We start from the raw sequence: 118,787 nt of genomic DNA on the forward strand, positions 1-118,787 counted from the left end.
AGTCCACATCTAGACCAGCCCCTAAAAGTAGAGCTCTTCTCTAAATTTTAGGCTACAAATAAACTCTTCGTAAGGCACACCTAGCCATCTTTGCTGTTTGGCTGTGCATGGTTATATTGTCCTTCTAGGCCCAAAACCGTTTTTCAAGAGCTTCATGAAAATACGAATATTTTCATGACGAGGGATATGCGGGTTTTACTATGATTTATAACTGAGTTTTACAATTCACTTGGGGCACACAAGACATGCGACACTCACTTTGCCAGTGACACGCCGAAGAATGTAACCAAGCAGGACATTTTTTTTTTTTTAGAGACGGCCAAAAGAATACTGTCTGGGCTCTACATCTGCAACGGTCATGAGGTGGTGGCAAAAAGTAAATAGCCATAAAACTTTGATTTTTTATTGTGTGTTATGCCTATCAACCCATAAAAGGCCAGGATACGTCACAGTTTTTGTAGTTTCTAAGCCATTTTTTGGGGAAACACACAGGGCGTTAGTGTTAGCTTATTCAATCGGTAAAAAACCAGGCCGGTTGAAGGCACTTGTACTTTCTAAGCCACGCCTGCCAAATGCAAAGGGCAAATGCGTCCCATAACTTTAGGGAAGGGTAAGTCACGTGCTACCTCTTGCTGAGTGGTTGGTTGATGTCACATGACAGACGTTTTTACGACACCTGGCTAGTACCAGGAACGAGTATGTTCCCTACAATTCAAAGTAACAAGTGCAACTTGTAAAAGTCAAGTATTTTTATTTAATACATTCTAATCAAATAGTAACAGCAGTAAATAAACACTTTGAAAAACAGGCAAGTATCCCCCTATCTCTGGAAGAAAATTAAGTCGAAGTATTCTACATGGTAGAAGGGAGAGACCAAGTGCTGATGTCCGTGGTCAGACAATTCAAGGACAGCTTGGAAATTTCTAAAGCCGTTTCCCAAAAGTCAATGGCAACAGGTTGGGATACGGCTACTTCAAAGGATAAAATGTCTGTATCTACATGGTTTTATTAACAGGGATTGAGTTGCACCTGTATAGCACATTCTTGTCTTTAACCTTAAAGGAAAAGACAAAGTCTTTTCCGTTTGCACCAGTTGGAAATATTTCTGAAATAAGGCTCCCTTAAAATGGATTACTACAGTACTCATTCACATGAGAGAGTTCATACATGTAGTAAAAAGTCAAATACAGGATTTCATGGTCACTTTTTTGGTTGATTTGGTTAATTGCATAAAAAGGAGGATAAATACTCACAAGCAGGATCTGTTTAACAAAACTCCTAGGTACATCAAGAACGCAAAAACAGAAAACGTCCTAAAGTAGACTCTGATCACCAGGCACGTAAAATTAAAGCTAAGCCTGCGTCAGTTTTTTCCTTCGACTTCTTCAGTGCTCCTGCGCAGAGTTCTCGCTCTACCGCCAGGGTCTGGGCCTTCTACCTAGCAAACAGGAACCCTGGGAAGGCAAGGCATTCTGATAAAATGTTCCTTCAGCCTCTACTCAGGACATTTTATTTTTACCTTAAAAGGATCAGCTGGTCTTGGTCAGCCTTAGGGAAAGGAAGCATTACTCAGGTGAAGACATTTGGGGAAACTTTAAATACCTAGCTACCTCCTCACACGTTTAAGTTAGATGGACTTCAGCTGTTTTTAGAATTCCGAGTAGTTATCCAGAGTAGTGACTCAAGTTTTGGTTTTTTTTTTTTTTTAATACATAGCTGCATTCGGAGATACTCTATAGGAGGCATGTTTAGAAAAAGAGAAACACTTATACCTGGAATTTATATTCTTCCAAGTAATCTTTTAGTCTTGTTGGTAAAGGCAGTCCCCAGATGGTGCCGGTGCATTTGTTAATGGTGAGTCTACAGAGATGCTGCAGAGGCGGGGCTGATGTGTAGAGCGGTTTGGTCAGATAAAGGTGAACGGTGCCGTTCCGGGGCGCTTCTGGGCCTGTCCGCTTATCCTTGCACATCTGAACGTAGTAGTCGATCAGATGAACCACACTGTCAAATTGTTTAAGCTTGGATTTGACACATATGATAGAGTCCAACCTGAATTTCCCATCTTGGTATTCGATTCGCAGATTAGTTGGTCCAGCTGATGTTTTAACAGATATTGTTAGTAGGTAGTCTGAGTGCGAGCTATCTCTAATCAAGAAAGTTCCTTCTGGTGCCTCTTTTAATTTCTCTTTGGCTTCATTAACAGTCATACTTCCCCAGTACCAACCTGGGGTTTCCGTTCAAGAAGAAAAAGAAGAGAGGGTAAAATAGTTATTATACAGAATTTCTTAAATAGGGCAAATACTTGGCAACAATTTTTCTAGCTCTAAAGAGAAGTGCGTGACAGTTTACCAGAGACTACCATAAATATTTTAGGTAGACATCTAATGAAAATGTGGGTCCGTTTTATGAACACAAACTGCGCGCCAGTTTTCTTCTTTAAAAAGTAACATTCGGTAGCCCTTTAAACTCTCTTGAGATTTTCTCCGAAGGACACAGAATTTTGCCATAGGACACACTGGCTGAGAAAGCATGATGCTTCTAGCACCGTTCAAGTGAAATCAAAGTAAATTAGAAATAACTCGGAAGTTAGAAATAAAAGGCGTGCCCTTACAAAGGTGGAAACCCCAACTCCTGGAATCCCAGCAGTTTTGTAATCCCAAAACTTCTTGGAAGACTCGCGACCACCCTCTCCCTCCCTCCCCAAATCCATTCATGGCAGAAACTCTGTTCAGAGACCTTGGAAAGTACTGCTATTTCCTTGTTTTTGAAGCGCGGTTCTACTACAACAGCTTCTGTTTGTTGCTTTGGTTACAACTACCATATCAGCCACTGAGAAATGAGGGAAACCCCAACTGATAAGAAGTAATTCAAGTTTACAATCCGCACCTCCTTTGGACTTTGCCCTAATCCAAATCCCATCACAACCTTCCGTCTCCCCAGCGTTCTCCATTTCATCTGCCTGCACCATCCCGGGGCCCATCTCGTTTTCAAAAACCACTTCGAGCCATTCTGCATAAGAAGTCGGAACAATGCGCTCTTCCACCCCACCCCCCAAATTGCTCGGGTACCTGCAATCTGCCGGTCCGCCCCGCTGAGGGAAAGTCGGTGGTCCACACTCAAAGACCGAACCGCAAGTGACTTTTCCCTCTCTCTAGTGCTACCAAAACTTCAATTTTGCCCCAAACGTAAGCTTTTGGGATTCAGATTTTGAAAGCTTGCGTGGTTTGCCAGATTTTTTTTTTTTTTCAATCTTCTCTTCTTTCAGACGCCGAGAGACGACGGCGGGCCACGCAAAGCGCAGGACTGCGCTTGAACCAAGCAATAACCCTGGGCGCGCAGCCCCTCAAGGCCGCGCTCTGCAAGGGGCTTCGCTGGCCGCCTTCCTCCCGGCCCTGCTGCAACCGCCCGCGCGGCAATCAGTCCTTGGAACTTGGCCGCCAAGGTCCCGGGCTGCAGCGGCGGCTCGGCTCGGAAGCCGGATGCGGCTGAAACTGCGGGCAGCGCAGCGCCCACTGGCCGCCCTCGTTCCCCGCGGAAAGGGAGGCGCCTGGCTCTTTCTCCCGCTAGGGTTCAAGCCCGTGTACCGACCCCTGAGCAGCTGCGGCAAACAGCTGAAGGCTCCAGCTCCCTGAGAGGCTATTTCCAAGCAGCCCTTCTCGCGTTCTGCCCACCCCTAGGCCTCTGGGTCCCCCGAGAACCACTTTTCTTTCGCATTCCCAAGGATCCAGGGCCGTGCGGACATCCTCTCCGCGGGCCCCCGCCCTGAGGCGGGGACGGGAGGCGAGGGGCTGCAGTTCAATCCCATTCTGCGCTCTGCACCGCGGCCCCGCTTCCTAGCCGCGCTCCGCGTCAGCAAAGCCCCCAACCGCGTCTTTGGGGAAGCGACCCTTCTCGCGCGCGTCGCGGCTGGTCGGCTCCCTACCTGTTTGACTGAGCTCCCGTAGGGCCTTCGCCAGACGCGCCGCCTCCGGGGACGGCTCTTCCGCGGACCCCGCGGTCCCCCACTGGCTCTGCGTCCCTTCCGCGCCATTCCCGGAGGACTCGAGACACCGCAGGGTCATGGGAGAGGGGTCACCGCGGCAAAGACAGGTGGCCGCCCGCGCTGGGATCAGAGAGGGGCACGCGTCCTTCTTGGAAATCAGTGAGAACCCCAAAGCAAGTCTCTGCGGGGTATCCGAATTGGTGGAGGGGGAGGGGATGGGAGGCTTCTGGCGTTTCCTCCCCAGGTCCCAGTGGACGGACGGCAAAGTCCCCCGCAGGCGCGGTCACCCACAGTTTGCCTGCAAAAAAGAAAGTATGGGGTTGGGTCGGTCCAAATTGGACCCCTGCGTCTGGGACTGTGGGTGGGAAGACAGACGTGGAAAATCCCGGGGACTCCTCCGCGTCTATCCTCCCGCACCATTTAAGCCCAAGCATGCAGTGACTGCCCCGGCCCAGCTGTAGAGAAAGGAGGATAAAAGAGAGAGCAGCGATCCAAGACGCCGGAGTTGCAGAGGGGGAGGGGGGAGGGACAGGATAAGGGTGGGGAACAGGGTGTCTTCCCGCCCAGGGCTACTAGCTGAAATCGCAGACTAGCAAAGACGAGTCACCTGCGGGTATGGTGGTAAATAGGCCCTAGTCAAGGACAGACAGAAAAATCGCAAAGGAAAGAACAGGAGATATCCCCAAATTAGCACCCCTCTATCTCACACTCCGCACAGCCCGGGGGCCCCGGGACGAAGCACCCTGAGCCGCCAGCCCGGGGCGCCAAGGTGCGCGAGCTGCCGCACCCCCGCCCGGAGGCTGCCTGGCTCCTCTCTGCCCGCTCCCCAGCGCCCGCTTGGGGTAGAGTTGGGGGGCTCCCCGGGCTCCGTGGCTGCCCCTCTAGTGGCCGGGCGGCGGCGGCTGCTGCAGCCGCCGCGGGCGCTGTCGAGGAATCGGCCCAAGCGCGCAGCCCTCGCGGGGGCTCGGAGCCCGGAGCCGAGACCCGGGCCGGGGCAGAACGGGCGGCTGCGAGCGCCGCTGGACGTGCAAGACAACGAACGCCGAGCCCTTACCTCGGCCTCGGCCGCAGCGTCCACACCAGGCAGCCTCCCCAGCGGACATGGGGCGGGGGAGTCGGGAGGGGCCAGGGAGAGGAGGGGTTTCTGCCCGAGTTTCCCCAGTTGACTTTTAATTTGGGAACGAGATGCCTGGGGATGCGCTCCGCACTAGCCAGAGTTCTCTGCGCAGAGGGCAAACAAAAGCCCGGGGGATCTTCGCTTGGAACCCCCGAGCTCTGAAATCCCCCACCCTGGGCAGCTGCTGGCTTTCCCTCCGGCTGCGACCAAGGAGGTGGGAAGAAGAGAGGGAGGAGGAAGGAACTAGGGCGGGAGGCAGGCGGGTGGGGAGGAGCGGCGGATCAGGTTATTAGGATTATTAATTTGGATGGCTGTTTGGGGCGGGGGAGTAAACTCCGGAGACTTCCCGACGCCTAGAAGGAGCCGAAGAAAGCAGGCAGTAGCGCCCGGCCGCGGGGCAGAGCCGAAGCTCGGACTCTCTCCCTGGTCGCTCTGAACTGCGGAAGCCAAGGCCGCCCGGCGCTCGCAGCCGCGCCCCATGCCCTCCCCGGCGACCCTCCATGGGGAGGAGCCTTCGGGCTCCCGGGACCAGTACCTGCCGCCAACCCCCGACCGGGCTCCTCCGGCGCCCGGGTTGCGGGCGCAGGGGATCCTGAGGCTGTGCGCACCGGGCCCGGGGGCGCACTGTCCGCGGCCCGCGCAGCGCCGGTTGCGGCGGGCGAGGAGGTTCATGCTTCAAGGGAAGCCCAAGGCCCGTGAGCCGCGGTGGCGGCGGCCAGACATGGCAAGAGTTAAACGTCTGTCCCCGGAGCCGGGTGTGCGCGCGACTTCCCAGCCCCGCGCGCCTCCCTAGCTCCCCGCCTCCCTCCCCTGTCCGCGCTCTCAGGGCGCCCCTCCCGGCTGCTGCGGAGGCCGCTTTCCAGGAACTTTCCAGGAATCCGTCTCACGTGACCGCGGCCCCCGCTCCTGCTTTAAAGAGGCTCCGGCGCTAATGCGCAGGCTTCAGGGAAGGCGGGCTCATAGCGCTCGTTGCGGTGCTGGGCGGCGCGGCTGGCCAGGAGTCCGCCCGCCTCTGACCGCACAGCTCCGAGTGCTCCGAGGCGCGCACAAGCCCCACCACCACCGCCGTCCCCGCTTCGGCGGCCGGAGCCTGACCCCCACCGTGTCAGCTGTGCGCGGGGGTCTGAGGACCAAGCGATATCCTCGCCCAGCCGCGGGTCTCTGTCTTTCCCACCCGCTCCGCGCCTTCTCGACGTGACCCTCCCAACTGCACATTTTGTGAAAGGGATGCGGGAGAGGCTGGGGGTCCCCGAAAACGGCCCCTCTCGCTCTACGGCACATTAGTGGGGGTGGGAGAGGCCCCGATCCAGGCCCCCGCGCTCCCCACCGAGAGCCGGAGGGAGCGGACCGAAGGCTGTGCCCTCGCCCAGGTCCTAGAAGGCAGCCAGCGAGCTGAGAGCGGTGCCTCCTTAAGCGGCGCTAGCGGCTCTCAGTCTCCTCCCCCAGGCGCTCCAGCTCTCAAGTCTCCGGCAGCAGACCAGTCGGGCTCCTCCTCCCCTCCTCCCCCTTCCCCTCCTCCCTCTGTTCGTAGTCTACACGGCCCCACTGTCTCCTTCCGCTGGCAGACCCCGCTCACCTGCTCTGACTGCTGAAGGGGCGCCCTTACCTACGCTCCCGGGTCGTGCTGGACCGCCGGCCTAGGTGCCTTGCAGTCCCGAGAGCTCTCGTCTTGGCGATTTCTCCCGCAGGGCTAGCGCCCAGGGACTGGAAATTCGGAAAGATCTTGTCACTCCCCTGCCCGGAGACCCTCACCTCCTCCCACCCGATTGAAGGCCACCTGGACTCCGTTGGAACTCAGCTCCTCGCCTGCATGCCCGCCTCCAAAGTGTGACCTACTTTTAAAAAACCATTAGCACTCACGGGAAAACCGGATCCCAAATTTCGATAACCATTTTTCTTTGAAATACTATTCTATTGCATCACTGCTCAAAAGCTTGAAAGGTCAATGGCCACTTTCAGTTGAAGCAGGGGCTAAGGGGAAGTTGGGCGAGGAAGGGGGAGGAGGCGTGGGGGAGGCCGGCTCACAAACCTTGCCTGGTGTCCCCCCTGCTGGCCCTAGGAGGAAGCGTAAACCAGCTTCCTGCCTTCCCGGACAGGCAGGAGTCAGGCAGGAATGATTCTTTCAATAATTTTCCTGCTTTTGAGTAAGTAACTATGCAAATGATAGGCAGGTGAGCCAGGAAGTAGGGGCGGGGGGGGGGGGGGGGGGTGGCGGGGGGAGGGAGGCATTTCCAAGCTAACAAATGACTTTGTCAACAATAGAGTGGTGTGGATGGAATCGTGTTTTGTTTTTTAGAGTCTAACAAGTAGAGGGCAGAGCTAATTCAACCCTAGTTAAAACTGTATAAAGTGGCTGAATAATTTGGCCAAATCATTTACCATCTTTGGGCCCTCGGCCTTTTCTATAAAATAAAGGAACTGGACTCCAGTCCTGGCTCAGGGACTGGGATGAATGAACAAATCAGATTCATGTAGAGTTTGTGTGTAGTCTGAGGCCCAGAGAACCTTTAAGAACCACTATATCTACTAGGGTTCACTATGTTCTAGGTTATTCCATTTGGCTTCTTATTCCTCTGCGGAGAATCCCAGACCAAGGATGTACCCACTGTTCTGCAGTTTAAACTAAAAGATTTTAAGGTTTTTACAAAGATAAATTTCTATTTAATTGCCAGTTGAAATGAATCTGCCAGCAACCTTCCTGCATGGACTTTCCTGTTGCCTCCTAGCACATGCTGTTCCCTCTTCCTGGGATGCCCTTCGCCAGAATGGGTGTGTGGCCAGCTCTCATCATTCAGCTCCCAGCTCAAAGTCACCTCCACAGACAGTCATTGTTCACGAAAATTACAGTAAGCACAATGCCAACTGCAGGGGCACCAAATTTTGTAGCAAAGAAAGATTTTCGGCTTTTGTTTCTGAACTGTTTCCCAGAGATCCCAGCATTTTGTTGGCTTTTTTTAATCCCCAAGAAACACATATGGGAGGGCCTCTTAGGAAAATATTTATGGGATCGTTTTAAGTGAGAAAAAAGTAGAATGTGAAATTGTATCTATGCTATGGTTACAACATTATAACATTATGTATATGCCTGTGGGCAAAAACAGAAGGAAATGTAGAGAAATGAAAGCAGCTTTTTTTCGGGTGGCAGGATATGGGTAAATTTTTAAACTTGACTTTCTTTAATACTGTTCCAGTATTTTGGATACAGTCATTGTTTTCCAAAGTTGCATGTGAGTGTCTTCAGTGACTCTAAGAGGGTAGAGTGTAATTGGTAGAACTTATGACTCTAGTCCTGATGGACCTCCTTCCTGAACTCCCAGGCGGGTCACTCAGCACTGCCTTTCAGATGTCTCATGGGTACCCCCAGTTTAGCACGTCCCAAACCAAGACCCGATAATTTCTTTTTTTTTTTTTAATTTTTTTTAATGTTTATTTATTTTTGAGACAGAGAGAGACAGAGCATGAACGGGGGAGGGGCAGAGAGAGAGGGAGACACAGAATCGGAAGCAGGCTCCAGGCTCTGAGCCATCAGCCCAGAGCCCGACGCGGGGCTCGAGCTCGCGGACTGCGAGATCGTGACCTGAGCTGAAGTCGGACGCTCAACCGACTGAGCCACCCAGGCGCCCCCCCATAATTTCTTAAAACAACCCTGTTTGAGACAAAAACAAAAGCATTTCCTCCTTCATTTCTCCCCATCTCTGAGAAATGTCATTTCTAATCTTCCATTGCTCTGGCTAAAAGCCTTAAAATCATCCTTGACTGCTCTCTGTCAAACGCCCCACATCCCACTGTTGGCCAATCCTTTGACTCTGATTTCACAACAAACCCAGAAGTAAAGCCCTTGCCACATTTTCACCACACACCAGTCCAAGCCAGGCTTCCCAGTCTCTGCCTGGCCTACTGCTGCAGCCTCTACCTGGTACCTTTGTCCCTCCGACAGACTCTTCCTGCCAGAGCAACAACAGTGACCCTGTTTAAGGATCTGCTCCAGTCCAAATGGCTGCATCACACAAGAGTGAAAGACAAAATCCCAGTAGCTTCTCGGTTCTATTTATCTCCCTGATCTCATCCCCTCCTGCTCTGTCCCTTGATCATTCCGCTCAAGGCACATTGGACTCCTTGCTGTTTCCAACACCTACTGCCCTTACTCCTTCCTCAGCACCTTCTCCTCGACCCACCAGGCTCCTCCTTCAGATATCTGCGTGGTTTGTTCCCTTACTTCCACGGGCCTTTATTCAGTGCCACCGGCTCAGTGAGACCTTGCCTGACCACCGTATTCAGATTCAACCCACCTCCACACGCAGTTCTCTCTCTTTCCTGCTCTGGTTTTCTCCTTAACACTGATCACTATCTAACCTAGTTATATTTTATTTATTGGTCTGGTTTCCCGTATTTCTCCTTCACTAGAATGTAAGTTCCATGAGGCCATGTACTCGTATTTGCATTCTTCACAGCTACATCTCAGCACCTCCGATAGTCCCCCGCATGTAGCCGGCATTCCCCGTACGTGTTGAATGAGTCAGTGGATGGATGGGTGGTCCGTTAGCAGTGTGGCTTTAAGGTTAAACTTCCCAGGCATGAATCTTCACTCTGCCACCACTTGCTACATGAGTGATCTCTGGCAAATTATTTATCCTCTTACGGAGATAATACTGGAACTTACCATAGAGAGCGGTGGGGAGAACTAAATGAGATCATCATATCTCATATCTATATCCCTGTATCTCTCTAACGCTGTATCTCATATCTGTTCTGTTCAGCGGGGCAGGTGCACAGCTGCGACGCTGAACTGTCATTCTACTTGACGGGGGAAGGGAGAAGTTTCTTCTGTGGCCTGCATTGAGGAATTGCCAAGGCCTGAAAATCTCTCTGTGCCAAAGTCAAACTGGATGCTCTTGATTTGCGATGCAGATGTTCTAATACTGGAGTTGACAAGTGCTCCACACCAAGTTGTTGTTGCTGTTGTTGTTGTTGTTGTTGTTGTTTTGCCTATTTGCAGACAGAGTGTCTTAATTTTTGTTTTAGGGGTAGGGGAGCGATAGGATGATCCATCATTGGCTTTTGTGTCTGGCGTGCCTAGGAGCAGAAGGTACTTTTAATTGGCCACCATCCCTTCCTTTCAGACTTTGCCATCTCACTGCCACCACTGTCACCATTACCGCCACCACCACCATCACATACACTCCACCTTCACAAACCCCTGTGATTCTGGAACCCACCTCTCTGGACAGCACGTGACCCAGGTTAGTTAACAGAAATGTCTCAGTTCCCCGGACACAGAGGTTTCTCCAGTGTCACAGTCCAAGCAGATTGTTTTTTTAGGATTTGATGTATGTGCTGCAAGAGGAGCGATCCCCCCTCCGGCCCCCGCCTCTGAGATGATGAGCAGTGATGACCATGTGAGCCAAATTTTCTACCACCTAGAAGGAGCCCTTCAAAGAAGGGAAGCAACAGAGAATGCAGAGCTCAGGCTAGAGCGGGAGGAAGAGGTCTCTGAGCGCTTGAATCCAGTTCGCCTGAGGCCACACCACCCTTGGGCTCAGATACAGGAGCCAACACGTTAATTTTTCCTCCTTAGTTTAACTTGGGTCCTGTAACTTGTCATCAAAGACACTCTCATGGGGTGTAGGGAGTTGGGTAGGAAAGACTCCATGGGAGGGAGTGGAATAGAGAATTGAAAAGATACAGGACAGAACTATCTTCTGTATGATGAGCATCTCTTACTTCTCCCCTGGTGCTACTCAATACCAATTCCCTTTTACAAGGTCCTGCTTGCTCCACCCCATGATGGAGCCTACTCCTTGGTGTCCTGGCCGGCTTCAGCGCTCTGGGTCAGGGATTCCAGGGGGGAGAAGCTGGGCAGATGGCTTTCCCCTAGACTTCTGGGCCCCAGGAGCATGCGAGATGGACATGCCCTTGGTCTTTCTAGTCACAGAAGCTGAGGGGAGTCATATTCTAGGATAGTAGTTGTTAATTTAAAATCACAGAGCTCTCAGAAATTCTGGTAAGATCTATAGACTGGAGTTCACAAACCACCTGCCTGTGGGCCATATTTGATCCCTCGGAGTGTCACGGTTGGTGTGCCAAGATTCTCTCTAAAACCATGTGAATCAAATTAAAATTCTAGAGATTTCACCCCAAAGCGATCCAGAATTCTGCTTTCTCTTAACCAACCTGAAACTCTGTCAACACTGGATCTCATTCCCTCAAGGCAGAGATCAGCTGAAGCAGAGTGGTGGCTGCCTCTGTGGAAGGCACATTCACCACCAGTCCTCACCATCCCCCGGCCTCCCCAACTCTGAACATGACTTGCCATTTGTCATCACACCTGCAGTGTTTTTCTTACGGTGGTGAGATATTTCTCTGGACCCCAGTCTCTACCAGAAGCAGGGAAATAAAAGATCGAAAAGACCAGATATTTCCAGACCACTGGGAGAGAACTTCTTTCTCTATAAAAGTGAAACATATTCCTCTGTGAATAATAAGCAAACAGTGTGGCTAGATTCTCATACCTGACCTGTTTCATTCTTCTATGTTCCTACATGGCCCAGGCATGTGTGGACAGCCTCCATCTAAGATAGTCTCTGCAGAAATATCTTCTGGAAGCACAGATTTGGGGGATCAGTTGACACCCTGAAGCCCAACTATGAATCCTGAGGGGTCTCTTGACCAGAGGCAAGAACCCTGTCCTGAGGTGGAGAACCTCCAAGGAAGTGCTTCTCTAGAGATAAGAGTACTAGAGATAAAAGCCATCTCCCCAGCTTCTCCCTCCTGGAATCCCTGACCCAGAGCACTGAAGCCGGCCAGGACACCAAGGAGTAGGCTCCATCATGGGGTGGAGCAAGCAGGACCTTGTAAAAGGGAATTGGTATTGCACAGCACCAGGGGAGAAGTAAGAGATGCTCATCATACAGAAGATAGTTCTGTATGGGTCTTTCTGTATTGAATTGGTTGTATAGTCAGAGGATCACCAATCATAAGACTTTGGTGCTAGAAAGGACATCGTTTCACTGGTGCAGAATAATTTTCCTTGTTCTCTTTCTTCTCCCTCACGATGTTCTAATCCTCTTGCCTCATTTCTCAAACACACAAGCCTGGCTCAAGGCCTTTGCACTTGCTCTTTGCCCCATATTCTCATGGCATCACTCCCTCACTTTGTTCGGGTCTTTGCTCAGAGAGGCCTCCCGTTTCTTATCAATGACCATTTCTTTCTCCTGCTTTATTTTTCATCTCAGCAGCTACTACTACCTGACATTATAATGGCTTTTATTTGTCATTTGTTTGATGTCTCTCTCTCATTGAAACATAAGCAGAGATTTTGTATGTTATAATCACTACTCTATCCCCAATGCCTAAAGAAGCTCCTGGCCCATAGTAGATACCCAGTATAAAGTTAATGAATGAATGAATGAATGAATGAATGAATTGAACGCATCCACAAGTAAGGAAACATGCGTTTACCACTTTTTTGCCCTGGATCCCTTGACTTTTCATCTTCCCCAGATGCTCACCTTAATCTATGGCTTAGCCTTCCGACTCTGGTCTGTTACCAAGAAGAAATTGGCTGTTTTAGAATTTCTTCTTAATCTCTGGAGCCTGACCTCACAACTATGGTACCTAATAGACAGCATGTGAGAGACTCACCCACCCAATAAATGTTCATGAGTATTTAAATGCTCTAGGCCTTGTAGACAAATATAATCCAGCCTACTCTTAAGAGGGTCTCAGTTAAGTGAGAGGACATCACTGATGATACTAACAAAGGGTTAAAAGTAATAGAGAAATGCAGACTGTTTTGCAAACAGCTGGGGAGCACCCCTACAACCACCTTGGGAAGTCCAGAAAGGCTTCACGGGAGAGGGGACCTTGATCAAGCCCCTTAACTTCTCGGGATTCGTGTTTTCTCAAAACAAAAAAAACTTTGGATTTGATGAGCAGTTGTGTTTCCTTCTCATTCAAATCACCTTCCGAGCCCCACTCCACAACCTCCCAAAGAGCAACTGATGATGTTTTTATACATAAGCCTGGGCAGCTTCTAGGTATGTTTGATTTTCCAGAGAAGTTCACAAAGGTCAAGGCCTGTTGTGATGATGTGGTAAGCAGAGCAGTCAGAAGAAATACCTATTAGTAAATAACAAACAGCACTCCTGGCTTACTCATGGAATTCTGAGAAGCAGCAGTACCCAGTGAACCAGGCTAGAGATTGGCAGTCATGGGTGAGACTAACTTTAACCTAAGGCATGTGGCAAGGCTACAAAAGGCAAGCTCTGAATAACACAATTGCCACCTCCTTGAGCCATGGGACAACCTCCATACGCATTCCACATTGGAAGGCACGCTGGTCACATATACAGGCCTTTTCTGCTAATGTAGCATGTTAAAATTATAATGGTCGTGCCCTGACCTAATGGAAAGCAATATAATATCACCAGTTTGCCTGTATATAATGGCTTAAATCTCTCTTCACCAATGCATTATAACATATACCTGATCTTATTCATATAACACGTTGACAATAGTAGGAAAAAATGCCTAGTTTATGTGTAAATAAATTAAGCCGAAGTCGATTAAGTAGGTTATTCTGTACTTGTAAACAAATTGTCCTTGGGAAAACAGTATAGAGTTTAATATGAACAACGAAAACATTTTTTAAGTGGAAAAGTAGCTTGGAGGGTAAGTTGCTCTTTTTTTTCTTTTTTAATTTTAGAGAGAGAAACAGAACACGATCAGGGGAGAAGGGCAGAGAGAGAAAGAGAAAGAGAGAATATCAAGCAGGCTCTACACCCAGCACAGAACCTGAAGCGGGGCTCAATCCCACAACCCTGGGATCATGACCTGAGCTGAAATCAAGAGTTGGCTGCTCAACTAACTGAGTCACCCAGGGGCCTCGGGTAAGTTGCTTTTTAAATAGGTCATTCAAGTCACTAAAAGTACCTATCCCAACAAATGTGGCTGTAATATTTTCAAATGTTATTTACAACATTTGAACAAAAGCAAAGGATAGAAGTTGAAGGGAAAGTTTAGGTTCCTTTGTTTTGTTTTAAAATATTCCCAATCAAGAAATTGTTACATTTCAGTATGTGCCAACACTTCTAAAATAAACATAAAAGGAAAGTCTTATTTCTTATAAAATACATTGAAAAAAATCTATTTAGAAATAACTCTGTGGACATCATGCTGGTAAGTCCTGCCATTTTTCCCTTTGGCTTTTCCAGTGTTGCAGAGATTTTATTTCAAGTTCTCCCCTTTTTCCCCCCCTCCCTCTTTTATTCCTTCCCTCTTTTATTTTTTTAAATGTTTATTTATTTCAAGGGAGAAAGAGAGGGCATGCACAGGAGGAGCAGAGAGAGGAGAGAGAGAGAGTCCCAAGCAGACTCCATGCTCTCAGTGCAGAGCCCGATGCGGGGCTTGAATTCATGACCTGAACTGAAATCAAGAGTTGGGCGCTTAACCCACTGAGCCACCTAGGCGCCCCACCCTTCCCATTTTTAACACCAATACTTAAAAGAGACAAATTTGCCTGGCAAAGTCATCAGGCAAATCCTTATCTTTCACCACGTAGAATTTTTAGTCCAAAGTCTATCATGCCTTCTGTTTGCCGCTATCACCTAGTTTCCCCCCCAACCCCACCACATGCTCATTGTCTACCAGATTAATTATATTGTAATCTGTTGATTCCAGCCATTAAATGGACAAAAATAAAAATGGCATAATAAAGATAGCATAGTAAATAATGATGGTATGAATAAACAAATATCACTAATAGCAACTGGGAAATCAGAAAACAGTTATAATATGACAACGTCTCACATAAAGATGACCACTACCAAAGAATAAAACACCAAACACCAAACCCTACCCAAAAGAAATGGGTAATCTGTATAGCCCTATTGTTATAAAGAAATACATTCCAGATTCAGAAAGCTTCACTGGTTAATTTTACCAAACACTTAAGAAATAACACCTATACTTTATTAAATTTTCCCCCCAAAATAAAAGCGGGAATATTTCACAACTCATTCTAGGAGGCCAGAATGTTCTAGATATAAAAACAAAACAAAACAAAACAAAACAAAAAAACAGATAATACAGAAAAGAAAACTATAGACCAATATTTCTCAAAAGCACAATCACAAAGTAATGGCAAATTGAATCCAGAAATACATAAAGAGGATGATATATGAATGACCCACTTGGATATATTCCAGGAAGGTGAGGTTGGTTCAACATTCACAGTCAGTCGGTAACTCACAATCTCAACAGAAAATCATGTCTTAATACATGTAAAAAAATCATTTATAAAATTCAACATTCATCCATCATAAAAAAAATTTCAGCAAACTAGGAATAGAAGGGAACTTCCTCCATCTGACAAACCTTACCTACAAAACAACAACAACAACAACAACAACAACAACAACAACAACCACAGCCAACATCATTGTAATGGTGAAAGATTGAAGGCTCCCCCCCTAAGATTGGGAAGAAAGCAAGAATGTCCATTTTTACAACTTCTTTTCACCATTGTATTGGAGGTACTGGCCTGTGCTTTAAGACAAAAAAAATAAATAAAAGTATATAGATCGTAAAGGAAGAAATAAAAATGTCTTTAGTTACAAACAGCATAATCTCTACATAGAAAATTGTAAGGAATCAAAAACAAAAACAGTTACTACAACAAATATGTGAGTTTAGCTAGGTTTCGGGATACAAGATCAATACAAAAAATAAGTTTTACTAATTACCAGTAACAAACTATTGGAAATTGAAAATGTTAGTAATACCACCTACAATAGATTTAAAAACATGAAATATTAATAAAGTTAATCAAATATGTGCAAGAGCTGTACATGTAAGAGAAAATTTTTGAGTGCTGAGAAAAGTTAAGGAAAATTAAATGAAGAGACAGACCATGCTCATGGATGGGAAGGTCAATATTGTTAAACAAAATCTCAACAGCCTTTCTCCTTGTGTTGTAAAAATCAACAAACTGATTCTAAAATGTATTTGGAACACATGCGCAACCGTTTCCCCCAAACATGGAGCCTTGTAGTCCCGGTCTCACCTGATGAGGATGAGGGAGTGGTGGGTTCAGTTTGGGCTATTGGCTGTGCCCTTGCTCGCAGCCTGTCTGCATATCCCACCCCTCCCCCATCCCCGACCCCCACCCCCAGCTTTCTCCTGCTCTTTACTCCTGGAAGTTGTCAGGCAAATTTTTCACCTACAAGGGATTGCACATCTTCTACCAAGACTCTTCTGGTGTGGTTGGAAGTCCTGAGATAGTTGTGCTTTTACATGGCCTTCTAACATTCCAGCTATGATTAGTAGAGGATTTGGGAAACCCTAAGGTTTCATCAAGTGATTGCCCTTGATTTCGTGGGCTTTGGCTTCAGTAACAAATTGAGACCACATTACTATTCCATGTTTGAGCAGGCCAGCATTGTGGAGGCACTTTTGTGGTACCTGGGGTTCTAGAACCACAGGATCAACCTTTTGTCTCATGATTATGGAGATATCGTTGCTCAGGAGCTGCTTTGTAGGTTCAGGCAGAATCGATCTGGTAGGCTTACCATAAGGAGTCTCTATCTGTCAAATGGAAGGTATATTCCCTGAGACTTACTGTCCTCTCCTTCTCCAAAAGTTTCTCAAAGATGGAGGCATGCTGTCACCCATCCTCACACGATTGATGAACTTCTTTGTATTCTCTTGAGGTCTCATCCCAGTCTTTAGGCTGTACACCCGCCTCTCTAAGAGTGAGCCATGGGACATGTGGGCAGGGATCTGCAACAATGATGGAAGCTTAGTTATCGACAGTCTTTTACAGTACATCAACCTGAGGAAGACGTTTAGAAGATGCTGGATGGGAGCTCTGGCTTCTCTAACTGTCCCCATTCATTTTATCTATGGACCGTTGGATCCCTATCCAGAGTTTTTGGAGCTGTACAGGAAAACACCACAGTGTCGATTCTGGATGACCACATTAGCCACTATCCACAGCTAGAGGATCCCCTGGGCTTCCTGACTGCCTGTATGGGCTTCCTCAACTCCTTCTGAGCTGCAAAGAGTAGATTCCCTGTATTATCTCCCCTACTCCCTTACCTGCTGTGTATTCCACTTAGAAAGAAATGCCCAAAAGAAGTCTTGGCCACCAAACACTATTCTCTCACAAAAGTCCACCTGACTCACTGGTGATCAGCATATAGTAAAAAACCCACAGAAGCTCCAGCTAAGGATGGCCCTAACAGTCCACCTCCCATTCTTCTAACATCTGAGCAAATGTATGCACTTGCCTTTGCCTTTGCACTGTTAGGAAGTTCTGATGAGCACTACTGCGCACAGAGACAGAAAGATAGGGAGACATTCTTAAAAGTCTTAACACTGCTGTGGACTTTTCTGAAATATTTAAAAATGTTAATTTCTGGCCCATTCTCGGTTGGAATCCTATGGTAAAGAATGAGGAGAGGGTGTCTCCTTACACGTCCTCGAATGGCTTTAAGGGCACATCCTTTTGTAACTTCTCTAAGCAACACAGCTTAGTGAGAGTAAGTCTCCCTTGTCATAACTTTGTATTTCGTTCCACCAGGTGCTTTTAATTATAGGCATTTTGTTGACATAGATTTTGGTTTGAATATGTATACTTTATTCTTTTAATGTTTATTTTTTTTGAGAGAGAGAGAGAGAAATCACAAGCAGGGGAGACACAGAGAGAGAGAGAGAGAGAGAGAGAGAGAGAGACAGAATCTGAAACAGGCTCCAGGCTCTGAGCTGTCAGTGCAGAGCCTGACCCAGGGCTTGAACTCACAAGCTGTGAGATCATGACCTGAGCTGAAATCAGACGCTTAACCACTTAACCAACTGAGCCACCAGGCACTCCTAAATATGCTTTAAGACTATGATTTACCTGCACATATTATATATATTTTATAAGGATACTAAACCAGCGATGCTTTGGCAGAGTAGTGAACCTTATTCAACAGGTTTATTTTCTGAATAAACTGAATCGAATCCAAACTATTTACAGAATTTCCTAAAATCACAGGATGTTAAGGACCAGTAGCATCCGTGCCAGAGATTTACTGTTATTAACTAATTCTGACAGCAAATAACAGTCTGCCTCTTCATACTTCAGTGCTTAGAAGCACATCCCTCCTGAGCTAGAGGGAAGGGGATCGTTGTACTGTCCAAGTTTACTGTGCTAAATGTACACGGATTCCTTTTATGATGATTGCTTAACTTCTCTTTGGTTGTCCCAGAGAGGCTGCCTCTTGTAGCTCAGTAATTCCTGTTCTTTACAGACAGGAAAGTTCCAGAAACTTTAAGAATAAATTCTGAAAGGCCTATGAGCAAATGGTGCTGAATACTTTTTTCCTAGGCCACAGCTTCATTGTCTTAGTCAAAACAGGATGATGGAGTGATTATTTTAAATTCTTTTTTTTTTTATTAGCACTTCAAGTATAATAACTGACACTGGAATAAATGTTTATTTTTTATTAATAAAAATGAATTTTGACAAAAAATAAAGAAATAAAATGTATTTGGAAATGCAAAGGACCTAGAAATTATTCTAGATTATTCTAGAAAAAGAATAACAAAGCTGGAGGAGTCACGTTATCTGATTTGAATTTTTATTCTAAAGCTATAGTAATCAAGACAGAGTAATACTGGTCTAAAGACAAAAATACAGATCAAGGGAACAGACTAGAGAGTCCAGAAATAGATCCACCAAAATGTAGTCAGCTGATTTTAGACAAAACTGCCCAGGTAATTCAATGAAGAAAGGATAGTTTTTCAACAAATGGTGCTGAAACAATTGGACGTCCATACACCAAAAAACCGAATCTTGACCCTTACTTCATACCACACACAAACATTAACTTTAAATCAAATATAAGAGACAAAACTATAAAACTTCTGAGAAAACAAAGGAGAAAATCTTGTTACCTTGGGTCAGGCAAAGGTTTCCTTTTTTTTTTTTTTTAGAATAATTTATTTATTTTTTAATTTACATCCAAGTTAGTTGGCATATAGTGCAACAATGATTTCAGGAGTAGATTCCTTAATGTCCCTTACCCATTTAACCCATCCCCCTTCCCACAACCCCTCCAGCAACCCTCTGTTCTCCATATTTAAGAGTCTCTTATGTTTTGTCCCCCTCCCTGTTTTTATATTATTTTTGCTTCCCTTCCCTTATGTTCATCTGTTCTGTGTCTTAAAGTTCTCATATGAGTGAAGTCATATGATTTTTGTCTTTCTCTGACTAATTTTGCTTAGCATAATACCCTCTAGTTCCATCCACATAGTTAGTTGCAAATGGCAAGATTTCATTCATTTTGATTGCCAAATAATACTCCAGTGTGTGTGTATATATACCACATTTTCTTTATCCATTCATCCATTGATGGACATTTGGGCTCTCTCCATCCTTTGGCTATTGTTGATAGTGCTGCTGGGTCAGGCGAAGGTTTCTTACACAGGACACACACATCACAAACCATAAGAAAATATTGATACATTGGACTTGACATCAAAATGAAAACTTTCTGCTCTTCGAAAGATAATGTTATGTGAATATATCTCAATAAAGCTGTTACAAAAAAAAAAGATAATGTTGACAAAAATCTTAAAAGCCACAGACTTGGAAAATTATTAGAAAATTCTATATCTGATAAGGAACTTGTATCTAGAATACTTATAAAAAACCTTCACAGCTTGGTTAGAATATAAAAGTCCAACTAAAAAGTCGTCAAAATATTTAAACAGACACTTTTCATCACAGAGTGTATATAAATGACCAATCAATTCATTAAAAGATGCTAATTTGAATTTAGAGAAATCTAAGTGAAAACATGATAAAATACCACTGCACACCCACTAGCAGGCCGAAAATTTTAAAGATTGGCATTATCAAACTCGGGCAGGCATATGAAGCAACTGCAACTCTCACATTGCTGGTGAGAACGGAACATGGGAAAACCACTTGAAAACAGTTTAGTGGTGGGGTGCCTGGGTGGCTCTGTCAGTTAAGCATCTGCCTCTTGATTTCAGCTCAGGTCATGATCTCATGGTTCATGAGATCGAGCCCCGAGTGGGGCTCTGCGCTGGCAGCATGGAGCCTGCTTGGGATTCTCTCTCTTCTCTCTCTCTCTCTCTCTCTCTCTCTCTGCCTTTCTCCCACTTGTTCTCTCTGTGTGTCTCTGTCTCTGTCTCTCTCTCTCTCAAAATAAATAAACTTTAAAAATAAAAATAAAATAGCTTAGTGGTTTCTTATAAAATCAAACATGCACTTCCTGTGGTTGGTACTACCACCCCCAGGTATTTATGCAAGAGAAATGATTTCGTATGTCCACACAAAGGCCTGTACATGAATGTAACAACGTCTTCATACTAGGTAAAGACTGGAAACAGCCCAAATGTTCACCAGCCGGTAAATAGATTAAAAAATCATACTATATCCAGACCATAGAACAATAATAGTCAACAAATTAAAAAAAAAAAAAAAAAAAAAAGCAAACTACAGACACATACAATTCGCCCGGAAGCAGTATGTGAAGTATGAGAAGCTAGACACAAAAGGCTACATATTATAGAAGTCCATTGACGTGCCTTTCTGGAAAACAGATTAGATGTTGCCAGGAAATGGGGGTGGGTGAGGAGACTGACTGTGGAGGAGCACGAGGAGGCTTTTGGAGTTGGTAGAAAGGTTTTACGTTTTGATTCAGGCAGCAATTACACGACTGTATACAATGGACAGAACTCAATGAACGATACGCTCTTAAAGGGGTAAATTTTATTTTCCGTAAATTATTCCCCAGTAAATCTGACTCTTAGAAAGGCAAAACTAAAAAATAACTAACTTGGAGAAGAACAAAGAAAGGGGAAAAGCTGAAATCTTGTATCGTGCAGTCTAAGAAGTCAGTGTACATGGAAGATTCCATCACTGAATAACCTTCCTTCCCTCTAGCCCACATTTTGGCATTTGTACAGTCCTCACCCTAGAAAGACACATAAGAGAGGTAAGGGTGATTTTTTTTTTTAATTCCCACAACGTAAAGGTCTAGGCACATGCTCACCCTCCACCTTAATTCAGATTATTCAAGAAGGAAAATAGTTCAGGGTCAGTGAAATTACAGGTAAGAAAAGATACTGACTTACCTTCAGTACAAAAAACAGGTTTAAAAATAGCACTCTTGGGGCACCTAGGGTGGCTCAGTCACTTAAGCTTGCAGCTTTTGATTTTGGCTCGGGTCATGATCTCCTGGTTCACGAGATGGGAGTCCCGGGTCAGGCTCTGCACTGATGGTGTAAAGCCTGCTTGGGATTCTCTCTCCCCCTCTCTCTGCCCCTCCCCTGCTTGTGCTCTCTCTTTCTCAAAATAAATAAACAAACAGTTTTAAAAATTAGCACTCTCACTAGATCTTAAATGTTATAATCATAAGAAAGAAATAATATTATGGGATGGGGTGATAATCATGTTGTCATCTATAAACGTATCAAATCAACATGTTATATATCCTAAACTTACACAATGTTATATGTTAATTATGTCTCGATTTTAAATAATTTTTTGACGTTTATTTATTTTGGGGAGATAGAGAGAGAGAGTGGGGGGCAGGCAGAGAGAGAGAGGGAGACACAGAATCGGAAGCAGGCTCTAGGCTCTGAGCTGTCAGCACAGAGCCCAACACGGGACTCGAACCCACAAAGCGTGGGATCGTGACCTGGGCCGAAGTCAGACACTCGGCCGACTGAGCCACCCAGGTGCCCCAATTATATCTCGATTTTAAGAGATAAAAATACATCAAAAATACATCAAAAAATTTACGGAAAATAAATTCCCCAAGAGACAAAAATAGCACTCTTACATTCTCCCAGATAGGCTGAAGTGGTTTACACTTACATTCGTTCTTAGCTCCTGATAGTTCTGCGAGTGGAATGCAGATAGAGCAAGATGCTGCGGAGACTGAATGGTTTCCACCCAGGGGGACATGCACCTGGATTTACATGTTGCGGGGGTCACTCCGATGGTCATGGTGGGAAAGCTGAATTTGACTAGGGCAAAGCGAGATGGACGGACGTGGTTGTTGAAATTATCCCTTGACAGATGATCAAACCCCTCACTTGGGATACTTGGAGATAACGGAATTAGGGGCAGCACCCCAATGAGCCTTGGACATTGGTTGAATGTGAGGGGTGCCAGAGAAAGTGACTTTGGGGGGGGCACACTAAAGTTCCTGACTTGGTGGGGGATGTTACACCAAAAGGACCGGGAAAGCAGGGCCAGAGGTCATGCTTGGGACGAGCAAGTGTTCCCCTGTGACGCTTGTCCGTGTTGATCTGGGCATTTCACCTTGGCATTTCCCATAAGTCCTAACAAGGTGCCCACCAGAGAAAAGATGTTCCATAAATGTTTGCAGAATTGATTGAGGTGAGGAGGTTGTGCTTGAGCTGGCAGCTCATATCTGGCAGAGAAGAGAGGGCGGACCAGGTAAACTCTCATAAACATTGTGTACCTACACCGGGCTTAGGGGCAGGGACACAGCGGTAAAAACACGCTCCAGCAAGGCTGCTTTAAGGCCATGAAGAAGGGGTTCCTGCTTCTCAGAACAGCTCCAGAAAGATTCTTATTTATGATTCACTTTATTTCCAGGAGCCAATGTCTAGACACAACCCTAGAATTCCCCTTACTGATGTATCTCACCGTGTGCCGACCTGTGACCTGTGACCTTCCACTTCCCCATAAAATGACTCCACACCCCATCTCACCCCTCCTTCTAGTGGCCCTCTCTTGTGTGCATCTTATGTGACTTTCCCGGACAGCTCCTGAGGCGAGGACACACCACTGTGAATAATGGAGGTGCCCCTGGTGAGGTTGTTCACTTCGCATGGAAGCGTCTTTTCTGGGCGCCCCCATGCTGCAGTCTTATGCTTCTTGAAGTCAGAACCTGATCTAGTTAAAAGGAAAGTGGCAGGTCTCCACTAAGTCCTGAAGGAACAGGAGACGGTGGCATGGAGAACCGGAACTCCATTCCCAGGGCTGTATCTGTCCTTCTCTGAATAACTCCCAGAGCCCAAGCCCCACTCAAGGACCAAGGACCATAAGCAAGTTATTTAACTTCTCTGCATCTCAGTTTCCTCATTTCTAAAATGGAGATCTTCTCCCTCATAAGACTGTTGTGGGAGGTAAACAAGACTGTATATGTGAAAGTGCTTTCTTTATAAATTGTAAAGCTGGAGCCAAATGGTCACAGAATCTGACAAATAGTATGTGCTCAATAAATAGTTATGTGTTTGTTTTTGTCTTAGCTTTCTAAAAAGCAGCAGGATGGTAGTCTCACCCCCTAAACCAGGACTTCATTTTAAACTTCATTTTTGGCTCTATTTTTAGTTCTAGGAGCCCTCCAAGTGTTCTTCCTCAGACACTCCTAGGTGTTATATTTAAACGCCCAGCATGTCAATTCTGCCCTAAACACTTTTCCATTGCGTCACTATGACGGCTGATCTCACATGTTGACGTGACTGGGCAGAGAAACGCCCAGATACCTGCTAAAACATTTCCTGGTATGTCTGTGAGAGTGTTTCTGGAAAGGATTAGTATGGGTAGAGTGAGTGAAGAAGATTGCCCTCCCCCATGTGGGTGGGCATTGTCCAATCTGTCAAGGGCCTGAATAAGAACAGAAAAGCAGAGGAAGGAAGAATTTGTTCTCTGCCTGAGCTGGGACATCCATCTTCTCCTGCCCTCAGACGTCATGCTCCTGGTTCTCAGCTCAGGCTGGGACTTAGACCATCACATACCCCAACCCCCTTCCTCAGGCCGTTGGCCTTGAACTGAAATATACCACTGGCTTTCCTAGTTCTCCAGCTTATAGGCAAGAGATAGTGGAACTTCTCAGCCTCCATAATTATATCAATATATATGTGTGCGTGTGTGTGTGTGTGTGTGTGTGCATATTAGCATCTCCTATTGGTATTATTTGTCTGGTGAACCCTGGGTAATATAATCACCTTATATCTTATTGGAATCTTCAGGCAGGAGCTTCCTGATGATTTTTCCAAGCAATCTCTTTTACTTTTGTGGGGGAAGAGCTACCATTTGAACGACAGCCTCCTGCTGATTTCAGTGGATCAACTCACATCTCCTGGCAACTTCCACCAACACTTTCCTATCTTCCTCCAAATGCAACTTTGTAATCAGCGCAGTTGTGTGCTGTCCAGATTCCCTTCACCGGCAGGTGTACCGGCCCATGGCTACTGCAAATAACGGCTGCCACAGGCTTACAGCTGCACCCTTCCCTTGCAGAGTCGCCCTTGACCCATGGGAGCCAACTTGCCCAGCAACATTCGGGAAAGTATTCTACCCTCGGGGCAGCCCATAGCCAATGGCTAGCTGACGCAGGGCATGGAAGTTCGACCGCCTTACCCCAAGCTGCAACAACTTTGTGGTACTGTGTGGTGTTTTCTGACACCAAACAATTCTCCAACACCTATTGGGTGTCTAGCAATTTAGTTCAGTTCTAACGCTATCTATCTGGAGTTAGTTAGCATGCGATCCTACAAGTTAAAGGGCTCAGTCCCACAAGACAGACCCCACTTCAGATGCCAACCACAAATGGGGTCCCCAAGTGGCCAGCACTTCTGTCTAACGGACTACAGATTCAGGGGTTCCCACGATGCCCCCCACCCAGTTTCGATAATTTGCTAGAACAATTCATAGAAATTCAGAAAGCGCCCTACTTACTATTACAGTTTATTATAAAGAATAAAACTGAACAGCCAGGTGAAGACGTACATAGGGGGAGATCTGAAAGGCTTCCAAGAGCGGGAGCTTCTTAGGTTAAGGGTGTGCCACCCTTCCAGCACGTAGACGTGTTCACCACCCCCAAAAGCTCCCCAAACCTCACGGCGTAGGGGTTTTGTGGAGGTTTTATTCTGTGGGCACAACTGATTCAATCACTGGCCATTGGTGATTGTCCTCAATCTCCCGCCCCTATGCCCTCCCCCGAGGTGGGGACGCAGGGCTGAAAGCTCTAACCTTCTAATCATGTGGCTATTTTTTTCTGTGGAGCAGCTCCCATCCTGAAGCTATCTAGGCCCCCCCAGAACTCACCTCATTAGCAAACAAAAGAGAATCACTTCTAAGGGTTTTAGGAGTTCTGTGTCAGATATATATTTTTTATTATGTCACGGGCACCTTGTGGGATCCAGCCGAGGCGGTACCTACCTCTGCCTAGCTTCTCCCCTGCCTTGTCCTGCTTCACTCGCATCCTCAAAGGTTTCACCCTAGAGCCCTTTGTCAATAAAGCACGCACACACACAGCCCTGCACCTGTGGGTTTCTACTCCTCACAGATAAATGTGTGTCGTTTATGTGACTTTTTTGACTGGGCATCCCTTGAGATCTAACCCATATCTAGTTTACCTTTGCCTTCCTGTAACATCTTCACAATGCCTTACACATATCCAATTGTCAGAGAATTTTGTGGAATGACTTCCTTTCATATTTTGAAGTCATTTTAATTCCCATTCTGCACCCCACCCCCAAAACTTAGCATATGAACAACAGTTCAGTTCTCCCCTGTGAAGATGAGGGCAAAGGATTTCAAGAAACTGCTCAAGAACAGACCCCCATGGCGATACCTCCAGGCCATTTCTGCCTGGTGCGGGAGATAGCCCACCAAGGCTGTTCAGTGCCTCGAGTATTTTTGTTCCTTCCAACTTCTCTGCCCGATCAAGTTAAATAGTCCCTAAGAGTAAATACATGTGGCAAAGATAAAACAAATATTTTTTTCCAGTTGGATTGGTTCATTCCTTGCGTGGGTTCAGACGAGGGAGAACCAGAATGTTTTGATCAAATCAGCTGTTGCCATGAAATGATTTGCTTGTTTACTAACGGGCTGTCTTACTTCTTGCCATTATCTACCAAAGTGGGAATGCTTGGTATTATTGAGTGAACTGCTTTGAATAGGAAAATGACAAGGTTCCTTAACCTAATGTTCTTACTATGTGACAAAGTGTAAAAACACCGAATCAAAAGCAACAGACAAGTACAACCCTGTATAATTGCACAGGAGAGAAGAAAGGAAAGCAGGTGGGCTCCCTTCGTATCCTGTTTACAAGTCTTTTTGTGCGGTGTGTTTCTGAAAACTAACTTTTCCACTTTCCTTTCTTTTTATATATTATATGTGCATCTCACCCAGGCGCTGCCATGACGTTTTGACCTCCTAAAAAGAGAGGTGTCGTTGCTCCAATGACTCCCACAGTGTGGTGACCCTGTACTACTGGTAACAGTAATTAGGATAGATAACACTGATTGGATCTGTCAGGCATTGCTCTAGGACTTCACATGTATTCATTGATTAATGCCCCAACACAGCTCTATGAGCAAGGCAATTTTATTTTCATTTTTTAATGCTTATTTATTTTGAGAGAGAGAGAGAGAGAGAGAGAGAGAGAGACAAAGAGGTGGCAGAGAGAGATGGGGAGACAGAGAATCCCAAGCAGACTCGCTGCTGTCAGAGCAAAGCCTGACACGGGGCTCCATCCCACAACTGTGAGATCATGACCTGAGCCGAAATCAAGAGTCGGACACGTAACCAACTGAGTCACCCAGGTGCCCCTGTTTTCTTGTTTAAAAAAAAAAAAAAATCCAGGGATGCCTGGGAGGCTCAGTTAAGCATCTGACTGCAGCTCAGGTCATGATCTCGTGATTTGTGAGTTCGAGCCCTGTGCTAGGTTCTGTGCCGACAGCTCAGAGCCTGGAGCTGCTTCAGATTCTGTCTCCCTCTCTCTCTGCCCCTCCCCTGCTCACACTCTATCTTTCTCTCTCTCTCAAAAATCAATATTAAACAAAATTTTAATTCCATCTGATATATTTTTATACACCTAAGAGCTTTTTAAAAAACATAACCATCTTACCATTATCTCACTATTAATATCATCAAATATCCAGTGAGAAGTGTTTATATTACCCCAGTCACTTTATAATATTTTTAAAAAGATTTTTTATTTTATTTTGATTTTTTTTTTTTTTAGTTTTTAATATTTATTTATTTTTGAGAGAGAGAGAGAGAGAGACAGAGCATGAGCATGAGCATGAGCAGGGGAGGGGCAGAGAGAGAGGGAGACACAGAATCCAAAGCAGGCTCCAGGCTCTGAGCCGTCAGCACAGAGCCCGACTCGGGGCTCGAACTCACCAACTGTCAGATCATGATCTGAGCTGAAGTCGGACGCCTAACCGACTGAGCCACCCAGGCATCCCTAAAGATTTTATTTTTAAGTAATCTCTACACCCAACGTGGGGCTCAAACTCACAACCCCAGATCAAGGGTCACATGTGCTACCGACTGAGCAAGCCGGTAGGTAACTTTAATATCATCATTTTGCACATGAGAAAACTGGGCCTGATAGATGTTAAAGGACTTGCCCAAGCATAGAAATTCTAAGTGACAGAGCCAACTTTGACCCTACAAACTCTGGCTCCAGACCCAAGGATTTACAAATCATTACACATACTGCCTCGTAGCGTTAGTTGTAACAGCAGCCAACAACGTTCGAGTCTCAGTTGTATGCCAACGATGACGCTTAGTTATATGTATTGACATCAATCCTCATAAAAACTCGATCAGATTGATATTTATCATCCTCTTTTTATGAGGCACAGAGAGGTTAAGCAGCTTGCCTCGGGTTACCCAGCTGGTAAGTGAAGGAACTAGGTTTCAAGTCTTTGTAGAGTGCCTTTGTAGGCAATACTCTTAGGCTGTGCTCTTAGGGTGTGCTCTTGCTCACAGGTGCTGTGAGCTTCGGCTTTGTGGAACAGGTGCACGCCACTACAGATACCACTTTGTAAAGTGGAGGTCAGTTGTCCAAAACAGGTCTCGCTGAGCTAAAAGGCAAGGTATCATCAGGGCTGAATTTCTCTAGGAGGCCCTCAGGGACAATCTGTTCCTTTGTCTTTTCCAGTTTCTAGAGACGCTCACATTCCTAGGCTCATGGCTGTGTTCCTCCACCTTCAAAGCCAGCAACCTGTCAGGCCAAGTCCTCTTCTCGCACTGGTTCGTCGACTTAACGATCCTGTTGACTGTATCGGGTTTACCCGGACAATCTCCCTGGGTGAAGGAGCTGACCAGCCACCTTAATTCCTCTGTGCCTGTTCACGGCTCCTCAGCGTTAGGAGATATGTGTCTCTGGGAGCCTCATTCGACCTGCCCCATGAGACCTCCCTCTTTCACTCTCGGATCATATATTCTGCATTAACCCTGCCTCAATAACCCTGCCTCACAGGATGGGTCTGGGACCTTACTGGAATTCTTGGAAAAGGGAGGCCCTCCTCATCCCCCAAAGAGCTGATCACAGCTCAAGAGTGGGCCCTCTCCCTGAGTGGTCGGAGCCTTTTGCACTGGCTGTTAAATACGGTGACAGTCCTCCCTGCTGCTGGGGGTGATGAGCCGGTAGCTGCTGCGCCCAACTTTATGGAAACATGGGACGAGGGTCCCTAAAAATGAGGCCCCTTCCTCCTGCTGCTCCTTCGGGGAGCTACTCTGTGGCACTTAACAATCTCTAAAAAACAAAGACAACTCAAATAAGATCTCTTTAATGCGACCCAGCTTAGCACTGTTCAGTACCTTGTTTGGTACTCGCCAGCTTGCTTTGAGTGTCAGGATGCACACCAGTGTTCAGCATGTTGACTACTTCTCCAGCCTCTCCTTTGCCATTCTTGGCATCCCCGAAGCTTAAAAAACTGCAATAAAATATCTTTTTGCTAGGATCCACCCGAAGCACACGTTATTAGTGGGGCTTCTGCACTGTGAATGCTGTGTAAGAAATGACACAAGTCTCTGTGGCACACCAGAAGCATTTCTTTTTCTTCCTCGCAGGTCTGTGGGGCTGCTGGGGCAGCTCTGCCTCGGGCCGCAGATGGAGATTGGGTCCACTCCCATTTCTCTCACTGTCCTTGGACCAGAAGGTACCCAAGGGCAGTTTCTTTCCTTCTTTCTTCTTTCTTTCTTTCTTTCTTTCTTTCTTTCTTTCTTTCTTTCTTTCTTTCTTTCTTCTTTTTTAACGTTTTTATTTATTATTTTTGAGAGACAGAGAGAGAGACAGAGCACAAGCCTGGGAGGGGCAGAGAGAGAGGGAGACACAGAATCGGAAGTAGGCTCCAGGCTCTGAGTTGTCAGCACAGAGCCCGACGCAGGGCTTGAATTCATGAATCGTGAGATCATGTCCTAAGCCGAAGTCAGACGCTTAACTGACTGAGCTACCCAGGCACCCCAGGGACAGTTCTCATGGTAGAGGACAGAAGGACAAGAGGTCAAGCCAAACTACAGGAGCATGTTTAAAGTCTCTGCTCATATCATGTCCGCTAATATATTCCATTGGCCAAAACAAGCCATATGCCAAGTCCAACATCAGTGGATGGGAAAATATACTCTGGTCTCTCCAGTAGGGGGGTGAGGGGTGGAGGGGCAAGGTAGAGAGAGTGTCATGGCAAAGACTGGACACATTCCAAGGGGGAAGAGAAGAATTAGAATAATCCAGTCCTATCACAGACACCCTCCATTAAAAAAAATTTTTTTTTTAATGTTCATTTACTGAGGGGGGGGGAGGGGCAGAGAGAGAGGGAGACAGAATCTGAAGCAGGCTCCAGGCTCTGAGCTGTCAGCACAGAGCCCAATGTGGGGCTCGAACCCACAAACCACGAGATCATGACCTGAGCTGAAGTCAGACAATTAACCGACTGAGCCACCCAGGCACCCCCAGACACCCTCCATCTTTATATTGCCCTCTTCTTTCATGAAAAAAAGAGAAAACCACATAAAAAGGTCATTTCAAGGATTTCTGCAAAAATTTTCTGAAAGCTATTTCCAGAAGTTGCCAGGATTAGTAAAATTTCATTCCATCTCCTACCTTTAGGTCTGACTTCATGGAACTCAGGCAGGAGCATGGGGGCCCACATTCAGAAGGACCCCATATTTGCTTTAATGTTCTGCTGTCCCTGTCTTGAGGTTCTTAATAATTTTTGAATAAGGGGCTCTAAATTTTCATTTTGCACTGGTCCCCACAAATTATGTAGCCAGTCCTGTCTATACATGTTATATTTATGGTCCCAGATAGTGAGGACTAATGCTCAGAATGGCAACACTAAGACCTATAGATTCCAAAATGATCCCCAATCCAATTACAATAACCATGTTCTTTCATGCATTCAACATGCTTATTGGGTACTGTTATAATTCCAGGATTTAGAGGTCAAACCATGAACTAACCAGCCCTGCCCTCGTGGCATTCACACTGTGCCATACTTCCTGTTATCTGCCCACTGGACAGATGACTTTCATGCACAGCTGTTCAGGGGACATCAGAGGCAGACACATATAGCAGAGTGTGTCATAGGCACTGTCGGGTGCGGGGCACATGCAAATCCCAGCAGTCACCAGGAACTCCATCCACCCCAATCTCTCAGAAACAAATCAGAAATGCAAGAGGGTGAGAGTGATAATATCAGAGCGCTCATCTTAAACCCACTCTGCATTGTAAAAGATAATAAATCTTTCACAACTCTGCTACTTTAGATGTTATTCTAGTCTCTAAAGTGGCAAAAAGACAGATCCATTTTAGAAAGGTTTTCAACCATAAAGACTGAAGTCAAAGAGCCAACCGAGTTTCTGGTTAACATTTCCCAGGGGCTCTTCAAATATTGTGAGAAATGCCACTCTGTGACAGCTTCAGCCGAACACTAGCCCCATCCTTCAAGAAAGCTGCTGGCTCTGGAGTGGGAGGATGTCAAGCTGCTGATCTGCTTGAAAGATCAGAACAGGTGTATTTCACACTCCAGCTGCAGGGACCTTGCCCTGGGGAGGAACCAGTCCTTTTCCTCACTGCCTTGCTTTCCAAAAATTCATGCCCTTAGACCCCGCACCCCCATGTACCCCCACCCCAAACCAGACTCCCTGCTTCCAAGCAAGCCCAGCTGGAGTAAACATGTTCCTACCACCCACGTGCGCCTCCTTGAACACACGGCACCAGTAGTTCTGTCAAAGTTGGTTCCTCCAGGCTCCAGAGGCCGGAGTGCCCACATCAGGGTCACCTGCGGGCTTGTTAAACACAGATTTTAGGGCTCCACCCTAGAGGTTTTGATTCAGTAGGTCTTGGATGGGTCCTCGAAATTTGCTTTTCTAGTAAATTCCCAGCTGCCTGATGCTGCTGATCTGGGTAACAGCCTTTGAGAACTACTGCTTTAGGGCACTGCCTCCTGAAAGGCTGCCTCAGCAACACTGTCGTCATGGTGAGACCCTAGTTCTCTGGCTTCTGACCAGCCCCGCTTCGACTTTGCTCAGTTCCCATCCATTCGTCAACTCCCTTCAGCAGTCCCCTTGCTCCACGCTCCACTGAAAGTATTCTTGCTAAAATTAAAAATGATACACCTACTGCCACATTTAACGGACAGGGGACATCACTCTCAGGTGTCTCACCTGCTGTGTCACAACTCGGCACGTCCAGATGGAACTCCCCACCTTCCTCTGCACCATGAGCCTGCTCAGCTGCGTGGGTCCGCCTCCTTCTGATGACAGTATCGCTCTTCTTGGCAGCAGCTGCCCCGCCCAGTTTGCATAGTTCAGGTGTGATTTCCTGACACCTTGATTTGGGACCTGTGGCCTCCAGAACTGTGAGAAAATAAATTCTGTTGTTTTAAACCTCTTCCCCCCACCCGAGCTTGTGATAATTTGTTATAGCAGCCATAGGAAACTAATACATCCTGCTTCCATTCTTTTTAAGTTTACTTATTGTGAGAGACAGACAGTGGGGGAGGGGCAGAGAGAGGGAGAGGGAGAATCCCAAGCAGGCTCCACACCATCAGTGTGAAGCCTGATGCGGGGCTCGAACCCACAAACCGTGAGATCATGACCTGAGCTGGAGTCAAGAGTTGGACGCTCAACCGACTGAGCCACCCAGGAGCCCCGATACTGCTTCCATTCTAATGGGGGTGGTGGAGGGGGGAACACTGCTTAGGAGATTTGACCTAAGACATCGAAAACAGGAAATTTCAAAGCTTCCTCAGGGCAGGTCTGGTGCTTGAAAAATAGTCCGGGCACCAGCCTATCCAATATGAAGGTAGTTACCATTTTGGCACAGATTAGTAACCTACCAAAGTAGGACCATCTGTTTCTTACGCCAGTCCTATATATTTGGTCCCTTGAGGTTGTAGGAAATTCTTTCTCTGGTAGATGGGAGATAGGCTTTCTTTATATAATAAATCCAGAAAAGTTTCCAGTTTCACTGAACAGCTCCTTTCCCAGAAAGTTTAAAATTAATTTTCTTTGTAATTTCTGATAATAAGTACCGATAGCAAATTTCCTTACCAGCTTTTGTAATCCTGATGCCGTCACAGATCCACTATTGCTGTAGGAAATCATTCTTCTTTGTGGCTGTGATGACATCAACCTCTATGAGGGGGAAAGAAGAAAAACAACAGGAAATTCTGTGTTCAGCTGTTAACTGATAGGCGAAGGAGGAACTGGTTTTTAAGTAAGTTCCCTTAATGAAGCGGCATCCTCCATTACTTGGCTTTATTTATTCAATCTATTTATTTACATTAAATCATTTGTAGTAGAAGTCCTTCGTCAAAAAAATCAGGGAGAATACTGCAGAAGCCATCACTTTGGTAGGGTCCTAGGTCATATTGCCCCATGTCAGGCATGAGCAGAGGGGCTGAAAAAGACCCCAACACAGGGTGAGGAGATAATTTTAAGAAAGAGAGAGAGAAAGAAAGAAAGAAAGAAAGAAAGAAAGAAAGAAAGAAAGAAAGAAAGAAAAAAGAGTAAGAGAGAAAGAGAGGGAGGGAAGGAAGGAGGGAGGAAGAAAGAGAAAGAAAAAAGAGAAAGAAAGAAAAGAAGGAAGAGAAAGAAAGAAGGAAAGAAAAGAAAAAGGAAGAGAAAGAAAGAAGGAAAAGAAAGAAAGAGAGGGAAGGAAGGAAGGAGGAAGGAAGAGAAAGAAAGAAAGAAAGAAAGAAAGAAAGAAAGAAAGAAAGAAAGAAAGAAAGAGAAAGAAAGGAAGAAGGAAGGAAAGAAAGAAAAAGAGAGAGGGAGGGAAGGAAGGAGGAAGAAAGAGAAAGAAAAGAAGGAAGAGAAAGAAAGAAGGAAAAGAGAAAGAAAGAAAGAAAGAAAGAAAGAAAGAAAGGGAAGGAAGGAGAAAGGAAGAGAAAAAGAAAGAAGGAAAAGAAGGAAAGAAGAAAAGAGAAAAGAAATACAGATGGCTAATAAACAGTTGACGTGGGCAACTTCACTGATTGTATTAGTTAGGGTTCTCCAGAAAAACAAAACCAACAAGATATGTGTATATTTAGAAATTGAACTTTATTTTAAGGAAGTTGCTCATGCCATTGTGGGGACAGGCAAGTCCAAAACATGAAGGGCAGGACAGCAGGCTGGAGACCCAGGGAAAAACTGACCCAAGTTTTTCCTCTGAAGGCCTTCAACTGATTGGATGAGGCCCACCACATTACAGAGGGTAGTCTGCTTTACTCAAGAGCTATTGATTTCAATGTTAATCTCCTCTAAAATACGCTTTCACAGCAGCATCTAGGCTAGGGTTTGACAAAAAAACTGGGCACCAAAGCCTAGCCACACTGACACATAAAATTAACCATCACATTCATAACAAAAAAGCAAATATAATTGACAATAAGGTATTTTTCACTCAGCAGGTATCCAGAGATTGAAAAGAATTGCACCCTTTGTTGAGAGATAACAGAATACTCACACACCACTGCTCGGGGCACAGACACCAACAAATTTTTCTATACTGCAGTTTGGCAGTATTAAAATGTCAAATGTGCATATTCTTTGACCCCACTATTCCACTTCTAGGAGCTTACTCTAAGAGAATATTCAAACAAGTACAAAGAGGCGGGTATATATGTACATGGTCCAGCAATGTTACATATCGTGATAAAAAATTGGAAGCATCTTCAATGTCACAGATTATGAACAGGTTACGTAAATTATAGAACATCTGTACAATGGAATACATACTAGACTTTAGAAAGCATAAGGATAGTCTATATTCCTAGACATGAAATTATCTTTGATCTCATTTATGTACAAGTAAGTTAATTGATACATTTCCTAGAAAAGACATTTACCAAAATCTTAATCGTGGTTCTCTCTGGGTGGTGGAATTTCAGGTTATTTTTGTAGTAGTTATTGAGGGCTTATTATGTGTCAGGTATTCTTTTTAAGTACTTTCTGTGGATTCAGCTCATTTAATAATCTGTATTATTTGCATCTTTTTAAGGAACAAAAGCATTACCATTGTTTTCCCAAAAACTACAAAGTAGTTTTTAAAAATATCCCTTCTAGGGAACCTGGGTGGCTCAGTTGGTTAAGCGTCCAACTCTTGATTTCCATTCAGGTCATGATCTCATGGTCCTCAGATCAAGCCTTGTATCAGGCTCCACACTGGGCATGAAGCCTGCTTAAGATTCTCTCTCTCCCTCTCCCTCTGCCCCTCCCCTGCTCGTGCACTCTCTCTCTCTCTCTCTCTCAGATAAATAAAAGAAAATAAAAAATAAAAATAAAATAAAAATATCCCTTCAATTCTCCTGCATGAGAGGGAGCCCCTGTTTCCTAAAGCCCCACAATCTTGGAACCACCAAGAGTCGGAAACTACTCCACGCACACCCTACCAAGCATTATTATTGGGAATCTCCTCATTTTGAAAAAAAACAAAAACAAAAAAAAAACAACCCTGACATTCTCTCATTGCTGTTGGAGTGTTTCATTTGGTTGGTTGTTTTCATGGTCCTCTCTTGTTTATTGTGGACTGAGTGAGTGACTGAGTGAGCAATGCATTCTCTTTTAACCCTGATTCTTACTCCTAACCCTTTCCCATAGGCAGCCCCTCTGATGTATCTAATTTGCCTCCTTCCATTTCTGAGTGTTCTCACATGCATTGTACTTTTAATTTACCTAAAGCGTCTGATTTTATCTTTCATTCAAGGGTCTTCCCTGCCTCCCTCCCCACCCACCCAACACCAGATACTCAACGCTCTCCCTGTTTCTGCTGTGGCTGCCACGGGATTCCTGGAGTTGCAGGTGCGTCCTTCATCAACCCTCCATCCACGACACACCCCCAACGCCTGGCTCGGCCCAGTATTTAAGGTTCACCCAAAAGTCAACCTTGGTTTTTGTTTTGTTTTGTTTTTTTCCTACGTGTAGCCCTCTCCAGAGAAACTTGGTGCAAGTTTTCCATTGGCCAGCCTGGAGGGAATTGCAAAGCCAGCACTGAGTGCCCAGTGAGAGTATTCCTTGTAGATCCCAAACTAAGGCATCTGGGCAAGACACTGTCTCCTTGCTCTCTTACCTCCAAATAACCCCCCTGCCCTCCTAGGTCACTTTCTCTTCTCCACTGGGTTGAAACAGCCTTACTTTCCAGTCTGTGCTAATGCTTACCTCTGGAGGCCTGTCAGCCCAAAGACTCCTTTATGTATCTTCCCGAAGACCTAACGTGTCCTTCATCATCTCCCAGCCTGAGGGCTCGATATTTGCAAGAGGAATATGAGTCCCCACTGTGATCTTTCTATAATTTCTGCCTTCTACTCATCCCACTGGCTGCCTTTAAGTTTAGTCGGATTTAATCTACAGAAAAATGCTAGGAGGGGTGGGGCTGGTCAGAGGAGGATTTCTCTCAAAGTTAATGAAGCTTGAGTTTCAAGGCCCCTAACTTGGCAAGGCCTGAGAAGGAGCCCTAACAATGTGTTCACAAAGGCACATGTTTTTGTTACATTTGCAAATTTATGGTATTTTAACCACGATCAGTTAAGACCTCTGTCTTTGCTCTCCGACTTCCCTTCCATCACAATCTCCCTCCTGTCAGAGAGCTTTGAAGTGGCCTTAGACATTATGGGATCTAGCTGAAGGAAAGTTGGCTTGGGGATACATGTTGTAGGGTTTAGTGGATATATTTAAATGTTTCTTAAGCACTGTTGTGTCTCCTTGTTGCAGTATTCTATCCTAAAATTGTATTATTTTCTCAAAGAATGTTTCTAAAATTATAACGCTTTCTTTCACTTCACAAAGCCGAGTCTTCCCACGCCATGAAGCACAGTGCTTTTCACTTCAGGGGCACCTGGGTGGCTCAGTCGGTTAAGCATTCTACTTCAGCCCAGCTCCAGATCTCACAGTTTGTGAGTTCAAGCCCTGCGTGGGGCTCTGTGCTGACAATGCAGAGCCTGCTTGGGATTCTCTTTCTCTCTCTCTCTCTCTCTCTCTCTATCTCAAAATAAATCAACTTAAAAAAAAAAAAAAAAAGAACTTACATATCCCTCAGGATGTCCTTGGGTATTGATGATGCTTCTGTCCTGATCTTAGTTTTGAAACATTCAGGTTGTAGGTGGACCCCCAATTTCCACTCAACAAGTGCAGCCCTTGGCTCAGAGTATGGCTTCCAACTCATATCTTTGTTAGTTTTCTTTCTGGGGCCTCTCCCCACTGTCACCTTACACACGCACTCTTTCTCTCTCTCCCTCTCTCCCTTTTTTTTTTTTTTTTAATTTTTTTTTTTTAACGTTTATTTATTTTTGAGACAGAGAGAGACAGAGCATGAACGGGGGAGGGTCACAGAGAGAGGGAGACACAGAATCTGAAACAGGCTCCAGGCTCTGAGCTGTCAGCACAGAGCCCGACGCGGGGCTCGAACCCACCGACCGCAAGATCGTGACCTGAGCCGAAGTCGGACGCCTAACCGACCAAGCCACCCAGGTGCCCCCCCCCCCCTTTTATATCTGGCTCAGTTCAATCTCCTATTTAAGTATCACAAGTGGGAGTGCAGAATGGCAATGAGCCAGTTTTTCAATATGAGCTAAAATCTACAAGGCACACACTTTCAAGAACGCCCACAGCTGCCAGTCTTAACCTTAGAGGACAAGAGTAGGAAACAGGCTTATGTGGCAGGTGCTCTGTCTGGGTGTTTGGAATTGAAGCTGTTTAATGAGATAAAAATATTTCCAACTCTTCACCTAACAAAACGGTAAAAGTATTAAATTCTTTTAAATTAGAAAAGTCCCTCAAACTAACATCTCAGAAAAATTTTTAGTGCACACACACACACACACACACACACACACACGAATAGTTGCTCAAGAACTAGTAGGTCAACAGAATTTCATTTTAGTGAAACACACTACAATGTCTCAGAAGAGAGGTTTTTCCATTGACTTAGATTCAAGATCAAGTTTTTTGTTGGTGGTCTTTCTTTGTGGGGGCGGGGGGATCTAATTTTTATCTTCTTTTCCCCCTCTAAAATGCCTTTCCAGGAGTATTAACCCTACCTATAGTTTTTAAAAGTGTTAACCTTCAGGGGCACCTGGGTGGCTCAGTCGGTTAAGTGTCTGGCTTCAGCTCAGGTCATGATCTCATGGTTTGTGGGTTCAAGCCCCACATCAGGTTCTGTGCTGACAGCTCAGAGCCTGGAGCCTGCTTCAGATTCTGTCTTTCTCTGCCCCTCCCCTGCTTGCTCTCTGTCTGTCTCTCTCTCCCTCCCCCGCCTCCTCTCTCTCTCTCTTTCCCAAAAATAAATAAACATTAAAAAAAAATTTTTAAATGTTAACCTTCATTTCTCTGGCAGTAATCCAGTCATGTATTGATGAAACAAATATTTACTGAGTGCCTACAATATTTCAGGCCTTGTTCTAGGTACTTCTTTCACTAGGAGAATTTTCCTATGTTATTTTTTTAAATTTTATTTTTTATTTTTAAAAATTTGCATCCAAATTAGTTAGCATATAGTGCAACAATGATTTCAGGAGTAGATTCCTTGATGCCCCTTACCCATTTAGCCCATCCCCCCTCCCACAACCCCTCCAGTAACTCTCAGTTTGTTCTCCATATTTATGAGTCTCTTCTGTTTTGTCCCCCTCCCTGTTTTTATATTATTTTTGTTTCCCTTCCCCTATGTTCATCTGTTTTGTCTCTTAAGGTCCTCATATGAGTGAAGTCATACGATTTTTGTCTTTCTCTGACTGACTAATTTCACTTAGCATAATACCCTCCAGTTCCATCCACATAGTTGCAAATGGCAAGATTGCATTCTTACTGGATTGCCGAGTAATACTCCATTGTGTGTGTGTGTGTGTGTTTGTGTGTGTGTGTGTGTGTGTGTGTATATATATATATATATATATATATATATATATATATATACACATACCACATCTTCTTTATCCATTCATCCATCAATGGACATTTGGGCTCTTCCCATACTTTGGCTATTATTGATAGTGCTGCTATAAACATGGGGGTGCATGTGTCCCTTCAAAACAGCACACCTGTATCCTGTGGATAAATGCCAAGTAGTGCAATTGCTGGGTCGTAGGGTAGTTCTATTTTTAGTTTTTTGAGGAACCTCCATACTGTTTTCCAGAGTGGCTGCACTAGCTTGCATTCCCACCAGCAGTGCAAAAGAGATCCTCTTTCTCTGCATCCTCGCCAACATCTGTTGTTGCCTGAGTTGTTGATGTTAGCCATTCTGACAGGTGTAAGGTGGTATCTCCTTGTGGTTTTGATTTGTATTTCCCTGATGATGAGTGATGTTGAGCATTTTTCATGTGTCGGTTGGCCATCTGGATGTCTTCTTTGGAGAAGTGTCTATTCATGTCTTTTGCCCATTTCTTCACTGGATTATTTGTTTTTTGGGTGTTGAGTTTGATAAGTTCTTTATAGATTTGGATACTAACCCTTTATCTGATACGTCGTTTGCATATATCTTTTCCCGTTTGGTCTGTTGCCTTTTAGTTTTGCTGATTGTTTCCTTCGCTGTGCAGAAGCTTTTTATTTTGATGAGGTCCCAGGAGTTCGTTCATTGTTGCTTTTGTTTCCCTTGCCTCCAGAGACGTGTTGAGTAAGAAGTTGCTGCGGCCAAGATCAAAGAGGTTTTTGCCTGCTTTTCCTCGAGGATTTTGATGGCTTCCTGTCTTACATTTAGGTCTTTCATCCATTTTGAGTTTATTTTTGTGTATGGTGTAAGAAACTGGTCCAGGTTCATTCTTCTGCATATCGCTGTCCAGTTTTCCCACCACCACTTGCTGAAGAGACTGTCTTTATTCCATTGGATATTCTTTCCTACTTTGTCAAAGATTAGTTGGCCAGAGAATCTTCCCATGTTATTAAATCTCTTTGCAAACATGATTTAGTATCATAATATTTTATAATAAGCAGACCTGAGAATTTATTTAGCCATTCTGGTTTTGTTAAACATTTAGACCATTTCCAATTTCTCCCTATTATAAGTAAGGCAGCAGTGATCCTCCTTGTAATAGACACTTGTCCATATCTATGATTAATTCTACAGGACAGACGTCTATGAGTGGAATTACTAGATTGGAGGGTATGAACACTTGAGTTTCTTGACAAATATTTGTCAGACTTTCTAATGCATATTATCACCTTTGACTTCCTCAAATCCCCTTCAACTGAAGAATCACCCACCCCCATTTAAAGACAGGAGAGCGTATTCAATTCCTTCTGTAGAGTTTTGCTGGTTCCTAAAATAATGGCAGTAAAAGTAATCAGGTTGTTTTCTTGAATACCTCTAGTCCTTTCTGTACCATACCCATTGTCTAGGATCACATTTCTGCACTCTTTTTGCAAAGGCAAAACACTCACACAAGAAAGAGTATCCATTTACTCGTCTGCTCGTTATTATCACTCTAGGCAGATGAGAAGTCAACCTGGGGAGGAAACCACCCACGAGAAATACAGAATCATACAAAGGAATGTAAGGTTATAGTAATCATTACCGTTCGTATTGGGGCCTCTGAGGAGGAGGGAGTGACAGTGTATCCTAAACACACCCCTGAATGGCCTTGCTCACAATTGCAGCCCACACTGGGGAAATGAGCCTTCCTAGCTATCAGCATCTCTGCTCTGGCAAGTCAAACAGTAAAAATACCTCACAGGGGTGCTTTTCAATGTAGAAGTAAATTTCATCGCCTAGTTCTTTGTCCTCTAATATTTTCTGGAATAACTTCATTTTCCTGTCTACCAAAAAAAAATTCTGCCTTCCAAGAAAACCAGTGCCATCTTGAGAATGCCCCCAGGACATGGTGCTCAAAAAGAAAATCTAGGGGAAACAAAACCAGGAGCAAGTCCCCTTTGGTCTAGTTCGAGGCAGCGTATTTGCTAACTGTGTTGCCTTGTTATCTTATTTGGATCAGAAGCCCCTTTAAGCAGGAATTTTGTTTTGATAATGGTCTGCTTAGGACAACATCTAGTAAGATTGAAATTCAAGCTTTTCTCTTTCCTGGGAGTCAGGCAGCCTGAACACAACTGATTGCCTGGGTGTTTCCCCCTCTCACTGAGTCCAGACTGTTGGAAAATCCCTCATGAGGGCACAGTTCCTTCTCTGGCTGACCAAAAGGGTTTTTACCAAAGTGGAGAACAGAATCTGTGGTGGGTACAGAATGGCCATGATTCATTCACCCACCAATGAGTACTGGATGCTCAGTACAGGCTAGAAACTAGGCGGGGCATTGTGTGAGTAAAATGGGCAGATAACTTGCCCTCATGGAGCTTGCTGCTGAGTGAGAGGCAAACAGTAAACAAATGATTGTGCCCAGAAACATAAAACTTCAGGCTTGGTAAGTTCTGGGGCATCACAGACACAGAGCTGTGAATGCCTATGACAAGAATGACTCGATTGGAAGATAGGCAGCTGTGGGAAGGAAGTGTGTTTCTGGCAGAGGGAAGAGCATGGACAGAGGGACCAAAGCTCAGTGAGAAGGGGGTGCATGCAGAAGGGGGTGCATGCAGAGAGGTGATCAGGGCCACGCAGTGTTTGGGTCTTCATCCTAAATGGATCTTTAGATTGCTGAACCCCATGTTACTTGGTGACAATTCCACTCTTAGGTATTTACCCAAGAGAAATGAAAACTCACATCCTCAGAGGACTTAGATATTCATAGAAGGCTTAAAATAGCCTAAAACTGAAAACAACCCAAATGTCCATCAACAAGAGAATGGATAAACTGTGGAATATACTCATACTTAATTTAAAGGAATGAACACACAACAACATGGGACACTCTCAAAAAACTTACATTGAGTAAAAATAGGCACAAAAGTCCATACCGTGTGATTATATTTGTATCAAATCCAAAACCAGGCAAAACTAATCTGTGGTGATGAAAATCAGAAAGTGGTTGCCTCTGGGAGTGGAGGCTAGGCAGGGGGCCAATGACTGGAAAAAAGGGGGCAAGAGAACTTTCTGAGGCAAAAAGAAATGAAAAAAGAGAAAGAAAGAAATGTTTATATCTTATTTGGGGTGGTGATTTCACACAGGCATATTCAGTTATCAAAACTCCTCAAACTGTACTGAACATCTGTGCATTGTGTTATTTGTATAATATACATCAAACTTACTATTTTTTTAAAGTATAATACATACAGCAAAGTGTTTTAACCACAGGAGTAATAGGAGATTTGAAATGTGAAAGGAGCCCTCTGGCTGTGGTCTGGAGAAGGGTAAGAAAGGCCTAGAATGGAAGTAGGTAGACCAGTTACCTCTGCTTTATGTGACTGACCTAGAAGCCAGAATACTCCTGAGGGGCATATCAGCCCCTCATCAGCCTTTAAAAAAGGAGAATTCAGACCTCCCCTCGCTGACATCCCCCAGGAATTGTGCAAAAGGAATTTAGCCGGAGCAAAAAAGCTGGGACACTGGGCTAAGAGAACTAAGGCAACCACAGACAAAGGAATTAGATTGAACCAAATGACTATTACATAGGATCTTTCAAGACAGGATTAAAGTAATCATGTGTGTTTTGAATATTTCAAATCTGGTGAATGCTTTCTTAGGTTCTCTTCCCCACATCTACAAGTTTCTTCCGAAATTAAGAAATCTAGCAGGCTGGAACTGGCTGATGTAACAGGAAGGCAAAAAATGATCTTTTATCCAGTTAGAACGAACAGAATTAACATGGGGTGAGAATGAGGTTACGACTCTGAAAGAACATTGGCAATATTACAGCAGTGAAGGAGGGTTGGGGGCGGGGGGACTGGGTTATAGAATCATGTGTAGAATCCTAAGGCACCAATGCAAAGTCAGAGAGGCATCTGCTTGATGAAAGTTTAAAAGAACTACAGAATCTAAGCGTCTCGGGGTTGGGAAGGATTCTTAGAAAGCATATCAATCTACACATTTCACAAATGAAATGCAGAGGTAAAGGGACAAAATTACCCAGGAGTATTCATAACTAGCATTTGATTAGCACTTCACCAAGTATGTCCACACCTGTCGCCTCATTCAATCGTCATAAAGTGCTGGCAAATAGCAATTACTAATTTTTCTGTGCAGAAGAAAACTTGGGGCTCAGAGGGTGGCGCAGAGAAAGCTAGTTCTTATCGATGTTCAAGTTTCTCCTCTTCCAGGACATGCCACTAGATCACAGATCTCTGCTGTCTTGCAGTTGGTAGGATGGGCTGGCAGAGAGAGAACTGAGTTGTGGCCAATGGAATGTGGCAGAAGCCCCCTCTTTGGGGGCTGACTAAAACCTGGCACATATGCCTCTCTTCTCCACACTCACTCTTCTCCTTGGCCTGCCATTAGATACACAGGATCCAGTAGAGGATTTGAGGCCCCAGAGGATGGTGGAGCCACAGCTTGGCAGGAGCCTGGGTTCTGTGAATGACTCTGTGGAGCAGAGATTTTTTCCCCATTCACTGATCCAAGTTAGATTGTAATAGGAGTGTGGTGCTTGGGTGGCTCAGTCGGTTAAGCATCCTAGTCTTGATTTCAGCTCAGGTCATGATCTCACAGTTTGTGCTGTCATCACAGAGCCAGATTGAGATATTCTCCCCTCTCTGCCCCTTCCCCACTCATGGTCGCTTATACTCGCTCTCTCTCTCAAAATAAATAAAAAACATTTTAAAAATCTTTAAAAAGGGACGCCTGGGTGGCTCAGTCAGTTAAGCATCTATCTTCAGCTCGGGTCACGATCTCATGGTTCATGAGTTTGAGCCCCACATCAGGCTTTCTGCTCTCTGTGCAGTGCCTGCTTCAGATCCTCTGTCCCCCTTTTCTCACCCCTCCCCCGCTTGCGCTCTCTCTCTCAATCTCTCTCTCTCTCTCTCTCTCTCTCTCTCTCTCTCTCAAATAAATAAATAAAAACTTTAAAAAACCCAGCAGCAAGCAGACGGCTGCTGATAAGGATCGAGGGGAAGAGGATGCTGATGTGCATTGTGTTATTTGTATAATATACATCAAACTTACTATTTTTTTAAAGTATAATACATACAGCAAAGTGTTTTAACCACAGGAGTAATAGGAGATTTGAAATGTGAAAGGAGCCCTCTGGCTGTGGTCTGGAGAAGGGTAAGAAAGGCCTAGAATGGAAGTAGGTAGACCAGCAAAACCCAGGACCTGTTCCGCAGGGCGCACTCCATACTTAATAAGCTGACACCCCAGATGTTCCAGCAGCCGATGAAGCAGGTGACACAGCGGGCCATTGACACTGAGGAACGCCTCAAAGGGTTCATGGACCTCATCTTCGACAAGGCCATTTCAGAGCCCAGCTTCTCTGTGGCCTTTGCCAACATGCGCCGCTGCCTCATGGTGCTGAAAGTGCCCACTACAGAAAAGCCAACGGTGACTGTGAACTTCCGAAAACTATTGTTGAATCCATGTAAGAAGGAGTTTGAGAAAGACAAAGATGATGATGAGGTTTTTGAGAAGAAGCAAAAAGAAATGGATGAAGCTGCTACGGCAGAAGAACGAGGACGCCTGAAGGAAGAGTTGGAAGAGGCTCGAGACACAGCCTGGCGGCGCTCGTTAGGGAATATCAAGTTTATTGGGGAGTCGTTTAAGCTGAAGATGTTAACGGAGGCAATAACGCATGGCTGTGTGGTTAAACTACTTAAGAACCATGATGAAGAGTCTCTTGAATGCCTTTGTCGTCTGCTCACTACCATTGGCAAAGATCTGGACTTTGAAAAAGCCAAGCCCCGGATGGATCAGTATTTCAACCAGACGGAAAAAATCATTAAGGAAAAGAAGACTTCATCCCGAATCCGCTCTATGCTGCAAGACGTGCTGGATCTGCAACGGAGCAATCGGGTGCCACGCTGTGGGGACCAGGGTCCCAAGACCACTGAGCAGATCCACAAGGAGGCTGAGATGGAGGAGCACTGGGAACACGTAAAAGTGCAGCAGCTAATGGCCAAGGGCAGCGACAAGCGACAGGGTGGCCCTCCAGGCCCACCCATTAGCCGAGGCCTCCCACTTGTGGATGATGGTGGCTGGAACACAGTCCCCATCGGCAAGGGCAGCCTTGCTGACACCTACTGACACCTCACGGCTCACCAAGATCAAGAAGCCCGGCTCCATTGATTCTCACAACCAGCTCTTTGCACCTGGCGGGCAATCGAGCTGCGGAAAGGGCAGCAGTGGAGGCTCAGGAGCCAAGCCCTCTGACACAGCACCAGCAGCTGCTCGTCCAGCTACTAGTACCTTGAACGGCTTCTCAGCCCTTCAACAAGCAGTACCTACAGAAAACACAGACAGCAGACGTGTGGTACAGAGGAGTAGCTTGAGCCGGGAAAGAGGGGAGAAAGCTGGGGACCGGGGAGACCGCCTAGAGCGGAGTGAATGGGGAAGTGAGCGTGGAGACCGGCTCCATCGCTCTCGGACACCTGCCACCAAGTGGAGCTTCAGCCAGGAAGAGGAAGAGCGGAGTAGAGAGCGGCCCTCCCAGCCTGAGGGACCGCGCAAGGCAGCTAGCCTCACGGAGGATGGGGACTGGGCGGGATGCTGTGAAGCGAGAAGCCACCCTGCCCCCGGCGAGCCCCCCAAAGGCTGCGCTCTCTGAGGAAGAGCTGGAAAAAGAAATCCAAGGCCATTATTGAAGAATATTTCCATCTCAATGACATGAAGGAGGCAGTGCATACAGGAGCTGGCCTCACCCTCCCTGCTCTTCACCTTTGTGCCGCACGGCATCCAGTCGACACTGGAGCGCAGCACCATCGCTCGTGGGCATATGGGGCGGCTGCTGCACCAGCTGCTCTTTGCCGGGCACCTCTCCACTGCTCAGTACTACCAAGGTTTGTATGAAATCCTAGAATTGGCTGAAGACATGGAAATTGACACACACACACACACACACCCATTTGTGGCTCTACGAGCAGAACTCGTGTCGCCCATTCTGCAGGAAGGTGGAGGACCTATGGGGGAGCTGTTCAGGGAGATTACAAAACCTCTGAGACCCCTGGGCAAAGCTGTTTCTCTGTTGCTGGACATCCTGGGGCTTCTGTGTAAAAGCATGGGTCCCAAAAAGGTGGGGATGCTGGGGCGAGAAGCTGGACTCAGCTGGAAAGAATTTCTACCTGAAGGCCAGGACGTCAGGGCATTCGTCGCTGAACAGAAGGTGGAGTACACCTTGGGCGAGGAGTCTGAAGCCCCTGGCCAGAGGATGCTCTCCTCTGAGGAGCTGAGCAGACAGCTGGAGAAGCTGCTGAAGGAGGGCAGCAGTAACCAGCGGGTGTTTGACTGGATAGAGGCCAACCTGAGTCAGCAGCAGGTAGCATCCAACACACTGGTTTTTGCCCTCATGACAGCTGTCTGCTATTCAGCAATTCTCTTTGAGACGCCCCTCCGAGTGGATGTGGCGGTGCTGAAAGCTTGAGCGAAACTGCTACAGAAATACTTATGTGATGAACAGGAGTTGCAGGTGATCTACACCCTCCAGGCCCTTGTAGTGACCTTAGAACAGCCCGCCAGCCTGCTTCGGATGTTCTTTGATGCGCTGTATGATGAGGACATGGTGGAAGAGGAGGCCTTCTATAGCTGGGAGAGTAGCAAGGACCCCGCTGAGCAACAGGGCAAGGGCGTAGCCCTTAAATCTGTCACAGCCTTCTTCAAGTGGCTTCGTGAAGCGGAGGAGGAGGAGTCTGACCACAACTGAGGGCGGGTGGGGCCGGGGACTTGGAGCCCCATGGACACTCGGATGGCCCGGCCAGCCGCCCGGACTTTCCATAATTTGGCTCTTGTTGATGACATTGCTATAAACATTGGGGTACATGTGCCCCTTCAAATCAGCATTTTTGTATCCTGTGGATAATTACCTAGTAGTGCAATTGCTGGGTCATAGGGTAATTTTTTTAAGTTTTTTGAGGAGCCTCCAAACTGTTTTCCAGAGAGGTTACACCAGTTTGCATTCCCAACAGCAGTTAAAAAGGGTTCCTCTTTCTCTGTATCCTCACAAACATCTGTTGTTTCCTGAGTTGTTAATTTTAGCCATTCTGACAGGTGTGAGGTGATATCTCATTGTGGTTTTGATTTGTATTTCCCTGATGATGAGTGATGTTGAGAATCTTTTCATGGGTCTGTTACCATCTGGATGTCTTTGGAAAAGTGTGTATTCATGTCTTTTGCCCATTTCTTCAGTACATTATTTGTTTTTTGGGTGTTCAGTTTGGTAAGTTCTTTACAGATTTTGGATACCAACCAATATGTCATTTGCAAATATCTTCTCCCATTCTATCAGGTGCCTTTTAGCTTTGTTGAATGTTTCCTTTGCTGTTCAGAAGCTTTTTATCTTTTTTTTATGTTTCTTTTTTTTTAACCATTTTTTAATTTATTTTTTTAAATTTACATCCTAGTTAGTTAGCATATGGTACAACAATGATTTCAGGAGTAGATTCCTTAATGCCCCTTACCCACTTAGCCCATCCCCCCACAACCTTTCCAGTAACCCTCTTTTTGTTCTCCATATTTAAGAGTCTCTTATGTTTTGTCCCCCTCCCTGTTTTTATATTATTTTTGAGAAGGTTTTTACCTCGATGAGGTCCCAATAGTTCATTTTTGCTTTTATTTCCCTTGCCTCCTCAGATATGTCAAGCAAGAAGTTGCTGTGGCCAAGGTCAAAGAGGTTGCTGCCTGTTTTCTCCTGTAGGATTAAGTGTCTGACTCCTGATTTCAGCTCAGCCCCTGATCTCACAGTTTGTGAGACTGAGCCCTGTGATGATCAGAAGCCCCCTTGGGATTCCTCTCTCTCTCTCTCTCTCTCTCTCTCTCTCTCTCTCTCTCTCTGTCTCTCTCTCCCTCTCTCTCTGCCTGTCCTCATTCTCTCTCTCTGTCAAGATAAATAAATAAGCTTTTTTTAAAAAAAAAAGATTCTTTTGGTTATAAGTAACAGAAAGATTCATTCAAATGGGCTTGAGCACAAAGTTAATTTTTGGTTGAAGTAATTAGGCGTGGGTTCCTCTTTCTCTTTCAGCTCCGTGTCTTTCAGGCTGGCTCCGTCCTCAGACAGAGAATCCCTTCATGCTTATGAGATGGCTGCAGAAATCCCAGCCTCACAGACCCTTAAGTTCATATTCAAGGGAGAAGAAAAATATATCTGCTGGTAGCATTAACAAATATCCCGAAACGTGCTCGGACTGTACTGGGTTAGGTGAAGTACTTACCTCCGGAACACATGTGCAGATTGTCTTGGGCCTGGGTCATGGCTCAAGGATCTTGATCTTGGGCTCTGATACAGGGATCAGAGTGCACTGAGATCTCATAGACTCAAAGTGGGGGAAAGGTCAATCCCCAGAAGAAAACTAGAGGATAATTCTGTAAGGAGGGGCTGGCAAAGAAAAACTATGGAATGCAATGACTAACAATGCATTGAATGCATTGAGTGATTATAAGCACTGAACCCTAATTTAAAGTACAAAGCCATTAGCCAACTTGGATAGCCGTCCTTGAATTCTGCAAATGCCTGGGTAAACATAAGGATTAAGGCTTCTACTTATCCTTACGGACTAGAAAAGCTAAAGAGTAGATAGTAAAACCTATCAAAATAACTCTTCAGTTATGGAAAGTGTAAGTCTGAGTAAGCACTTGGTAGGTTGTAACTAAAGGGGTGAAAGATAAGAAAGTATACATACTTTCTCTTACAAATCATTTATTTCTTGTTGCTTTAGAAATGGGAGATTTAGGGGCACCTGGGTGGCTCAGTCGGTTAAGCGTCCAACTTCGGCTCAGGTCATCATCTCGCAGTTTGTGGGTTTGAGCCCAGCGTCGGGCTCTGTGCTGACAGCTCAGAACCCGGAGCCTGCTTCAGATTCTGTGTCTCTCCATCTCTTGGCCCCTCCCCTGCTCATGCTCTGTGTGTCTCTCTCAATAATAAATGTTAAAAAAAAATTTTTTTTAATGGGAGATTTAACAAAGTAACAAGATAATATACAATCAGTGCAATAAAGTGCAGAAAGTGAAGAATAGAAAATACAATTTAAATTAAGGTTGTTAATAAGAAAAAGATCCTTGGGAGACCACCTGGGATAGAGGTTCTACTATTAGGCATAAGTAGGAAAAAAAATCATTTTGAACAACTTCTGGGATGCACAAGTACGGGAGGGGCAGAGAGAGACGGAAAGAGAAAGAATCCCAAGCAGGCTCTGCACTCTCAGCAGGGCTCAAACTCCCTATTGTGAGCTCATGACCTGACCTGAGCCAAAGTCAAAGTTGGATGCTTAATGGACTGAGCCACCCAGATGCCCCCCAACTGCTGCTTTTATTAGGAAAAACGCAATAGCCATTTGTGGTTACTTTATTTCTTACTATTTGAGTGGGTTGTTTGAAATCCTTGTCAGAATGAAGTTAACTTCATTTTAAATGATAAAGAATAAAGGATTAAAGACCTAAATGTGAGACTTGAAATCATAAAAATCCCAGAAGAAAACATAGGCAATAATTTATTTGATATCAGCCATAGAAACATTTTTCTAGATAAGTCTCCTCAGGCAAGGGAAACAAAAGCAAAACTAAGTTATTTGGACCACACCAAAACAAAAGGCTTTTGCACAGCAAAGGAAACCATCAACAAAACAAAAAGAAAACCTACTGAATAAAGAAGGTATTTGCAAATGACATATCCATTAATAGGTTAATATCCAAAATATATAAAGAACTTATATAACTGAACACCAAAAAAAAAAAAAAAAAAAAAAAAAAAGATACAATTTAAAAATGGGCAGAGGACCGGAACAGACATTTTCCAAAAAAGACCTACAGATGGCCAACAGATGCTTGAAAAGATGCTCAACATCACTCATCATCAGGAAAATGCAAATCAAAACCACAATGAGATATCACCTCACACATGTCAGAATGGCTAAAATCAAAAATAGAAGAAACAACAAGTGTTGACACGGATGTAGAGAAAAAGGAACCCTCATGCACTTTGATGGGAATACAAATTGGTGCAGCCACTGTGGGAAACAGTATGGAGTTTCCTCAAAAAGTTAAAAATAGAACTACCCTATGATCCAGTAATTCTACTACTGGGTATTTATTCAAGGAAAACAAAAACACTAATTTGAAAAGATATATGCACCCCTATGTTTACTGCAGCATTATTTACAATAGCCAAGATATGGCAAGATATGGAAGCAACCCAAGTATCCATTGATAGATAAGTGAATAAAGATGTGGAAAAAGATGAATGGATAAGATAGATATAAGTATAGATATAGATATAGGTATAGATATAGATATAGATATAGATATAGATATACACACACCTATATATAATAGTGGGATATTACTCAGCCATAAAAAAGAATGAGCTCTTGCCATTTGTAACAACAAAGATGGACCGAGAGGGTATACTGCTAAGTGAAATAAGTCATACAGAAAAAGAAACATACCATATGATTTCACTCATATGTGGAATGTAAGAAACAAAACAAATTAAAAAAAGACAAACTAAAAACATACTCTTAAATACAGAGAACAAACTGGTGGTTGCCAGAGGGGAGGTGGGTGGGGGGAGGAGTAAAATAGATAAAGGAGATCAAGAGTACACTTACTTTTGATGAGTACGAAGAAATGTACAGAATTGTTGAATCATTATATTGTACACCTGACACTAATATAACATGGTATGTTAATATACTTCAGTTTAAAAAAGGGGGGGGGGATGAAGTTAACACTTGACAGTATCAATGAAGTCATAAGCTTCTGACAATACAAATTCAAATGAGACTTATTTGAAGTCATTGTATGAGTGAGGTCTCTCTCTTTTGGTGAAAAGTGACTGAAACTCGAGTCAAAACTAGCTTAGGCAAAAAGGAATCTGTGTTAGCAGGCTCCTCCAGTTCTGAGATGGCAAGAGTGCACCTGGGCCTCACAGACAAGGGATCAGAGAGATTCAAATGCCACTCGGAGTGGCATCTCGCATCTCTGTTTCTCTTACACTGGCTTCTTCCTGGGAATTTTACCACAAACGAATTGATGCTCCACCTCTCTGTCTGACAGGGGGAGTAAGCCTCTTTCCCAGCATCAGTTTTTCAACCCCCAAGAAAAGACTCTCATTGACCTGGTTCAGGTCACCTGCTCACTCAGGACCAAAACACAGTATTTTGATCAGCCCTACTTGATGTGGTTACTCATCTTGAGTCCAATAACTTCAGCCAGGAGTTGGGATTCCCTATGTTTGTGGTAAGAAAATGGATATTTTCTGGAAGAAAAAGAGGTGGAATACTTGGTCAACAAAACCAGAGATGTTTATACCAATGTCCAATTCTTTTCTTAATGATAAAGAATATTTAAAGTCAATAAACATAATTATCACCTTAATAATTACGGTTACAATTGCACCACTAAAGCCCACATGCCAGGAAAAATGGTTGGCACAGGAAATAACCCAAATATTTCACAGGTGGCTTCAAGCTTTGTTTTGGTGTGCAACCCTGGCAGATGGCCTCTCTTAATGCATGTTGAAAGGCAGAGCTCCACGCAGATTCCTAAAATGAATCCTAACCTTTGGAGTTCTATATGCCACTCCGGGACTCAAGGTCAAATCATCCTTATCTTGCTTCTGACCTTAAGCTTCAGGTCTGATAATCAGATCTCTGGTTTGCTCATCTTTACTTAAGCCAAGTTTCCCCCTCTCTCCATCCTTCCATTCCCCCATGTGACCACCATATAGCCATTGGCCTTCACAGACAAGCTTCTTAAAAGGAATAATATCCCAGATCATGGTTTCTAAATACCATTTTCCACTCAAAGGAAACAGGAATTCTTAGACAAATGGCTGATGCTAGGGTTAGGGTAGGGAAGAATAAGAGGAACGTGAGACATCTTATTGTGCCAGAAAGTAAAGAGGTGCTCAAAAAAATAATGGAACATGTCAGATGGCTTGAAGTGCTCCTTATTTCACTTGTCTTCTTAGCAGCATATAGAACTAATCTCATTGTTCTTCTTAAAACTCTCTCCTTCTCTAACTTCTGGTCTTTTTCTACTTCTGATTCTCTTCTTAATGGCAGCTTCCCCCAAGAGTCTTTCTGGGCATCTCATTTTCTGCTCACCTCATAAATATAGGTGTTCCTCAGGGTTCAGTCCTCAGGCTTTTCTCTTTTCATTTTCCCCCTCCCTGCTGACCTTAGCTAACCCCACAGCTTCAATTGTTATATAAACAATGGCTCTCAAATATATATTTCTGAGTATACTTATGTATGGGTAGAGATGAGAAATAGATACATTCAGCACAGACATCTCACTTAGGGGTACCTGGCTGGCTCAGTCAGTAGAGCATGCGACTCTTGATCTCAGTGTTGTGAGTTCAAGCCCCACACTGGGTGTAGAGATTATTTAAAAATAAAATCTTGGGGTGCCTAAGTGGCTTAGTTGGTTAAGCATCTTGACTTCAGCTCAGGTCATGATCTCACGATTTGTGAGTTCAAGCCCCACGTTGGGCTCTGTGCTGACAGGTCAGAGCCTGGAGCCTGCTTCAGATTCTATGTCTCCCTCTCTCTATGCCCCTCCCCCGCTTGTGCTCTCTCTCTCTCTCTCTCTCAAAAGTGAATAAACATTAAAATAATAATAATAATTAATAAAACCTTTAAGATGAGCCTGGGTGGCTCACTCAGTCAGTTAAGCATCCAATTGTTGATTTCGGCTCAGGTCATGATCTCACAGTTTGTGAGACTGAGCCCTGAGTCGGGGTCTGCGCTGATAGTGTGGAGCCTGCTTGGGATTCTCTCTCTCCAATCTCTCTTCCCCTTCCCCACTCACACCTACCCCCTCAAAATAAATAGGTAAACTTAAAAAGAAAAAAAGAAAAATATTTTTTTTAAAAAGACATCTTTCTTAAGCCCCAGAGCCATATATCCAACCAAAACCCTCCTAGATATCCCCACTGAGATTAAACCACTATTATTTCAAAGATAAGCTGTTAAAAATTGAAGACATTACCTTCCTCTCATCTAGTATTCTTTACTTCTATACTAAATAAAGTATACTTTATTTCTATACCTATTGTCCAAGCAAGAAACTCTGGAATTATTCTTAATGACCTTCAGCTGGAGACAACCAGGAACCCATCTCTAGTTGAATGAGGTGAGTTTATGGCTCATTTGCAGTAAAGAATGCACAGCATAGGGAACCATAGAACTCAGTATAAGAGCATCAAAAAAACCCATTATAGGATTTGCTATTTGAGTAATTTGAGAAAGAGTCTAAGGAAGCAGTGGTCCATTCTAGATTGGATGCTGTCAGAAAGGGGAAATTTTATGATAGTGATCTCAACACATCTTCTGTACAGGAAGGAGAGCCCAGAGCAAGGACAATGCTATAATTGGTAAAAAGTACCAACACTCATTTCAGTCAAAAGAAGCGGGTGTTTGGAATTTTGTAGATGGCACAGTGACTGCTTTTGTCTACACTTAGACAAAAGCATGGAGTGGACCTGTTTTGTCTCATGTTATTATGGCCTCAGAATAATCTCATCGAATAGTATTCTGTGAAGTTCTTACGCCCGACAGGAAATAACATGGCTTACCTGTAAATGCCAGGTCAGCTTCTAAATGTCAGGAGCTGCCATTCCCCCTTCCTCACTCATTACTCTCTGTCATTTCCATATAAATTAGTTGTCAAGTCCTATTAATTTTTATTACTCACATATCTCTGGGTTCTGTTCCCTTCTCTACATCTTCTTTGTTTCTTCTCTAACTAAGGCCATTGTCATTTGTCATCTGAGTTTCTATATCAGTCACTGAACAGTTCGTCCAACATTTCATCTCCCTCCTGTTCCAGTTCATCTGCTACCCTCCACCCTTTACCCACAATGATGTTTCTAAATATAGCACCCCTGCTTAAAATCTGCTGTTACGTTACCAGCCATGTTGCTAATATTTAAATGGAAAAATTAAAAATCAGTGAGGTTAGAAATGAAAATTAACTTTTTTCTTTCCTCCCTAAAAGGAATCAAAAAAGGCAGACCAGTGTATTTACACAAGGAATCAGCTGAATATGGAGACTATTTTGAAGTTCTGATTCCCTCTTAAGAAATTATGACTCATTGTGAATCAACAGAGTGACAGGACTGCTAAAAAAACTTACTGCATTATTGGCACCATTAGCAGAAGTATATTTATTGTCCAGAACAAGAAATTTATGATCCATTTAGTTCTGGGTAATACATCTTAAGAAAGACATTATTAAAAGAGTATGTCCAGAAAAGGGCAATCAGGACAAGGAGGTTCTAGAAACTGTCATATGGATAATCAGAAAAAGTGAGGCTTAAAGAAAACTAAAGAGGGATATGACAAGTGTTTTTGAATACCCAAAGATCTGTCATACATTAAAAGAGAGTAAATTTATGTTGTATAGTTCCAGGGGCAGGATCAAGTCTTAGGATTACAAATCATAGGAAGGTTGATTTCTACTCAGTCTAAGAAAACATTTTCTAATAATCAGAACAGTCCAATAATGAATTAGCTTCCTAGAAAGGTAATGAGCTCCTAGTTACTAGAAGGGTTCAAGCCAAAGCTGAATAATTGTCTGGAAAGTATACTATAAAATGGGAGTTGTCAAATCTTCTGCTGAAGGGACAGTTCCTTAATCTCTTGTGGTCTAACACTTTTATAAATTACAATAAAATGAAATAAGTAGAAGTGAAAAAAATTAAAAGTCCAAGCTTTATTTTTTTTATTATCTGATTCAATGAACATTACATTTCAGCAACTAGAATTAGAACAAAGATAAAAGGGAAAAAGAGTGATTAATAAAAACTTGCTCATTGTTCCACTCTTACCACTGTTATTCAACATAGTGTTGGAAGTTCTAGCCTCAGCAATCAGACAACAAAAAGAAATAAAAGGCATCCAAACCAGCAAGGAGGAAGTCAAACTTTCACTCTTTACAGACGACATTATACTCTATGTGGAAAACCCAAAAGACTCCACCAAAAAACTGCTAGAACTGATACATGAATTCAGCAAAGTCTCAGGTTATAAAATCAATGTACAGAAATTGGTTGTATTTCTATACACCAATAATGAAGCAGCAGAAAGAGAAATCAAGGAATCGATCCCATTTACAATTGCACCAAAACCATAAAATACCTAAGAATAAACTTGACCAAAGAGGTGAAAAATCTATATGCTGAAAACTATAGAAAGCTTATGAGAGAAACTGAAGAAGACACACGTTAAAAAAGGAAAAATATTCCATGGTCATGGTTTGGAAAAAGAACTATGTTAAAATGTCGATACTACCCAAAGCAATCTACATATTCAATGCAATCTGTATCAAAATAACACCAGCATTCTTCACAGAACTAGAACAAACAATCCTAAAATTTGTATGGAACCAAGAAAGACCCCAAATAGCCAAAGCAATCCTGAAAAAGAAAACCAAAGCTGGAGGCATCACAATGCCAGGCTTCAAGCTGTACTACAAAGCTGTAATCATCAAGACAGTATGGTACTGGCACAAAAACAGACACTCAGATCAATGGAAGAGAATAGAGAACCCGGAAATGGACCCACAAACGTATGGCCAACTAATCTTTGACAAAGTAGGAAAGAATATCCAACGGAATAAAGACAGTCTCTTCAGTAGATGGTGCTGAGAAAACTGGACAGCGACATGCAGAAGAATGAACCTGGACCACTTTCTTACACCATACACAAAACTAAACTCAAAATGGATGAAAGACCTAAACATAAGACAGGAAGCCATCAAAATCCTAGAGGAGAAAACAGATAACAACCTTTTTGACCTCAGCCACAGCAACTACTTACTTAACATGGCTCCAGAGGCAAGGGAAATAAAAGCATCAAGATAAAAATCTGCACAGTGAAGGAAACAATCAGCAAAACTAAAAGGCAACCAAGGGAATAGGAGAAGATGACATATCAGATAAAGGGTTAGTATCCAAAAATCTATAAAGAACTTATCAAACAACACCCAAAAAGCAAATAATCCACTGAAGAAATGGGCAAAATATATGAATACACACTTTTCCAAAGAAGACATTCAGATGGTAACAGACCCATGAAAAGATGCTCAACATCACCCATCATCAGGGAAATACAAATCAAAACCACAATGAGATACCACCTCACACCTGTCAGAATGGCTAAAATTAATGACTCAGGAAACAATAGATGTTGGTGAGGATACAGAGAAAGAGGAACCCTTTTGCACTGCTGGTGAGAATGCAAACTGCATTCCAGCCTCTCTGGAAAACAGTACGGAGGTTCCTCAAAAAATTAAAGATAAAAGTACCCAATTGCACTACTAGGTATTTATCCAAAGGATACAGGAGTGCTGATTCGAAGGGGCACATGTACCCCAATGTTTACAGCAACACTATTGACAATAGCAAAAGTATAGAAAGAGCCCAAATATTCATCAACTGACAAATGGATAAAGAAGATGTGGTATTTACACACAATGGAATATTGTTTGATGATCAAAAAGAAAAAATCTTGCCATTTGCAGCAACGTGGATAGAACTAGAATGTATTATCTAAGCGAAATAAGTCAGTCAGAGAAAGGCATCATATGATTTCACTCATGTGGAATTTAAGAAACAAAACAGATGAACATAGGAGAAGAGAAGGAAAAGTAAAATAAAAACAGAGAGGGAAGCAAACCATTAGACACTTTTAATACAGAGAACTGAGGGTTGCTGATGGGGTGTTGGGTGGAGGGATGGGCTAAATGGGTGATGGGTATTAAGGAAGGCACTTGTTGGGATAAGCACTGGGTGTTATATGTAAGTAATCAATCACTAAATTCTATTCCTGAAATCATTATTACAATATATGTTAACCAACTTGGATTTAAATTTTAAATAAATAAATAAATAAATAAATAAATAAATAAATAAATAAATAAAAAGTGGTTCTCTATGAAGCAATCTTCCCCAACTAATCTCTTCTCCAGTGACTTTCTTTTCCTGAACCTGAATGATGGTATAAAATTTATCAATTTATTACTTAATGTCTTATATTGGTTTCCAATTGTTAGGCAGACAATACTGCCTTATTGTTTAGTTCTGCCCCCACCCAACCCTTAGCCACCTAGTGTGTGCGGAAGAGAGTGTTAAAATATATGAATTAAACTGATAAGGAAATTATTAGTTGTTGAGTGTATCAGTGAGTGATCATTCAAGTAGAGATGGTTTATAAGTAAAGGTTATTAATTTCTTTTAAACACTGGAAAAGAAAACTCTAATCAATTTCTTTTTTAAAATTTTTATTATAAATTTTTTAAATGTTTATTTTTGAGAGAGAGAGACAGTGCGAGTGGGAGAGGGGCAGAGAGAGAGAGAAGAGGAGACACAGAATCTGAAGCAGGTTCCAGGCTCTGAGCTGCCAACACAGAACCCAGTGTGGGACTTGAACCCATGAACTGTGAGATCATGACCTAAGCTGAAATCAGACGCTTAACCTGAGCCGAAGTCAGATGCTTAACCGACTGAGCCACCCTGGCCCCCTAATCAATTTCTGACTGAAGGCCAACCATGCCATGTACACTCATCTCTGTCCCATGGACGTAACGATCTAAACCTTAAAACAAATCAGTAATGGAATGGAATGGAATGGCCACACTATTTGGTGTTTCTCCCTTCAAAAAGTAGAGTCTATTTCCCCACTCCCTGAACTGGGATGGACTTGTGGAAGTCATGTACCAGTTTGGAGACTAGGCCTTAAGAGACCTTGTAGTTTTCACTCTGTACCCTTGAAACCCTGAAGCCATGTGAACAGGCCAGGCCTGACTCACTGGATAGTGAGAAACACAAAGTTCCCCTTATGGCTTCAGCCAACAGCCACTCTATCACTGGACATATGGGTGACACCAGCTAAGACCAGCCAGCCTCATCAACCCAATTAATGGGTCGCATTAACACCCTCAGATGCATGGACAAACCCCATCAGGATCAGGTGAGCCCAACCTAGACAAGATTTAGCCAGAACCATAAACTATAGGGTTTTTTTTTTTTTTAATTTCTTTAAAAAAATTTTTTTTAATGTTTACTTATTTGAGAGAGCGTGCTTGTGTGAGCGGAGGAAGGGCAGAGAGAGAGGAAGACAGAATCGGAAGCAGGCTCTACATTATCAGTGCAAAGCCCGACCTGAGCCGAAGTTGGACACTCAACCAACCAAGCTACCTAGGCGCGCCGGGTTGTTGTTTTAAGCTAATAAGTATTTGGGGAGATTTGTAACCTAACAATAGATAACTGATACTCAGGGATTCATCCAAAGTTCTCTTAATAGACAGACCCTCAAGTAGTTTTAAACACTTATTAACAAGTTATTAAATCCTAAAAACAAAACAAACAAAACAAAAACACCTTAAAGTGAAGATTAAAGCTGACATGGGAGGGGGCACCTGGGTGGCTCAGTCAGTTGGGCGTCCGACTTCGGCTCAGGTCATGATCTTGTGGTCGCGATTTCGAGCCCCCCCGTCAGGCTCTGTGCTGACCGCTCAGAGCCTGGAGCCTGTTTCGGATTCTGTGTCTCCCTCTCTCTAACCCTCCCCCAGTTCATGCTCTGTTTCTCTCTGTCTGAAAAATAAATAAACATTAAAAAAAAAAACTTAAAAAAAAAATAAAGCTGACATGTTAGGAATAATTTATTTCCTCACAGAAATATTAATCAGAAAATAAGGTAAAGTGTCTCTGAATGGATAACTAGAAAGAGTAAGAAAATGGTCGAATGTTTTAATTGTAAATACATGATTTCAGGGGCACATCCAGTGGAATGCTAGAGCTGGTTCATAGCAACCTGATATCCAATTATTAAATTTTCAGAAATTTTGTGAGCCAGTTGTTAAACTTTTGGTAGATTAAATCAGCCATGATGAGAATATGTGCACCATGGAAATTGGCAAACATCACCAGGCAGAGCCAGAGTTCACAGTATATGAATGAACACATCTGCTGTTGCAGACAAATTTCATCAGTATGTGTGTGCGTAAATACACATATAAAAATATCCTTAATATTTAAAGAAGACATTGGTTCGTTCTGCCATGCTGTGATCTTGGGCAAGTCAATTAGTCTTACTGAATCTCAGTTCCCCTATCTATAAAATCAAAGTATGTGCCTCAAAATCATCTTTAAGGTGATTTTCAGGTCTACTATTTCTATCTTCTATGATCCTACTGATGGTAGTTATACCTGGGTGGCAATGATGAAAAAGACCAACAGGACTAATTAAAATTGGCACACTGACCATGTTACCAACCACAATTTTTGCTCTAATTCAAGATAAATTAAAGAGGGCAATACACTAGTAATTCAATGTGCTTTGGACTATGGAGAAGGAAGAGGTGAATTCTGACTAGAGGGGATTAGGAAAGGTCTGGGCAAGATATTTTGTCAATCAGGAATAAGGTCTCATCTTTGAATATACAGTGGCTTGAACTCTACAAGGGCTTAATAAAATGTGCTGAAGTAATTATATACCTGGAGAGAAAATTGGAAAGAAAATACAATCTTGTTGAATTAAAGACTGACTCAGTATTCTACTTGTAATTTCCATATGTAATTGTGGAACTCTGCCTCAGCTTCTCCATCTAAAAATGTTTATAAGCAACATTATAAGAATTCAGGCAATCATAACTGTGAAGCATGTCAGGAATCCTACAGGAAGATGCTATATAAATATGAAGATGATGTGACTAAATCAAAGTAGATGCCTTTGTGCCAAACTAGAAAGCACATTACATACATATTCTACCTGGGCATTTCTTCCCAGCGTGTTAAAATATCTTTTCTTTCAGAAGGTTAAACAGCATATTAAAAACTAGTAGGGGGCTAATGGCCAAACTGTAATTGGGACAGTATGTGCAAATTATTTTGCTAAGAATATTAGCAAGTCATTTTGAACTTCTGAGAAAAAAAATCTAAGAAATCATTCCCTTTCCCTGTAAGCAATGAAGACATTTATTTATGCCTTCAGCAAATAAAGTAATTTGCTAACCTCTTGGGCTTATGTGCTGATACTTCAGCTGATTCCTTTCTGGAAATCATAAATACACAACTGAAAAATATTCCGTAAGTAAGGGTTTGCATACATTGCTAGAGCTTTCCAAAATGGAGGTACATGCTGTCTTGTTTTCTTCTGTTCTTAAAAATGCTTGGAATCTAACTAAGGTTGCTTTCTTAGAATATGTGGAAACCAAACTTCCTATCTTGCATATCAACAGCACTCCAGTACTAATGTTATTATGTACTTAGCTGCAGGCAAGTAAGAACTAGGGCATTATGTGCTAGAGCCTTTAATGAACTGAAAAACAACAGATTCTATCCCCAGGAAAACACACAGATATATATTCTCAAAATTCTACACATAGATATCACCTATCCCCAAATCCCATTTGTAAAATCCTTAGGTTAAAGTGCTCTGCACTACAGCAAATCTTTTACAACATCATGTTTGTGGTTATATGAATGTACCAGGCCATATTAGGCACTAAGGACACAGTGGTAAACAAAGCCAGTCAGGGACCTTGCAAGTTACACAGCTGAGTTTAGTAGGAAAGATGGATATTTATCAAATAATCACACACACACACACACACACACACACACACACACAAATGCTTAATTAAAAACTTTGATCAAGTGCTACAGAGTAAGAATTACATCCAACTTCCTTCAGATACCATGTAAGCAAGAAGAGAATGGAGGGAAATATTTAAAGCATTGAGAGCAGAAAAACCCACCAACCTAGAATTCTGTACCCTGTAATACTATCCTTCAAAAGTGAAGGAGAAATAAAGACTTTGTCAAACAAACAAAAATGTAAAGAATCTGTTGCCAATAGACCTGTCTTGTAAAAACTATTAAAAGAAGTTCTTTAGAGAGAAGGAAAACAAGACAGGTCAGAAACTCAGATCTACATAAAGAGCAGTGGTGAAGGATAAGTGAAGACAAAACCCAAACTTTTTCTTACTCTTCACTGATCTAACATAACAGTTTGTTTAAAAAAAAACAACAGTATATCTGATTATATGTATATACGCTTATGCATGAGAAATGAATGACCACAATGATACAAGAGACAGGAGGGAGGAATTAGAATTATCTCATTTTTATAAAATACTTGCACTGCCCATGAAGCAGTATAGTGTTGCCTGAAAGTGGACTCGGCTTATTTGCAAATGTATATATGCAACCACTCTAGGGCAACCACTAAAAAGGATTTTTAAAAAAGAAGTATATTACAACAGGGCCTGGCAAGTAGGAAGGCCTTAAGGGAAAAAAGGTGTAACAGATGTGCTAAGAAAGGAGAGAAAACAGAGTCACATAAATCAAAACCATAAAAGGCAGAAAAAGTAAAAAGCAAAAATAGAATAGAAACAAAGAACAAGGGCAACAAATAGGAAACAGTAGCAAATATAGTAGAAAATAATCCAACTATATCAACAATCACTTTGAATGTCAATGGTCTACAGGCACCAATTAAAAGACAGAGATTGCCAGATTAGATAAAAAAACAAGACCTAACTCTATGTTGTCTGCAAGAAACCCACTTAAAACATAAAAACACATACAGATTAAAAATAAAGGAAGAAAGATATACTATAGTAACACTATTCAAAAAAAAGGAGCAGCTATATTAATTTCAGACACAGCACACTTCAGAGCAAAGAATGCTATCAGGGAAAAGAAGGACATTACATAATGATAAAATGATCAATTCTCCAAGAAGACATACCAACTGTTAACGCATATGCACCTAACAACAGAATGCCAAAATATGTGAGGCAAAAACTGATGAGACTGCAAAGAGAAATAGATGAATCCATTATTATAATTGTAGACTTTAACCCCCTCTATCAGAAATGGACAGATCCGGCAGGCAGGAAATCAGTAAAGACATACCTGAACTCAACAACACCATCAATCAAATAGATAAAATGGACATCTATAGACTACTTCAACCAACAATAGCAGAATACATATTCTTCTCAAGTTCACATGAAACATTCACTAATATAGACCACAATCTGGGTCATATAACACAACTTAACAAATTTAAAATAGAAATCATACAATGTCTATAGCCAAAGTATGGAAAGAGCCCAAATGTCCATTGAGGGATGAATGGATAAAGAAGATGTTTATATTTACAATGGAGTATTACTCAGCAATCAAAAAGAATTAAACCCTGCCATTTGCAACAAACGGATAGAACTAGAGGGTATTATGCTAAGTGAAATAAGTCAGTAAAAGAAAAATATCATATGACTTCACTCATACGTGGAATTTAAGATACAAAACAGATGAACATAAGGGAAGGGAAGCAAAAATAATATAAAAACGGAGGGGGACAAAACATAAGAGACTCTTAAATATGGAGAACAAACTGAGGGCTGCTGGAGGGGCTGTGGGTGGGGGGATGGGCTAAATGGGCAAAGGCATTAAGGAGGACACTTGGTGCAATGAGCACTGGGTGTTATACATAGGAGATGAATCACTGGAATCTAAAAACATTATTGCACTATATGCTAACTAACTTGAATATAAATTAAAAATTAGTTAATTAACTAAAAAAACCAGAAATCATGCAATGTGTGCTCTCAGATTACAGTGGGATTAAACTTGAAATCATTAATGGGAAGCCAGCTGGACAATCCCAAAATACTTGAAGATTAAACAATACACTGCTACATAACACGTGGGTCAAAAAAGAAATATCAAGAGAAATTAAACAGTACTTTGCACTAAATGAAAATGAAACACAGCTTACCAAATTTGTGGGATGCAGTGTAAGCCACAAATGCTTAAAGGGAAATTTTAGCATTGAATATACATGTTAGAAAAAAAAAGAAATATCTAAAACCAACCATCTAAGCTCCCACCTTAGGAAACTAGAAAAAGAAGAGCAAATTAAATCTAAAGTACGCAGAAGAAAGGAAATAATAAGAATCAGAGTGGAAATCAATAAAATTGAAAACAGGAAATCAATAGAAAAATTGATAAGATCAAAAGCTCATTCTTTATAAAGATAAAAAAAATTAATAAGCCACTAACCAGGCTAAGAAAAAAAGAAAAGGCACAAATTGCTAATATCAGAAATGAAACAAGGGACATTATTACAATTCCCACGGACAACTAACTCTATACCCTCAGATAACTTAGATAAAGTGCGCCAATTCTTTGAAAGACACAACCTGGCAAAATTCACACAAGAAACATACTACTTGAATAAGCCTGTATCTATTAAAGAAATTGCATCAATAATAACCTTCCAGAATATAAAGCACCAGGCCCAGATGGATTCACTATGAATTCTACCAAACATTTAAGAGAGAAATAATACCTATTCTCTACAATCTTTTTCAGAGAATAGAGCAGAGGGAATACTTCCTAACTCATTCTATGAGGCCAACATTACCCTGAGACCAAAACCAGACAAAGACATTACTAGAAAACCACTAGCTAGTATCTAAAATGAATATAGATGCAAAAATCCTCAACAAAATACTAGCAAATCAAATCTAAAAAAAAAAAGGTGCAAAAGAGAATTATGCACCATGATCAAATGGAACTTATGCCAGGTGTATAAGGCTAGTTCAACTTTAAAAAATCAATTAATGCAATACACTAGTATTGAAAAAGAACGAAGTGAGAGGACTGACACTGTCTGATTTCAAGACTTACTACAAAGCTACAGTCAAGGGAGTGCAGTACTAGTGAACGAGCAGACAAAATATTTCAACAGAACAGAACGGGAGAGCCTTAAAACAGAACCACATAAATACAGTCGACTGATTGTTGACAAAGGAGTAAATGCAATACAATGAAGCAAAGAGTCTTTTCAACAAATGGAGCTGGAACAACTACAAATGCAAAAAATAATAATAATAATAATCTAGACAATGACTTTACATCCTTCATAAAAATTTACTTAAAATGGATCATACACACACACACACACACACACACACACACACACACACACACACACACACACACAAAGGGTCACAGACTTAAAGGTAAAATGCAAAACTATCAAACTCTTAGAAAATAACATGGGAGGAAGTTTAGATGATCTTGGGTTTGATGATAACTTTTCAGATACAACATCAAAGGCATGATCCATGAAAGAAAAAATTAATCAGCTAGAGTTCATGAAAATTAAAAATTTCTGCTCTGTGAAACGACAGTGTGAAGAGAATGAAAAGGCGAGCCACAGATTGGGAGAAAATATATGTAAGAGGCCTACCTGATAATAGATTAATATACAAAATATAAAAAGAACTCTTAAAACTCAACAATAACCCAATTAAATAACCTGATTAAACAAATAACCCGATTAAAACAAATAACCTGACTAAAAAATGGGCCAAAGACCTTAACAGACACTTCAATAAAGAAGATACGCAGATGGCAAATAAGTATATGAAAAGATGCTCCACAGTCATGCATCAAAGAAATGCAAATTAAAACAATCAGATACAACTACACACCTCTAATATTAGAGTGGTCAAAATCCAAAAACACTCACATCACCAAATGCTGGTGAGGATGTGCAGCAACAGAAACTTATTCACTGTTGGTCTGAATGCAGAATGGTCCAGCCACTTTAGAAACAAGCGTGGCAGTTTCTTACAAAACTAAATTTACTCTTACCTTACAATCCAATAATCATGCTCCTTGGTATTTACTCAAAGGAGATGCAAACTTATGTCCACACTTGTGCACAGATGTTTATAGCAGCTTTATTTATCATTCCCAAATTTGGGAGTGACCAACATACCTTTCAGTAGGTGAGTGGATGAAGCATAGTATGTCCAGACAATGGACTGTTTTTCAGCGCTAAAAAGAGATTAGCTACCAAGCTATGAAAAGACATACTACTAAATGAAAGAAGCCAACCTGAAAATGCAACATTCTGTATGATTCTAACATATAACATTATGGAAAATGCAAAACTGTGGAGACAAGAAAGATCAGTGATTACCAGGGGTTAGGAAGGAAAAGAGGATAAATAGGCAGACACTAATTTTAGGGCAATAAAACTATGCTGTAGATAATATAATGGTAGAAATATGCCATTCTACATTTGTCAAAATCCACAGAAGGTACAATACCAAGAGTAAACCCTAATGTAAACTATGAACTCTGGGTGATGATGTGTCAATGTAGGTACATCAATTGTAACAAATGCATCATCCGGGTGGGTGATGGTGATAACAAGGGAAGCTATGCATGTGTGGGGACATGGAAAATACCTGTACCTCCCTTTCAATTTTGCTGTGAACCTAAAACTGTTCTAAAAAATGAAGTCTTTTTAAAAAAGGAAAAATATCCACTAGAATGTTAATAACAGCATTATTTATGTTTTATTTTATATTTGAGAGAGAGAGAGAGAGAATGCAAGCAGAGAAGGGGCAGAGAGAAAGAAACAGAATATGAAGCAGGCTCCAGGCTCTGAGCTGTCAGCACAGAGCCCAACGTGGGGCTCAAACTCATGAGCAGTGAGATCATAACCTGAGCCAAAGTCAGATGCTTAATCAACTGAGTCAACCAGGCACTCCAACAGCATTATTTATAATAGGGAACAAAGAGAAACAATGATTATGTCTAAAAGCAGTGAGGAAGTTAATTATGACATCCAGATTATAGAATAATATGCATTCATTAAATGAGAGTATTTAATGATATGGCAAAAAAATTCTATTAAATGAAAAAAGCAAGTTATAAAACAGCATGCATAATACTGTTTTTACTCTTTGAAATATATTTATGCAGTGAAATAAGTGGGAAGAAGGGAAGCAAAACTTGAAGTGTTATCTTTACAAGGGACAATTATGGGTAATTTTTATTTTCTATTTATTTTTTAATTAAAAAATAATAATGCATTATGTTTATGGTTCATAAACATTATAAGGGTGCCTGGGTGGCTCAGTCAGTTAAGTGTCCAACTTCGGCTCAGGTCATGATCTCACAGTTCATAAATTCAAGCCCCGTGACAGGCTCTGTGCTGACAGCTGAGAGCCTGGGGCCTGCTTTGGATTCTGTGTCTCCCTCTCTCTCTGCCCTTCCCCCACTCATTCTCTCTCTCTCTCAAAAATGAACATTAAACATTTTTAAAAAGTTATAAACATCATTATAAAAATTAAGTGGCTCAGTAGATACTAGTTAAGTAGATACTATCATCCTTAAGAAGGGACCATTTTTTGCTGTTGGCCTAGCAAAAAGTATAATGCCTCTTCAAATGTATTAGGGGTTTGGTAAATCCTTGACGACTAGATCAACAGAATGAATAATGGCCTCAGAATGTCTCAACACATAATTTCACTACTCCCATTTATTCTACTAGACATTCTTACCTAAAGAACATCCAAATAGTCTCTGGTAATTAAGCACATTGTTACTGCCTTTGGGTAAGCAGTGTTTGAATTGAACTCTAAGAGTGCCCTCTGGTGGCTCACTGACAATGCTTTTATATCAGCTTGAGGTGTCTTAATCCACCTCATCAATGGAAACATGGGAACCGGAAAATTTTTCACGACTGAATGAATTCCCTTTAAAGGACCATCCCACCTTATGCAGTTTTTAAATTTCTAGAAAAAAGGAGACAAGTAAGTGGACCTTTGCTAAAATGTTTGTGATGGTGGATAAGTTACTACCCCTGGGGTAGAGAATGGAAGGAGCAGAGAGGAAGGAGGTGATGGTGGTGATGGAATATGTACTTACTTAGCAAACTAAATAACAGCAATCCATGAAAGCCAAAATTCTAGCATCTACAGTATTAACCTGTAGTTCCAGTACAATAAAATCAAAGTTAATTCTCCAAAGCATTGACATGTGGATGTGTGGTTTGGGCATCTTACAATCAAACAATCTCTATTTAGTACATCTTTGTACTTAGAAAAAAAGTTTTTAATTAATTTAATTGTTCTTTATTCTTCCTACTTTTATAATGTGGCATATTTCAATCTTTGTAAAAATTTGGATATAAATCAACCAGAAAAAAATCTAATCATTTTCAAAAATATGTCACTGAACATGGCTGGTAAATATTTAAAATTTCTGATTAGTAAGTTCTATCAACATGTTTTTCTTTGCTCTTTCCCCCACATTAATATATTAATGATAAAAGGAAGCCACTTAAAAACATTTCCTTTTGGTAACAGAGGGTGGCCATTATTACTTCCTTAATCCTTTCCTATTTATTATTCCTTACATTTTTACTGAATACTTGAAACTTCAGAGAGAGTTCCTCTATTAAAAGAACTAGATTAAAGAATAGACTTTTTATTTTATTTTTTAAAAGTTTTTATTTATTTTGAGAGAGAGAGAGCACGTGTGCACATGTCAGGGAAGGGCAGAGAGAGAGGGAGACAGAAAATCTCAAGCAGCTTCATGCTGTCAGTGCAGAGCCTGATGTGGGGCTCAAACTCATAAACTGAGATTTGGGATTATGACTTGAGCCAAAATGCAGAGTCAGACACTTAACCGACCAAGCCACCCAGGCATCCCAAAACAACAGACTTTAAATAAGTTTTCATTTCAATGAATTTCATTTCAATTTTACTTCAATGAAATCATTTTCCACATCAGATTTTAAAATATCACAAATATTTTACAAGTTTCAATAAAGCACCTTTCCACCTTCTTAAAAGATTCCTCACGTCCTAAACAGAAATCACAGGGGCAGCAATGCCATTAAGGATCACATATAAGGTGGTAGTGACAACCAACAGCAAAATAATCAATTAACATTCTCATCACACTAGTGATATTAACATTTTAACCACAGAGTTGCATGTGTTCTGAAGCTAGCATAATTTCTAAAACAGCCAGAAAAAAAAAAAAAATTTAAAACAAATTCTATAATATCCTTTCTAGGAAAGTACATTCTTAGGTAAAAGAAAATAACCCTTTGTCACTGTAATGCACAGTAGAAAGGCTCTGGAACCAGACCATTTGGATCCTGGCTCTCCCACTCCACTTGCTGGGTAAGTGGAGTTCAAAGTCACTTGGCCTTACCTATAAAGTAGGAATGATGATCTTTCTTCAAAGGATTATTGTGAGAATTTAATAATAATGTATATATATGTAAAGGACCTAGCAAGCAGTAGAAACTAATTAAAATGTAACTACAGTTAACCCCTGAACAAAGGGGTTAGGGGTACCAATCCCCATTGCAGTCAAAAATGCATGTCTAACTTTTGACTCCCCAAAACTTTAATTACTAATAGCCTATGATGACTGGTAGCCTCACCGATTAACATAATTGATTAACATGTATTTTGCATGTTATATGTATTTTATATTTTTATATTGTTACAATAATGCTGGGGAAAAGAAAATGTTACTAAGAAAATCTTAAGAGAAAATACATTTACAGTACTGTACTATATTTATCAAAAAAAATTCTGTGTATAAGCAGACCACTTCAAACTCAAGTGGTTCAAGGGTCAACTAGAATTTATTTCCTAGAAGCCACAAGAAAGAAAACATCATAACATTTATTTTCTGGGTGGACCCCATGAGTTTCTTTCCAAAGGCAATTAAAAAATCTCCCTGTGAAGGAGAACCATGCACATTTTTATGAATCATATTTATACTACTAACAATATTTGGCTGATAATGTAAAAATACTTAATCACAACTAGATACATAAAAATAAATGGTATACCTTAATATCTCAAAGGCAAGATAAGATGAAGTAGGTTTCTGCATATAAGAATGTCAAATCCACAATTACGTAAGATATATAAAGAAATTGACATTCTAAGACATTCTAAGACATAAAAAGACATTTTATTATTGTTTTGCTACATAACAGTGAATACACTCAATTGCATTTTCTCAAATGGCAAATAAGACACAAGATAACATCTCTTTGATTCCTGAAAACCTCAATATCATCTGTCTTTTGGAGGATCCAGTTTCCTACGACGTCTATGATACCTTGAAAAGAAGAAAATATTTAAGATATTATTTTAGTAAATGTTAACTGTTCCTGATAAAAATATAAAATTTCTATGATTAGTTTGCTGTTCATTAGCACTCAATGAAATCAACAAAACCTAATACATATATACACATACACGCTGTTAGATATAGTTTATACATACTTAGCTAGATAAATATTTCTTAATAGGAAGCCACATTTCCCCACTGTGGGAATTGTTTTCTACTAATTAAGCATTTTGGAAAGGATTTTGCAGCTGTTGAGGTTAATTTCAATATGGTAACCTGGGTAATTAATCCTTAATTAAAAACGAATAATTGTCTTTATCGTAAAGAAACAGCACATCATGAACGTGCTGAGCATGCTCTATTAAAGTTTTATTCAAAAGGCAATGTCTTTCCCTACATGGAGCCCTCTTAAGCTACAAAATTATATTTTAATATACAATAGGATACAATCAGTAATATGTTTACAGAAAAATGTACAAGGTCACAAAAAAATGAAAGAAATGCAAATTCAAAGTGAGGAATCTTTTACTTGTTTTTGCAATCACAAATATTTTAAAAAATCATAATTCCCAACCCAAGCACAGGTGTGATGAAATAAGCACCATCAGACATGATTGGTTAAAGTATTAATTGGTAAAATACTCAGGAAAAGCAGTGTGGCAATATATATATCAAAAAACTTTTTAAAATAGTCTTTACTTTTGATCTAGTAATTCCTCTTCTGGAAATCTATTCTAAAACACATAGAAAAATAGTTAAAATATTAACTATTTTAATACTAAAATATATTAAATATTTAAATATTAAATATTAATCAGGGAGGGGGAGATACAGGATGCACATTTACATATACAGGATTAAGACCATATAAAAATAGGCAAACTAACAAAACTTATTAAAAGAGAAATATGAAATGCATGGTTACCAGTGATTGAGTCATTTTACCATGAAGAATTTTTCTTTTTGCTTCTTTGCATTTCCTTATTTTCTGTCTTAAGAGAATTTCTGCATAGAGTACATGTGTTTATGGTGATGAGTTCTCTTCAAAAATTCCCTTTAGACCAGATTTTGGCAAGTTGGCCTGAGTTATTTACTTTTTTGCTAATGTGGAAACCCAATGTAAGGATTTCTATACCATAAATAGTAAGCCATGTATCTTGCGCTCTTTAGCTGTGATTAAGATATCAAAAGCATTCTTTTTGCTTATCTTATGGTTTCATATGGGCAAGTTTCCTATATGTTGTTTTTTTTATACTGATTTTTTGAAAATTGACAAAACACAGAAATTAAGTTGATAAAATGAAGTACATCTATCTACAATAACACAGAACATTAAGTTAGAGAATAATATACATATAGTGTAATATACATGTATTTTCTACATGTACTTATACTGGCACAGAAAAAAACTCACCATTTTCTTAAGGTCTCCAGTTATATGCCAGATAATCAAGGTTTTACTAGTGCCACCCTGAAAGGTGGGGTCTCTCAAAGCAACTAGTCACCAGAATAGGGGTTTGGGAAGTCACAATTTCTTAGGATGCATGAATTTCAATTTCTGCTACAATCACTAGCCAGAAGCAAGCACCTTGATTATAGGGTGCCCTTATAACTTACCATTCGGACCTGGACTCTTGAGAGAATTAAAAACCCACCCTATTAATAATTAACAAAACAATGAAACCAAGACTCTTCCTGGAAAACCAAGACATATTGTTACCCTTCTTCAACTACACAATGATTCAGTGACATCTGAAATACTTGTCCACAGTTCTTAATCGAGAGCAGAACTTTATCTCCTGGTTCAAACCACAGCTGGATGTTCAAATCTGTTTCCTACTGATGGCAGTAACTAATTTTTGTGGGCTCCATGGAAAAATATTAAAATAGTTACTTAAATAAAGTAGTACTGCTATTCATACATTTATAGGATTGCCCTATATTTTGAGAAATTTCAAATTATTTTCAAATCCTTACTTTCCCTCCAGCCTTTCAATCCTTCCATCCTTCTTTCTTTCAACATAACTTGACATCTAGTAGTGCTGTTAGCTTACTATCTGCTTTTTTAAGAGGTATTATGAGAATGAGTATCATTTATTCATTCATTTATTTTTAAATATGTGGACATCTACTATCTACACTACTTCTAGGTGCTCAGAATTCTGTAGTACACAAAACAAGACAAAATCTCCACCCTCATAAAGCTGACATTCCAGTGCAGGAGACAGGAAAACAAGTAAGTTAGCCAGGGAAGGTTTCAGAAAGAAAAAACCCAAAGTGAGAAAGCTAGCTTTGCTGATACCAGCAAGAGAATTCTACAGAGACTGAACAGCAAGTATAAGGGCTTTGAAGGAAAGGCATGTTCAAGGAACAGCAAAAAGGCCATGTGGCTGGAACAGAGTGAACAAGGAAGAGAACAAAAGAAAATGAGAATGGAGGTGTAATGGAGGATCAGATCACACACGTTCTTATACGTAATAGTTAAGGTCTTTAGCTTTTTTTCTGGGTAAGATGGGAAACTGTTGGAAGGTTTTCAACAGAAAAATTGTAAGAACTAAGTGAAATTTTAACAGGGTTACTCTGGCAATGTGCTAACAGACAGTAGGGAAGCAAAGCAGAAGCAGGGAGACTAGTTAAGAAGTGACTTCAAAAAACCAGGCAAAGGGTGGTCACATGGAGCAGGATGGTGGCAGAAGGAATGGTGATAAATGGTCAAATGTGGACACATTTTGGGAGACAGAGCTAACAGGATTTGCTGAGAGACCATACGCTGGGTGTGAGACAAAGAGAAGAATCAAGAATGGCACCAAGGTTTCTGGCCCAAGCAATGAGAAGAATGGAGCTAGCATTAACTGAGATAGGGAAGGCTGCAGGAGAAGCTGGTTTGTGGCGGACCATTAGAAGCTCAGTTAGAGACATATTAAGTTAGGGTTGCCTATTAGACATGTGGATATACAGTTGGAGCTGGATATACAGTTCTGGAGATCAAGGAACAGGGCTTGGCCAGAGATTAAACGGGGAGCTATCAGGGATGCCTAGGTCACTCAGTCAGTTAAGGTCAGACTCTTGATTTCAGCTCAGGTCATGAGTCTCAGGTCTGAGTTTGTGATATTGAGCCCTTCATCAGGCTCTGCACTGACAGCATGGAGCCTGCTTGGGATTCTCTCTCTCCCTCTCTCTGCCCCTCCCCCACACAGGTGCTGGTGCTCTCTCTAGCTCTCTCTCAAAATAAATAAATAAAGTTAAAAAAAAAAAAAAGAATTGGGGCTTTGCAGATGCCACCACCCTGGAGCCACCCATGCTGCCCAGCCATGGTCAACCCCAGCATGTTTAACATCTCCATGGATGGTGAGCCTTTGGGCTCCATCTCCTTCAAGCTGTTTGCAGACAAAGTTCCAAAAATGGCAGAGAACTTCCATGCTCTAAGCATTGGGGAGAAAGGACTTGGTTATAAAGGTTCCTGCTTTCACAGGATTATTCCGGGATTTATGTGCCAGGGTGGTGACTTCACATGTCATGATGGCACTGGCAGCAGGTCCATCTATGGGGAGAAATTTGATGATGAGAGTTTCATCCTGAAGCACACAGGTCCTGGCATCTTGTCCATGGCAAATGTTGGACCCAACACAAATGGTTCCGAGTTTTTCACGTGCACTGCTAAGACTGAGTGGTTGGATAGCAAGCACGTGGTGTCTGGCAAGTTGAAGGAGGGCATGAATATTGTGGAAGCCATGAGGCATTTTGGGTCCAGAAATGGCAAGACCAGCAAGAAGATCACCACTGCTGACTGTGGACAAATCTAAAAAATTTGACTTGTGTTTTACCTTAACTACTAGACCATTCCTTCTGTAGCTTGGGAAAGCACCCCTCCACCTCCATCTGTCAAAATCTCCTATAATGTTTGTGTTCTTGCAGCAGTTTCACGGGTTCCATGTTTTCCTTACTCCCCTCCAAGTCTAGCTGGATTCAGAGTGAAGATTATGATAATGAAATAAAAGTTAAACAACAACAACAACAAAAAAGAGAGTTGGGAGCCATCAGCATACAGAAGATATTTAAAGCCATGAGACTGGATAAAATCACTATCTTGGAAAATGGGACAGAAAAGAAGAGAGAACCAAGGACTGATCTTTGGGCACTCCAAAATTTATTGATAAAGGATATGAAAAGGAATCAGTAGGAGAAACTAGGCTAGTATATGAACTTTAGATATATATAAATAGTTTCAATGAAGCTATTAAGGTTGAATTAATGAGAAAAATAACAGATAACCCAAATACAACTATTAGGGACTCTGTAACACTGCTAAAATGATGTGTTTTGGAAACAGTTATAACAGAAAGAATGTTCCATCACTTCTGATGTTTTTCATGCCAACTGAGGAAGACTGAAAGGGAAAACATCCTGTACACAAATGCTATACATAAGGGCACAGATGATATACTTGCTTCCTGAGTACTAGCAACCCTAAAGGCCAACAGGAGATACTGTAGGGGCTGCTGTGCAGGGCAAAGCCACTCAGAATCAGGTCCTCAACAACTATTTACGAAGGAGATATCTAATGCAAACTGCTGTTGAGAATACGGAAAAAAAATGGATTTGCATAATGGGTATCCTTCAAAGAACATGTTCAAAGCCCCATGACGTCAGGTGAATATGATGTAATAGCTAAGCTAGTTTAATTTGTTTTCATACCTGTAATATTATCAAACAGGAAGTAGCAGGAACCACATGGTTATCTATTAAAATCAACCTCGGCACAAATGAATATAAAAATAGTCATTCAGGCAAAGGCAAAACATAAGGAACTAAAAGTTCGATTTAACTGCACACCCAGTGTCCTGGGTTTCCTCATTATCTACCTCCCACACTAAAAATTTAAATAGTTCTGGCACCCAATCTCAGCATTAAGCTCAAACCTAGGAAGAATCTTTGAATTGCCTTCCCAAAGTAAGTAGGATCACCAGGATTAGGAAAAGGCAAAAAGCAATTCACAAATTTCACAGTAACAATATTAACTTTAGATTTCCAGACTTGAGATAATCTAATCACCAATGTTTTTGGCCACTGGGCTATTTCGGCATCGAATGCATACAGTCACACTACCTACACTTCCAACCCACCCACTTTGGGGGAGGCCATTAATTAAATGTATGTAGGTTCAGGAGTGAATGAAGTGAGGCAACACCCTGGGATCATAAAGCCACTGCTGACCTTGATTAAGAATTTGATAATAAGAAACAACTTACTCTACCTGTGACCCTATCAAATAAAATGAAAATTGAATAAACTCACATAACTTGATAGCTAAACTCTGGGAATAAAACTTCTAAGAATCACTGAGAAATTTACCAGTGGACCTTCCCCAAAACTATCATAAATAAAGTACCATTCAAAAAAAAACTGAACACCTTCAAGAAGCTGTGGACATAATTAGTAAGATATATTTCATCAGACAGCAACTGAGTACCCACACACTGTATTAAGAATTCTGTATTAGAGATCATGTGGAAAACTACAAAAGATGTATTCCTGATGAAGAGAAAATAGTCTAGAGCAGGAGATGTAGACAAAAAATTACTCATAAATACAAATATAACATTAACATATATCCAGCCATCTATGGTTATATACAGTTGTGCTAACAGGGAAACTATTAGCTGTGTGTGTGTGTGTGTGTGTGTGTGTGTGTGTGTGTGTGTGTGTGTATAACTATGTGCTATAGTCAAAATGACTATAATCAAGTTAAATTTCATGGAAAAAGTAAGCTAAGAGCAAATGGCAGAAAAATGAAAGTACCAAAAATCAAAGGAAACAGCATTTAAGATGGCTTGACTGAAATGAAAAGTCAGATTGGACAAAAAAGTAAAACCCAAAAGTAAAATTCTACTTCTAAGAAACCCACTTGAAATATAAAGACACAGAGGGGCGCCTGGGTGGCTCAGTCGGTTAAGCGTCCGACTTCGCTCAGGTCACGATCTCGCGGTCCACGAGTTCGAGCCCCGCGTCGGGCTCTGGGCTGATGGCTCAGAGCCTGGAGCCTGCTTCTGATTCTGTGTTCCCCTCTCTCTCTGCCCCTCCCCCGTTCATGCTGTGTCTCTCTCTGTCTCAAAAATAAATAAACGTTAAAAAAATAATAATAATAAAATAAAGACACAGATAGGTTAAAAGTAAAAGAAAAGAGGGGTGCCTGGGTGGCTCAGTCGGCTGAGCGTCCGACTTCAGCTCAGGTCACGATCTCGCGGTCCGTGAGTTTGAGCCCCGCGTCAGGCTCTGGGCTGATGGCTGGGAGGCTGGAGCCTGCTTCCGATTCTGTGTCTCCCTCTCTCTCTGCCCCCCCCCCCCCCCCGTTCATGCTCTGTCTCTCTCTGTCTCAAAAATAAATAAACGTTAAAAAAAAAATTTTTTTTTTTATTAAAAATTAAAAAAAAAAAAAAAAGTAAAAGAAAAGAGGGGCACCTGGGTGGCTCAGTCAGTTAAGCATCCAACTCTTGGTTTTGGCTCAGGTCATAATCTCATGGTTCATAAGCTAGAGCCTCACATTGGACTCTGCTGACAGTGCAAAGCCTGCTTGAGATTCTCTCTCTCCCTCTCTCTCTGTCTCTCCTGCACTCACTTTCTCTCTCTCTCTCTCTCTCTCAAAATAAATAAATAAACTTAAAAAAAAAGTAAAGGAACATAAACAGATCATGTAAATGATAATCAAAATAAGTCTGGATAGGCTATATTAATACTAGACAAATTATCCTTCAGAATAAGAAATATTACCAGCAATAAATAAGAAGACTTCAGGGGTGCCTGGTTGGCTCAGTCAGTTAAGTGTCCGACTCTTGCTTTCAGCTCAGGTCATGATCTCACTGTTCATGGGTTCAAGCCCCACATAAGACTCAGCACTGATAGTACAGAGCCTGCTTGGGATTCTCTGTCTCCCTCTCTCTCTGCCCCTCCTCTGCTCTCCCTCTCTCTCTCAAAAATAAGTAAACATTACAAAAAAAAAAAAAAGACTTCATAAAGATAAAGGTGTCAATTCATCAAGAAGCTACAATAACAAATGTATATACAATTAATAACACAATTTCAAAATCTATGAAGACAAATAGAATCAGGAGAAGAAATAGAAGAATCCACAAATATAGCTGTAGATTTCCATATCATTCTAATAATAACTGATTAAATAGAAAATTAGTAAGGGTATAGAAAACTTGAACCACACTCCCAGCCAAGTAGACCTAACTGATATTTTTAGAATACTACCAGCGGCAATGGCAGAATATACACCTACTTTTCAAATGTATGTGAAACATTCACCAAGACAGACTATAATCTGGGCCATAAAACAAATCTTAATCAATTTAAAGACTGAAATCATATAAAGTATGTTTTGTGATCACAACAGAATTAAACTAGAAACCACTAACAGAAAAGTAACCCATGGTTCAAAGAAGAAATCATAAGAGAAATTAGAAAACATTTTGAACTAAATGAAAGTGAAAACATATCAAAATTTGTGGGATGCAGCTAACGCAGTGCTTAACAGGAAATTTATAGCATTAAAAGATTAAATTAAAAAAGAAGACAGGTGGGGCGCCTGGGTGGCTCAGTTGGTTAAGCGTCCAACTTCAGCTCAGGTCATGATCTCACGAGTCTGTGAGTTTGAGCCCCGCGTCAGGATCTGTGCGGACAGCTCAGAGCCTGGAGCCTGCTTTGGATTCTGTGTCTCCCTGTCTCTCTGCCCCTCCCCCATTCATGCTCTGTCTCTCTCTGTCTCAAAAATAAATAAACATTAAAAAAAATTATAAAAAAGACAGGTTTCTAAACAACAAGCCTTTAGAAACTAGAAAAGGAACTAATTACATCCAGGGTAAGCAGAAGGAAGGAAATAACAAGGGTCAAAAATAGAAAACAGAAAGACAACAGAATCAATTAAACCAAAAGCTGACTCTCAAAAACCTCAACAAAATAACAATACCAGGAATGAGAGAAGTGACATCACCACACTAGTGTAGCAGTGTGTATAATAAAGGAATATTATAAACTATGTGCAAATAAATTCAATAATTTAGGTGAAATGGGCAAATCCCTTGAAAGATACAAACTACCAAAGCTTACTCAAAAAGAGAGAAATTAAACAGCCCTATCTATCAAGCACAGTAATTGAATGCAGTGAGAAATCTTTTCACAAAGAAAATCCCATATCTAGATGATTTCACTAGTAAATTCTAACATTAAGAAATAATACCTATTCTGGGAATGCAAGCTGGTGCAGCCACTCTGGAAAACAGCATGTAGGTTCCTCAAAAAGCTAAAAATAGAACTACCCTATGATCCAGCAATTGCATTACTTGGTATTTATCCATGGGATATAGGTGTGCTGTTTTGAAGGGACACATACACCCCAATGTTTATAGCAGCACTATCAATAGCCAAAGCATGGAAAGAGCCCAAATGTCCATTGATGGATGAATGAAGAAAATGTGGTGTATGTCTACACACACGCGCGCGCGCGCGCGCACACACACACACACACACACACACACACACAATGGACTATTACTCAGAAATCAAAAAGACTGAAATCTTGCCATTTGCAACTATGTGGATGGCACTGAAGGGTATTATGCTAAGTGAAATTAGTCAGACAAAAATCGTATGACTTCACTCATATGAGGACTTTAAGAGACAAAACAGATGAACATAAGGGAAGGGAAACAAAAATAATATAAAAACAGGGAGGGGGACAAAACAGAAGAGACTCATAAATATGGAGAACAAACTGAGGGTTACTGGAGGGGATGTGGGAGGGGGGGATGGGCTGAATGGGTAAGGGGCATCAAGGAATCTACTCCTGAAATCATTGTTGCGCTATATGCTAATTTGGTGTAAATTTTAAAAAATAAAAAATAAAACAAGTTAAAAAAAAAGAAAAGAAATAATACCTATTCTAAGGTATTCTTCCCAAAAACTGAAGAGGAGGGAATACTACCAAACCCACTCTGTTGCAGGCATTACTCTGAAACCAAAACCCGACAAAGATATTATAAATCTATAGGCCAGTAACCCTAATAAACAAAGATGTAAAAAATCCACAACAAAATTTTAGCAAATCAAATCCAAACAATACATTAAAAAAAAATAATATATCATGGGGCGCCTAAGTGGCTCAGTCGATTAAGCGTCCAACTTCGGCTCAGGTCATGATCTCGCCGTTTGTGAGTTCGAGCCCAGCATTGAGCTCTGTGCTGACAGCGCAGAGCCTGAGCCTGCTTTGAGTTCTGGGTCTCCCTCTCTCTCTCTCTGCCTTTCCCCTGCTAATGCTCTGTGTCTGTCTGTCTTTCTCTCAAAAATAAATAAACAATAAATAGATAGATAGATAGATAGATAGATAGATAGATAAAGTAACCATAACCAAGTGAAGTTTAGCCCAGGAATGAAAGATTGGTACAACATTTAAAGTCATTCAATATAATTCATTATATGACTAAAAAAGAAAAACCAAATGATCATCTTAATAAGTACAGAAAACAGCATCTAACAAAATTCAACACCCATTCGCGATAGAATCTCTCCATATGAGGAAAAGAAGGATTTTTCTCAACCCGATAAAGGGCATCTATAAAGACCCATACTGAACATCACACTTAATGTTTAAAGGCTCAATGTTTTCCCTCACTAAAACTGGAAAAAAGGCAATGATGTCCATTCTCAACACTTCTATCGCAACATTGTATATAAGATCCTAAGCAGCACACTAAGGCAAGAAAAAGAAATAAAAAGCATAAAGATTGTAAAAGGAGAAGTAAAATTGTCTTTATTTAATGAAACATGATCATCTAAATAGAAAATCCTAAGGAATATATTTAAAAAGCTACTAGAACTTCTCAAGATCACAAGAGACAACATCAGTAAACAAAAATCAACCACACTTCTACAACAAAACTGTATTACAAACAAAAAACCTTGGAAATTGAAATTAAAAACCCAATACTATTTATAATGGTATTAAAACTATGAAATATTTGAAATAAATTTAACAAAAATGTAGAATATTCATACACTGCAAATTATATAAAACACTATTAAGTGAAAAAATTTTAAAGACCTAAATAAATGGAGAAATACACTATTTTAACGGATAAAGAGATTCGATACCATTATGACAAGAATTCTCCTGAAATTGATCTAGAGACAGGATACAATCTCCTTCAAATCCCAGCAGGCTTTTTATCAAAACTGATAAGCTGATTCTAAAATTCATATGGAAATCTAAGAGACCTAAGATTGCTGAGACAACTTTGAAAAAAAGAACAAAATTAGAGGACTTTACCTGATTTCAAGACTTCCTTAAAGCTATTTAGCCAAAACAGAGTGGTATTGAAAAGACAAACAACAGACCAAAATAAGAGATGCCAAGACCCACATATATTGTCAACTGAGTTTCAACAAAGTTGCTAGGGCAATTCAGTGGTGAAAGACAGTATATTTAACTAATGGTGTTGGAGCAACACACACACACACACACACACACACACACACACACACACACACACGCCAAAAATATGAACCTCAGGTTATACCTCACACCATATATAAAAATTAACTGTAAATGGATAATACATCTAAATATTAGAGCTAATTATAAAACTTCTAGAAGAAAACACAGGAGAAAGTATTAGTGATCTTGGGTCAAGCAAAGATTTTTTAAGTAGTATGTAAAAAGCCTGAATTAAATGGAAAAATTTGTAAACTGGATTTCATCACAATTTTAAAAACTTGATCTTCAAAAAACACTATTAAAGAAATAAAAAAGCAATCCACAGACAAAAATATTTGCAAGACATCTCACAAAGGACTTTGATCCACAAGTTTTATACCATAGTAAGACAATTAATCTGCTTTTTAAAAATAGCCAAAAGCTGTTTATAGATATTTCACCAAAAACAAACAAATAAACCCCCACCCCCCAAACAAACAAAAAAAACCCCTGCCAAATGTATATATGGCCCATAAACACATGAAAAGATGCTAAAAATCATTAGCAGTTAGGGAAACATAAATTTAAAACACAGTGAAATGTTACTACTTATCCAACAGAATGATTAAAGTTAAAAAGACTAGTAATACCAAGTGTTGGGGAGGATGTGGAACACTAGAACTGTCAGTGGGAATGAAAGATGGTTCAGCTACTTTGACAGTGTCTTATGAATTTAAACATGTCCTTATCCTATGACCAACTAATCCTAACCCTAGGTATTTACCCAAGAGAAATGAAAATATGTCAATACAATGACTTGTACTTGAACATTTATGCAGCTTTATTCAAAGCAGCCCCAATGGAAAGAATCCAAAATGTCCATTAACTGGTGAATAGATAAAAAAATTGTGGTTTATCCATACGAGAATGTTATTCAAAAATAAAAAGGGATAAACTATTGGTAACATAACAACAAAGATAAATCTCACAAGCATTATAATAAGTGAAAAAAGCCAGACTTTACAAAAGGCTCCAGACTGTATAATTCCATTTACGTGAAATTCTAGAAAGGGCAAACATGAAATTCTACAAATTCAGGAAATTTTAAAAAGTGATAGGAAGGAGATGAGTGACTGCCAGGGTGGAGATTAAAGGGAAGACACTGACTGCAAAAGAGCATGAGAACTTTTTGGGGGTGATGTAACAGTCTTTATTATGCTCGTGGTAGTAATCATACAACTGTACATAAATTTGTCAAAACTCATCACAGTGTATACTTAAAACCAGTGAATTTTTCTGTATGTAAATTATACCTCAAAAGAGTTTATCTAAGATAAAGTGCTTTAAAAAGAGTTAAGAGGAAAACTATGAGTAGGAGACAATATTAATAGTTGTCATTACCATATTATCACTAAGCATATATTATATGCCAGGTGTTTAACTTATATGATCATATTTTATCTCAAAACCACCATGCAGTATTTACCCAAAGAATATAAAAAACACTAACTTGCAAAGATATATGTACCCCTATGTTTACTGTGACATTACTTACATATCCAAGTTATAGAAGCAACCCAAATATCTACGTATATACAGACGAGTAAAGATGTAGTATATATATTTTCTTTTTTTTTTTTTTTTGTAGTATATATATTTTCAATGGACTATTACTCAACCATAGCAACAACATGGATGGATCTACAGGATATACACTGCTAAGTGAAATAAATCAGAGAAAGAAATACCATATAATTTCACTCATTATGTGGAATTTAAGAAACAAAACCAACGTACAAAGAAAAAAGAGACGAACCAAAAAACAGACTCTTAAACAGAGAACTGATGGTTACCAGAGGGGAGGTGGAGTGCAGGGCAGGAGGGGGATGGCGGAACAGATGAAATAAAGGGGATTAAAAGTGTATTTATCATGATGAGCACTGAGTAATGTACAGAATTGTTGAATCACTATATTGTACACCTGAAACTAATATAACAATGCATTAATTATACTGGAATTAAATTAATTAACTTTTAAAAACCACCAGGCAAATTAGGCACTATTTCTATTTTCTTTAATAAATAACAAGATTAAATAAAGAGCTAGTAACTAGCAGAGGGAAGATGATTTGAGTAAGCCCAGGCCCCTTTAAAACAAAGCCATACACTCAGAAAAGAGTTTTACTTTACTAGAGTTTAAAAAGCACAATATTGAGTATGAGATAGGTCTATTCATATAAGAAGGGTTTAACAGTGCTTACCTATGGGACACAGGACATGAGTAAGTATAAAGAAAATTTCTACCTTATACTTTAAAATAATGCATTGTTTAAAAATACTTTAAACAAACATTTTATATCTGTTAATACACACTTATTTAAAAAGATATTATATATCCCCAATTATTAAATTCATAACGGGTCCTAGTCTTTTGATTGCCATAACCTAAAAATTGTGAAATATTTAGTAAAATATCCTTCTACACATGCCTAATGTTTAAGAAGAGCTCAATGACATCTAGAAATCAACACTTGAAAAATGGCTTATGTTAATCCAAAATAAATATTTAGACAACAAATAAATACTTGTTGAATGATTAGTGATCACACCTCAGCTTATTTAAAATTCTGAAAGATGATGCATCACACAAGGACAATGCCTACAAGTAAAAATTTTCTTTATACACATAAGCTAGTATCTGAAGTTTTTCTGCTAAACTCTTAGGAGAGGGGCACCTGGGTGGCTCAATTGGTTAAGTGTCCAATGTCAGCTCAGGTCATGATCTCACAGCTTGTGGGTTCGAGCTCCATGTCGGGCTCTGTGCTGACAGCTTGGAGCCTGGAGCCTGCTTTGGATTCTGTGTCTCCCTCTCTCTCTGCCCCTCCCCTACTCATGCTCTGTCTCTCTCAAGAATAAACATTAAAAAAAAAAAAACTAAACTATCAGGAGAGATATTGGGATAATCAACTGCATCTAATTGAAGTCTGCTTACAACTGCAGAACCTAGTAATCCTGATGGGACATGACATACCAGGAGATCAAATTAATTAGCAGTCAAAAGCTAATTAGCAGTAATGATTAAAAAAGTAAATAAGATTAAATATAGGTGGGATACTAGACATAAAAGTATGAGTATAACATGCATGGTTTTAAGAGTCTGTACTGGTCTTCTTACCTTCAATTTTGTCCCCTTTAAGTCCCCTTTACAAGATTTTCATAACTACAGTAATTTGGTTATAAACAAAAGATGCCAAAAGATTACAGCAGTATGGAACATGCCGGGAGAAAACAGGTAGTGAAAGCCATTACAGAAGAATTTCAAGATAGGGCCTGAACTAAAATATCTGGATAATGAGACAAAATAAAAGAGAAACATGAGCGACATTATGAATCATGGAAAGAAATCTTAGAATACAGTAATGGCATACATATGGGGCTAAGAAATGGTTTGCTAATTTGTTTCCACATACCCTAAATTACAATTACAAAGACACAAAAAAACCCAGAGAGAGTGTATAAACAAAGTAGGTACTAAATAAGAAAAGAAAAACCAAAGAAGAGGATAAAAAACAGAAGTAGGTTGGGATGCCTGGGTGGCTCAGTTGGTTAAGTATCTAACTCTTGATTTTAGCTCCGGTCATGCTATCACGGTTGTAGGATGGAGTCCCACATGGGCTTGGGATTCTCTTCCCCCCCTCCCTCGTGCTGTCTCTCTCTGTCTCAAAATAAATAAACTTTAATTTTTTTTTTAATTTATTTTATTTATTTTTGAGAGAGAGAAAGAGACAGAGCATGAGCCAGAGAGGGGCAGAGAGAGAAAGAGACAGAATCCAAAGCAGGCCCCAGGCTCTGAGCTGTCACCATACAGCCCAATGCAGGGCTCGAACTCACAAACCGTGAGACCATGACCTGGGCTGAAGTCAGACGCTTAACTGACTGAGCCACCCAGGCACCCCAAAACTTCAACAAAAAGAAAGAAAGAAAGAAAGAAAGAGAGAGAGAGAGAAGAGAGAGAGAGAGAAAGAAAGAAAGAAAGAAAGAAAGAAAGAAAGAAAGAAAGAAAGAACGAACAGAAGCAGGAATTAAAAGACAGCATGGTGGCCAAAATATTGCAAATTTCTTCTTGAGAAATTGATACAGAAAGATCACTTTTATTATAGAATGATTATTAAAAGAGGAGCTCTTTTAAGACAGAAAAAGAAGAGCTGTGTTTTTGTTATAATGAATTTAAAACTTTGGACAAGATACTTAATTTGAAATTTCTAAGGACAAATACTGGGAATAAGATCAAGGAAATAAAAGAATGTATAATGGAGCAAGTTGCATGTCATCTGTATAATGAATATAATTAAAGCTCTTGCAATGATTTTCAGCAAGACATGGAGTATGAGACAAAGCCTCAAGGAATCTCTATTTTAACTAAGAAAATGGGAGGATCTTCTAAAGAGAAACTAAAAAAGTAAACCAAGCCCCAGATCCATACATTCATTTGCTTTCAGACTTGCTCCCTACCAAATGGATCGATCCACTGACCCTTCAGACTCAGTATGACCAACAATGGGTTCATCTTCCTCACTGTCAAACCTGTTTCCCCATGTGTATGAATGGCACCACCATCCACCCAAACACCTGTCTGTAACTTGAGAGGCCACCTGTCTCTTCCCATGACTAATCAGTGACCTAGTGCTGCTAATTAAAATTCTTTTATTTTCCTCCTTCCTCCTTTTATTTCCTCCTTTTATTATAGTTCTTTCTTTTATGTTCCCCCTTTCTATTCCCATTGCTGGTCCTTTCATTTAGGCCTTCAACAAATTTCACCTAGACTATTATAATAGTTTCCAAACAGGCCCCCCTGACTCCAAACTTTCCATAGATCACCTTATCCCAATACAGAACCCACTTAATGAATTTTTTTTTAATGCTTATTTATTTTTGAGAGACAGAGCGCGAGGAGGGGAAGGGCAGAGAGAGAGGCAGACACAGAATCCAAAGCAGGCTCCAGGCTCCACGCTGGCAGCACACAGCCTGACACAGGGCTCTAACTCACAGACTGTGAGATCATGACCTGAGCCGAAGTCGAATGCTTCACTGACTGACACACAGGCGTCACCCCCTGCCTTGATTTTTTAATGCATAAACCTTTCTTCTTAAAATATGGCAATGAAAATAAAACCTAAACTCCTCAGCACAATACAAAATCCTTTATAAGACCCTTCCTACATTCCCTCATATTCTGGGTCCCCTCCATGCTGAACTACTTGCAATTTCCCCAGCATACTCTATGACATCCTGTTCTCTCTGCCTACAGAACCTTTTCAGAATTCCTCATGGCTAACTCCTAACCACTCTTCAAGGCTCAATCACTTGATTTTGTTAACCCTCTCTCCTTGACTATAAATAACTCGCAAACAAGGATTGTGTTTGTGATCTCCCAGCACTTACTTAGTAGAGCAGGTAGATGAATGTATATTCATTAATATACTTAATGAATATGAATATATATTATATATTCATTAATATACTTAGTTACTGGGTGATGGGTGACTGGTGACTGAGTAAGAACAAAATTTGCTCAAACATAAACGATTAAAAACAGTCACCTCTCAGTTTTGATAGGGAGTAAGACAGATATAAAAGAAAGAAGAATCAAAAGAAGAAAAAAAAACTAAAGCCAGAGTCAATTAGGAGGTTAAAAAAAAATCTATGTAATAAAATATGAGTACTAGCAAACAGAGGGACAACTAGTTTCTAAAGGAACTGAGAACCATATACACTGCCCAATCATTTGCTGTACCCCAATTTTTTTAACGGTAACTCGTAATCTGTTAAATAAATGGATAAAGGCCCAAGGACAAAATTAATTATTTGGCAGGAGGATGAATAAAAACAACACAGCAAATGACTGTATCACAGAATAGAAAAAGTTTCAAGAATTCTTACAAAATTCACTGAAAGTTTGGTTAAATCCCCCCATTCAAATAAAAGAAAAAAGAAGTATTATTTCATTTATATGTATGTACATCTAAAACTACAATTTACTAGGTGATCATACTGGGTGTTAATTTCACCACACAGAATATAACCTCAGAAGTTCGTTAATGCAAGAAAAGTTATGTATTCTTTTAGCTGTCGAGTGGGAGTTAAGAAAAGAAAATAGAACTCACTGTCCACGAGGATACCAACGGTGCTTAGTAGTAAAGAACATTTTGCTAAGTTGTTCTATCATAGGTCCTTGCTCCAAGGGTTCCTTTTTTTCTTCTAATCTGGTTTTCAGCACTTGATCATGTGTTTCTTCATTATTACACACAGGATCTGGCCGTGGGATAGGCTACAAAACAATAAGTAACGAACAACATCAAAAGGTAGGAATGTTAGCCAGCAGTACATTGAGTTCACAATACAACAATACCCATATTCAGGAATCTATTACAGTACCTCAAGGTAGGTAAGTTTTCAGAACAGAATTTTGCTTTAGTTGCATTATCCACTAAAGAATCAGAAATACTTTTCCTCTCCTATCAAGTTTTGGGTTTCTTTTCCAGTAATAAATTTCTTTATTTAATGTTATTTTCCCCCAGTAATAAAGTACTTATTATTTTAATTTCTATTCCTAAAACTATAAATTGTACCCATTATTTTTTAACTTAAAAGTTTACAGTCTCGGGCACCTGGGTGGCTTAGTTGGTTAAGCATCTGGCTTCAGCTCAGGTCATGATGTCACTGTATGTGAGTTTGAGCCCCACGTTGAGATCTGTGCTGACATCTCAGAGCCTGCTTCAGTTTCTATGTGTCTCTCACTCTGCCCCTCCCCTACTCATGCTCTGTCTCTCTCAAATATAAATAAACATTAAAAAAAAAGTTTATAGTCTCTAACCTTGCTTATCATTAAAGTGAAATACAATGAAAAACATTTAATAAAATTTTTTTAATGTTCATTTATTTTTGATAGAGATAGAGAGACAGAGTGCGAGCAGGGGAGGGTCAGAGAGAGAGGGAGACACAGAATCTGAAGCAGGCTCCAGGCTCTGAGCTATCAGCACAGAGCCTGACACAGGGCTCAAACTCATAAACTGCGAGATCATGACCTGAGCTGAAGTTGTACACTTAACTGACTGAGCCACCCAGGTGCCCCATGGTGAAAAACATTTCATTGAAATGGTATTTCTTATATCCAAAGGAAATTTTTAAAATTTCAATGTTTTCATTTACGTGACTGAAATGTCATCAAATGATGCTTTATGGTAACTTGAGAAATTTTTTGCCCAAAGACATCAATTACTAAAATCTCATCTCCTCTACAACACATTATGAGTGATATGACATATTCCCATCAGTAACACTAGCTCATTAAAGCCTTAAAGAATCACTGTCTTGGGGGCACCTGGATGACTCAGTCAGTTAAGTGTCCAACTCTTGACTTCAGCTCACATCATGATCTCACGGTCATGAGATTGAGCCCTGAATCGCCATCAGGCTCTGTGCTAGGTGTGCAGCCTGCTTGCGATTCTCTGTCCCTCTCCCTCTGCGCTCCCCAACCTGTAAGTGTACTCTCTCTCTCTCAAAAAAAAAAAAAGTCACTGTTTTGGAAAGTGAAGTCATGTGTATTTTAAATATTAAATGACACTGTATGTAACAGAGGTGGGAACATTGCCTTGCTTTACAGATACCATATATATTACAATACAATGAAAATCTGAATTTACAACCAGAAAGGAAACAATTCAAACGTAAGAGTCCTCACATTCATACACTATTAATGTCAACTACAACATTCTACCATTGTATTAAATGTTACAGCATATACTTATATTTATTTGGTATATGCACATGACAAAATAAGACTTCTTTAAAAAGCAGTATGTATGGGCATGAAGGTGATACAATTGACTTAGTACTACAGAAATGCAAAGTAACAAAGATATCAGTGAGAAGTAGAATAGGAGCCAAAGTCAGAACTTTGTCAGAGTGCAGAATATATTCTACAAGGTATAACAAATATTATGAGTAAAGGAAAGTAGGTAAGAACATACAATAGGGATAAGCTTTAAAAATGGATCTTGAGAAACCAGATTATGAAAGGTCTTCAAATTAGATTTACCAGTAACAATTTGAGGTAAGCAGAAATAAGGAACCACTTACATAGTGTAGGAGAAAATTAGGAAGTAGAATAATAAAAGAAGTTAAGGACTTGAGCTTCGGTCTCTAATTCTGCCACTTACTAGCTCCTGACCTTGAACAAGTTACTTAAGGTCTTAATTTCTATTTATGTAAAACCAGAGAAATAATACCTACCCAATAAGGGCTTAATGAGGATTAAATGAAATAATCATATATAGTATGCTTAGCTGTCCCTCGTCCTCTTTTTTTTTTTTTAATGTTTATTTATTTTTGAGAGTGAAAGAGAGAGAGAGCACACACATGAGCAGGGGAGGGGCAGAGAGAGAGGGGGACAGTGGATCCTAAGTGGGCTCTGCACTAACAGCAGAGAGCCCAAGGCAGGGCTCAAACTCATGAACCATGAGATCATGACCTGAGCTGAAGTCAGACACTCAACCAACTGAGCCACCCAGACGGCCCTGTCCCTTGTACTCTTAAGAGTTCAATAATGGTAGGTAGCTACTAAGATTTAAGGCCTCAAACAGAAAACTTTAAATTTATAATTTAAAGAAAAAGCTCTCCTTAGACATTTAAAGTAATTTTAAAAGATCATCACCTGTATGTAAAGTAAAATATTAGCATCTTTGCAAGCTACTATCAGACCCTCAGGGATCCAGCAAACACAGGATTAGAGCCTATAATAATTTTCTTTTAGGTTACTATACTTGATGCTAAAGATTAAATGTTTTTAGTATTATCAAAAGTTAAGTTGTTTTCAAGTGTTAATGAATGTTCACGGTCTTTCTTCCTATTCCCAAGCAGGCTCAATTCTAACATATCACAAATTCTCTCTGCTCTGTATGATTAAAAACACTTCTTTACCAGGCACATAGATAAAAGACACTGGAATTAATGGATTCTTCGAGTCTACACCAAGAGCCTCTGGCTGACTCAGAATTGATTTTTAGGTAGTATCTGATCTCCTTAACCAAAGAAAGGATATGTGAATGTTTCAGTAAAAAAGAAAAACTAAAATAAAACTGAATGTCAACTTTGAAAACTATTCAGAACTATCATCCTGAATTTCCCTTGTTTCTCTTAAGGATTTTCAAAATTTGACTTTTGAAATTTGCCACTAAATCAGCCACTAAAAAGAACCGTCTAGTACTTACATTTTACTTTATTTTTCCAAGTCTTTATTTTTTTACCCCTGGAATTATATCTTTATTTTCCTAAACTTTAGAAATTTAGAAATCAATCCTAAATTCTAGAAAAACATTTTAAGAATATTAGTACTTTTAATAAAGTATATACTCAGCAAAAGAAGAAAAAAGGATCTTTTTACTTAGATCTGTGGAAAACAATCAACATGTTTTGGATTCAAATAGATTACCAGAACACCAAAGATGCAAATCAACTTAACTTTCTTAAAGCCAGTCTCAGTAGGCATATCTACACATGACTAGGATCTTTGCATGCAGTATGCTTTCCAGGGCCTAAAGAACCAAAGGGCCTGCTGGAGTTGCAGCCCTACCTCCTTGAGAAAAGAAAAAAAATCAATACTAAAATTGAAGTCATGTTTGAAGATATTTATTTACTATCATGTACTACCTGCATAAGATTTGTAAATCTAGATTCAAAAAGAACACACTGTATTCTAACAGTAACACGTTTTCAAGAATGTTTTCTTACTATGCAGCCCAATCTATAATTTATCACTTGAGAAACAAAAAAATCCCATGTTTCCCTTTATGAATGTCTCTTAGCCTTAAAACAGGAAACCCATAAGCATGAAGAGGGAGAAACAAATGTATTCATTTAATCAACAAATATTATACACCTACCAAATACAAGTGCTATTCCAGATGCTAAGGGTATAGCAGAGAACAAAACACACAGAGCCCTACCCTCATGGAGCTTACATTTTGGTGGTGGGAGACAGACAAACAAGAAAATATCTAGTGTGCCAAAAATGATAAAAGCTATTGAGAAAAGACAATAGGAGTCCAGGGGCAGGGGTACTACTTTAAATGCAAAAGTTACTCACTAGTTAACAAATAAGGAAACGGAATAAACTATGAGGTTTCTGGCAGGGAAGCATTCCAGGTAGAGGAAGCAGGAACTACAATGGCCCAGAGGTAGGAGCCTAATATACTTGAATAACAGCAGGGGAGCAGTGTGGTTAGCAGTGAAGTGATTACATGTAAACTGATAGGAGTGATCTTCTAGATGAGAGAGGAATATTGAGGATGCAGGAGGGGAAACAACTGCTACCACACAGAGACTGCAACAGAAAAAAAGGAGGCGGGAGCTGGACATGTATGCAAGGAGTGACTGCAAGGATGGACCACAGAATCTACACCAGATAAGAGAAGTAAGGTTGTGTGAGGTGTGTGGCAGCTGTGATAAAGGGGTTCAATCAACGGATGTAGGTCTCAATGAGGGGATGAAGAATTCTTGGAGCTGGGAGCTGGGGGAATTCTTGAAATCTAAATTGGCAAGAAGGAGGAGGAGGCATTTGTGACTAGAACATCTCTAGAGTGCAGCCATGGGAGTGGGGCTGATGATGTTGGGCAAAAGACAAGACAGAGGCCAGGATATTAGATTATCTATATAGACACTGAAATAACAAAGAATTAGAACAGAAACAGTATTGGAGGGTGTCACAGTATATCTAAAATCTTCAAGGAAGAGTGAAGGGATGGGGGGAGGAGAAGTGAACTGAAAGACAGGAGATAACAGCAACAAAAAAAGGGAGTAGATGCTACAGTTTAATGACACAAACTACAAAGCTAGAAATTGTTAGAAAGGAGGGAAAATGGTCTGGATATGACAACAAGGAGCTACAGGGACTTCTACTTCCCCTGGAGGTCCAGTAGTAAAAGGGAATAGGGAAGAAAACATCAATCACTGGAAAAAAAAAAAAAAAACGGTTGGCAAAGCAATGACCCCAGGTACAGCCAGGTCTCTGGTAGAGCCAGAGGTGAAGGCAAAATTCTGGATGAAGTTAACATCATGAGAGATTTTAATGATGCTGTTAAGTTCTAAAAGTACAGTGCAAAGTTTTGAGAGTTAGGAAAGAAAGGAAAAGTGTCAGATTCAGGGATGTAAAAAGCTATATATGGATGAGAGTCTGAGGTTGAGAAATGACTTTGCAGTCATGGTCTTGGTAGAACTGCTAAAACAGAGATAAAGCACATAACCAGAAATATAATTCAAAATAACAATGAGGGCGGGCACAAAATAGCATGTGCTGGAGCGTTTACAAGATAAAAGTCAGTGACTTACACCTATTTTCTACACATTGCCCCAAGAAATGAAACAAAAGAGGTACTGGATTATCGCCTATGATACCTGGCTAGAATACAAAGCAGTATAAAGCAGGCAGACAAAATGGTGATGTTAAAAAGGGAACAAAAACTAGCAAAATAACAATCTATTTTGTCAAATCAGCCAGTATTCTAGCCCTAATGATGATTTTTAAAAATAGGCACAACTAGATGCATCACATCATGATTTGAATTATCTAGTTATTTTCTCCTCAAAAAGTAAACCAAACATTATCAAATATGGTAAAAGAAGGCTGAGACATAGGAGAAAGCATTTCAAATAAAGATAAATTAACAAAAAGACTTGGGTCAAGCTAAAATAAATTGTATTGAGGGGCGCCAGGGTGGCTCAGTCAGTTAAACGTCCGACTTTAGCTCAAGTCATGACCTTGCTCTTGGGAAGTTGGAGCCTCGCATCTGGCTCTGTGCTAACAGCTCAGAGCCTGGAACTTGCTCCAGATTCTGTCTCTCTCTTTCTCTGCCCCTCCCCTGCTCACGCTCGATCTCTCTCTCTCAAAAAAATAAACATTAAAAACAATTTTTTTTAATAAATTGTATTGAAAACAAAAAACCTCCTCTACCTAGTGTGTGGCTTTTGAAGAAATATGGAAAAAAAACTAGTCCTTGAAATACATGTCCATGTTGTCCCATTAGAAAAAGCTAACTGGAAAAAAAAAAAAGGAAATTCACCAAACATTAAAAGGATTATCAGATCCTATTCAATATAAAAGGTATAAAACTTTTGCATTCTAAAATATAGTGCTTCATGACTTATGACAATACAAAGTAGTATGGGACAATGTATTTTGTAAATTTACACTATACAAAAATCTACCAGATTTTAGACCAGAAAATTGATGCCATGATTGCATTTAAATGGTTCACTTTGTGTATAGAAAAAAGCTTTTAAAGAAAGAAGATGAAAAAGAAATGAGAAAAATTGAAATGGTAAAATTAAAAAAACAAAAAGATCTACACCATATAAAGGAAATCAAACAGTTCTATTCTCTTTGGATACTGTAAGGAAGTGTGAATACTTCTAACAGCAAATTAAAAATTACAAGACATTTTCTCATACATACTTTTGTATGTTCATATGGAATGTCCACAGAAGGGTGGTAGCATACTATTGTCCTGCCATCAGATGTCAAAGCAAGCTCTACTTTGCTAAAAAAAAAAAAATGTTTTAGAAAGAGTTATACTGTATTCAAGGCAGAATGATTTTCTTAAAGATAAAAGTAATTAATCCTAAACCCCTGAAGAATGATGCTATGGCACCTGGTACCCAAATCATAGAGGACAACTTGACCATCCCACGAAATATGTCAGCTTAACTACCACAACAAACCCTTAATGCGTTACCCACTATCGTATCAAAATTATTCTTCAGATTATTTATTTGTAGACTATCCAAATCTTTGGAAGAGATTTTCATGTTTACTCATCACTATTATTAGAACTTTTTTCCCCTTATCTAAAAACTACCTTCAAAAAGCTGTAAGAAGTACATTACTTGGTTGAATTATTAAAGATCAACAAAGTAAATAATCTTCCAGGCAAAGGATCACCTGAATTTCCAATCATAAAGTCTATAGCTGAGCACTTTTTCTGGATTAGCATTTCTCTAAGTGCCTTTGGTGGAACAGTGCAACTCTAAGTAGCCTCCCATAAAGAGTTCTGAGGTCAAATAAATTTCATAATTACTGAATAGTATCACTTTCCTCCATTAATATTCCTAGAAAAACACATTTTGGGCAATACTCCTCCAAATATTTTTTCCAGGAGTGCTGTGGCTGGATCTCATTCAGGTACCAACTGACCACGCTGGTTTGTCAAAGACCACAGCAACTACTATTATACTTAGATCCATATACATTCTAAAGAGAACAACTTTCAGCTTTCATTAATCTTATATGTTTTCTACACATGTATAAATATAAGTTTCTAGGACTTCAATACCAAGCAGATTTGAACCAGAGTGGCAATTAGACACTACAACGTCTTTTAGCTAACACAGTATAGGGTATCAAGTTGTTTCACCATGATTTTAAGATGGAATAACGTAACACAGCTATAACGAACATTGCATCTACCCAATGATTTTTGATGAAGAATGGAGTTTTACATAATACAAAACACCTGTAAGACTGAATCTTTTCAGGTTCAGAAAGTATAACCTATTACCTACTCTAATCTCATCACTATCTTAGTACTTACTAAATATACACTTAAAACTAAAACTAGCATCAAGAGGGCAGAAAATACATTTTTACCAAAATCTGCAATAAAAACATAGCTTAAGAAGATATGTTGCGGTTTCTGTACATCAGACTCTCCTACAGAGAAAAAAAGCCAACATCTTATTCACGTTATTCCTAGTTCTTAACATAGTGACAAGAATTAAATAAATACCAAATAAATTGTGACTGCATTAAATTATTTGTAATTTAGGATTATTCTTCATCAAACAAAAGATAAATAATTGCTTAAGCTAACAGCTATGAACCCCAAGAGAAAAAAACTATAAAAACTAATTAACTTTTCTATAAAGCTAAGGAAGGCTTTGGGATAAAAGACAGCATTTCTAACAACATGTCTTACAACAAATTAAGTATTCACTGAAACACAATGATAATGATTTCTATTTAAAATATTTATGAGCCCAGATACTGGGTAAATAAGACCACTGAAATAATTTTTAAATACAAAATTAAAGAATAATCAGAAAAGAAAGCAGAAAATACCAAAAGGAGAAATAAAATTAAATCATTTCAGATACAACAAACAGACTGTTATTTTTTCAATTGAATTTAAATACATACCAATTATAGTCATCTGGAAGAGGCGAATACGTAGATTTATGACAAACACAATATAAAGCTCCGTCTGCAAAAAAATGGATTTAGTTAATTTCAGCATACGTTCTCACATAAATGTAAAGCTAGTTTCACTCATTCAGCCAACACTTACTGCACTGACAGGAAACAGGGCTGTACTAGAGACCAGGGATTCAGCAACAAGATCTAGTCCCTGCTTTCAAAAAGGGTACAAGTCTGGTGAGAGATAATTCCAATATAAACAAACAATTCCAATATAAACGATAAGCCTGTTAGAATGGGTAAGCACCACGAGAGGGGCACCCGGACAGGTTACAGAATAGGACTGTGCAGGTTTAAGAATGCCCTTCCAGTAGAGATGTCTACAGTGCTCTAAAGAATGGAGGAATAAGCAGGAGTTGGTAGGGGTTGAGTACAATGATCTTTGCAGAGAGTTAAAAGTACTAAGGACAGAGGTAAGAAAGAACATGAAGTATTTAGGTAGTCTAAAAAACGTCTGTAAAAAAAATAAATAAATAAAAGCTTTTGTGAGACCAAGTGCACAGTTCACAAAGGGGGAGTGTTAGCGATGAAATATAAAATAAATTGTTCAAAATTAACTTTTCTTAATCAAAATGCTCACATTTCATAGAATATTTTCCCTTTTTTAGAAAACCTACAAATTCAAAAGCCATAACTACTTTAAGTTTGTTAAGTATGTTCAGAGAAATGATGTTTTTAAATATAAAGAAAAAATGTAAATGTAGCTCAGTAAACTTAAAAACAGTTCTGAACACAGTAGTCCTCCCTCCCGCCACCTCCACCTTATCCGTGTTTTTGCCTTCTGCAGTTTCAGTTACCCAAGGTCAACTTCGGTCCAGAAGCAGATGATCCTCCTTCTGACATAGTGTCAGGTCAACAGTAGCCTAAAGCTACAGGACAATGCTAATGTCATCCACCTTGCTTCATCTTAGCACATACACATTTTATCTCACATCATCACAAAAAGAAAGGTGAGTACAATACAATAAGCTATTTTGAGAGATCACATTCACATAATTTTTATTACAGTATATTATTAAAATTATTCTATTATTAATTATGGTTGTTAATCTCTCTTACTGTGCCTAACTAGGAAGTTTAACTTTATCACAGGCACGTATGTACAGGCAAAAACATAGTGTTCAGTACTATCCACAGTGTCATGCAACCCTGGGACACTTGGAATGTATCTTTCGGGGATAAGGGTGAACTACTGTGTATCTTGGTTAAAGCCAAGATCAACTTCTTTCAACCCCGCCTCTGGATCTTCAGTATGGAGTGAAATCCCCACTTTGTTCAAATACCACTCATCCTTCAAAGTCAAATGATACTCTTTCATGAAATCTTTTTTCCTCTCCCTGCCCCACAACCCCCAACACAGAGAAAAGCGTGGTCTATTTTGCATGTCCCACAACCTACGTTTCATATGACATTACTATAACTTCTGTGAGGTCCTTCTTGTTTTTTTCTGCGTCAGTTATTTATATGTACAAAAGATGTGTAAAAAACGTGTATTTTCCATCTTTGTATACTTCTTTCCCCGAAGACTGCATATACTTATAGATCTAAATATAAATTCTTACTCCAAAGCATAAAAAGTACCTTAGCAAAACTCTCTTTTATCATAAAAGACTGCTCAGCAAAATGTCAATGCCAAAATTCTATTGATGTAAAATAATAAAATACAAAGAATTAGAAATTTAACCTCATCTCTCAAAAGATTTGATTTTCAATTATCTGTGCTAATATAGAGAAGCATTCAAAAAGACAAATCAGAGGACAACATAAAAACCACTTACACTATTTTCTTCTCTGACACTGTTGGGGGTCTTCCTAATCACATATGAATTAATTTTAAAAGAAGTCTGTATTCTCTGAATATAAACGAGCTAGGTGATATATACGTTCAGTGAAACAAATAGGGTTGGGTGGCAGAGGCAGGACAGACAGACTTAAGTGTTTTTAAAACAGGCAGGAAGGGACGAGGCGCCTGGGTGGCTCAGTCAGTTAAGCATCCGACTTCGGCTCAGGTCATGATCTCTCGGCTTGTGAGTTCGAGCCCCGCGTTCAAGCCGGGCGTTCGAGCCCTGCATTTGAGCCCCGCATCGGGCTCTGTGCTGACAGCCCGGAGCCCAGAACCTGCTTCCGATTCTGTCTCCTTCTCTGCCCCTCCCCTGCTCACACTCTCTCTCTCTCAAGAATAAACATTAAAAAATTTAAAAATTTAAAAAAAAAAAAAATAGGCAAAGGGGAAACTCAAGACAATGGTATTTCAGGTGAACAAGAAACTCTTGTTAAATTTCTACCCTACACTTGTGCAGACATTTGTTTGTGCCCTCATGACATACATTGCCTTCTACCTCATATTCCAGGTATTTCTTATTTTCATAGATGTCTATTTCACCTACAAGCATTAATAAGTTCCTTAAGGCCAGGAACCAAATTTTGATCATTACTCTGTCCCCTATAGAGACTACTAATAAAAAAGTGATCCCCAAACTGCCTCTAAATGTTAACTTCTTAATTAGTACATAATTTAAAAAACTAATTTGACACTTTGTCAAGAGAAAAACTCTAGATATGGTAAATATCAGAGGTTTTTAACATGTAACTAGAATTAATGCCAAAGTTAACATCAATCAACTCAATGCACTAAAAAGAATTTCAGAGAGTCAGCTCTCCATAACTTACAAGCTATTCTTGTTATGCATACATACGTTCAATTGCTTTCTGCTAAGATCTGTAAGAACTAATAGTCTTGCCTAACTTTCAAATACTCAATATTTTAAGTTAGTACAGGAAAGAAGGTACAGGAGAAAGTGTATCAGGCTAAACAAGATGGGAAGACCTAAGTTTTGATTACGGCTCTCATCTATCAGATATATAAACTTGATTAGGTTTCAGAGAGGTCAGAGAACTCAACTTCCTTCACCTTTATTAAATACCTACCATTATTCAAAGTTGTAAAATTCAAAGTTGTAAAGATCAAATGACTTAGTACACTTAACAAAACTAAAATATTATACATTCCCATTTTGACTACATATTTTTAAAGGTTTTAAAAGTTCCTTCTGGCATATGGGGAGGCCTTTTTATTTCTATTCACTGAACTTTCTCCCTTAATCATGGTTTTGCTTTGCCTCTAATCTTAATGTTCTTCCTTGTCATATAAAATATCAATAATAGTAATACTTTACCTTCAATAATAGTAATAATAGAACTTGTGAAGAATAAGAGGCTTCAGAATGCAAGAAGTGAGGTATTCACTAAATACTAGGATGACTGAGTGAAATGGATTCATTTACTGGGGTAATGCAAATTAATTCTTAGTTAACTACACATTTTGACAACTCCAATCCATTCAAATCAGTTCAACCACTTATCATCTACCATGTATGAGAGGTACCGAGGAAACCAAAATAAATTAGATACTACAAATTTATAATCTAGTGGATAAAGTATATACGGAAAATTTTCACTTATCGAGGAGCATATTAACTGGTTTTCACACTAACCTCAGTGAGGGCTCTCTTTCAGCACATAGACCAGGGAAAAATGGATTAGGTCTGATTTCCCATCAGCCTTCAGGCTGGGTTCTAGTCAAGGCAAAGGGGAGGGTAAACAGCAGAGGTCTCTCCCAATTCTCAACAACTAAAATGCTCCTAAGTAATCAAGAGCAAACTATAGTTTTGTTTTGTTCTCATTCTGATTTTAGTTTATATCTACAGTCTCTTAGCAATCTCCTCCTTCATTTACTTGGTTAATTATACTTTTACTCAGTTTTTACCCTAGTCTTCAACTCTTTCCCCCTAACTCAATAAACCACTGTTCAATTACAAATTGCAATCAATAGGAAACATGAAGGAAGAGATTAAGGTCAACCAGAGATGTGTAAAAAAAAATTTGGCTAGCATAGCTAAAGATGAAAATGCAAACCTATTATAACACTATAACTGTTTGTTCTAGAAATGGAAGAAGAGAGTTCACAGACAGAAGGAAGGGAGAGCGAAAGCAAGACCAGTTGGGAAATAAGATTTTAATAGTCTACTTATTTATATGGGTCAATATTTTGACTATCAAACATGTATTAATAGGCTCTGAAGAAAATATTAGACTACCCACATGTCTTTAGGAAAAAAAGGTACAAATTATATATTATATAAATTATAAAATTGTAAAAGTAAGCTCCATGCCCAACCTGAGGCCTGAACTCATGACCTCAAGACTGAGAGTCACAAGTTCTACCCAATGAGTCAGAAAGGTGCCCCTATAAATTATAAATATTTTATGTATTATAATACATAAAACATTTTATATTATACATAAATATATTTTTTAAATGGCTTAGTACATAGAAAACACAAACTGAAACCCAAAATATTAGCAATGATTTTTATAAGATGGAATTGTAAATTTGCCCTTTATTTGTTAATTTTAAGAACTAGTAAAAAAGTAATGTGTGAAAACATAGTAAACGTAAGTGATTCAGACCAGAGAAAGTTCCTCTTTGTCAATCCCTCACTTGCCCTCAGCTAAATCCCAGTAGTGGTCTACACAGATAATCTCTTTGGTCCACATCTTTTACTCTGTATTTATACATACACATACACACATAAATGGTAGATCTTCTTTAAAATGCACAAATGGGATCATACAATAGATACCGTTCTGTGACCTACTTTTACCCCCTGCTATTTAGAGATCTTTTCATGTTGGTAACAGCTGTATGATATTCATAGTAAAGATATGCCATAATTTATCCATCCCCTTTTGATAGACATTTAGACTTTCTCCCCTTTTCCATTGTTGCAAACATTCCTGCTATTAAGTGCATATACAATAAACATTTTTTTATTAATAACTAGACACTAAATTTTCTACAGTGAACAAGGATTTCTATAATATTTGAAAAATTTTAAAACTCTTTTTAAACATTAAAAAAAAAAAAAATCTCACTTTGAATCGGAAATAAATGTTTCCAGATAGTTCTGTTTGATATCACCCGTTTTACTGCTGCTAATACCATGGTGACTCAAGATGCTTATCCGGTGGTGTGAAAGATGACCTGGAGAAACTGCTTTTAAAATCTGCTTCCAGGCATACCTATTTTCATCCCTGCGTAAGAGATAAAGAAAAATTAGTGCTACCTATGGTAAATTAAAGTGGTACAATATATTGAACACTATAAGAACAAGATAGGAACCACTACCTAGAACTACAGTCACAAGAAAAACTTTTAAACAACTTTAAATTTCCCTGTGATATAGGACAAAGATCAACACCAAAATATAAGACCTAAAGCCCTAGAACTATGTCCATTACTATTTTTCTTAAATGCAAACTTCTTGGAACTTACTATAGTTCTTTCCATTTAGTGAGCATTCAGCAAATGCATAACTCCTCTTAGAAACAGTCACTCACTGGCACAAAAACAGACACTCAGATCAATGGAACAGAATACAGAACCCAGAAATGGACCCAGAAACGTATGATCAACTAATCTTTGACAAAGCAGGAAAGAATATCCAATGGAATAAAGACAGTCTCTTCAGCAAATGGTGCTCGGAAAACTGGACGGTGACATGCAGAAAAATGAACCTGGACCACTTTCTTACATCATACACAAAAATAAATTCAAAATGGATGAAAGACTTAAACGTAAGACAGGAAGCCATCAAAATCCTAGAGGAGAAAGCAGGTAAAAACCTCTTTGACCTCGGCCGCAGCAACTTCTTACTCAACACATCTCTGGAGGCAAGGGAAACCAAAGCAAAAATGAACTATTGGGACCTCATCAAAATAAAAAGCTTCTGCACAGCGAAGGAAACAATCAGCAAAACTAAAAGGCAACAGACGGAATGGGAAAAGATATATGCAAATGACATATCAGATAAAGGGTTAGTATCCAAAATCTATAGAGAACTTACCAAACTCAACACCCAAATAACTAATAATCCAGTGAAGAAATGGGCAAAAGACATGAATAGACACTTTTCCAAAGAAGACATCCAGATGGCCAACCGACACATGAAAAAATGCTCAACATCACTCATCATCAGGGAAATACAAATCAAAACCACAAGGAGATACCTCACACCTGTCAGAATTACTAAAATTAATCACTCAGGAAACAACAGATGTTGGTGAGGATGCGGAGAAAGAGGATCTCTTTTGCACTGCTGGTGGGGATGCAAACTGGTGCAGCCACTCTGGAAAACAGTACGGAGCTTCCTCAAAAAACTAAAAATAGAACTACCCTATGACCCAGCAATTGCACTACTAGGCGTTTATCCACGGGATACAGGTGTGCTGTTTTGAAGGGGCACATGCACCCCCATGTTTATAGCAGCACTATCAACAATAGCCAAAGTATGGAAAGAGCCCAAATGTCCATCGATGGATGAATGGATAAAGAAGATGTGGTATATATATACAATGGAGTATTACTCGGCAATCAAAAAGAATGAAATCTTGCCATTTGCAACTACGTGGATGGAACTGGAGGGTATTATGCTAAGTGAAATTAGTCAGAGAAAGACAAAAATCATATGACTTCACTCATATGAGGACTTGAAGAGACAAAACAGATGCACATAAGGGAAGGGAAACAAAAATAATATAAAAACAGGGAGGGGGACAAGACATAAGAAACTCTTAAATATGGAGAACAAACAGAGGGTTACTGGAAGGGTTGTGCTCCCATCCCACCCAGGGGATGGGCTGAATGGGTAAGGGACATTAAGGAATCTACTCCTGAAGTCATTGGCACACCATGTGCTAACTTGGATGTAAATTATAAAAAATAATAATAATAATAGAAAGTTTTGTCTCAAAAAAAAAAAAAAAGAAAAGAAAAGAAACAGTCACTCACACATGCTACACAGAGCGTCCTCCCTCATATTATTGTGTCTGTGTACAGCCTCTCAGGTGCCATACGCAAGATCTTACTACATCATTTGAAGTAGGACTGTTACTGATTAAATTTAAACAAGTCCTATCCTTGGCCTAGTAAATACTGATTTAGGGGAACACATATAAACTCTCTGAAGTCCCAAGTAAAATTTCACCCTCTTATACATGCACAAGGTTTTAAACGTAACAATGTGCTTTCACTGCCGGTTTTTAACGTAACAATGTGCTTTCACTGCCATTTTATTCTATTAATCACGACAGGTATCTTTATTTCCATTCATGAGGAAACTAAAGTACACAATTTAAATGATTTGCTTACAAGAACTTTATTATCAGTCACTTAGAAACTGGGAAACTTTAGACCCTTTGTTTCTTCGATGGTAAAATGGGGAAAACCACCACAACCTCCATGGCTTTTGTAAGTAAATGACTTCTAACCATTGCTACATCCCTTGTTTTTAAATGGCCTCGATAACTGTTGGTTCCCTTCCCCCAACAGTGATAAAATGGAATGGGGACATAGGCCGCACAGTTTTATACGCTGGACTAACCTATGCAGGGCGATGCCTTGCACGGTTAGTACATGTGTCTACTTTCCCTGAGTTCATACACTGTGGTTTTTGCAGTTCACGTTTCTCTATACAATATATGTTCTATCACAAGTCTGTGAAGTAGGCATCTCCATTTTATACGCTGAGAACCGAGGCTCAGGGAGGTCAAACGATTTACTTGTCCACTTCTACCCCTGCTTTATAGGTGGCACGGATGGAAAGCAATGCCATGTTTTCTGACCACAAACCAAGGAACAAAATATCTGGAGGAACATCAGGTCCCCTCAATCCGGGACAAGCACCCCCAGCGGGAAGCCAGATTACTCACTCCAGGGCGAGAAATTCAGGGAGTCAATTCCTTGGCCCATACTTCAACCCCGAAACAAAAGCTGCGGAGAGCCTCGGAGGACGCGCGGTCTGAGAAACAGGCTACCAGGAGCACCGGGACTAGGACCCAGGGACAGATCCAAATGACTTGGACTGGAGGGGTCCCCGAGTGACCCACCCAGGCACGAGGAAAGCCCCACAAGCGCACGGCCATTATGCCAACCCTTCTGCAGGATGGACCGCGACTGGTGATACCAGCTTTATCCTACCGAGAACGACAGGTAGGGGACCTCAACATCTCCCCATAAAGCTTCTGAGCCTGTCTAGCTTCTAGGAACTCCCTGACCACATGAGGAGAAGGCAGCAGTTACCTGACAGACGCTCACCGCGAGCCCGCCATCTTACCTCAATCCGGGTCTTAGGAGACACCGCTTCACGCACCTCCCTGGCCCGCGGGGCAGTATGGGAAATGTAGTCTCCGAGGGCCGAACGCGTTTCCACCGAACGGGCTCCCGGGCTTAGTTTTAGACGTTTGGCTAAACTTCAGCGGCGTTACGCCTCCAAAAAACAAAATTAGTGCCTTACGCACACATCCTTAGAAATAAACAAGCGCTACCTTTTTTTAAAGTTCATACAAATTAATAGATGAGCTCAAGATCGCTCCTAGGTGGATGAGTTAAGGTTTCCTGGAGAAGAGGTATTTCAGAGAAGCTCTGACGGCTGGTGGCTTGGATCTGGCGTTTGAAATGGGGAAGTGGGGAGGCCCTTCCACCCGAAACCCCAGCACTGTGTTCTGAGAATTGTGTTGAGTATTCATTACGGAAGAAGAAAATGTGCAGAATCCTGGACCTTGCCTTATATTTAGTGCAGAGAGAAGCCCCTGGGCCTTTGCACTTTCTGCTCTCACTGCCACAGTAAGGCTTTTCTCTCACCACTTCTCATGACCACTGCCTTACTTTATACAGGTCCAGTTCACATGTCATCTCGGAGAGGACCTCATCATTAAAAGAGCCTCATCTACCCTTATCCCATTGCCCTCCTTTATTTTTCTTTATAACATTTATCATTATTTAACATTCTATTATCATTTTTTCCTTGTTTGTCTGTCTCTTATGCTAGAATGCAAGCTCCATGAAGGCAGGAACAAGTACCTATCGTGTTCTACACTGTTATGCAAACCCAACATCTAGAACTGCTCTCAGCCCCATTGTAGGTCTCCAACATTTGTTGAATAAATGAAACAAATAACACTGTGGGTATCCAAAACAGTAGATGACTGACTAATTCCTTTCCCAAATGATTTGCAAAATTTCGTATTTTTTGTACATTTTTCTGAAAAGAGTTAATAACTTCTATCATGTATTCAAGGGGGGCAATAAACTCCTCAAAAAGGTAAGGGCCATAGTCCTGAGTGATTAATATTGAAAATAAGTGAATGTAAGTTCACAGTAAAGAAAAATAAATGTGAGCTGCTTTGGTATCTCCGTATTTTTCACAGAATGCCAAGCTCATTCTGCTACTAATCTTTGTTCCTGTAGAGCCCACACTGAGAACACGACTCTGTCCTTTCTAATCTCGTCCATCCTTCAAAGCTGCCCTGTAATGTGTTTCTGGACTCTGCTGTAGGAAGAGACAGAAAGGAGAACAGATTTGAATGAACAATCAACTGGACTTGTTAAACATTTGCTAAGTAAAGCAGAAGAGGGATGGATCAAAGGTGACCCCAGAGGACACATCTTGATGACAGTGAGTTGAGTGGGGACCACTGACTAACAAGAAGACTCACTTATTGGGGCCAGGAAAAATTGACAGCTGAGACCAGAAAAAGACACCAACCACGTGCATGGGAAAGAGAGTAGAGACAGTTCTAGAAGGGAACAACTTAAAACTCTAAAGGGTATAGAAATAGCTTGCCATGCGCTGGAGTATGGTGTGGAGGAGAGTGGCGGGAGATGAGGTGAATAAGAGCCAAATCACGTTGGGCTTTGTAGGTGTTGGTAGTGATAACATGGGATTGGGATGGAGGCCATATGCGCAGATGTTATTCTAAATGCAGTAGGGGGTCACTGAAGGGTTCTAATGCAAAAGAAGAGACATGATACAATATATGTTTAAAATTTTTTTTTATATTTACCTATTTTTGAGAGAGAGACAGAGCATGAGGGGGAGAGGGGCAGAGAGAGAGAGGGAGACACAGAATCCAAAGCAGGCTGCAGGCTCTAAGCTGTCAGCACAGAGCCCAATGTGGGGCTTGAACTCAAGAACCATGAGATCATGGCCTGAGCTGAAGTCAGACGCCTAACTGACTGAGCCACCCAGGTGCCCCTACAATATAAGTTTTTAAAAGATTACTCTGGCTGTGCTTGTGAGGAGCAATGGTGTGATGGAGGGTGGCAAAGATGAGATGGAGAGAAGGGCAAAGAGTCCAGATACATACTGGAAGTAGAAATGATGACCGAACCTGTTGATGGATTGATTAATGTGGGAGTTGAGGGAGAGGAAAGACACCTCAGGAGATTCTTTGACCACTAGCCTGAAGGTGGTGTGGTTCGTGAGGTAGGGGAGACTCAAAGAGGAGCAGGTTTTGGAGTCTGATGAGGGTAGAAGTGAATAATTCCATTTGGGACTTGTTGGATTTGAGATATCTCTGAGATAGAAATAGAGATATAATAGAGACGTAAAATGAGGCAGGTGGTTGGACAGATGTGTCCGAAGAATAGAGGTTAGGCTAGATGCAGATTTGAAGCCACGGGAATGTTGAGTGCATACAGGGAGAGAGTGTAGAAAAAAAAGAAAAAGGCCCTGGAAACTGGCCCAGGGAATTCCAACATTTAGAGGTCATGTGGAGGAGGACAGACAGCAAGGGCCTCTCAGAAGTGGCAAGGAGAGAGGCAGTATGAAAACCAAGAGACCGTGGTGTGTGAGTAGTGAAGCAAGGCATGTCATGAAGTGTTTTCATTAACTTTAGAGTTTGGTGCCAGCAAATTTAAAACTATAATTCCCCAAAATACAATTTGAAACACCAGTGAATAACTTACATCGGCCTACATAAAAGCAGTTTAAATTCATGCTAGTAAAATGATGAAACAGACAACATTGGACAACTTTGGAGTTGGCTACAAATGGCTTCAGCTGAAAGGGGATTGCCTTAATTTTCCTCTAACTTCATAAAATAAAGTCACTTTTTATATAAATCAGAGATCAAAGACTCCAAAGCAATCTAACTGCCAAACTATTAGGGACAATCTTTCTAAAACCTTTTATTTATTTTATTATATAAAATTGGCTACAGTTTTGAGCACTAAGTATGTGACAGACCTTATTCTTCAAGCACTTTACATATTTTTTTTCTTCTCTTCCTTCTGATAGTCCTAGGAGATGGGTATAATTATTATGACTGTTGTTGTTCAAAGGAAGTTGCAGAAACACAGAGAGTGAAATAACTTGTTCAAAGTCATGCAAGGTACAAATGGCAGAACTGTGATTTAAGCCGAGAACTACTGATACAGCACCCATGAGCTTGACCACTGTGTGAACTTGTGAAGTGCTCCTTTCCAAATAGAAAATGTACATTAAAAAAAAAAATACTAATACAGAGGCACCTGGGTGGCTTAGTTGGTTAAATGTCCAACTTCAGCTCAGGGTATGATCTCCTGGTTTGTGGGTTTGAGCCCTGCTTCGGGCTCTGTGCTGACAGCTCAGAGCCTGGAGCCTGCTTCAGATTCTATGTCCCGCCCCCCTCTCTCTGGCCCTCCCCCACTTGCACTCTGTCTCTCTCTCAAAAATAAATAAATATTTTTTAAAAATGCTAATACAGATTTAAAAAACAAAACCCAGGAGATAATCACTGCTAACACCCTGGTGTATAATCTGTCACTTTTAATCGCTTCTTATATCTATGTTATAATAGCTAACATTTATTGGACACATTATGTGTACTGTTTTCAAATCCTATGTCTATAAATGGCGGAGCTGAGATATGAACTAGATAGCCTGGTTCTCCTTCAATCTCCCTCTCTTTTACACAAACACATTATGTTTAGGTTTTCTTTTATTCCTATTAATATCCATGTATAAATCCACATATACTTGCACATTTAGATTGTCTTTTAATAAAACCGTAGATATGTGCATAATAAACAAATAACTTAATGTATCATGAACATCTTTCCTATGAATAGCCTAAATAGTGTTTTTTTATTTTTTATTTTGTTTTATTTTTTATTTTATTTGTTTATTTTTTAATTTATTTTATTTCTTTTCTTTTATTTTAGTGTTTATTTTTCATTTTATTTTATTTTAATTTTTTATTTTAATGTTTTATTTTGCTTATTTTTATTTTAGTGTTTTATTTTATTTATTTTTATTTTTATTTATTTTATTTTTTATACTATTTTTATTCTATTTATTTATTTTATTATTTATTTTGTTTTTATTTTTTAATTTTATTTTAGTATTTTATTTTATTTATATTGATTTATTTTTGTTTATTTATTTTATTTCTTTTTATTTTTACTTTATTTTTAGTTTTTTATCTTATTCTTATTTTATTTTGTTTTTTATTATTTTATTTATTTTATTTTATTTTATTTTATTTTATTTTATTTTATCTTTTATTTTAGAGAGAGAGAAAGGAGAGAGCACTTATGCGTGTGCAAGAGATAGGGGAGGGGCAGAGGGAGAGAGAGAATCTCAAACAGATTCCATGCTCAGCAGGGTCCTGGAATCAGGACCTGAACCAAAATCGAGGGCCAGACACTCAGCCAATTGAGCCACCCAGGTGCCCAAAAATAGTGTCAATTTTATTTAAAAAAAATTTTTTTTTAATGTTTATTTATTTTTGAGAGAGACAAAGACAGAATGCGAGTGGGTTAGGGGCAGAGAGAGAGGGAGACACAGAAACTGAAACAGGCTCCAGCCTCTGAGCTGTCAACACAGAGCCCAATGGAGGGCTCGAACTCTCGAGTGAGATCATGACCTGAGCCGAAGTCAGCCGCTCAACTGACTGAGCCACCCAGGCGCCCCAAATAGTGTCAATTTTAAACTGCAAGCCTCCATCATTAGGACTTATTTACATTATTAAAAATCCTTACAATATAGTTTTAATTTTAAAATGATTTCATTATTTAAAAAATAATAATAAAAAAATAAAATAAAATTATTTCATTATTAGGTGATTTCATGCAACTCCTAAATTTTAAATTTATTCTACTTCACTCATTCATTCAACACATATGTCCCAAGTGCCTATTAATGTACCAGACACCAAAGCAACAGTTTCTGTCTTCATGAAGTATACATCAAGTGGGGGTGACAAATATTAAATGTATAATTATGTAATTATTCATTTTATTACTATTGTGCTGAGTGTCTCAGAGGAAAAGAATGCCATGGAGTATATAAGTGGTCTATGAGGTTGGGAAAGACACCCCTACAGATATGAATGTAAGTAGAAATCTGAAGGAAGGGCTGAGGCGAGGAAGATGAAGAGGGCAAAAAGAACAGCTTGTGTGAGAGTCCTAAAATAGGAAGCAGTATGGGTCTCTCAAGAACCAAAAACAAGCTCCATATGACTAGAATATAGAGTGCAACAAAAACAATGAAGCTGGTGACAAAGGCAGATCTGTTTTATATTTCTCAGAAATACTTCACACTCAACAGGTAACACTTAAAAGGAGTTTTCTAGATTTACAGACTACATCTGTTTGAACTGTACTTAACCAAAACATAAGACCCTGTTTTCCTAGTAAGCATTTGATGTTCCTCTGAAGAAGTATTTGCTTTGCCTTCTTGATGATTCATTTAGTTTTTATTTTGTTTGTTTGTTTGTTTCTTTATTTTGATGTTTATTTAGTTTTTGAGAGAGAGTTCATGCAAGTGAGGGAGGGGCAGAGAGAGAGGAAAGAGAGAGAGAATCCCGGTGCAGAGCCCCACCCCACGAACTGTGAGATTATGACCTGAGCTGAAACCAAGAGTTGAACGCTCAACCAACTGAGCCACCCGAGTGCCCCTATTTTTTTTTTTAATCATTCATTTTTTTAAGAGAGAGAGAAAAAGGGAGAGAGAACGAGTCCATGTCTAGCACAGAGCCAAACTCAGGGCTTAATCTCACAACTGGGAGACGATGACCTGAGCTGAAATCAAGAGCTGAATACTTAACTGAGCCACCCACGAACCCCCGCTTTGCCTTCTTGAGAAAAAGTGTATACCTTTAATCACACTGATAAATGATCCCACCAGAAACTTTGAGAAATTTATAACAGAAATTGCTAGAGATTTTCTCCAATAGATATTTCTCCCTTTCTTCCATATTAATTGAACCCATAATCTTTGACTGGGTATATGCCTCCTCAGAATTCATTTATTTTTAATTTATTTTTTAATGTTTATTTATTTTTGAGAGACAGAGAGAACCAGAGCATGTGCAGGGGAGGGACAGAAAGAGAGAGAAGGAGACTCAGAATCCAAAGCAGGCTCCAGACTCCAGGCTCTGAGCTGTCAGCATAGAGCCCAACATGTGGCTGAGCTTATGACCTGAGCCAAAGTTGGACGCTTAACCAACTGAGCCACCCAGGTGCCCCTGCCTACTCATAATTTAAAACTCCACATTTCCCAGCATATCTCGCAAACATAGGTATGGTCGTGTGACTAAAATCTGGCCAATGAGGTGTAAGCAAATGGGTCTTGTAGCAGCTTGGAGTCTCTTCCTTAAAGACATCTGATAGGTTCTCTCTGCCCCTTACTCCATCCTTTCTCCTGCAGTGTGGATGTTATGGTCACTATCTTAAAAGACTAAGAGAAGGGCCTTGACTTTGGAATGATGGAGCAGTCAGCTGGAAGGAGTCTGGGATTTTGATAATTTTGTGGACCAGATTTCCCAGTTCTTGTGCTTCCTACTTACAGGTTTTTATAAAAGAGGGAAGTAAACTTTTATCTCGTTTAAGCCAGTGTTACTTTAAGCCATTTTTACTATTAGTGGAGCCAAATCCTCACTGAAATGACATAATGAAATAAATCATAGATGATTCGAGAAAAATATATACAAAAATTTGTACTGATTAAACAGTAAGGGCCTTCATGATACTAATACACACATCATAATACATAATACTAAATACAATATAGACCATGAGTTATAAACTGCTTTTCCTTCAAAAGCTCTTTTGCGAATGCTCCAAGTGATTTTTACATTCATGTCTTCTCTACCTATAAGATCTTGGGCTTCCTGCATATAGGCTCAACTTACTTCTCATCTGTGTATCTCATATGTATAGTTTAATGTTAAGGAAACAGTAGAGTGTGGAGATTAATAAGTGGATTCTGAGAATCTCTCTGCCTAAATTTGAACCTTGATTTTTTTATTTCCTAATTCTGTTATTTGGGAAAATTTATTTTCTTAATATTTTTGAGTCTTGGTTTATTTTCTATAACAGGGGGATAATAATGATCTACTTTATAGAATTGTTGAGCGGATTAAATAAAAGAAGGTAAGTAAAATGCTTAGCAAATTACCTGGCATGTAATAAGCACTCAATCAATGTGAGTAACATTTATACTTTGCAGGTGTTTAGGAAATATTTGTGAATACCTTGCCCAAGAAGATTACTTATTTCTTAGGCATTAAGATACAATCCTTCCCTTTTGACTGTCAGGAATAATCTAATGAATGTAATTAAAAATGAAAAAATATTTGGGTCTAAAATAAACAATAATAATTTCTAGCTTAAAAAAAATTTTTTTGATGTTTCTTTATTTTTGAAAGAGAGAGAGAGAGAGAGAGTGGAGGAGGGGCAGAGAGAGAGGGAGACACAGAATCCGAAGCAGGCTCCAGGCTCTGAGCTGTCAGCACAGAGCCCAACACGGGGTTCAAACTCATGAGCTGTGAGATCATGACCTGAGCTGAAGTCAGACGCTTAACCAACTGAGCCACCAAGGTGCCCCAATAATTTCTATCTTTAAGTTGGTATATCACTTGAGATCAGAGCAGAAAACAGATGACATAGTCAAAGTATGTCATTCCGGAAGGGTTTATTTACAGAAAGATTCTTTACAGAGGCGTGAGTGGAATCACAAGAAGTGATAGTAATAGTGTAACCCAGGTTTCGTAGCACTGACTATTCCTTCCATCCCAGAAGGGAGAGATTCCTATAGTTGGCTACCTTGAGAAGAGCAGTAATGTTCTGTCAAAGGGCATAGCCAGCCTAAGGTGATCTTGCCAGGACTAACCTAGGTTAATAATTACTCTCACCTGCCCATCCTTCTCCAAACCAAAGGGCAATGAACCCCCTCCATGCAGGGTAGTACATTCAGATCAACTTCCTGGGCAGAGAGCAGGGTGGACAAGGTAAAGGGTGGATCTAGAGGAGCACAAGGAAGATAACTGGCACCCCATCAGAAAGAGTGTCATCAGCATGCGTTTAGTGTTGTAAATGGAAAGCCAGAGATTGGTGCAGAATCCAATTGGATTTCACTTAAACATAAGCATGTGACTCTCCCATATGGATAGAATATGAAAGGAATTCTGAATAGTTTCAAGCAATGGGAGCTTTATTGAATGTATTGGTAAATCAAATAGTGAAACAACCTAGGTAAGAGATTAGGGACTCAAATCACACTAAGATTTAAGTATATGGATAACCTGAATTCAAGTGACGCGGGCAGTGAGACAACCCTATTGGTGGGCATGGACTTGGAATTTCTATTGACATAGCAACCATAAAATAGGACTCTGCTTCTCCCTCCAGGTCACTCAGAAGATGATCCTGGAAGACTGCCCTTCCAAACTTCACCCTCACAACCAATCTAGAAGGCACCCCAAATTGTTGGTATAGATAATCCCAGATTACCTGGAGGTCCCTTAATTGTTTCCTTGGATGTAAGTGACTTCAGTTCTTCAAAGATTTAGAACTAGGGGCGCCTGGGTGGCTCAGTCGGTTAAGCATCTGACTCTTGATTTCTCTCATGGTTGTGAGATCGAGCCCCGCATCAGGCTCTGTGTTGGGTGTGGAGGCTGCTTAAGGTTCTCTCTCTTCCTCTGCCCCCTCCTTGGCTCACACTTGTGCTCTCATGCTCTCTCTCTCTCTTTCTGTCTCTCTCTCTCTCTCAAAAAAAAAAAAAAAAGATTTAGAATTAATTGTAGAAATGACTAAGTAAATCAAACCCATCTAACTTCTAGTTAGATTTGAAAATATAACATTTACAAACATGTGTATACCATGTTTATATTTAAATATTTAGAATATATAAGATATATTAGAATATATAAGAATATTTAGAATATATTATGTAAGAATATATAATATATAGATATATATATAATTTAAATATATATTAGAATATATATTTAGAATATATAAGATAATTTGTATTAGATTTCACTTGTGGTCTGTTAGATTAGCAATTATAGTAGAATTAAATTAATCTAATTAAAAAATTTTTAAATGTTTATTTTTGAGAGAGAGAGAGACAAAGCATGAGCAGGGGAGGGGCAGAGAGAGAGGGAGACACAGAATCTGAAACAGGCCCTAGGCTCTGAGCTGAAGCACAGACCCCATCATGGGGCTCGAACCCACAGACCACAAGATCATGACCTGAGCCAAAGTCGGACGCTTTACCAACTGAGCCACCCAGGTGCCCCTGTGATTCTAATTTTTAAAAATATTTTGTTAGTCTTACAAATGGAATAGTAAGATTTGTAGTTGAATTTGAAAGCTTACGGAAAAACTAGATTTTACTGTTACTTCAATAAATTGTTAATTAAAAACTAATCTGTGAATAATCTCCTTTTGCAGGATATGTTGCCTCAAAGACACAAAAATACTCATTTCAGCATAAAATGAGTTTTTACCCTCTTACCTCAAGAATCATACCCACACACTGATGAGAACAAGGGTGAAAGCCAGCCAATGCAGGAATGGCACCTGACTTAGCAAAGTTAAGACTACAGGTCGTACCAAGGCTCATATAGTTGGTGGCACCAAGCATTTAGGAAAAGGGAGTGAGGAGGAGACTGAAAACTGATGGAATGGTTGAAAGTCCATATAAAGTGCAGTCAGACCCCAGACTCCCATGCCCGTCAGTCCACCCTAGTCAGAAACAGCAATCAGAATCCAAGAGGCTCTACACCCAAGAACAGCATACCTGGAGGAGGGCAGGGGAGAAGTGTCCAACAGAAAACTCACAAGGTGAGTCCTCTGGCTCCCTTCCTTGCCCAGCTCCAGAATGCCAGCACCCTCTGTGTTTTTGAGCCTGGTCTGAGGCCTTCCCTGTGAACAGATGAACCACCCTATGTCCTCCCAACGAATTCCTTTTCTGTTAGTCTGCGTCAGTTTCTATGCCTGCAACAAGGAACTTTGATTAAATTAACATTTCATTATCACCTCACACCAGTCAGAGTGGCCAAAATGAACAAATCAGGAGACTATAGATGCTGGCGAGGATGTGGAGAAACGGGAACCCTCTTGCACTGTTGGTGGGAATGCAAATTGGTGCAGCCACTCTGGAAAGCAGTGTGGAGGTTCCTCAGAAAATTAAAAATAGACCTACCCTATGACCCAGCAATAGCACTGCTAGGAATTTACCCAAGGGATACAGGAGTACTGATGCATAGGGGCACTTGTACCCCGATGTTTATAGCAGCACTCTCAACAACAGCCAAATTATGGAAAGAGCCTAAATGTCCATCAACTGATGAATGGATAAAAAAATTGTGGTTTATATACACAATGGAGTACTACATGGCAATGAGAAAGAACGAAATATGGCCCTTTGTAGCAACGTGGATGGAACTGGAGAGTGTGATGCTAAGTGAAATAAGCCATACAGAGAAAGACAGATACCGTATGTTTTCACTCTTATGTGGATCCTGAGAAACTTAACAGAAACCCATGGGGGAGGGGAAGAAAAAAAAAAAGAGGTTAGAGTGGGAGAGAGCCAAAGCATAAGAGACTCTTAAAAACTGAGAACAAACTGAGGGTTGATGGGGGGTGGGAGGGAGGGGAGGGTGGGTGATGGGTATTGAGGAGGGCACCTTTTGGGATGAGCACTGGGTGTTGTATGGAAACCAATTTGACAATAAATTTCATATATTGAAAAAAATAAAATAAAATAACATTTCACACTTATCTTGTGTTAATTCCATTCATTTATGTCTGCATCCATTCTCCATGAGGGTAATTCCAAGTTTGATTTGGCTCATCATTTACCTGTGGAAACTAGTATTGTGCCTGGTACTTAGTAGGCACTCACTAAATGCTTATTAAATAATTGAGTGAATGAAGCCTTCCCTGTAGCTTATATATACTCTTCACTGTATCTTCTATCTCAATTATGGAAGTTATCACATCAAATATATTAATTTGTTTAAAGATATTTCCCATGTTAGAAATTAACTTCAAGACTGGAGGTCCTACTTGGTTCATTTTATTTTATTTTTTAAAGTATTTATTTATTTATTTGAGAGAGAGCCAGCAGGGGAGCAGCAGAGAAAGAGGGAGACAGAGATAATCCCAAGCAGACTCCACACTGTCAGTTCGGAGCCTGACTTGGAGCTGGAACTCACAAACTGTGAGATCATGTCCTGAGCAGAGACCAAGAGTCGGATGCTTAACCGACTGAGCCACCCAGGTGCCTCAATACCCAGTTCATTTTATTTTATTTTTTTTCAGTGTTTATTATTTTTGAGAGAGAGATAGAGCACAAGCAGGGGAGGGGCAGAGAGAGAAGGAGACACAGAATCTGAAGCAGGCTCCAGGCTTAGCTGTCAGCACAGAGCCCGATGCAGGGCTCGAACTCATGAACTGGGAGATCATGACCTGAGCCGAAGTCGGACGCTTTACTGACTGAGCTACCCAGGCACTCCTACCCAGTTCATTTTAAAAAACTGATTCCTAGGGAGGAGCTTGGACACAATAGGTAGAGAATGAAGGAAGGCAGGAAGGAGGGAATATGTGTCAAGTCATCGTGTTACTGTTGAACATAGCAAAGAAGAATATGGTGCTCCCTGACTTAACAAGGGTGCACAGTGTGGTGAGGGAGATAGGTAAACGGATTATCAGAGTGAGCATTTGGTAGAACATACTGTGCAAGATGTTTTGGAAAGGAAGGTAAGACCAGTTGGCAGATGGAGTGGGGAACCATGAGTGAAAAGGCACCCAGATGTGAAAATTACGGTGTTAGAGAGAGTGCCGGTATGATGGATCACAGGATAGCCAAAGCTGCGATGAAATTGTCCAGACTGTGGGCTGAGGTTGCCTCTGGGGAGTTGAGACTGAAAGTGAGCAGTAGGTTAAGAAGATGTCAAGTAATTCTGTAAACTGAAGGTAAGAGGAATAAGTTTTGTGATTGGTTAACTTATTTTATTTAAAAAAATTTTTTTAAATGTTTATTTTATTTTTGAGAGAGAGAGACAGCGTGAGTGGGGGAGGAGCAGAGAGGGAGGGAGACACAGAATCCCAAGCAGGCTCCAGCTCTCAGCTGTCAGCAAGGAGCCGGAGAGATCACGACCTGAGCGGAAGTCAGAAGATTAACCAACTGAGCCACCCAGGCACCCCAATGTGATTGGTGAATAATGAGCTGAGTCTGCTCAGCCTTGTCTCTTTCTCTTCTCTCTTCTTTCTCTCCCTTCCTTTTTCCTCTTTTCCTTTCTCCTTCTCTCTTTCACTTCCTCCTTTCTCCCCCCCACCTTCTCGTCCTCCTCCTTCTCTTTCTTCTTCTTCAGTGGCCTGTCTTCTGCTGTCCAGCATTCCCAGTGCTGCTCTGTCTTGAGTTAAGGGGCACTGTAGTTGTCCGGCTGTGCTAAGTGTGAGTGGCTATGCCTGCAGCTAGGGAACGGGTCGGGGGAATATTAGTAAACCCAAATTACTGCAGACTCAGAGCTGTGTTCTCCAATAAGCTTTATTAGTAATGAAAGCAATGGTCTGATCTCCATCTCTTTCAATTGGTTGTGGTTTCAGGAGGGGAAAGGGGGTTTTATTTATTGGCCTCCTCAAAACCCAACAATCTGGAATTCTGAGCACTTGGGCCAACTTAAATACAAATAATCTGAAATATATAACATTTGGACCAGAAAATTAGAACAAACAGGAGGAAAGATACGGGTTTGGGGGTCAAAGAGGATCTAGAAAAACAGGAACAAGAACAGTATAAGTCAAGATTCCTGTTGCAACTGTTCTGTTTTCTTGAGTAGATCAGAAAATACAAGACAGTTTCTCTCAAGCTTTGGGCCCTTCAGTAGAGCCTGGGGAGTTTGTTAAAAACACAGATGCATGGGGCCCATGACTTGCACACAGAAGACCTTGGGTGGGGCCCTGCACCTGTGTGTTTAACCAGCCTCTGAGGTGTTTAACACCCCCAAAGTTTGGAAACCTCCAGAGTTTAAGGATCCCCAGTCATTGTTATCAAGGGCAAAAACACTTTTTAAAACATTTCATATCACGCTGGAACCAGGTGGGCAGTTTCTGCAGAAAGCCAGCAACACAACAGAAGCGTATGAGAAAATCATAGGATTGAAGGAGAGGGGTGCTGGCTGGGGAAGAAAGGTCAAGGCACACCAGAAGGAGAGAAATGCAGGAACAGTTTAGTTGGCAGGCTGAATATGCAATCACAGGCCAAGTTATGCAGTGACTTGAAGCCCAAGGTCATGGAATGCAAACAGTTCCTTGGGAACCTGAAAGGGTGGCACACATTTACAGGGAAAAGAACCTTGCTTCCAGAGTTCCTGTTCCAGCCAGGCTTCTGGCCAAATGTCTTGAGTCACAATCCCCTGGGATCCTGTTTCTACTGGGAACTGGCCCAGAGAAAGGCCTACCCTCCTCATCTACCTTTATAGACACATGGTGGAGCCAACGATGGCTCTCTGTGGATGAGATAACATTCAAAAATGCTTTCTAAAGCATAAAGCAGTAAACAAAGGTAAACCTTATTACTCTGATTCCCCTGGGTCTTGTCTTTCCTGATGCCTTCCACCATGACTGTTCTTAGGACACTCAGCTCCTTACAGGCTGGCATTGTGTCAGTTAACAGTTTGTAAGTGCTCAGCTATTTACATTGGCTCAGCTATTTACATTGAAGTCTTGAATATGAGGCAGCAGGCATTTTTTTCTTTTTTAAAATCAGTGTGCAGCCTTTTCTTCCTCCCCCCTCCCCCACTTCCTCCCTGAGTCATTGCTCATGAACTCTCTTCTCACAGATACTCCTGTCTTGACCGCCCACTAAATGGTTTTCTTATGCTGCAAGAAACAATTTGTTTCTTGCAGCATAAGGAACAAATATTTGCAAACAAATATTTCTGCTGGATGACTACCGCTCTTGAATTGAAACAGGGCCTCTATTAGAGGTGACTGATCTACCATATTCCAAACTCACCTTCTATTTTGTCTCTGTAAAGCACAAGATGGTTGTGGGGAAAAAAAAAACAAAAAACCCAACCAAACAAACAATCGAAAAAAACAACTGTTGCCCTTCAGGAAGTTGAAAAGTTTAGGGGTGAACATAAACATCCTGTGCTTTCTGTAAGCACTCACTTATTGATCATGAATCGATGTGACCTATTCTCAAAGGGGTGTTTATTTTCCCCCTCCAGTTATTGGTTCATTCCCTTGACAAATATTTCTTGAGAACTATCATGTAGTAGGCCCTCAGCTAGGCCCCAGGACTCCACTAGTGACCAAAATGGAAGAGATCCACAACACTGAAGAGCTCAGGTAAAAATGTCCCAAGATATTTCCTGCAAGGTAAATAGTACTTATGTATCTGGTATTATAGGACCAAAGTAGCAAACATGGAATATTTGGGGGTGAGGGTGGGAAAGGCACAGAATGCAATAAAATAGTTCTGGGAGTAAGAGTGCGTGGAATAGAACCCCTCTAATTCCTCCAGCACGGCATTCTTGCTTGGTCCCTCCCCGTATCATAATGCAAAGGCACTTGTGGTTGGAGTCCTAGAGGGAACGGAGACTGGAAAACAAAGCAAAATGAAACAAAACAAAACACAGTTGAGAGTGAGGCCTGACAAAAAGCCAAAGAAGATTAATTAGCTAAGAATTTTGCCTAGTGCTATTCAGCTTAGTGGAGCTATCTGGTCAATATAATTTATTCAGTACCATGGACCAGCATCCTTCGATGAGTTTTGAGTGTATAATATAATCCTTGATCAGCACTGAAAGAACTTTGAATATCTCTTAAGGCTGTTGAAATTTGTGAATTGGATTATTTAATGTTTTAAGTAGGTTTTACATTCACACAGTCCAAAATCTAAGAGGTACAAGAGTATAAGTGAAATGTCTCCCTTTTACTTCTGTTTTCTAATACCCAACACTCCTGTTCTGAAGGAATCGATTCAGTTTGGTCAATATCCTTGTTTTATCTATATTTTATGGATATAATAAGGAGGATTCTTGACTAGATTTCTAACTTGAGAATAGACCTCATCTTGGTCCTGTGGCAACCTGTCCTTCTAGACTGTATCCTGTTCTACAGGACTGACATGAATCAGAAGTTCAGATTTTATTTTTCAGATGAGTATAGGGTGAGCTGTTCTCAAGGGGGAAAAGAACGGGAAAAACAACTAGAAGAGGCATGAAAAAATATATTTTAGTATTAATACTCTTAAGAGTGTTTTATGCCATCAAACAGCCTCTGCCAAACAAAGTTATACTGTCAAGTTTTAAAAATCTTGTTTCCTAAGGAAAACTATACCTAGTTCTATTAAGATTATAAAAATAATAGGCCTTGTTAAGAGCTATGTAGTGTTCATTTAAACTTCACAACAGTCACACGTGGGTACATTTTATACATGAAGAAAATCAAAGCTAGACAAGCTAAGCAAATATTAAGTTTTCAAACCTAGATCAGGGCTCCAGAACCCTCACTCTTACTTTGCATGATACTCATTATCTATCCTAATAGAGAATAGCCAAAAAAGGCACATGGCAACATTTTGGGTTCATCCATTCTTGTTGATGTTTATTCAAAATCTTTTATTCTCAAATTTTAGGATCCATCAAAATCACTCATATTTAAATGCAGATTCCCAGGCCTCACCACTGACTTAGAGAATTAGAATCTCTGAGGGAAGGGCTCTGGACATGCTTATTCTAACCAGCACTTGGAATCACAGGCAGGTGACACTAAGGCAGGTGGCTGTAAGCATACTAACAAATGTACCTGTGATAGTTCGTGTTTTCCAAAGTTGGCCACAACCATATCTTCCATCACACACATACTGTGCTAGTTTCTAGAATCTCTCCACTCCCTTTTCAAGAGGTGGAGTCCATGCCACATACCTTGGAAACTGCGTGGGTTTTTGTGATTAGTCAACCAATAAATTATCATGGGAGATGCAATGTGACTCCCAGGGCTAGGTCAAAAAAGACGATTCAGCCTCTGTTTTTGCTAGCTAGAATAGTCGCCCATGGAATCTAGCCACCATGTACTGAGAAAGGCAAAGCTGCCCCAGGGAGAGGCCCACTTGGAGAGAAACTCATAGTCCGCATGAACTTGCCAGCAATGTGAGCCATCTTGGAAGTGGATCTGGGCCCATTCAGGCTGCCCAGGCTGACACAGCACAGCATGGGGCAGAGATGTGCCTTCCATGCCAAGCCCTGCCCGAATTGCAGATTCAAGAGCTAAGTAAATGATTGTTGTCGTTTTAAACAGTAAGGTTGAGCTGGTTTGTTAGGCAACAAGATAACTGGAAGAACACACTTCTAACCTAATAGTCATGCTGCTTTTCTTCCTATCAGGGTGAATTCTCCTGGGCCTTCTCTAAAATATTCTGAAAGTATCCTTGTCCGATGTCATTTACTATCCCAGATTCTTCTAATCACAGAACCACTCATTTCAGGCTTCTGGTTATGTGAAGTTCTCATTATTACCTCTGAGGCTTGGTTTCTCATCTAAAAAGCACTGGTAATAAGAGAACCTGCCTTATGAACTTTATAGTTAGATGAGGTAATCCATGTAATCATTTTGCATTGTGCCCCACACATGTTTTCTTATCATTTTTACTAGGTTTCTTGCACTCATAGTCTCCACTTCTTTAATGCTCTCTCTCTTTCTCTACATATAAATAGATGTAGATACAGACATAGATATACAATTATTTTCTTGTAGTCCAGTGCCATTTCACAGGCTATTTACTATGCCTGACATGCTCTTCCCTACCAAGTCGGTTAGACTCTCATTTATCCTTGAAGTACTTCACTTCTTCGGGAAACCTTTTCTGACTTGTCAATCAATTAATGCCCCTGTGGGCTCAAACAGCGCCTTGGAGGAACCTCTATTATATCCCTTAACACACTGGGTTGTAATTAATTGTTTACTTGTCTCTCTACTCTATTGGACTCTAAGTTACTTGCAGGCAGTTACGGTCTTTATATTCTCAACCCCCAACACAGCACCTGGCACTCTTTATTCACCGTCTACTGTCTGTGCTGTGCTAGGAAAAACTGTGGTTAAGCAGTTAAGGGGTCCATGTTTTGGGAGACACGCCTAGGATCAAAACAGCTCCACTTTCTCCTGCATAACCTTGGAAAAAGTTAACGTTTCTGAACCTCATTTGTAAAGTGGACATTGTAAAGTGGAGACAACATTTTAAGATTGCTGTGAAGATGAATTAAAATAAAACCCGTGAAAAAACTATCTATAGCAAGCAAGCAATCACCAGGATGTCACAAAATGCTTCCCGAACAATCCCATTTTCAGGTACCGCCACTCTAATCTTCCTTTAGAGCCTTGCGCTCCATGGGTAATCCCTCTTTTAGGGATTACTCTGGGCTCCCTAATCCTGTCCTTGGTCATTCTTCCAGCTAGCAACTCTGCGTCTCAACCACGAGGTCCGGGCGTTCAGAAGCCACTTCCCTGCCCCCAACTCTCTCCAAACCCTTTCTTTCAGCTTTCTCTGGGTTTTAAGGGGACCGATTTATGTGAAATTTA

At 40.6% G+C, this 118,787-nt stretch overlaps 4 protein-coding genes, 1 long non-coding RNA gene and 1 pseudogene across 11 annotated transcripts; 4 read left to right on the plus strand and 2 right to left on the minus strand.

The window, feature by feature from the left end:
- Window positions 1–731: 731 nt before the first annotated feature.
- On the minus strand, window positions 732–6,726 carry SOCS2 (suppressor of cytokine signaling 2). 4 transcript variants are annotated; one of them, XM_053895159.1, is made up of 3 exons: window positions 6,706–6,726; window positions 3,923–4,280; window positions 732–2,224 (listed from the first exon to the last, which is right to left on the minus strand). In XM_053895159.1, the coding sequence occupies exons 2-3, from the start codon at window positions 4,059–4,061 to the stop codon at window positions 1,767–1,769; spliced, it is 597 nt and encodes a 198-aa protein (XP_053751134.1). In that variant the 5' UTR covers window positions 4,062–4,280; window positions 6,706–6,726; the 3' UTR covers window positions 732–1,766. The 4 variants fall into 4 exon arrangements, with proteins under 4 accessions (XP_053751134.1, XP_053751131.1, XP_053751132.1 ...); XM_053895156.1 differs by lacking the exon at window positions 6,706–6,726 and adding an exon at window positions 5,635–5,918; XM_053895157.1 differs by lacking the exon at window positions 6,706–6,726 and adding an exon at window positions 5,037–5,535.
- A 388-nt stretch (window positions 6,727–7,114) lies between these two features.
- LOC109265339 (uncharacterized) lies at window positions 7,115–35,121 on the plus strand. The gene is made up of 4 exons (XR_008419756.1): window positions 7,115–7,243; window positions 7,826–7,945; window positions 13,804–13,987; window positions 35,087–35,121. It is a non-coding gene; the product is annotated as an uncharacterized LOC109265339 (long non-coding RNA).
- LOC109265269 (mesoderm-specific transcript homolog protein-like) lies at window positions 16,112–17,371 on the plus strand (annotated as a pseudogene).
- Window positions 28,667–101,374, minus strand: MRPL42 (mitochondrial ribosomal protein L42). 4 transcript variants are annotated; one of them, XM_053895990.1, is made up of 8 exons: window positions 101,260–101,372; window positions 98,021–98,179; window positions 93,029–93,092; window positions 91,289–91,373; window positions 84,945–85,108; window positions 32,449–32,532; window positions 31,561–31,752; window positions 28,667–29,200 (listed from the first exon to the last, which is right to left on the minus strand). In XM_053895990.1, the coding sequence occupies exons 2-6, from the start codon at window positions 98,088–98,090 to the stop codon at window positions 32,526–32,528; spliced, it is 390 nt and encodes a 129-aa protein (XP_053751965.1). In that variant the 5' UTR covers window positions 98,091–98,179; window positions 101,260–101,372; the 3' UTR covers window positions 28,667–29,200; window positions 31,561–31,752; window positions 32,449–32,525. The 4 variants fall into 4 exon arrangements, with proteins under 4 accessions (XP_053751965.1, XP_053751964.1, XP_019301973.2 ...); XM_053895989.1 differs by lacking the exons at window positions 28,667–29,200; window positions 31,561–31,752; window positions 32,449–32,532 and adding an exon at window positions 66,895–68,297 and having other exon boundaries at window positions 101,260–101,370; XM_019446428.2 differs by lacking the exons at window positions 28,667–29,200; window positions 31,561–31,752; window positions 32,449–32,532 and adding an exon at window positions 81,738–82,124 and having other exon boundaries at window positions 101,260–101,374.
- LOC109265212 (eukaryotic translation initiation factor 4 gamma 1-like) lies at window positions 43,215–46,122 on the plus strand (the record flags this gene model as incomplete). The annotated part of the gene is given in 6 exon segments (XM_053895988.1): window positions 43,215–43,313; window positions 43,484–44,407; window positions 44,409–44,875; window positions 44,877–44,958; window positions 44,960–45,012; window positions 45,014–46,122. Coding segments are annotated over 6 exon segments (2,649 nt in total), but the record flags the coding sequence as incomplete, so codon positions are not given.
- Window positions 71,615–72,127, plus strand: LOC109265333 (peptidyl-prolyl cis-trans isomerase A-like). The gene has a single exon (XM_053895991.1). The coding sequence runs from the start codon at window positions 71,621–71,623 to the stop codon at window positions 72,110–72,112; it is 492 nt and encodes a 163-aa protein (XP_053751966.1). The 5' UTR covers window positions 71,615–71,620; the 3' UTR covers window positions 72,113–72,127.
- Window positions 101,375–118,787: the final 17,413 nt, after the last annotated feature.

Source organism: Panthera pardus, unplaced genomic scaffold (genome assembly GCF_024362965.1).
Source record: "Panthera pardus isolate Hobbes unplaced genomic scaffold, ASM2436296v1 HiC_scaffold_6, whole genome shotgun sequence".
Taxonomy (NCBI): domain Eukaryota; kingdom Metazoa; phylum Chordata; class Mammalia; order Carnivora; family Felidae; genus Panthera; species Panthera pardus.

Excerpts from the sequence above, each read along its gene's own strand:
- LOC109265333 (XM_053895991.1), top strand. The coding sequence starts at position 71,621 with ATGGTCAACCCCAGCATGTTTAACATCTCCATGGATGGTGAGCCTTTG.
- SOCS2 (XM_053895159.1), bottom strand. The coding sequence starts at position 4,061 with ATGACCCTGCGGTGTCTCGAGTCCTCCGGGAATGGCGCGGAAGGGACG. Across the intron at positions 2,225-3,922 it reads ACGGGAGCTCAGTCAAACAG|GTTGGTACTGGGGAAGTATG; the intron begins GTAGGGAGCCGA and ends CGGAAACCCCAG.
- MRPL42 (XM_019446428.2), bottom strand. The coding sequence starts at position 98,090 with ATGGTATTAGCAGCAGTAAAACGGGTGATATCAAACAGAACTATCTGG. Across the intron at positions 85,109-91,288 it reads TTCCATATGAACATACAAAA|CCTATCCCACGGCCAGATCC; the intron begins GTATGTATGAGA and ends ATTGTTTTGTAG. Across the intron at positions 82,125-84,944 it reads CGTTGGTATCCTCGTGGACA|ATATTTTAGTTCAGGCCCTA; the intron begins GTGAGTTCTATT and ends CTCATTATCCAG.